Source organism: Taudactylus pleione, unplaced genomic scaffold (assembly GCF_031769625.1).
Source record: "Taudactylus pleione unplaced genomic scaffold, aTauple2 ptg000627l, whole genome shotgun sequence".
NCBI lineage: Eukaryota > Metazoa > Chordata > Amphibia > Anura > Myobatrachidae > Taudactylus > Taudactylus pleione.
The window spans coordinates 7,259,506-7,402,149 of NW_028285029.1; positions in this window are offsets into that span (position 1 = coordinate 7,259,506).

Here is a 142,644-nt window from a genome sequence, read left to right on the forward strand (position 1 = left end):
TAGTAGCACAGTGATTTGTGTTGCTCTCCTATTAGTAGCGCAATGATTTGTGTTGCTCTCCTATTAGTAGTGCAGTGATTTGTGTCGCTCTCCTATTTAGTAGTGCAGTGATTTGTGTTGCTCTCCTATTTTGTAGCGCAGTGATTTGTGTTGCTCTCCTATTAGTAGTGCAGTGATTTGTGTTGCTCTCCTATTTAGTAGTGCAGTGATTTGTGTTGCTCTCCTATTAGTAACGCAGTGATTTGTGTCACTCTCCTATTTGGTAGCGTAGTGATTTGTGTCACTCTCCTCTTAGTAGTGCAGTGATTTCTCTCGCTCCCCTGTTAGTAGTGCAGTGATTTGTATCACTCTCCTATTAGTAGCGCAGTGACTTGTGTCGCTCTCCTATTTGGTAGCACAGTGATTTGTGTTGCTCTCCTACCTAGTAGCACAGTGATTTCTGTCGCTCTCCTTTTAGTATGACAGTGATTTGTCTCCCTCTCCTATTAGTAGAGCAGTGATTTGTCTCGCTCCCCTTTTAGTAGCACAGTGATTTGTGTCGCTCTCCTATTAGTGGCGCAGTGATTTGTGTCACTCTCCTATTAGTAGTGCAGTGATTTGTGTCACTCTCCTATTTGGTAGCACAGTGATTTGTGTCGCGCTCCTATTAGTAGCGCAGTGATTTGTCTCGCTCCCCTATTAGTAGCACAGTGATTTGTGTTGCTCTCCTAATTAGTAGTGCAGTGATTTCTCTCGATCCCCTATTAGTAGCACAGTGATTTGTGTCGGTCTCATATTAGTAGTGCAGTGATTGGTCTCGCTCCACTATTAGTAGCACAGTGATTTGTGTTGCTCTCCTATTTAGTAGCACAGTAATTTGTGTCACTCTCCTATTAGTATTGCAGTGATTTGTGTCACTCTCCTATTAGTAGCGCAGTGATTTGTGTCACTTCCCTATTTGTAGCGCAGTGATTTGTGTTGCTCTCCTATTAGTAGTGCAGTGATTTTTGTCACTGTCCTATTTAGTAGTGCAATGATATGTGTTGCTCTCCTATTAGTAGCTCAGAGATTTGTGTCACTCTCCTATTAGAAGTGCATTATTTTGTGTCACTCTCCTATTTAGTAGCGCAGTGATTTGTGTTGCTCTCCTATTATAAGCGCAGTGACTTGTGTTGCTCTGCTATTCTGTAGCGCAGTGATTTGTGTCCCTCTCCTATTTAGTAGCGCAGTGATTTGAGTCGCTCTCCTATTTGTAGTGCAGTGATTTGTGTCTCTCTCCTATTTAGTAGAGCAGTGTTTTGTGTCGCTCTTCTATTAGTAGCGCAGTGATTTGTATCGCTCTCCTCTTTAGTAGCACAGTGATTTGTGTCACTCCCCTATTTAGTAGTGCAGTGATTTGAGTCGCTCTCCTATTAGTAGCGCAGTGATTTGGGTCTCTTTCCTATTTAGTAGGGCAGTGATTTGTGTCGCTCTCCTATTAGTAGTGCAGTGATTTGTGTTGCTCTACTATTAGTAGTGCAATGATTTGTGTTGCTCTCCTATTAGTAGTGCAGTGATTTGTGTCGCTCTCCTATTTAGTAGCGCAGTGACTTGTGTTGCTCTCCTATTTAGTAGCGCAGTGATTTGTGTTGCTCTCCTATTAGTAGTGCAGTGATTTGTGTCGCTTTCCTATTTAGTAGTACAGTGATTTGTGTTGCTCTCCTATTTAGTAGCAGAGTGATTTGTGTTGCTCTTCTATTAGTAGAGCAATGATTTCTGTTGCTCTCCTATTAGTAGTGCAGTGATTTGTGTCGCTTTCCTATTAGTAGTGCAGTGATTTGTGTCGCTCTCCTATTTAGTAGTGCAGTGATTTTTGTTGATCTCCTATATAGTAGCACAGTGATTTGTGTTGCTCTCCTATTAGTAGTGCAATGATTTGTGTTGCTCTCCTATTAGAAGTGCATTGATTTGTGTCACTCTCCTTTTTAGTAGCACAGTGATTTGTGTTGCTCTCCTAATATAAGCGCAGTAACTTGTGTCACTCTGCTATTCAGGAGCGCAGTGATTTGTGTCACTCTCCTATTTAGTAGCGCAGTGATTTGAGTCGCTCTCCTATTTGTAGTGCAATGATTTGTGTCACTCTCCTATTAGTAGTGCAGTGATTTTTGTCGCTCTCCTATTTAGTAGCGCAGTGATTTTTGTTGATCTCCTATTTAGTAGCACAGTGATTTGCGTTGCTCTCCTATTAGTAGCGCAATGATTTGTGTAGCTCTCCTATTAGTAGTGCAGTGATTTGTGTCGCTCACCTATTTAGTAGCGCAGTGATTTGTGTTGCTCTCCTATCTAGTAGCACAGTGATTTCTGTCACTCTCAAATTAGTAGTGCAGTGATTTGTCACTCTCCTATTTAGTAGTGCAATGATTTGTGTTGCTCTCCTATTAGTAGCTCAGTGATTTGTGTCACTCTCCTATTAGTAGTGCAGTGACTTGTGTCACTCTCCTATTTAGTAGCACAGTGACATGTCTCGCTCTCCTATTAGTAGCACAGTGATTTGTCTCGCTCCTCTATTAGTAGCACAGTGATTTGAGTCGCTCTCCTATTAGTAGCGCAGTGATTTGGGTCTCTTTCCTATTTAGTAGGGCAGTGATTTGTGTCGCTCTCCTATTAGTAGTGCAATGATTTGTGTTGCTCTCCTATTTAGTAGCGCAGTGATTTGTGTCACTCTCCTTTTTAGTAGCACAGTGATTTGTGTTGCTCTCCTATTATAAGCGCAGTAACTTGTGTCACTCTGCTATTCAGGAGCGCAGTGATTTGTGTCACTCTCCTATTTAGTAGCGCAGTGATTTGAGTCGCTCTCCTATTTGTAGTGCAATGATTTGTGTCACTCTCCTATTAGTAGTGCAGTGATTTTTGTCGCTCTCCTATTTAGTAGCGCAGTGATTTTTGTTGATCTCCTATTTAGTAGCACAGTGATTTGCGTTGCTCTCCTATTAGTAGCGCAATGATTTGTGTAGCTCTCCTATTAGTAGTGCAGTGATTTGTGTCGCTCCCCTATTTAGTAGCGCAGTGATTTGTGTTGCTCTCCTATCTAGTAGCACAGTGATTTCTGTCACTCTCAAATTAGTAGTGCAGTGATTTGTCACTCTCCTATTTAGTAGTGCAATGATTTGTGTTGCTCTCCTATTAGTAGCTCAGTGATTTGTGTCACTCTCCTATTAGTAGTGCAGTGACTTGTGTCACTCTCCTATTTAGTAGCACAGTGACATGTCTCGCTCTCCTATTAGTAGCACAGTGATTTGAGTCGCTCTCCTATTAGTAGCGCAGTGATTTGGGTCTCTTTCCTATTTAGTAGGGCAGTGATTTGTGTCGCTCTCCTATTAGTAGTGCAATGATTTGTGTTGCTCTCCTATTTAGTAGCGCAGTGATTTGTGTTGCTCTCCTATTTTGTAGCGCAGTGATTTGTGTTGCTCTCCTATTAGTAGTGCAGTGATTTGTGTCGCTCTCCTATTAGTAGCGCAGTGATTTCTCTCGCTCCCCTGTTAGTAGCACAGAGATTTGTGTTGCTCTCCTATTTAGTAGTGCAGTGATTTGTCTCACTCTCCTATTAGTAGTGCAGTGATTTGTATCACTCTCCTATTAGTAGCGCAGTGACTTGTGTCACTCTCCTATTTGGTAGCACAGTGATTTGTGTCACTCTCCTATTTAGTAGTGCAGTGATTTGAGTCGCTCTCCTATTTGTAGTGCAGTGATTTGTGTCGCCCTCCTATTTAGTAGAGCAGTGTTTTGTGTCGCTCTTCTATTAGTAGCACAGTGATTTGTATCGCTCTCCTCTTTAGTAGCACAGTGATTTGTGTCACTCCCCTATTTAGTAGTGCAGTGATTTGAGTTGCTCTCCTATTAGTAGTGCAGTGATTTGTGTCGCTCTCCTATTTAGTAGTGCAGTGATTTGTGTTGCTCTCCTATTTTGTAGCGCAGTGATTTGTGTTGCTCTCCTATTAGTAGCACAGTGATTTGTGTCGCTCTCCTATTAGTGGCGCAGTGATTTGTGTCACTCTCCTATTAGTAGTGCAGTGATCTGTGTCACTCTCCTATTTGATAGCGCAGTGATTTGTGTCGCGCTCCTATTAAGAGCGCAGTGATTTGTCTCGCTCCCCTATTAGTAGCACAGTGATTTGTGTTGCTCTCCTAATAAGTAGTGCAGTGATTTCTCTCGATCCCCTATTAGTAGCACAGTGATTTGTGTCGGTCTCCTATTAGAAGTGCAGTGATTGGTCTCGCTCCACTATTAGTAGCACAGTGATTTGTGTTGCTCTCCTATTTAGTAGCACAGTAATTTGTGTCACTCTCCTATTAGTATTGCAGTGATTTGTGTCACTCTCCTATTAGTAGCGCAGTGATTTGTGTCACTTCCCTATTTGTAGCGCAGTGATTTGTGTTGCTCTCCTATTAGTAGTGCAGTGATTTTTGTCACTGTCCTATTTAGTAGTGCAATGATATGTGTTGCTCTCCTATTAGTAGCTCAGAGATTTGTGTCACTCTCCTATTAGAAGTGCATTATTTTGTGTCACTCTCCTATTTAGTAGCGCAGTGATTTGTGTTGCTCTCCTATTATAAGCGCAGTGACTTGTGTTGCTCTGCTATTCTGTAGCGCAGTGATTTGTGTCCCTCTCCTATTTAGTAGCGCAGTGATTTGAGTCGCTCTCCTATTTGTAGTGCAGTGATTTGTGTCTCTCTCCTATTTAGTAGAGCAGTGTTTTGTGTCGCTCTTCTATTAGTAGCGCAGTGATTTGTATCGCTCTCCTCTTTAGTAGCACAGTGATTTGTGTCACTCCCCTATTTAGTAGTGCAGTGATTTGAGTTGCTCTCCTATTAGTAGCGCAGTGATTTGGGTCTCTTTCCTATTTAGTAGGGCAGTGATTTGTGTCGCTCTCCTATTAGTAGTGCAGTGATTTGTGTTGCTCTACTATTAGTAGTGCAATGATTTGTGTTGCTCTCCTATTAGTAGTGCAGTGATTTGTGTTGCTCTCCTATTTAGTAGCGCAGTGATTTGTGTTGCTCTCCTATTAGTAGTGCAGTGATTTGTGTCGCTTTCCTATTTAGTAGTACAGTGATTTGTGTTGCTCTCCTATTTAGTAGCACAGTGATTTGTGTTGCTCTTCTATTAGTAGAGCAATGATTTCTGTTGCTCTCCTATTAGTAGTGCAGTGATTTGTGTCGCTTTCCTATTAGTAGTGCAGTGATTTGTGTCGCTCTCCTATTTAGTAGTGCAGTGATTTTTGTTGATCTCCTATATAGTAGCACAGTGATTTGTGTTGCTCTCCTATTAGTAGTGCAATTATTTGTGTTGCTCTCCTATTAGAAGTGCATTGATTTGTGTCACTCTCCTTTTTAGTAGCACAGTGATTTGTGTTGCTCTCCTATTATAAGCGCAGTAACTTGTGTCACTCTGCTATTCAGGAGCGCAGTGATTTGTGTCACTCTCCTATTTAGTAGCGCAGTGATTTGAGTCGCTCTCCTATTTGTAGTGCAATGATTTGTGTCACTCTCCTATTAGTAGTGCAGTGATTTTTGTCGCTCTCCTATTTAGTAGCGCAGTGATTTTTGTTGATCTCTTATTTAGTAGCACAGTGATTTGCGTTGCTCTCCTATTAGTAGCGCAATGATTTGTGTAGCTCTCCTATTAGTAGTGCAGTGATTTGTGTCGCTCCCCTATTTAGTAGCGCAGTGATTTGTGTTGCTCTCCTATCTAGTAGCACAGTGATTTCTGTCACTCTCAAATTAGTAGTGCAGTGATTTGTCACTCTCCTATTTAGTAGTGCAATGATTTGTGTTGCTCTCCTATTAGTAGCTCAGTGATTTGTGTCACTCTCCTATTAGTAGTGCAGTGACTTGTGTCACTCTCCTATTTAGTAGCACAGTGACATGTCTCGCTCTCCTATTAGTAGCACAGTGATTTGTCTCGCTCCTCTATTAGTAGCACAGTGATTTGAGTCGCTCTCCTATTAGTTGCGCAGTGATTTGGGTCTCTTTCCTATTTAGTAGGGCAGTGATTTGTGTCGCTCTCCTATTAGTAGTGCAATGATTTGTGTTGCTCTCCTATTTAGTAGCGCAGTGATTTGTGTCACTCTCCTTTTTAGTAGCACAGTGATTTGTGTTGCTCTCCTATTATAAGCGCAGTAACTTGTGTCACTCTGCTATTCAGGAGCGCAGTGATTTGTGTCACTCTCCTATTTAGTAGCGCAGTGATTTGAGTCGCTCTCCTATTTGTAGTGCAATGATTTGTGTCACTCTCCTATTAGTAGTGCAGTGATTTTTGTCGCTCTCCTATTTAGTAGCGCAGTGATTTTTGTTGATCTCCTATTTAGTAGCACAGTGATTTGCGTTGCTCTCCTATTAGTAGCGCAATGATTTGTGTAGCTCTCCTATTAGTAGTGCAGTGATTTGTGTCGCTCCCCTATTTAGTAGCGCAGTGATTTGTGTTGCTCTCCTATCTAGTAGCACAGTGATTTCTGTCACTCTCAAATTAGTAGTGCAGTGATTTGTCACTCTCCTATTTAGTAGTGCAATGATTTGTGTTGCTCTCCTATTAGTAGCTCAGTGATTTGTGTCACTCTCCTATTAGTAGTGCAGTGACTTGTGTCACTCTCCTATTTAGTAGCACAGTGACATATCTCGCTCTCCTATTAGTAGCACAGTGATTTGAGTCGCTCTCCTATTAGTAGCGCAGTGATTTGGGTCTCTTTCCTATTTAGTAGGGCAGTGATTTGTGTCGCTCTCCTATTAGTAGTGCAATGATTTGTGTTGCTCTCCTATTTAGTAGCGCAGTGATTTGTGTTGCTCTCCTATTTTGTAGCGCAGTGATTTGTGTTGCTCTCCTATTAGTAGTGCAGTGATTTGTGTCGCTCTCCTATTAGTAGCGCAGTGATTTCTCTCGCTCCCCTGTTAGTAGCACAGAGATTTGTGTTGCTCTCCTATTTAGTAGTGCAGTGATTTGTCTCACTCTCCTATTAGTAGTGCAGTGATTTGTATCACTCTCCTATTAGTAGCGCAGTGACTTGTGTCACTCTCCTATTTGGTAGCACAGTGATTTGTGTCACTCTCCTATTTAGTAGTGCAGTGATTTGAGTCGCTCTCCTATTTGTAGTGCAGTGATTTGTGTCGCCCTCCTATTTAGTAGAGCAGTGTTTTGTGTCGCTCTTCTATTAGTAGCACAGTGATTTGTATCGCTCTCCTCTTTAGTAGCACAGTGATTTGTGTCACTCCCCTATTTAGTAGTGCAGTGATTTGAGTCGCTCTCCTATTAGTAGTGCAGTGATTTGTGTCGCTCTCCTATTTAGTAGTGCAGTGATTTGTGTTGCTCTCCTATTTTGTAGCGCAGTGATTTGTGTTGCTCTCCTATTAGTAGTGCAGTGATTTGTGTTGCTCTCCTATTTAGTAGTGCAGTGATTTGTGTTGCACTCCTATTAGTAATGCAGTGATTTGTGTCACTCTCCTATTTGGTATCGTAGTGATTTGTGTCACTCTCCTCTTAGTAGTGCAGTGATTTCTCTCGCTCCCCTGTTAGTAGCACAGAGATTTGTCTCACTCTCCTATTAGTAGTGCAGTGATTTGTGTCACTCTCCTATTAGTAGTGCAGTGACTTGTGTCACTCTCCTATTTAGTAGCACAGTGACATGTCTCGCTCCTCTATTAGTAGCACAGTGATTTGTGTCGCTCTCCTATTAGTATGACAGTGATTTGTCTCCCTCTCCTATTAGTAGAGCAGTGATTTGTCTCGCTCCCCTTTTAGTAGCACAGTGATTTGTGTCACTCTCCTATTAGTAGTGCAGTGATTTGTGTCACTCTCCTATTTGGTAGCGCAGTGATTTGTGTCGCGCTCCTATTAGTATTGCAGTGATTTGTGTCACTCTCCTATTAGTAGCGCAGTGATTTGTGTCACTTCCCTATTTGTAGCGCAGTGATTTCTGTTGCTCTCCTATTAGTAGTGCAGTGATTTTTGTCACTGTCCTATTTAGTAGTGCAATGATATGTGTTGCTCTCCTATTAGTAGCTCAGAGATTTGTGTCACTCTCCTATTAGAAGTGCATTATTTTGTGTCACTCTCATATTTAGTAGCGCAGTGATTTGTGTTGCTCTCCTATTATAAGCGCAGTGACTTGTGTTGCTCTGCTATTCTGTAGCGCAGTGATTTGTGTCCCTCTCCTATTAGTAGAGCAGTGATTTGTCTCGCTCCCCTTTTAGTAGCACAGTGATTTGTGTCGCTCTCCTATTAGTGGCGCAGTGATTTGTGTCACTCTCCTATTAGTAGTGCAGTGATTTGTGTCACTCTCCTATTTGGTAGCGCAGTGATTTGTGTCTCGCTCCTATTAGTAGCGCAGTGATTTGTCTCGCTCCCCTATTAGTAGCACAGTGATTTGTGTTGCTCTCCTAATTAGTAGTGCAGTGATTTCTCTCGATCCCCTATTAGTAGCACAGTGATTTGTGTCGGTCTCCTATTAGTAGTGCAGTGATTGTTCTCGCTCCACTATTAGTAGCACAGTGATTTGTGTTGCTCTCCTATTTAGTAGCACAGTAATTTGTGTCGCTCTTCTATTAGTAGCGCAGTGATTTGTATCGCTCTCCTCTTTAATAGCACAGTGATTTGTGTCACTCCCCTATTTAGTAGTGCAGTGATTTGAGTCGCTCTCCTATTAGTAGCGCAGTGATTTGGGTCTCTTTTCTATTTAGTAGGGCAGTGATTTGTGTCGCTCTCCTATTAGTAGTGCAGTGATTTGTGTTGCTCTACTATTAGTAGTGCAATGATTTGTGTTGCTCTCCTATTAGTAGTGCAGTGATTTGTGTCGCTCTCCTATTTAGTAGCGCAGTGATTTGTGTTGCTCTCCTATTTAGAAGCGCAGTGATTTGTGTTGCTCTCCTATTAGTAGTGCAGTGATTTTTGTCGCTCTCCTATTTAGTAGCGCAGTGATTTTTGTTGATCTCCTATTTAGTAGCACAGTGATTTGTGTTGCTCTCCTATTAGTAGCGCAATGATTTGTGTAGCTCTCCTATTAGTAGTGCAGTGATTTGTGTCGCTCCCCTATTTAGTAGCGCAGTGATTTGTGTTGCTCTCCTATTTTGTAGCACAGTGATTTGTGTTGCTCTCCTATTAGTAGTGCAGTGATTTGTGTTGCTCTCCTATTTTGTAGTGCAGTGATTTGTGTTGCTCTACTATTAGTAGTGCAATGATTTGTGTTGCTCTCCTATTAGTAGTGCAGTGATTTGTGTCGCTCTCCTATTTAGTAGCGCAGTGATTTGTGTTGCTCTCCTATTTAGAAGCGCAGTGATTTGTGTTGCTCTCCTATTAGTAGTGCAGTGATTTTTGTCACTGTCCTATTTAGTAGTGCAATGATATGTGTTGCTCTCCTATTAGTAGCTCAGAGATTTGTGTCACTCTCCTATTAGAAGTGCATTATTTTGTGTCACTCTCCTATTTAGTAGCGCAGTGATTTGTGTTGCTCTCCTATTATAAGCGCAGTGATTTGTGTTGCTCTGCTATTCTGTAGCGCAGTGATTTGTGTCCCTCTCCTATTTAGTAGCGCAGTGATTTGAGTCGCTCTCCTATTTGTAGTGCAGTGATTTGTGTCTCTCTCCTATTTAGTAGAGCAGTGTTTTGTGTCGCTCTTCTATTAGTAGCGCAGTGATTTGTATCGCTCTCCTCTTTAATAGCACAGTGATTTGTGTCACTCCCCTATTTAGTAGTGCAGTGATTTGAGTCGCTCTCCTATTAGTAGCGCAGTGATTTGGGTCTCTTTTCTATTTAGTAGGCAGTGATTTGTGTCGCTCTCCTATTAGTAGTGCAGTGATTTGTGTTGCTCTACTATTAGTAGTGCAATGATTTGTGTTGCTCTCCTATTAGTAGTGCAGTGATTTGTGTCGCTCTCCTATTTAGTAGCGCAGTGATTTGTGTTGCTCTCCTATTTAGAAGCGCAGTGATTTGTGTTGCTCTCCTATTAGTAGTGCAGTGATTTTTGTCGCTCTCCTATTTAGTAGCGCAGTGATTTTTGTTGATCTCCTATTTAGTAGCACAGTGATTTGTGTTGCTCTCCTATTAGTAGCGCAATGATTTGTGTAGCTCTCCTATTAGTAGTGCAGTGATTTGTGTCGCTCCCCTATTTAGTAGCGCAGTGATTTGTGTTGCTCTCCTATTTTGTAGCACAGTGATTTGTGTTGCTCTCCTATTAGTAGTGCAGTGATTTGTGTTGCTCTCCTATTTTGTAGTGCAGTGATTTGTGTTGCTCTCCTATTAGTAAAGCAGTGATTTGTGTCACTCTCCTATTTGGTAGTGTAGTGATTTGTCTCACTCTCCTATTAGTAGTGCAGTGATTTGTATCACTCTCCTATTAGTTGCGCAGTGACTTGTGTCGCTCTACTATTTGGTAGCACAGTGATTTGTGTTGCTCTCCTATCTAGTAGCACAGTGATTTCTGTCGCTCTCATATTAGTAGTGCAGTGATTTGTCACTCTCCTATTTAGTAGTGCAATGATTTGTGTTGCTCTCCTATTAGTTGCTCAGTGATTTGTGTCACTCTCCTATTAGTAGTGCAGTGACTTGTGTCACTCTCCTATTTAGTAGCACAGTGACATGTCTCCCTCTCCTATTAGTAGCACAGTGATTTGTCTCGCTCCTCTATTAGTAGCACAGTGATTTGTGTTGCTCTCCTATTTAGTAGTGCAGTGATTTCTCTCGATCCCCTTTTAGTAGCACAGTGATTTGTGTCGGTCTCCTATTAGTAGTGCGTTGATTTGTCTCGCTCCACTATTAGTAGCACAGTGATTTGTGTTGCTCTCCTATTTAGTAGCACAGTAATTTGTGTCACTCTCCTATTAGTAGTGCAGTGATTTTTGTCACTCTCCTATTAGTAGCGCAGAGATTTGTGTCACTCCCCTATTTGTAACGCAGTGATTTGTGTTGCTCTCCTATTAGTAGTGCAGTGATTTGTGTCACTGTCCTATTTAGTAGTGCAATGATATGTGTTGCTCTTCTATTAGTAGCTCAGCGATTTGTGTCACTCTCCTATTAGAAGTGCATTATTTTGTGTCACTCTCCTATTTAGTAGTGCAGTGATTTGAGTCGCTCTCCTATTAGAAGCGCAGTGATTTGGGTCTCTTTCCTATTTAGTAGGGCAGTTATTTGTGTCGCTCTCCTATTAGTAGTGCAGTGATTTGTGTTGCTCTACTATTAGTAGTGCAATGATTTGTGTTGCTCTCCTATTTGTAGTGCAGTGATTTGTGTCGCTCTCCTATTTAGTAGCGCAGTGATTTGTGTTGCTCTCCTATTTAGTAGCGCAGTGATTTGTGTTGCTCTCCTATTAGTAGTGCAGTGATTTGTGTCGCTTTCCTATTTAGTAGCACAGTGATTTGTGTTGCTCTCCTATTTAGTAGCACAGTGATTTGTGTTGCTCTTCTATTAGTAGAGCAATGATTTCTGTTGCTCTCCTATTAGTAGTGCAGTGATTTGTGTTGCTTTCCTATTAGTAGTGCAGTGATTTGTGTCGCTCTCCTATTTAGTAGCGCAGTGATTTTTGTTGATCTCCTATTAGTAGTGCAATGATTTGTGTTGCTCTCCTATTAGTAGTGCAGTGATTTGTGTTGCTCTCCTATTAGTAACGCAGTGATTTGTGTCACTCTCCAATTTGGTAGCGTAGTGATTTGTGTCGCTCTCCTATAAGTAGCGCAGTGATTTCTCTCGCTCCCCTGTTTGTAGCACAGTGATTTGTGTCGCTCTCCTATTAGTGGCGCAGTGATTTGTGTCACTCTCCTATTAGTAGAGCAGTGATTTGTCTCGCTCCCCTTTTAGTAGCACAGTGATTTGTGTCGCTCTCCTATTAGTGGCGCAGTGATTTGTGTCACTCTCCTATTAGTAGTGCAGTGATTTGTGTCACTCTCCTATTTGGTAGTGCAGTGATTTGTGTCGCTCTCCTAATAGTAGCGCAGTGATTTGTTTTGCTCCCCTATTAGTAGCACAGTGATTTGTGTTGCTCTCCTATTTAGTAGCGCAGTGATTTCTCTCAATCCCCTATTAGTAGCACAGTGATTTATGACGGTCTCCTATTAGTAGTGCAGTGATTTGTCTCGCTCCGCTATTAGTAGCACAGTGATTTGTGTTGCTCTCCTATTTAGTAGCACAGTAATTTGTGTCACTCTCCTATTAGAAGCGCAGTGATTTGTGTCACTCCCCTATTTGTAGCGCATTGATTTGTGTTGCTCTCCTATTAGTAGTGCAGTGATTTGTGTCACTGTCCTATTTAGTAGTGCAATGATATGTGTTGCTCTCCTATTAGTAGCTCAGTGATTTGTGTCACTCTCCTATTAGAAGTGCATTGATTTGTGTCACTCTCCTATTAGTAGCGCAGTGATTTGTGTTGCTCTCCTATTATAAGCGCAGTGACTTGTGTCACTCTGCTATTCAGTAGCGCAGTGATTTGTGTCACTCTCCTATTTGTAGTGCAGTGATTTGTGTCTCTCTCCTATTTAGTAGAGCGGTGTTTTGTGTCGCTCTTCTATTAGTAACGCAGTGATTTGTATTGCTCTCCTCTTTAGTAGCACAGTGATTTGTGTCACTCCCCTATTTAGTAGTGCAGTGATTTGAGTCGCTCTCCTATTAGTAGCGCAGTGCTTTGGGTCTCTTTCCTATTTAGTAGGGCTGTGATTTGTGTCGCTCTCCTATTAGTAGTGCAGTGATTTGTGTTGCTCTACTATTAGTAGTGCTATGATTTGTGTTGCTCTCCTATTAGTAGCGCAGTGATTTCTCTCGCTCCCCTGTTAGTAGCACAGACATTTGTATTGCTCTCCTATTAGTAGTGCAGTGATTTGTGTCGCTCTCCTATTTAGTAGCGCAGTGATTTTTGTTGATCTCCTATTTAGTAGCACAGTGATTTGTGTTGCTCTCCTATTAGTAGTGCAATGATTTGTGTTGCTCTCCTATTTAGTAGCGCAGTGATTTGTGTTGCACTCCTATTTTGTAGCGCAGTGATTTGTGTTGCTCTCCTATTAGTAGTGCAGTGATTTGTGTCGCTCTCCTATTAGTAGCGCAGTGATTTCTCTCGCTCCCCTGTTAGTAGCACAGAGATTTGTGTTGCTCTCCTATTTAGTAGTGCAGTGATTTGTCTCACTCTCCTATTTCTTTTTTCTGTCTTTGTGAATTGTGTGGGCTATAGCCGCACTTGCATCCTCAAAGCTGCAGCGACAAGCGTGCGTCTGTCTGTTAAAGGGTGGTGTAACCCTCAAAGTGCGCTCCACAAACAATAAAAATATTCTTCTTTTTTTTCTCTTTGTGAAATGTTAGTGCTGTAGCCGCACCTGCATCCTTAAAGCAGCAGCGACAAGTGTGCGTCTGTCTGTTAAAGGGTGGTGACACCCACAAAGTGTGCTACACAAACAATAAAAATATTCTTCATTTTTTTTCTGTCTTTGTGAATTGTGTGGGCTGTAGCCGCACTTGCATCCTCAAAGCAGTAGCGACAAGCATGCTTCTGTCTGTTAAAGGGTGGTGACACCCTCAAAGTGTGCTACACAAACAATAAAAATAATCTTCTTTTTTTTTCTGTCTTTGTGAATTGTGTGGGCTGTAGCCGCACTTGCATCCTCAAAGCAGCAGTGACAAGCGTGCGTCTGTCTGTTAAAGGGTGGTGTAACCCTCAAAGTGCTCCAAAACATAAAAAAATATTTTTTTAATGTGTTTGTGACTTGTGTTCGATGTAGCCGCACGTGCATCAACACAGTAGCAGCGCCAAGCGTGCGCCTGTGTCATAAGTCAAGGGCTGGTTTGGACATCTGGTCCAGACTGAAGGACGTGCCAACAATTTCTGACAAGTTTACTGTCACTGCATATGATACTGTCCTCAAAGCAGCAGCAACAAGCGTGCGTCTGTCTGTTAAAGGGTGGTGACACCCTCAAAGTGTGCTACACAAACAATAAAATTATTCTTCTTTTTTTTCTGTCTTTGTGAATTGTGTGGGCTGTAGCCGCACTTGCATCCTCAAAGCAGCAGCGACAAGCGTGCGTCTGTCTGTTAAAGGGTGGTGACACCGTCAAAGTGTTTTCTTCACAAACAATGAAAATATTCTTCTTTTTTTCTGTCTTTGTGAATTGTGTGGGCTATAGCCGAACTTGCATCCTCAAAGCAGCAGCGACAAGCGTGCGTCTGTCTGTTAAAGGGTGGTGTAACCCTCAAAGTGCGCTCCACAAACAATAAAAATATTCTTCTTTTTTTTCTGTCTTTGTGAAATGTTAGGGCTGTAGCCGCACCTGCATCCTTAAAGCAGCAGCGACAAGTGTGCATCTGTCTGTTAAAGGGTGGTGACACCCTCCAAGTTTGCTACACAAACATTAAAAATATTCTTCTTTTTTTTCAGTCTTTGTGAATTGTGTGGGCTGTAGCCGCACTTGCATCCTGAAAGCAGTAGCGACAAGTGTGCATCTGTCTGTTAAATGGTGGTGACACCCTCAAAGTGTGCTACACAAACAATAAAAATATTCTTCTTTTTTTCTGTCTTTGTGAATTGTGAGGGCTGTAGCTGCATTTGCATCCTCAAAGCAGCAGCGACAAGTGTGCATCTGTCTGTTAAAGGGTGGTGACACCCTCAAAGTGTGCTACACAAACAATAAAAATATTCTCCTTCTTTTTTCTGTCTTTGTGAATTGTGTGGGCTATAGCCGCACTTGCATCCTCAAAGCAGCAGCGACAAGCGTGCGTCTGTCTGTTAAAGGGTGGTGTAACCCTCAAAGTGCACTCCACAAACAATAAAAATATTCTTCTTTTTTTTCTGTCTTTGTGAAATGTTAGGGCTGTAGCCGCACCTGCATCCTTAAAGCAGCAGCAAAAAGTGTGCATCTGTCTGTTAAAGGGTGGTGACACCCTCAAAGTGTGCTACACAAACAATAAAAATATTCTTCTTTTTTTTCTGTCTTTGTGAATTGTGTGGGCTGTAGCCGCACTTGCATCCTGAAAGCAGTAGTGACAAGCATGCATCTGTCTGCTAAAGGGTGGTGACACCCTCAAAGTGTGCTTCACAAACAATAAAAATATTCTTCTTTTTTTCTGTCTTTGTGAATTGTGAGGGCTGTAGCCGCACTTGCATCCTCAAAGCAGCAGCGACAAGCGTGCGTCTGTCTGTTAAAGGGTGGTGACACCCTCAAAGTGTGCAACACAAACAATAAAAATATTCTTCTTTTTTTTCTGTCTTTGTGAATTGTATAGGCTGTAGCCGCACTTGCATCCTGAAAGCAGTAGCGACAACCGTGCATCTGTCTGTTAAAGGGTGGTGACACCCTCAAATTGTGCTACACAAACAATAAAAATATTCTTCTTTTTTTCTGTCTTTGTGAATTGTGAGGGCTGTAGCTGCACTTGCATCCTCAAAGCAGCAGCGACAAGTGTGCATCTGTCTGTTAAAGGGTGGTGACACCCTCAAAGTTTGCTACACAAACAATAAAAATATTCTTCTTTTTTTTCAGTCTTTGTGAATTGTGTGGGCTGTAGCCGCACTTGCATCCTGAAAGCAGTAGCGACAAGTGTGCATCTGTCTGTTAAATGGTGGTGACACCCTCAAAGTGTGCTACACAAACAATAAAAATATTCTTCTTTTTTTCTGTCTTTGTGAATTGTGAGGGCTGTAGCTGCATTTGCATCCTCAAAGCAGCAGCGACAAGCGTGCATCTGTCTTTTAAAGGGTGGTGACACCCTCAAAGTGTGCTACACAAACAATAAAAATATTCTCCTTCTTTTTTCTGTCTTTGTGAATTGTGTGGGCTATAGCCGCACTTGCATCCTCAAAGCAGCAGCGACAAGCGTGCATCTGTCTGTTAAAGGGTGGTGTAACCCTCAAAGTGCACTCCACAAACAATAAAAATATTCTTCTTTTTTTTCTGTCTTTGTAAAATGTTAGGGCTGTAGCCGCACCTGCATCCTTAAAGCAGCAGCAAAAAGTGTGCATCTGTCTGTTAAAGGGTGGTGACACCCTCAAAGTGTGCTACACAAACAATAAAAATATTCTTCTTTTTTTTCTGTCTTTGTGAATTGTGTGGGCTGTAGCCGCACTTGCATCCTGAAAGCAGTAGCGACAAGCATGCATCTGTCTGCTAAAGGGTGGTGACACCCTCAAAGTGTGCTTCACAAACAATAAAAATATTCTTCTTTTTTTCTGTCTTTGTGAATTGTGAGGGCTGTAGCTACACTTGCATCCTCAAAGCAGCAGCGACAAGCATGCGTCTGTCTGTTAAACGGTGGTGACACCCTCAAAGTGTGCAACACAAACAATAAAAATATTCTTCTTTTTTTTCTGTCTTTGTGAATTGTATAGGCTGTAGCCGCACTTGCATCCTGAAAGCAGTAGCGACAAGCGTGCATCTGTCTGTTAAAGGGTGGTGACACCCTCAAATTGTGCTACACAAACAATAAAAATATTCTTCTTTTTTTCTGTCTTTGTGAATTGTGAGGGCTGTAGCTGCACTTGCATCCTCAAAGCAGCAGCGACAAGCGTGCGTCTGTCTGTTAAAGGGTGGTGACACCCTCAAAGTGTGCTACACAAACAATAAAAATATTCTTCTTCTTTTTTCTGTCTTTGTGAATTGTGTGGGCTATAGCCGCACTTTCATCCTCAAAGCTGCAGCGACAAGCGTGCATCTGTCTGTTAAAGGGTGGTGTAACCCTCAAAGTGCACTCCACAAACAATAAAAATATTCTTCTTTTTTTTCTCTTTGTGAAATGTTAGGGCTGTAGCCGCACCTGCATCCTTAAAGCAGCAGCGACAAGTGTGCGTCTGTCTGTTAAAGGGTGGTGACACCCTCAAAGTGTGCTACACAAACAATAAAAATATTCTTCTTTTTTTTTCTGTCTTTGTGAATTGTGTGGGCTGTAGCAGCACTTGCATCCTCAAAGCAGTAGCGACAAGCATGCGTCTGTCTGTTAAAGGGTGGTGACACCCTCAAAGTGTGCTACACAAACAATAAAAATAATCTTCTTTTTTTTCTGTCTTTGTGATTTGTGTGGGCTGTAGCCGCACTTGCATCCTCAATGCAGCAGCCACAAGCGTGTGTCTGTCTGTTAAAGGGTGGTGTAACCCTCAAAGTGCTCCAAAACATAAAAAAATATTTTTTTAATGTGTTTGTGACCTGTGTGTGATGTAGCCGCACGTGCATCAACACAGTAGCAGCGCCAACCCTGCGCCTGTGTCATAAGTCAAGGGCTGGTTTGGACATCTGGTCCGGACTGAAGGACGTGCCAACAATTTCTGACAAGTCTACTGTCACTGCATATGATACTGTCCTCCAAGCAGCAGCGACAAGCGTGCGTCTGTCTGTTAAAGGGTGTTGACAACCTCAAAGTGTGCTACACAAACAATAAAAATATTCTTCTTTTTTTTCTGTCTTTGTGAATTGTGTGGGCTGTAGCCGCACTTGCATCCTCAAAGCAGCAGCGACAAGAGTGCATCTGTCTGTTAAAGGGTGGTGACACCCTCAAAGTGTGCTACACAAACAATAAAAATATTCTTTTTTTTTTTCTGTCTTTGTGAATTGTATGGGCTATAGCCGCACTTGCATCCTCAAAGCAGCAGCGACAAGCGTGCGTCTGTCTGTTAAAGGGTGGTGTAACCCTCAAAGTGTACTCCACAAACAATAAAAATATTCTTCTTTTTTTTCTGTGTTTGTGAATTGTGTGTGCTGTAGGTGCACTTGCATCCTCAAAGCAGCAGCGACAGGCGTGCGTCTGTCTGTTAAAGGGTGGTGACACCCTCAAAGTGTGCTACACAAACAATAAAATTATTCTCCTTCTTTTTTCTGTCTTTGTGAATTGTGTGGGCTATAGCCGCACTTGCATCCTTAAAGCAGCAGCGACAAGTGTGCGTCTGTCTGTTAAAGGGTGGTGTAACCCTCAAAGTGCACTCCACAAACAATAAAAATATTCTTCTTTTTTTTCTGTCTTTGTGAAATGTTAGGGCTGTAGCCGCACCTGCATCCTTAAAGCAGCAGCGACAAGTGTGCATCTGTCTGTTAAAGGGTGGTGACACCCTCAAAGTGTGCTACACAAACAATAAAAATATTCTTCTTTTTTTTCTGTCTTTGTGAATTGTGTGGGCTGTAGCCGCACTTGCATCCTGAAAGCAGTAGCGACAAGCATGCATCTGTCTGTTAAAGGGTGGTGACACCCTCAAAGTGTGCTACACAAACAATAAAAATATTCTTCTTTTTTTCTGTCTTTGTGAATTGTGAGGGCTGTAGCTGCACTTGCCTCCTCAAAGCAGCAGCGACAAGCGTGCATCTGTCTGTTAAAGGGTGGTGACACCCTCAAAGTGTGCAACACAAACAATAAAAATATTCTTCTTCTTTTTAACTTTTTGAAATGTTAGGGCTGTAGCCGCACCTGCATCCTTAAAGCATCAGCTACAAGTGTGCGTCTGTCTGTTAAAGGGTGGTGACACCCTCAAAGTGTGCTACACAAACAATAAAAATATTCTTCTTTTTTTTCTGTCTTTGTGAATTGTGTGGGCTGTAGCCACACTTGCATCCTGAAAGCAGTAGCGACAAGCGTGCATCTGTCTGTTAAAGGGTGGTGACACCCTCAAAGTTTGCTACACAAACAATAAAAATATTCTTCTTTTTTTCTGTCTTTGTGAATTGTGAGGGCTGTAGCGGCACTTGCATTCTCAAAGCAGCAGCGACAAGCGTGCATCTGTCTGTTAAAGGGTGGTGACACCCTCAAAGTGTGCAACACAAACAATAAAAATATTTTTCTTTTTTTTCTGTCTTTGTTTATTGTGTAGGCTGTAGCCGCACTTGCATCCTGAAAGCAGTAGCGACAAGCGTGCATCTGTCTGTTAAAGGGTGGTGTAACCCTCAAAGTGCACTCCACAAACAATAAAAATATTCTTCTTTTTTTTCTCTTTGTGAAATGTTAGGGCTGTAGCCGCACCTGCATCCTTAAAGCAGCAGCGACAAGTGTGCGTCTGTCTGTTAAAGGGTGGTGACACCCTCAATGTGTGCTACACAAACAATAAAAATATTCTTCTTTTTTTTTCTGTCTTTGTGAATTGTGTGGGCTGTAGCCGCACTTGCATCCTCAAAGCAGCAGCCACAAGCGTGCGTCTGTCTGTTAAAGGGTGGTGTAACCCTCAAAGTGCTCCAAAACATAAAAAAATATTTTTTTAATGTGTTTGTGACCTGTGTGTGATGTAGCCGCACGTGCATCAACACAGTAGCAGCGCCAAGCCTGTGCCTGTGTCATAAGTCAAGGGCTGGTTTGGACATCTGGTCCGGACTGAAGGACGTGCCAACAATTTCTGACAAGTCTACTGTCACTGCATATGATTCTGTCCTCAAAGCAGCAGCGACAAGCGTGCGTCTGTCTGTTAAAGGGTGGTGACACCCTCAAAGTGTGCTACACAAACAATAAAAATATTCTTCTTTTTTTTCTGTCTTTGTGAATTGTGTGGGCTGTAGCCGCACTTGCATCCTCAAAGCAGCAGCGACAAGCGTGCGTCTGTCTGTTAAAGGGTGGTGACACCCTCAAAGTGTGCTACACAAACAATAAAAATATTCTTCTTTTTTTTCTGTCTTTGTGAATTGTGTGGGCTGTAGCTGCACTTGCATTCTCAAAGCAGCAGCGACAAGCATGCGTCTGTCTGTTAAAGGGTGGTGACACCCTCATAGTGTGCTTCACAAACAATAAAAATATTCTCCTTCTTTTTTCTGTCTTTGTGAATTGTGTGGGCTATAGCCGCACTTGCATCCTCAAAGCAGCAGCGACAAGTGTGCGTCTGTCTGTTAAAGGGTGGTGTAACCCTCAAAGTGCGCTCCACAAACAATAAAAATATTCTTCTTTTTTTTCTGTCTTTGTGAAATGTGTGGGCTGTAGCCGCACCTGCATCCTTAAAGCAGCAGCGACAAGCGTGCGTCTGTCTGTTAAAGGGTGGTGACACCCTCAAAATGTGCTACACAAACAATAAAAGTATTCTTCTTTTTTTTCTGTCTTTGTGAATTGTGTGGGCTGTAGCCGCACTTGCATCCTCAAAGCAGCAGCGACAAGTGTGCGTCTGTCTGTTAAAGGGTGGTGTAACCCTCAAAGTGCTCCAAAACATAAAAAACTATTTTTTTAATGTATTTGTGACTTGTGTGCGATATAGCCGCATGTGCTTCAACACAGTAGCAGTGCCACGCGTGCGCCTGTGTCTTAAGTCAAGGGCTGGTTTGGACATCTGGTCCGGACTGAAGGACGTGCCAACAATTTCTGACAAGTCTACTGTCACTGCATATGATACTGTCCTCAAAGCAGCAGCGACAAGTGTGCGTCTGTCTGTTAAAGGGTGGTGACACCCTCAAAGTGTGCTACACAAACAATAAAAATATTCTTCTTTTTTTTTCTGTCTTTGTGAATTGTGTGGGCTGTAGCCGCACTTGCATCCTCAAAGCAGCAGCAACAAGCATGCATCTGTCTGTTAAAAGGTGGTGTAACCCTCAAAGTGCACTCCACAAACAATAAAAAGATTCTTCTTTTTTTCTGTCTTTGTGAATTGTGAGGGCTGTAGCTGCACTTGCATCCTCAAAGCAGCAACGACAAGCGTGCGTCTGTCTGTTAAAGGGTGGTGACACCCTCAAAGTGTGCTACACAAACAATAAAAATATTCTTCTTTTTTTTCTGTCTTTGTGAATTGTGTGGGCTGTAGCCGCACTTGCATCCTCAAAGCAGCAGCGACAAGCGTGCATCTGTCTGTTAAAGGGTGGTGACACCCTCAAAGTGTGCTACACAAACAATAAAAATATTCTTCTTTTTTTTTCTGTCTTTGTGAATTGTGTGGGCTGTAGCCGCACTTGCATCCTCAAAGCAGCAGCGACAAGCGTGCGTCTGTCTGTTAAAGGGTGGTGACACCGTCAAAGTGTTTTCTTCACAAACAATGAAAATATTCTTCTTTTATTTCTGTCTTTGTGAATTGTGTGTGCTGAAGCTGCACTTGCATCCTCAATGCAGCAGCGACAGGCGTGCGTCTGTCTGTTAAAGGGTGGTGACAGCCTCAAAGTGTGCTACACAAACAATAAAATTATTCTCCTTCTTTTTTCTGTCTTTGTGAATTGTGTGGGCTATAGCCGCACTTGCATCCTCAAAGCAGCAGCGACAAGCGTGCGTCTGTCTGTTAAAGGGTGGTGTAACCCTCAAAGTGCACTCCACAAACAATAAAAATATTCTTCTTTTTTTTCTGTCTTTGTGAAATGATAGGGCTGTAGCCGCACCTGCATCCTTAAAGCAGCAGCGACAAGTGTGCATCTGTCTGTTAAAGGGTGGTGACACCCTCAAAGTGTGCTACACAAACAATAAAAATATTCTTCTTTTTTTTCTGTATTTGTGAATTGTGTGGGCTGTAGCCGCACTTGCATCCTGAAAGCAGTAGCGACAAGCATGCATCTGTCTGTTAAAGGGTGGTGACACCCTCAAAGTGTGCTACACAAACAATAAAAATATTCTTCTTTTTTTCTGTCTTTGTGAATTGTGAGGGCTGTAGCTGCACTTGCATCCTCAAAGCAGCAGTGACAAGCGTGCATCTGTCTGTTAAAGGGTGGTGACACCCTCAAAGTGTGCAACACAAACAATAAAAATATTCTTCTTCTTTTTTCTGTCTTTGTGAATTGTGTGGGCTGTAGCCGCACTTGCATCCTCAAAGCAGTAGCGACAAGCATGCGTCTGTCTGTTAAAGGGTGGTGACACCCTCAAAGTGTGCTACACAAACAATAAAAATAATCTTCTTTTTTTTCTGTCTTTGTGATTTGTGTGGGCTGTAGCCGCACTTGCATCCTCAATGCAGCAGCCACAAGCGTGTGTCTGTCTGTTAAAGGGTGGTGTAACCCTCAAAGTGATCCAAAACATAAAAAAATATTTTTTTAATGTGTTTGTGACCTGTGTGTGATGTAGCCGCACGTGCATCAACACAGTAGCAGCGCCAACCCTGCGCCTGTGTCATAAGTCAAGGGCTGGTTTGGACATCTGGTCCGGACTGAAGGATGTGCCAACAATTTCTGACAAGTCTACTGTCACTGCATATGATACTGTCCTCCAAGCAGCAGCGACAAGCGTGCATCTGTCTGTTAAAGGGTGTTGACAACCTCAAAGTGTGCTACACAAACAATAAAAATATTCTTCTTTTTTTTCTGTCTTTGTGAATTGTGTGGGCTGTAGCCGCACTTGCATCCTCAAAGCAGCAGCGACAAGAGTGCATCTGTCTGTTAAAGGGTGGTGACACCCTCAAAGTGTGCTACACAAACAATAAAAATATTCTTCTTTTTTTTTCTGTCTTTGTGAATTGTGTGGGCTGTAGCCGCACTTGCATCCTCAAAGCAGCAGCGACAAGCGTGCGTCTGTCTGTTAAAGGGTGGTGACACCGTCAAAGTGTTTTCTTCACAAACAATGAAAATATTCTTCTTTTATTTCTGTCTTTGTGAATTGTGTGTGCTGTAGCTGCACTTGCATCCTCAAAGCAGCAGCGACAGGCGTGCGTCTGTCTGTTAAAGTGTGGTGACACCCTCAAAGTGTGCTACACAAACAATAAAATTATTCTCCTTCTTTTTTCTGTCTTTGTGAATTGTGTGGGCTATAGCCGCACTTGCATCCTCAAAGCAGCAGCGACAAGCGTGCGTCTGTCTGTTAAAGGGTGGTGTAACCCTCTAAGTGCACTCCACAAACAATAAAAATATTCTTCTTTTTTTTCTGTCTTTGTGAAATGTTAGGACTGTAGCCGCACCTGCATCCTTAAAGCAGCAGCGACAAGTGTGCATCTGTCTGTTAAAGGGTGGTGACACCCTCAAAGTGTGCTACACAAACAATAAAAATATTCTTCTTTTTTTCTGTCTTTGTGAATTGTGAGGGCTGTAGCTGCACTTGCATCCTCAAAGCAGCAGCGACAAGCGTGCATCTGTCTGTTAAAGGGTGGTGACACCCTCAAAGTGTGCATCACAAACAATAAAAATATTCTTCTTCTTTTTAACTTTTTGAAATGTTAGGGCTGTAGCCGCACCTGCATCCTTAAAGCAGCAGCTACAAGTGTGCGTCTGTCTGTTAAAGGGTGGTGACACCCTCAAAGTGTGCTACACAAACAATAAAAATATTCTTCTTTTTTTTCTGTCTTTGTGAATTGTGTGGGCTGTAGCCACACTTGCATCCTGAAAGCAGTAGCGACAAGCGTGCATCTGTCTGTTAAAGGGTGGTGACACCCTCAAAGTTTGCTACACAAACAATAAAAATATTCTTCTTTTTTTCTGTCTTTGTGAATTGTGAGGGCTGTAGCGGCACTTGCATTCTCAAAGCAGCAGCAACAAGCGTGCATCTGTCTGTTAAAGGGTGGTGACACCCTCAAAGTGTGCAACACAAACAATAAAAATATTTTTCTTTTTTTTCTGTCTTTGTTTATTGTGTAGGCTGTAGATGCACTTGCATCCTGAAAGCAGTAGCTAAAAACGTGCATCTGTCTGTTAAAGGGTGGTGTAACCCTCAAAGTGCACTCCACAAACAATAAAAATATTCTTCTTTTTTTTCTCTTTGTGAAATGTTAGGGCTGTAGCCGCACCTGCATCCTTAAAGCAGCAGCGACAAGTGTGCGTCTGTCTGTTAAAGGGTGGTGACACCCTCAATGTGTGCTACACAAACAATAAAATATTCTTCTTTTTTTTTCTGTCTTTGTGAATTGTGTGGGCTGTAGCCGCACTTGCATCCTCAAAGCAGCAGCCACAAGCGTGCGTCTGTCTGTTAAAGGGTGGTGTAACCCTCAAAGTGCTCCAAAACATAAAAAAATATTTTTTTAATGTGTTTGTGACCTGTGTGTGATGTAGCCGCACGTGCATCAACACAGTAGCAGCGCCAAGCCTGTGCCTGTGTCATAAGTCAAGGGCAGGTTTGGACATCTGGTCCGGACTGAAGGACGTGCCAACAATTTCTGACAAGTCTACTGTCACTGCATATGATTCTGTCCTCAAAGCAGCAGCAACAAGCGTGCGTCTGTCTGTTAAAGGGTGGTGACACCCTCAAAGTGTGCTACACAAACAATAAAAATATTCTTCTTTTTTTTCTGTCTTTGTGAATTGTGTGGGCTGTAGCTGCACTTGCATTCTCAAAGCAGCAGTGACAAGCATGCGTCTGTCTGTTAAAGGGTGGTGACACCCTCATAGTGTGCTTCACAAACAATAAAAATATTCTCCTTCTTTTTTCTGTCTTTGTGAATTGTGAGGGCTGTAGCTGCACTTGCATCCTCAAAGCAGCAGCGACAAGCGTGCATCTGTCTGTTAAAGGGTGGTGACACCCTCAAAGTGTGCAACACAAACAATAAAAATATTCTTCTTCTTTTTTCTGTCTTTGTGAATTGTGTGGGCTGTAGCCGCACTTGCATCCTCAAAGCAGTAGCGACAAGCATGCGTCTGTCTGTTAAAGGGTGGTGACACCCTCAAAGTGTGCTACACAAACAATAAAAATAATCTTCTTTTTTTTCTGTCTTTGTGATTTGTGTGGGCTGTAGCCGCACTTGCATCCTCAATGCAGCAGCCACAAGCGTGTGTCTGTCTGTTAAAGGGTGGTGTAACCCTCAAAGTGATCCAAAACATAAAAAAATATTTTTTTAATGTGTTTGTGACCTGTGTGTGATGTAGCCGCACGTGCATCAACACAGTAGCAGCGCCAACCCTGCGCCTGTGTCATAAGTCAAGGGCTGGTTTGGACATCTGGTCCGGACTGAAGGATGTGCCAACAATTTCTGACAAGTCTACTGTCACTGCATATGATACTGTCCTCCAAGCAGCAGCGACAAGCGTGCGTCTGTCTGTTAAAGGGTGTTGACAACCTCAAAGTGTGCTACACAAACAATAAAAATATTCTTCTTTTTTTTCTGTCTTTGTGAATTGTGTGGGCTGTAGCTGCACTTGCATCCTCAAAGCAGCAGCGACAAGAGTGCATCTGTCTGTTAAAGGGTGGTGACACCCTCAAAGTGTGCTACACAAACAATAAAAATATTCTTCTTTTTTTTTCTGTCTTTGTGAATTGTATGGGCTATAGCCGCACTTGCATCCTCAAAGCAGCAGCGACAAGCGTGCGTCTGTCTGTTAAAGGGTGGTGTAACCCTCAAAGTGTACTCCACAAACAATAAAAATATTCTTCTTTTTTTTCTGTGTTTGTGAATTGTGTGTGCTGTAGGTGCACTTGCATCCTCAAAGCAGCAGCGACAGGCGTGCGTCTGTCTGTTAAAGGGTGGTGACACCCTCAAAGTGTGCTACACAAACAATAAAATTATTCTCCTTCTTTTTTCTGTCTTTGTGAATTGTGTGGGCTATAGCCGCACTTGCATCCTTAAAGCAGCAGCGACAAGTGTGCGTCTGTCTGTTAAAGGGTGGTGTAACCCTCAAAGTGCACTCCACAAACAATAAAAATATTCTTCTTTTTTTTCTGTCTTTGTGAAATGTTAGGGCTGTAGCCGCACCTGCATCCTTAAAGCAGCAGCGACAAGTGTGCATCTGTCTGTTAAAGGGTGGTGACACCCTCAAAGTGTGCTACACAAACAATAAAAATATTCTTCTTTTTTTTCTGTCTTTGTGAATTGTGTGGGCTGTAGCCGCACTTGCATCCTGAAAGCAGTAGCGACAAGCATGCATCTGTCTGTTAAAGGGTGGTGACACCCTCAAAGTGTGCTACACAAACAATAAAAATATTCTTCTTTTTTTCTGTCTTTGTGAATTGTGAGGGCTGTAGCTGCACTTGCCTCCTCAAAGCAGCAGCGACAAGCGTGCATCTGTCTGTTAAAGGGTGGTGACACCCTCAAAGTGTGCAACACAAACAATAAAAATATTCTTCTTCTTTTTAACTTTTTGAAATGTTAGGGCTGTAGCCGCACCTGCATCCTTAAAGCATCAGCTACAAGTGTGCGTCTGTCTGTTAAAGGGTGGTGACACCCTCAAAGTGTGCTACACAAACAATAAAAATATTCTTCTTTTTTTTCTGTCTTTGTGAATTGTGTGGGCTGTAGCCACACTTGCATCCTGAAAGCAGTAGCGACAAGCGTGCATCTGTCTGTTAAAGGGTGGTGACACCCTCAAAGTTTGCTACACAAACAATAAAAATATTCTTCTTTTTTTCTGTCTTTGTGAATTGTGAGGGCTGTAGCGGCACTTGCATTCTCAAAGCAGCAGCGACAAGCGTGCATCTGTCTGTTAAAGGGTGGTGACACCCTCAAAGTGTGCAACACAAACAATAAAAATATTTTTCTTTTTTTTCTGTCTTTGTTTATTGTGTAGGCTGTAGCCGCACTTGCATCCTGAAAGCAGTAGCGACAAGCGTGCATCTGTCTGTTAAAGGGTGGTGTAACCCTCAAAGTGCACTCCACAAACAATAAAAATATTCTTCTTTTTTTTCTCTTTGTGAAATGTTAGGGCTGTAGCCGCACCTGCATCCTTAAAGCAGCAGCGACAAGTGTGCGTCTGTCTGTTAAAGGGTGGTGACACCCTCAATGTGTGCTACACAAACAATAAAAATATTCTTCTTTTTTTTTCTGTCTTTGTGAATTGTGTGGGCTGTAGCCGCACTTGCATCCTCAAAGCAGCAGCCACAAGCGTGCGTCTGTCTGTTAAAGGGTGGTGTAACCCTCAAAGTGCTCCAAAACATAAAAAAATATTTTTTTAATGTGTTTGTGACCTGTGTGTGATGTAGCCGCACGTGCATCAACACAGTAGCAGCGCCAAGCCTGTGCCTGTGTCATAAGTCAAGGGCTGGTTTGGACATCTGGTCCGGACTGAAGGACGTGCCAACAATTTCTGACAAGTCTACTGTCACTGCATATGATTCTGTCCTCAAAGCAGCAGCGACAAGCGTGCGTCTGTCTGTTAAAGGGTGGTGACACCCTCAAAGTGTGCTACACAAACAATAAAAATATTCTTCTTTTTTTTCTGTCTTTGTGAATTGTGTGGGCTGTAGCCGCACTTGCATCCTCAAAGCAGCAGCGACAAGCGTGCGTCTGTCTGTTAAAGGGTGGTGACACCCTCAAAGTGTGCTACACAAACAATAAAAATATTCTTCTTTTTTTTCTGTCTTTGTGAATTGTGTGGGCTGTAGCTGCACTTGCATTCTCAAAGCAGCAGCGACAAGCATGCGTCTGTCTGTTAAAGGGTGGTGACACCCTCATAGTGTGCTTCACAAACAATAAAAATATTCTCCTTCTTTTTTCTGTCTTTGTGAATTGTGTGGGCTATAGCCGCACTTGCATCCTCAAAGCAGCAGCGACAAGTGTGCGTCTGTCTGTTAAAGGGTGGTGTAACCCTCAAAGTGCGCTCCACAAACAATAAAAATATTCTTCTTTTTTTTCTGTCTTTGTGAAATGTGTGGGCTGTAGCCGCACCTGCATCCTTAAAGCAGCAGCGACAAGCGTGCGTCTGTCTGTTAAAGGGTGGTGACACCCTCAAAATGTGCTACACAAACAATAAAAGTATTCTTCTTTTTTTTCTGTCTTTGTGAATTGTGTGGGCTGTAGCCGCACTTGCATCCTCAAAGCAGCAGCGACAAGTGTGCGTCTGTCTGTTAAAGGGTGGTGTAACCCTCAAAGTGCTCCAAAACATAAAAAACTATTTTTTTAATGTATTTGTGACTTGTGTGCGATATAGCCACATGTGCTTCAACACAGTAGCAGTGCCACGCGTGCGCCTGTGTCTTAAGTCAAGGGCTGGTTTGGACATCTGGTCCGGACTGAAGGACGTGCCAACAATTTCTGACAAGTCTACTGTCACTGCATATGATACTGTCCTCAAAGCAGCAGCGACAAGTGTGCGTCTGTCTGTTAAAGGGTGGTGACACCCTCAAAGTGTGCTACACAAACAATAAAAATATTCTTCTTTTTTTTTCTGTCTTTGTGAATTGTGTGGGCTGTAGCCGCACTTGCATCCTCAAAGCAGCAGCAACAAGCATGCATCTGTCTGTTAAAAGGTGGTGTAACCCTCAAAGTGCACTCCACAAACAATAAAAAGATTCTTCTTTTTTTCTGTCTTTGTGAATTGTGAGGGCTGTAGCTGCACTTGCATCCTCAAAGCAGCAACGACAAGCGTGCGTCTGTCTGTTAAAGGGTGGTGACACCCTCAAAGTGTGCTACACAAACAATAAAAATATTCTTCTTTTTTTTCTGTCTTTGTGAATTGTGTGGGCTGTAGCCGCACTTGCATCCTCAAAGCAGCAGCGACAAGCGTGCATCTGTCTGTTAAAGGGTGGTGACACCCTCAAAGTGTGCTACACAAACAATAAAAATATTCTTCTTTTTTTTTCTGTCTTTGTGAATTGTGTGGGCTGTAGCCGCACTTGCATCCTCAAAGCAGCAGCGACAAGCGTGCGTCTGTCTGTTAAAGGGTGGTGACACCGTCAAAGTGTTTTCTTCACAAACAATGAAAATATTCTTCTTTTATTTCTGTCTTTGTGAATTGTGTGTGCTGAAGCTGCACTTGCATCCTCAATGCAGCAGCGACAGGCGTGCGTCTGTCTGTTAAAGGGTGGTGACAGCCTCAAAGTGTGCTACACAAACAATAAAATTATTCTCCTTCTTTTTTCTGTCTTTGTGAATTGTGTGGGCTATAGCCGCACTTGCATCCTCAAAGCAGCAGCGACAAGCGTGCGTCTGTCTGTTAAAGGGTGGTGTAACCCTCAAAGTGCACTCCACAAACAATAAAAATATTCTTCTTTTTTTTCTGTCTTTGTGAAATGATAGGGCTGTAGCCGCACCTGCATCCTTAAAGCAGCAGCGACAAGTGTGCATCTGTCTGTTAAAGGGTGGTGACACCCTCAAAGTGTGCTACACAAACAATAAAAATATTCTTCTTTTTTTTCTGTATTTGTGAATTGTGTGGGCTGTAGCCGCACTTGCATCCTGAAAGCAGTAGCGACAAGCATGCATCTGTCTGTTAAAGGGTGGTGACACCCTCAAAGTGTGCTACACAAACAATAAAAATATTCTTCTTTTTTTCTGTCTTTGTGAATTGTGAGGGCTGTAGCTGCACTTGCATCCTCAAAGCAGCAGTGACAAGCGTGCATCTGTCTGTTAAAGGGTGGTGACACCCTCAAAGTGTGCAACACAAACAATAAAAATATTCTTCTTCTTTTTTCTGTCTTTGTGAATTGTGTGGGCTGTAGCCGCACTTGCATCCTCAAAGCAGTAGCGACAAGCATGCGTCTGTCTGTTAAAGGGTGGTGACACCCTCAAAGTGTGCTACACAAACAATAAAAATAATCTTCTTTTTTTTCTGTCTTTGTGATTTGTGTGGGCTGTAGCCGCACTTGCATCCTCAATGCAGCAGCCACAAGCGTGTGTCTGTCTGTTAAAGGGTGGTGTAACCCTCAAAGTGATCCAAAACATAAAAAAATATTTTTTTAATGTGTTTGTGACCTGTGTGTGATGTAGCCGCACGTGCATCAACACAGTAGCAGCGCCAACCCTGCGCCTGTGTCATAAGTCAAGGGCTGGTTTGGACATCTGGTCCGGACTGAAGGATGTGCCAACAATTTCTGACAAGTCTACTGTCACTGCATATGATACTGTCCTCCAAGCAGCAGCGACAAGCGTGCATCTGTCTGTTAAAGGGTGTTGACAACCTCAAAGTGTGCTACACAAACAATAAAAATATTCTTCTTTTTTTTCTGTCTTTGTGAATTGTGTGGGCTGTAGCCGCACTTGCATCCTCAAAGCAGCAGCGACAAGAGTGCATCTGTCTGTTAAAGGGTGGTGACACCCTCAAAGTGTGCTACACAAACAATAAAAATATTCTTCTTTTTTTTTCTGTCTTTGTGAATTGTGTGGGCTGTAGCCGCACTTGCATCCTCAAAGCAGCAGCGACAAGCGTGCGTCTGTCTGTTAAAGGGTGGTGACACCGTCAAAGTGTTTTCTTCACAAACAATTAAAATATTCTTCTTTTATTTCTGTCTTTGTGAATTGTGTGTGCTGTAGCTGCACTTGCATCCTCAAAGCAGCAGCGACAGGCGTGCGTCTGTCTGTTAAAGTGTGGTGACACCCTCAAAGTGTGCTACACAAACAATAAAATTATTCTCCTTCTTTTTTCTGTCTTTGTGAATTGTGTGGGCTATAGCCGCACTTGCATCCTCAAAGCAGCAGCGACAAGCGTGCGTCTGTCTGTTAAAGGGTGGTGTAACCCTCTAAGTGCACTCCACAAACAATAAAAATATTCTTCTTTTTTTTCTGTCTTTGTGAAATGTTAGGGCTGTAGCCGCACCTGCATCCTTAAAGCAGCAGCGACAAGTGTGCATCTGTCTGTTAAAGGGTGGTGACACCCTCAAAGTGTGCTACACAAACAATAAAAATATTCTTCTTTTTTTCTGTCTTTGTGAATTGTGAGGGCTGTAGCTGCACTTGCATCCTCAAAGCAGCAGCGACAAGCGTGCATCTGTCTGTTAAAGGGTGGTGACACCCTCAAAGTGTGCATCACAAACAATAAAAATATTCTTCTTCTTTTTAACTTTTTGAAATGTTAGGGCTGTAGCCGCACCTGCATCCTTAAAGCAGCAGCTACAAGTGTGCGTCTGTCTGTTAAAGGGTGGTGACACCCTCAAAGTGTGCTACACAAACAATAAAAATATTCTTCTTTTTTTTCTGTCTTTGTGAATTGTGTGGGCTGTAGCCACACTTGCATCCTGAAAGCAGTAGCGACAAGCGTGCATCTGTCTGTTAAAGGGTGGTGACACCCTCAAAGTTTGCTACACAAACAATAAAAATATTCTTCTTTTTTTCTGTCTTTGTGAATTGTGAGGGCTGTAGCGGCACTTGCATTCTCAAAGCAGCAGCGACAAGCGTGCATCTGTCTGTTAAAGGGTGGTGACACCCTCAAAGTGTGCAACACAAACAATAAAAATATTTTTCTTTTTTTTCTGTCTTTGTTTATTGTGTAGGCTGTAGATGCACTTGCATCCTGAAAGCAGTAGCGACAAGCGTGCATCTGTCTGTTAAAGGGTGGTGTAACCCTCAAAGTGCACTCCACAAACAATAAAAATATTCTTCTTTTTTTTCTCTTTGTGAAATGTTAGGGCTGTAGCCGCACCTGCATCCTTAAAGCAGCAGCGACAAGTGTGCGTCTGTCTGTTAAAGGGTGGTGACACCCTCAATGTGTGCTACACAAACAATAAAAATATTCTTCTTTTTTTTTCTGTCTTTGTGAATTGTGTGGGCTGTAGCCGCACTTGCATCCTCAAAGCAGCAGCCACAAGCGTGCGTCTGTCTGTTAAAGGGTGGTGTAACCCTCAAAGTGCTCCAAAACATAAAAAAATATTTTTTTAATGTGTTTGTGACCTGTGTGTGATGTAGCCGCACGTGCATCAACACAGTAGCAGCGCCAAGCCTGTGCCTGTGTCATAAGTCAAGGGCAGGTTTGGACATCTGGTCCGGACTGAAGGACGTGCCAACAATTTCTGACAAGTCTACTGTCACTGCATATGATTCTGTCCTCAAAGCAGCAGCAACAAGCGTGCGTCTGTCTGTTAAAGGGTGGTGACACCCTCAAAGTGTGCTACACAAACAATAAAAATATTCTTCTTTTTTTTTCTGTCTTTGTGAATTGTGTGGGCTGTAGCCGCACTTGCATCCTCAAAGCAGCAGCGACAAGCGTGCGTCTGTCTGTTAAAGGGTGGTGACACCGTCAAAGTGTTTTCTTCACAAACAATTAAAATATTCTTCTTTTATTTCTGTCTTTGTGAATTGTGTGTGCTGTAGCTGCACTTGCATCCTCAAAGCAGCAGCGACAGGCGTGCGTCTGTCTGTTAAAGTGTGGTGACACCCTCAAAGTGTGCTACACAAACAATAAAATTATTCTCCTTCTTTTTTCTGTCTTTGTGAATTGTGTGGGCTATAGCCGCACTTGCATCCTCAAAGCAGCAGCGACAAGCGTGCGTCTGTCTGTTAAAGGGTGGTGTAACCCTCTAAGTGCACTCCACAAACAATAAAAATATTCTTCTTTTTTTTCTGTCTTTGTGAAATGTTAGGGCTGTAGCCGCACCTGCATCCTTAAAGCAGCAGCGACAAGTGTGCATCTGTCTGTTAAAGGGTGGTGACACCCTCAAAGTGTGCTACACAAACAATAAAAATATTCTTCTTTTTTTCTGTCTTTGTGAATTGTGAGGGCTGTAGCTGCACTTGCATCCTCAAAGCAGCAGCGACAAGCGTGCATCTGTCTGTTAAAGGGTGGTGACACCCTCAAAGTGTGCATCACAAACAATAAAAATATTCTTCTTCTTTTTAACTTTTTGAAATGTTAGGGCTGTAGCCGCACCTGCATCCTTAAAGCAGCAGCTACAAGTGTGCGTCTGTCTGTTAAAGGGTGGTGACACCCTCAAAGTGTGCTACACAAACAATAAAAATATTCTTCTTTTTTTTCTGTCTTTGTGAATTGTGTGGGCTGTAGCCACACTTGCATCCTGAAAGCAGTAGCGACAAGCGTGCATCTGTCTGTTAAAGGGTGGTGACACCCTCAAAGTTTGCTACACAAACAATAAAAATATTCTTCTTTTTTTCTGTCTTTGTGAATTGTGAGGGCTGTAGCGGCACTTGCATTCTCAAAGCAGCAGCGACAAGCGTGCATCTGTCTGTTAAAGGGTGGTGACACCCTCAAAGTGTGCAACACAAACAATAAAAATATTTTTCTTTTTTTTCTGTCTTTGTTTATTGTGTAGGCTGTAGATGCACTTGCATCCTGAAAGCAGTAGCGACAAGCGTGCATCTGTCTGTTAAAGGGTGGTGTAACCCTCAAAGTGCACTCCACAAACAATAAAAATATTCTTCTTTTTTTTCTCTTTGTGAAATGTTAGGGCTGTAGCCGCACCTGCATCCTTAAAGCAGCAGCGACAAGTGTGCGTCTGTCTGTTAAAGGGTGGTGACACCCTCAATGTGTGCTACACAAACAATAAAAATATTCTTCTTTTTTTTTCTGTCTTTGTGAATTGTGTGGGCTGTAGCCGCACTTGCATCCTCAAAGCAGCAGCCACAAGCGTGCGTCTGTCTGTTAAAGGGTGGTGTAACCCTCAAAGTGCTCCAAAACATAAAAAAATATTTTTTTAATGTGTTTGTGACCTGTGTGTGATGTAGCCGCACGTGCATCAACACAGTAGCAGCGCCAAGCCTGTGCCTGTGTCATAAGTCAAGGGCAGGTTTGGACATCTGGTCCGGACTGAAGGACGTGCCAACAATTTCTGACAAGTCTACTGTCACTGCATATGATTCTGTCCTCAAAGCAGCAGCAACAAGCGTGCGTCTGTCTGTTAAAGGGTGGTGACACCCTCAAAGTGTGCTACACAAACAATAAAAATATTCTTCTTTTTTTTCTGTCTTTGTGAATTGTGTGGGCTGTAGCTGCACTTGCATTCTCAAAGCAGCAGTGACAAGCATGCGTCTGTCTGTTAAAGGGTGGTGACACCCTCATAGTGTGCTTCACAAACAATAAAAATATTCTCCTTCTTTTTTCTGTCTTTGTGAATTGTGAGGGCTGTAGCTGCACTTGCATCCTCAAAGCAGCAGCGACAAGCGTGCATCTGTCTGTTAAAGGGTGGTGACACCCTCAAAGTGTGCAACACAAACAATAAAAATATTCTTCTTCTTTTTTCTGTCTTTGTGAATTGTGTGGGCTGTAGCCGCACTTGCATCCTCAAAGCAGTAGCGACAAGCATGCGTCTGTCTGTTAAAGGGTGGTGACACCCTCAAAGTGTGCTACACAAACAATAAAAATAATCTTCTTTTTTTTCTGTCTTTGTGATTTGTGTGGGCTGTAGCCGCACTTGCATCCTCAATGCAGCAGCCACAAGCGTGTGTCTGTCTGTTAAAGGGTGGTGTAACCCTCAAAGTGATCCAAAACATAAAAAAATATTTTTTTAATGTGTTTGTGACCTGTGTGTGATGTAGCCGCACGTGCATCAACACAGTAGCAGCGCCAACCCTGCGCTTGTGTCATAAGTCAAGGGCTGGTTTGGACATCTGGTCCGGACTGAAGGATGTGCCAACAATTTCTGACAAGTCTACTGTCACTGCATATGATACTGTCCTCCAAGCAGCAGCGACAAGCGTGCGTCTGTCTGTTAAAGGGTGTTGACAACCTCAAAGTGTGCTACACAAACAATAAAAATATTCTTCTTTTTTTTCTGTCTTTGTGAATTGTGTGGGCTGTAGCCGCACTTGCATCCTCAAAGCAGCAGCGACAAGAGTGCATCTGTCTGTTAAAGGGTGGTGACACCCTCAAAGTGTGCTACACAAACAATAAAAATATTCTTCTTTTTTTTTCTGTCTTTGTGAATTGTGTGGGCTGTAGCCGCACTTGCATCCTCAAAGCAGCAGCGACAAGCGTGCGTCTGTCTGTTAAAGGGTGGTGACACCATCAAAGTGTTTTCTTCACAAACAATGAAAATATTCTTCTTTTATTTCTGTCTTTGTGAATTGTGTGTGCTGTAGCTGCACTTGCATCCTCAAAGCAGCAGCGACAGGCGTGCGTCTGTCTGTTAAAGGGTGGTGACACCCTCAAAGTGTGCTACACAAACAATAAAATTATTCTCCTTCTTTTTTCTGTCTTTGTGAATTGTGTGGGCTATAGCCGCACTTGCATCCTCAAAGCAGCAGCGACAAGCGTGCGTCTGTCTGTTAAAGGGTGGTGTAACCCTCTAAGTGCACTCCACAAACAATAAAAATATTCTTCTTTTTTTTCTGTCTTTGTGAAATGTTAGGGCTGTAGCCGCACCTGCATCCTTAAAGCAGCAGCGACAAGTGTGCATCTGTCTGTTAAAGGGTGGTGACACCCTCAAAGTGTGCTACACAAACAATAAAAATATTCTTCTTTTTTTTCTGTCTTTGTGAATTGTGTGGGCTGTAGCCGCACTTGCATCCTGAAAGCAGTAGCGACAAGCATGCATCTGTCTGTTAAAGGGTGGTGACACCCTCAAAGTGTGCTACACAAACAATAAAAATATTCTTCTTTTTTTCTGTCTTTGTGAATTGTGAGGGCTGTAGCTGCACTTGCATCCTCAAAGCAGCAGCGACAAGCGTGCATCTGTCTGTTAAAGGGTGGTGACACCCTCAAAGTGTGCAACACAAACAATAAAAATATTCTTCTTCTTTTTAACTTTTTGAAATGTTAGGGCTGTAGCCGCACCTGCATCCTTAAAGCAGCAGCTACAAGTGTGCGTCTGTCTGTTAAAGGGTGGTGACACCCTCAAAGTGTGCTACACAAACAATAAAAATATTCATCTTTTTTTTCTGTCTTTGTGAATTGTGTGGGCTGTAGCCGCACTTGCATCCTCAAAGCAGCAGCGACAAGCGTGCGTCTGTCTGTTAAAGGGTGGTGACACCCTCAAAGTGTGCTACACAAACAACAAAAATATTCTTCTTTTTTTCCTGTCTTTGTGAATTGTGTGGGCTGTAGCTGCACTTGCATTCTCAAAGCAGCAGCGACAAGCATGCATCTGTCTGTTAAAGGGTGGTGACACCCTCATAGTGTGCTTCACAAACAATAAAAATATTCTCCTTCTTTTTTCTGTCTTTGTGAATTGTGTGGGCTATAGCCGCACTTGCATCCTCAAAGCAGCAGCGACAAGTGTGCGTCTGTCTGTTAAAGGGTGGTGTAACCCTCAAAGTGCGCTCCACAAACAATAAAAATATTCTTCTTTTTTTTCTGTCTTTGTGAATTGTGTGGGCTGTAGCAGCACTTGCATCCTCAAAGCTGTAGCGACAAGCATGCGTCTATCTGTTAAAGGGTGGTGACACCCTCAAAGTGTGCTACACAAACAATAAAAATAATCTTCTTTTTTTTCTGTCTTTGTGATTTGTGTGGGCTGTAGCCGCACTTGCATCCTCAAAGCAGCAGCCACAAGCGTGCGTCTGTCTGTTAAAGGGTGGTGTAACCCTCAAAGTGCTCCAAAACATAAAAAAATATTTTTTTAATGTGTTTGTGACCTGTGTGTGATGTAGCCGCACGTGCATCAACACAGTAGCAGCGCCAAGCCTGTGCCTGTGTCATAAGTCAAGGGCTGGTTTGGACATCTGGTCCGGACTGAAGGACGTGCCAACAATTTCTGACAAGTCTACTGTCACTGCATATGATACTGTCCTCAAAGCAGCAGCGACAAGCGTGCGTCTGTCTGTTAAAGGGTGGTGACACCCTCAAAGTGTGCTACACAAACAATAAAAATATTCTTCTTTTTTTTTCTGTCTTTGTGAATTGTGTGGGCTGTAGCCGCACTTGCATCCTCAAAGCAGCAGCAACAAGCATGCATCTGTCTGTTAAAAGGTGGTGTAACCCTCAAAGTGCACTCCACAAACAATAAAAATATTCTTCTTTTTTTCTGTCTTTGTGAATTGTGAGGGCTGTAGCTGCACTTGCATCCTCAAAGCAGCAACGACAAGCGTGCGTCTGTCTGTTAAAGGGTGGTGACACCCTCAAAGTGTGCTACACAAACAATAAAAATATTCTTCTTTTTTTTCTGTCTTTGTGAATTGTGTGGGCTGTAGCCGCACTTGCATCCTCAAAGCAGCAGCGACAAGCGTGCATCTGTCTGTTAAAGGGTGGTGACACCCTCAAAGTGTGCTACACAAACAATAAAAATATTCTTCTTTTTTTTTCTGTCTTTGTGAATTGTGTGGGCTGTAGCCACACTTGCATCCTCAAAGCAGCAGCGACAAGCGTGCGTCTGTCTGTTAAAGGGTGGTGACACCGTCAAAGTGTTTTCTTCTCGAACAATGAAAATATTCTTCTTTTATTTCTGTCTTTGTGAATTGTGTGTGCTGAAGCTGCACTTGCATCCTCAAAGCAGCAGCGACAGGTGTGCGTCTGTCTGTTAAAGGGTGGTGACAGCCTCAAAGTGTGCTACACAAACAATAAAATTATTCTCCTTCTTTTTTCTGTCTTTGTGAATTGTGTGGGCTATAGCCGCACTTGCATCCTCAAAGCAGCAGCGACAAGCGTGCGTCTGTCTGTTAAAGGGTGGTGTAACCCTCAAAGTGCACTCCACAAACAATAAAAATATTCTTCTTTTTTTTCTGTCTTTGTGAAATTATAGGGCTGTAGCCGCACCTGCATCCTTAAAGCAGCAGCGACAAGTGTGCATCTGTCTGTTAAAGGGTGGTGACACCCTCAAAGTGTGCTACACAAACAATAAAAATATTCTTCTTTTTTTTTGTATTTGTGAATTGTGTGGGCTGTAGCCGCACTTGCATCCTGAAAGCAGTAGCGACAAGCATGCATCTGTCTGTTAAAGGGTGGTGACACCCTCAAAGTGTGCTACACAAACAATAAAAATATTCTTCTTTTTTTCTGTCTTTGTGAATTGTGAGGGCTGTAGCTGCACTTGCATCCTCAAAGCAGCAGCGACAAGCGTGCATCTGTCTGTTAAAGGGTGGTGACACCCTCAAAGTGTGCAACACAAACAATAAAAATATTCTTCTTCTTTTTTCTGTCTTTGTGAATTGTGTGGGCTGTAGCCGCACTTGCATCCTCAAAGCAGTAGCGACAAGCATGCGTCTGTCTGTTAAAGGGTGGTGACACCCTCAAAGTGTGATACACAAACAATAAAAATAATCTTCTTTTTTTTCTGTCTTTGTGATTTGTGTGGGCTGTAGCCGCACTTGCATCCTCAATGCAGCAGCCACAAGCGTGTGTCTGTCTGTTAAAGGGTGGTGTAACCCTCAAAGTGCTCCAAAACATAAAAAAATATTTTTTTAATGTGTTTGTGACCTGTGTGTGATGTAGCCGCACGTGCATCAACACAGTAGCAGCGCCAACCCTGCGCCTGTGTCATAAGTCAAGGGCTGGTTTGGACATCTGGTCTGGACTGAAGGATGTGCCAACAATTTCTGACAAGTCTACTGTCACTGCATATGATACTGTCCTCCAAGCAGCAGCGACAAGCGTGCGTCTGTCTGTTAAAGGGTGTTGACAACCTCAAAGTGTGCTACACAAACAATAAAAATATTCTTCTTTTTTTTCTGTCTTTGTGAATTGTGTGGGCTGTAGCCGCACTTGCATCCTCAAAGCAGCAGCGACAAGAGTGCATCTGTCTGTTAAAGGGTGGTGACACCCTCAAAGTGTGCTACACAAACAATAAAAATATTCTTCTTTTTTTTTCTGTCTTTGTGAATTGTGTGGGCTGTAGCCGCACTTGCATCCTCAAAGCAGCAGCGACAAGCGTGCGTCTGTCTGTTAAAGGGTGGTGACACCGTCAAAGTGTTTTCTTCACAAACAATGAAAATATTCTTCTTTTATTTCTGTCTTTGTGAATTGTGTATGCTGTAGCTGCACTTGCATCCTCAAAGCAGCAGCGACAGGCGTGCGTCTGTCTGTTAAAGGGTGGTGACACCCTCAAAGTGTGCTACACAAACAATAAAATTATTCTCCTTCTTTTTTCTGTCTTTGTGAATTGTGTGGGCTATAGCCGCACTTGCATCCTCAAAGCAGCAGCGACAAGCGTGCGTCTGTCTGTTAAAGGGTGGTGTAACCCTCTAAGTGCACTCCACAAACAATAAAAATATTCTTCTTTTTTTTCTGTCTTTGTGAAATGTTAGGGCTGTAGCCGCACCTGCATCCTTAAAGCAGCAGCGACAAGTGTGCATCTGTCTGTTAAAGGGTGGTGACACCCTCAAAGTGTGCTACACAAACAATAAAAATATTCTTCTTTTTTTTCTGTCTTTGTGAATTGTGTGGGCTGTAGCCGCACTTGCATCCTGAAAGCAGTAGCGACAAGCATGCATCTGTCTGTTAAAGGGTGGTGACACCCTCAAAGTGTGCTACACAAACAATAAAAATATTCTTCTTTTTTTCTGTCTTTGTGAATTGTGAGGGCTGTAGCTGCACTTGCATCCTCAAAGCAGCAGCGACAAGCGTGCATCTGTCTGTTAAAGGGTGGTGACACCCTCAAAGTGTGCAACACAAACAATAAAAATATTCTTCTTCTTTTTAACTTTTTGAAATGTTAGGGCTGTAGCCGCACCTGCATCCTTAAAGCAGCAGCTACAAGTGTGCGTCTGTCTGTTAAAGGGTGGTGACACCCTCAAAGTGTGCTACACAAACAATAAAAATATTCTTCTTTTTTTTCTGTCTTTGTGAATTGTGTGGGCTGTAGCCACACTTGCATCCTGAAAGCAGTAGCGACAAGCGTGCATCTGTCTGTTAAAGGGTGGTGACACCCTCAAAGTTTGCTACACAAACAATAAAAATATTCTTCTTTTTTTCTGTCCTTGTGAATTGTGAGGGCTGTAGCGGCACTTGCATTCTCAAAGCAGCAGCGACAAGCGTGCATCTGTCTGTTAAAGGGTGGTGACACCCTCAAAGTGTGCAACACAAACAATAAAAATATTTTTCTTTTTTTTCTGTCTTTGTTTATTGTGTAGGCTGTAGCCGCACTTGCATCCTGAAAGCAGTAGCGACAAGCGTGCATCTGTCTGTTAAAGGGTGGTGTAACCCTCAAAGTGCACTCCACAAACAATAAAAATATTCTTCTTTTTTTTCTCTTTGTGAAATGTTAGGGCTGTAGCCGCACCTGCATCCTTAAAGCAGCAGCGACAAGTGTGCGTCTGTCTGTTAAAGGGTGGTGACACCCTCAATGTGTGCTACACAAACAATAAAAATATTCTTTTTTTTTTTTCTGTCTTTGTGAATTGTGTGGGCTGTAGCCGCACTTGCATCCTCAAAGCAGCAGCCACAAGCGTGCGTCTGTCTGTTAAAGGGTGGTGTAACCCTCAAAGTGCTCCAAAACATAAAAAAATATTTTTTTAATGTGTTTGTGACCTGTGTGTGATGTAGTCGCACGTGCATCAACACAGTAGCAGCGCCAAGCCTGTGCCTGTGTCATAAGTCAAGGGCTGGTTTGGACATCTGGTCCGGACTGAAGGACGTGCCAACAATTTCTGACAAGTCTACTGTCACTGCATATGATTCTGTCCTCAAAGCAGCAGCGACAAGCGTGCGTCTGTCTGTTAAAGGGTGGTGACACCCTCAAAGTGTGCTACACAAACAATAAAAATATTCATCTTTTTTTTCTGTCTTTGTGAATTGTGTGGGCTGTAGCCGCACTTGCATCCTCAAAGCAGCAGCGACAAGCGTGCGTCTGTCTGTTAAAGGGTGGTGACACCCTCAAAGTGTGCTACACAAACAATAAAAATATTCTTCTTTTTTTTCTGTCTTTGTGAATTGTGTGGGCTGTAGCTGCACTTGCATTCTCAAAGCAGCAGCGACAAGCATGCGTCTGTCTGTTAAATGGTGGTGACACCCTCATAGTGTGCTTCACAAACAATAAAAATATTCTCCTTCTTTTTTCTGTCTTTGTGAATTGTGTGGGCAATAGCCGCACTTGCATCCTCAAAGCAGCAGCGACAAATGTGCATCTGTCTGTTAAAGGGTGGTGTAACCCTCAAAGTGCGCTCCACAAACAATAAAAATATTCTTCTTTTTTTTCTGTCTTTGTGAAATGTGTGGGCTGTAGCCGCACCTGCATCCTTAAAGCAGCAGCGACAAGCGTGCGTCTGTCTGTTAAAGGGTGGTGACACCCTCAAAGTGTGCTACACAAACAATAAAAGTATTCTTCTTTTTTTCTGTCTTTGTGAATTGTGTGGGCTGTAGCCGCACTTGCATCCTCAAAGCAGCAGCGACAAGTGTGCGTCTGTCTGTTAAAGGGTGGTGTAACCCTCAAAGTGCTCCAAAACATAAAAAACTATTTTTTAAATGTATTTGTGACTTGTGTGCGATGTAGCCGCATGTGCTTCAACACAGTAGCAGTGCCAAGCATGCGCCTGTGTCTTAAGTCAAGGGCTGGTTTGGACATCTGGTCCGGACTGAAGGACGTGCCAACAATTTCTGACAAGTCTACTGTCACTGCATATGATACTGTCCTCAAAGCAGCAGCGACAAGTGTGCGTCTGTCTGTTAAAGGGTGGTGACACCCTCAAAGTGTGCTATACAAACAATAAAAATAATCTTCTTTTTTTTCTGTCTTTGTGAATTGTGTGGGCTGTAGCCGCACTTGCATCCTCAAAGCAGTAGCGACAAGCGTGCATCTGTCTGTTAAAGGGTGGTGACACCCTCAAAGTGCACTGCACAAACAATAAAAATATTCTTCTTTTTTTCTGTCTTTGTGAATTGTGAGGGCTGTAGCTGCACTTGCATCCTCAAAGCAGCAACGACAAGCGTGCGTCTGTCTGTTAAAGGGTGGTGACACCCTCAAAGTGTGCTACACAAACAATAAAAATATTCTTCTTCTTTTTTCTGTCTTTGTGAATTGTGTGGGCTATAGCCGCACTTTCATCCTCAAAGCTGCAGCGACAAGCGTGCATCTGTCTGTTAAATGGTGGTGTAACCCTCAAAGTGCACTCCACAAACAATAAAAATATTCTTCTGTTTTTCTCTTTGTGAAATGTTAGGGCTGTAGCCGCACCTGCATCCTTAAAGCAGCAGTGACAAGTGTGCGTCTGTCTGTTAAAGGGTGGTGACACCCTCAATGTGTGCTACACAAACAATAAAAATATTCTTCTTTTTTTTTCTGTCTTTGTGAATTGTGTGGGCTGTAGCAGCACTTGCATCCTCAAAGCTGTAGCGACAAGCATGCGTCTGTCTGTTAAAGGGTGGTGACACCCTCAAAGTGTGCTACACAAACAATAAAAATAATCTTCTTTTTTTTCTGTCTTTGTGATTTGTGTGGGCTGTAGCCGCACTTGCATCCTCAAAGCAGCAGCCACAAGCGTGCGTCTGTCTGTTAAAGGGTGGTGTAACCCTCAAAGTGCTCCAAAACATAAAAAAATATTTTTTAATGTGTTTGTGACCTGTGTGTGATGTAGCCGCACGTGCATCAACACAGTAGCAGTGCCAAGCCTGTGCCTGTGTCATAAGTCAAGGGCTGGTTTGGACATCTGGTCCGGACTGAAGGACGTGCCAACAATTTCTGACAAGTCTACTGTCACTGCATATGATACTGTCCTCAAAGCAGCAGCGACAAGCGTGCGTCTGTCTGTTAAAGGGTGGTGACACCCTCAAAGTGTGCTACACAAACAATAAAAATATTCTTCTTTTTTTTTCTGTCTTTGTGAATTGTGTGGGCTGTAGCCGCACTTGCATCCTCAAAGCAGCAGCAACAAGCATGCATCTGTCTGTTAAAAGGTGGTGTAACCCTCAAAGTGCACTCCACAAACAATAAAAATATTCTTCTTTTTTTCTGTCTTTGTGAATTGTGAGGGCTGTAGCTGCACTTGCATCCTCAAAGCAGCAATGACAAGCGTGCGTCTGTCTGTTAAAGGGTGGTGACACCCTCAAAGTGTGCTACACAAACAATAAAAATATTCTTCTTTTTTTTCTGTCTTTGTGAATTGTGTGGGCTGTAGCCGCACTTGCATCCTCAAAGCAGCAGCGACAAGCATGCATCTGTCTGTTTAAGGGTGGTGACACCCTCAAAGTGTGCTACACAAACAATAAAAATATTCTTCTTTTTTTTCTGTCTTTGTGAATTGTGTGGGCTGTAGCCGCACTTGCATCCTCAAAGCAGCAGCGACAAGCATGCATCTGTCTGTTAAAGTGTGGTGACACCCTCAAAGTGTGCTACACAAACAATAAAAATATTCTTCTTTTTTTTCTGTCTTTGTGAATTGTGTGGGCTGTAGCCGCACTTGCATCCTCAAAGCAGCAGCGACAAGCATGCGTCTGTCTGTTAAAGGGTGGTGACACCCTCAAAGTGTGCTACACAAACAATAAAAATAATCTTCTTTTTTTTCTGTCTTTGTGATTTGTGTGGGCTGTAGCCGCACTTGCATCCTCAATGCAGCAGCCACAAGCGTGTGTCTGTCTGTTAAAGGGTGGTGTAACCCTCAAAGTGCTCCAAAACATAAAAAAATATTTTTTTAATGTGTTTGTGACCTGTGTGTGATGTAGCCGCACGTGCATCAACACAGTAGCAGCGCCAACCCTGCGCCTGTGTCATAAGTCAAGGGCTGGTTTGGACATCTGGTCTGGACTGAAGGATGTGCCAACAATTTCTGACAAGTCTACTGTCACTGCATATGATACTGTCCTCCAAGCAGCAGCGACAAGCGTGCGTCTGTCTGTTAAAGGGTGTTGACAACCTCAAAGTGTGCTACACAAACAATAAAAATATTCTTCTTTTTTTTCTGTCTTTGTGAATTGTGTGGGCTGTAGCCGCACTTGCATCCTCAAAGCAGCAGCGACAAGAGTGCATCTGTCTGTTAAAGGGTGGTGACACCCTCAAAGTGTGCTACACAAACAATAAAAATATTCTTCTTTTTTTTTCTGTCTTTGTGAATTGTGTGGGCTGTAGCCGCACTTGCATCCTCAAAGCAGCAGCGACAAGCGTGCGTCTGTCTGTTAAAGGGTGGTGACACCGTCAAAGTGTTTTCTTCACAAACAATGAAAATATTCTTCTTTTATTTCTGTCTTTGTGAATTGTGTATGCTGTAGCTGCACTTGCATCCTCAAAGCAGCAGCGACAGGCGTGCGTCTGTCTGTTAAAGGGTGGTGACACCCTCAAAGTGTGCTACACAAACAATAAAATTATTCTCCTTCTTTTTTCTGTCTTTGTGAATTGTGTGGGCTATAGCCGCACTTGCATCCTCAAAGCAGCAGCGACAAGCGTGCGTCTGTCTGTTAAAGGGTGGTGTAACCCTCTAAGTGCACTCCACAAACAATAAAAATATTCTTCTTTTTTTTCTGTCTTTGTGAAATGTTAGGGCTGTAGCCGCACCTGCATCCTTAAAGCAGCAGCGACAAGTGTGCATCTGTCTGTTAAAGGGTGGTGACACCCTCAAAGTGTGCTACACAAACAATAAAAATATTCTTCTTTTTTTCTGTCTTTGTGAATTGTGAGGGCTGTAGCTGCACTTGCATCCTGAAAGCAGTAGCGACAAGCATGCATCTGTCTGTTAAAGGGTGGTGACACCCTCAAAGTGTGCTACACAAACAATAAAAATATTCTTCTTTTTTTCTGTCTTTGTGAATTGTGAGGGCTGTAGCTGCACTTGCATCCTCAAAGCAGCAGCGACAAGCGTGCATCTGTCTGTTAAAGGGTGGTGACACCCTCAAAGTGTGCAACACAAACAATAATAATATTCTTCTTCTTTTTAACTTTTTGAAATGTTAGGGCTGTAGCCGCACCTGCATCCTTAAAGCAGCAGCTACAAGTGTGCGTCTGTCTGTTAAAGGGTGGTGACACCCTCAAAGTGTGCTACACAAACAATAAAAATATTCTTCTTTTTTTTCTGTCTTTGTGAATTGTGTGGGCTGTAGCCACACTTGCATCCTGAAAGCAGTAGCGACAAGCGTGCATCTGTCTTTTAAAGGTTGGTGACACCCTCAAAGTTTGCTACACAAACAATAAAAATATTCTTCTTTTTTTCTGTCCTTGTGAATTGTGAGGGCTGTAGCGGCACTTGCATTCTCAAAGCAGCAGCGACAAGCGTGCATCTGTCTGTTAAAGGGTGGTGACACCCTCAAAGTGTGCAACACAAACAATAAAAATATTTTTCTTTTTTTTCTGTCTTTGTTTATTGTGTAGGCTGTAGCCGCACTTGCATCCTGAAAGCAGTAGCGACAAGCGTGCATCTGTCTGTTAAAGGGTGGTGTAACCCTCAAAGTGCACTCCACAAACAATAAAAATATTCTTCTTTTTTTTCTCTTTGTGAAATGTTAGGGCTGTAGCCGCACCTGCATCCTTAAAGCAGCAGCGACAAGTGTGCGTCTGTCTGTTAAAGGGTGGTGACACCCTCAATGTGTGCTACACAAACAATAAAAATATTCTTTTTTTTTTTTCTGTCTTTGTGAATTGTGTGGGCTGTAGCCGCACTTGCATCCTCAAAGCAGCAGCCACAAGCGTGCGTCTGTCTGTTAAAGGGTGGTGTAACCCTCAAAGTGCTCCAAAACATAAAAAAATATTTTTTTAATGTGTTTGTGACCTGTGTGTGATGTAGTCGCACGTGCATCAACACAGTAGCAGCGCCAAGCCTGTGCCTGTGTCATAAGTCAAGGGCTGGTTTGGACATCTGGTCCGGACTGAAGGACGTGCCAACAATTTCTGACAAGTCTACTGTCACTGCATATGATTCTGTCCTCAAAGCAGCAGTGACAAGCGTGCGTCTGTCTGTTAAAGGGTGGTGACACCCTCAAAGTGTGCTACACAAACAATAAAAATATTCATCTTTTTTTTCTGTCTTTGTGAATTGTGTGGGCTGTAGCCGCACTTGCATCCTCAAAGCAGCAGCGACAAGCGTGCGTCTGTCTGTTAAAGGGTGGTGACACCCTCAAAGTGTGCTACACAAACAATAAAAATATTCTTCTTTTTTTTCTGTCTTTGTGAATTGTGTGGGCTGTAGCTGCACTTGCATTCTCAAAGCAGCAGCGACAAGCATGCGTCTGTCTGTTAAATGGTGGTGACACCCTCATAGTGTGCTTCACAAACAATAAAAATATTCTCCTTCTTTTTTCTGTCTTTGTGAATTGTGTGGGCAATAGCCGCACTTGCATCCTCAAAGCAGCAGCGACAAATGTGCATCTGTCTGTTAAAGGGTGGTGTAACCCTCAAAGTGCGCTCCACAAACAATAAAAATATTCTTCTTTTTTTTCTGTCTTTGTGAAATGTGTGGGCTGTAGCCGCACCTGCATCCTTAAAGCAGCAGCGACAAGCGTGCGTCTGTCTGTTAAAGGGTGGTGACACCCTCAAAATGTGCTACACAAACAATAAAAGTATTCTTCTTTTTTTCTGTCTTTGTGAATTGTGTGGGCTGTAGCCGCACTTGCATCCTCAAAGCAGCAGCGACAAGTGTGCGTCTGTCTGTTAAAGGGTGGTGTAACCCTCAAAGTGCTCCAAAACATAAAAAACTATTTTTTAAATGTATTTGTGACTTGTGTGCGATGTAGCCGCATGTGCTTCAACACAGTAGCAGTGCCAAGCATGCGCCTGTGTCTTAAGTCAAGGGCTGGTTTGGACATCTGGTCCGGACTGAAGGACGTGCCAACAATTTCTGACAAGTCTACTGTCACTGCATATGATACTGTCCTCAAAGCAGCAGCGACAAGTGTGCGTCTGTCTGTTAAAGGGTGGTGACACCCTCAAAGTGTGCTATACAAACAATAAAAATAATCTTCTTTTTTTTCTGTCTTTGTGAATTGTGTGGGCTGTAGCCGCACTTGCATCCTCAAAGCAGTAGCGACAAGCGTGCATCTGTCTGTTAAAGGGTGGTGACACCCTCAAAGTGCACTGCACAAACAATAAAAATATTCTTCTTTTTTTCTGTCTTTGTGAATTGTGAGGGCTGTAGCTGCACTTGCATCCTCAAAGCAGCAACGACAAGCGTGCGTCTGTCTGTTAAAGGGTGGTGACACCCTCAAAGTGTGCTACACAAACAATAAAAATATTCTTCTTCTTTTTTCTGTCTTTGTGAATTGTGTGGGCTATAGCCGCACTTTCATCCTCAAAGCTGCAGCGACAAGCGTGCATCTGTCTGTTAAATGGTGGTGTAACCCTCAAAGTGCACTCCACAAACAATAAAAATATTCTTCTGTTTTTCTCTTTGTGAAATGTTAGGGCTGTAGCCGCACCTGCATCCTTAAAGCAGCAGTGACAAGTGTGCGTCTGTCTGTTAAAGGGTGGTGACACCCTCAATGTGTGCTACACAAACAATAAAAATATTCTTCTTTTTTTTTCTGTCTTTGTGAATTGTGTGGGCTGTAGCAGCACTTGCATCCTCAAAGCTGTAGCGACAAGCATGCGTCTGTCTGTTAAAGGGTGGTGACACCCTCAAAGTGTGCTACACAAACAATAAAAATAATCTTCTTTTTTTTCTGTCTTTGTGATTTGTGTGGGCTGTAGCCGCACTTGCATCCTCAAAGCAGCAGCCACAAGCGTGCGTCTGTCTGTTAAAGGGTGGTGTAACCCTCAAAGTGCTCCAAAACATAAAAAAATATTTTTTAATGTGTTTGTGACCTGTGTGTGATGTAGCCACACGTGCATCAACACAGTAGCAGTGCCAAGCCTGTGCCTGTGTCATAAGTCAAGGGCTGGTTTGGACATCTGGTCCGGACTGAAGGACGTGCCAACAATTTCTGACAAGTCTACTGTCACTGCATATGATACTGTCCTCAAAGCAGCAGCGACAAGCGTGCGTCTGTCTGTTAAAGGGTGGTGACACCCTCAAAGTGTGCTACACAAACAATAAAAATATTCTTCTTTTTTTTTCTGTCTTTGTGAATTGTGTGGGCTGTAGCCGCACTTGCATCCTCAAAGCAGCAGCAACAAGCATGCATCTGTCTGTTAAAAGGTGGTGTAACCCTCAAAGTGCACTCCACAAACAATAAAAATATTCTTCTTTTTTTCTGTCTTTGTGAATTGTGAGGGCTGTAGCTGCACTTGCATCCTCAAAGCAGCAATGACAAGCGTGCGTCTGTCTGTTAAAGGGTGGTGACACCCTCAAAGTGTGCTACACAAACAATAAAAATATTCTTCTTTTTTTTCTGTCTTTGTGAATTGTGTGGGCTGTAGCCGCACTTGCATCCTCAAAGCAGCAGCGACAAGCATGCATCTGTCTGTTAAAGGGTGGTGACACCCTCAAAGTGTGCTACACAAACAATAAAAATATTCTTCTTTTTTTTCTGTCTTTGTGAATTGTGTGGGCTGTAGCCGCACTTGCATCCTCAAAGCAGCAGCGACAAGCGTGCGTCTGTCTGTTAAAGGGTGGTGATACCATCAAAGTGTTTTCTTCACAAACAATGAAAATATTCTTCTTTTATTTCTGTCTTTGTGAATTGTGTGTGCTGAAGCTGCACTTGCATCCTCAAAGCAGCAGCGACAGGCGTGCGTCTGTCTGTTAAAGGGTGGTGACACCCTCAAAGTGTGCTACACAAACAATAAAATTATTCTCCTTCTTTTTTCTGTCTTTGTGAATTGTGTGGGCTATAGCCGCACTTGCATCCTCAAAGCAGCAGCGACAAGCGTGCGTCTGTCTGTTAAAGGGTGGTGTAACCCTCAAAGTGCACTCCACAAACAATAAAAATATTCTTCTTTTTTTTCTGTCTTTGTGAAATGATAGGGCTGTAGCCGCACCTGCATCCTTAAAGCAGCAGCGACAAGTGTGCATCTGTCTGTTAAAGGGTGGTGACACCCTCAAAGTGTGCTACACAAACAATAAAAATATTCTTCTTTTTTTTCTGTATTTGTGAATTGTGTGGGCTGTAGCCACACTTGCATCCTGAAAGCAGTAGCGACAAGCATGCATCTGTCTGTTAAAGGGTGGTGACACCCTCAAAGTGTGCTACACAAACAATAAAAATATTCTTCTTTTTTTCTGTCTTTGTGAATTGTGAGGGCTGTAGCTGCACTTGCATCCTCAAAGCAGCAGCGACAAGCGTGCATCTGTCTGTTAAAGGGTGGTGACACCCTCAAAGTGTGCAACACAAACAATAAAAATATTCTTCTTCTTTTTTCTGTCTTTGTGAAATGTGTGGGCTATAGCCGCACTTGCATCCTCAAAACTGCAGCGACAAGCGTGCATCTGTCTGTTAAAGGGTGGTGTAACCCTCAAAGTGCACTCCACAAACAATAAAAATATTCTTCTTTTTTTTAACTTTGTGAAATGTTAGGGCTGTAGCCGCACCTGCATCCTTAAAGCAGCAGCTACAAGTGTGCGTCTGTCTGTTAAAGGGTGGTGACACCCTCAAAGTGTGCTACACAAACAATAAAAATATTCTTCTTTTTTTCTGTCTTTGTGAATTGTGAGGGCTGTAGCGGCACTTGCATTCTCAAAGCAGCAGCGACAAGCGTGCATCTGTCTGTTAAAGGGTGGTGACACCCTCAAAGTGTGCTACACAAACAATAAAAATATTATTCTTCTTTTTTCTGTCTTTGTGAATTGTGTGGGCTATAGCCACACTTTCATCCTCAAAGCTGCAGCGACAAGCGTGCATCTGTCTGTTAAAGGGTTGTGTAACCCTCAAAGTGCACTCCACAAACAATAAAAATATTCTTCTTTTTTTTCTCTTTGTGAAATGTTAGGGCTGTAGCCGCACCTGCATCCTTAAAGCAGCAGAGACAAGTGTGCGTCTGTCTGTTAAAGGGTGGTGTAACCCTCAAAGTGCTCCAAAACATAAAAAAATATTTTTTTAATGTGTTTGTGACCTGTGTGTGATGTAGCCGCACGTGCATCAACACAGTAGCAGTGCCAAGCCTGTGCCTGTGTCATAAGTCAAGGGCTGGTTTGGACATCTGGTCTGGACTGAAGGACGTGCCAACAATTTCTGACAAGTCTACTGTCACTGCATATGATTCTGTCCTCAAAGCAGCAGCGACAAGCGTGCGTCTGTCTGTTAAAGGCTGGTGACACCCTCAAAGTGTGCTACACAAACAATAAAAATATTCTTCTTTTTTTCTGTCTTTGTGAATTGTGTGGGCTGTAGCCGCACTTGCATCCTCAAAGCAGCAGCGACAAGCGTGCGTATGTCTGTTAAAGGGTGGTGACACCCTCAAAGTGTGCTACACAAACAATAAAAATATTCTTCTTTTTTTTCTGTCTTTGTGAATTGTGTGGGCTGTAGCTGCACTTGCATTCTCAAAGCATCAGCGACAAGCATGCGTCTGTCTGTTAAAGGGTGGTGACACCCTCAAAGTGTGCTTCACAAACAAAAAAAATATTCTCCTTCTTTTTTCTGTCTTTGTGAATTGTGTGGGCTATAGCCGCACTTGCATCCTCAAAGCAGCAGCGACAAGTGTGCGTCTGTCTGTTAAAGGGTGGTGTAACCCTCAAAGTGCGCTCCACAAACAATAAAAATATTCTTGTTTTTTTTCTGTCTTTGTGAAATGTGTGGGCTGTAGCCGCACCTGCATCCTTAAAGCAGCAGCGACAAGCGTGCGTCTGTCTGTTAAAGGGTGGTGACACCCTCAAAATGTGCTACACAAACAATAAAAGTATTCTTCTTTTTTTTCTGTCTTTGTGAATTGTGTGGGCTGTAGCCGCACTTGCATCCTCAAAGCAGCAGCGACAAGTGTGCGTCTGTCTGTTAAAGGGTGGTGTAACCCTCAAAGTGCTCCAAAACATAAAAAACTATTTTTAAATGTATTTGTGACTTGTGTGCGATGTAGCCGCATGTGCTTCAACACAGTAGCAGTGCCAAGCATGCGCCTGTGTCTTAAGTCAAGGGCTGGTTTGGACATCTGGTCCGGACTGAAGGACGTGCCAACAATTTCTGACAAGTCTACTGTCACTGCATATGATACTGTCCTCAAAGCAGCAGCGACAAGTGTGCATCTGTCTGTTAAAGGGTGGTGACACCCTCAAAGTGTGCTATACAAACAATAAAAATAATCTTCTTTTTTTTCTGTCTTTGTGAATTGTGTGGGCTGTAGCCGCACTTGCATCCTCAAAGCAGTAGCGACAAGCGTGCATCTGTCTGTTAAAGGGTGGTGACACCCTCAAAGTGCACTGCACAAACAATAAAAATATTCTTCTTTTTTTCTGTCTTTGTGAATTGTGAGGGCTGTAGCTGCACTTGCATCCTCAAAGCAGCAACGACAAGCGTGCGTATGTCTGTTAAAGGGTGGTGACACCCTCAAAGTGTGCTACACAAACAATAAAAATATTCTTCTTCTTTTTTCTGTCTTTGTGAATTGTGTGGGCTATAGCCGCACTTTCATCCTCAAAGCTGCAGCGACAAGCGTGCATCTGTCTGTTAAAGGGTGGTGTAACCCTCAAAGTGCACTCCACAAACAATAAAAATATTCTTCTTTTTTTCTCTTTGTGAAATGTTAGGGCTGTAGCCGCACCTGCATCCTTAAAGCAGCAGTGACAAGTGTGCGTCTGTCTGTTAAAGGGTGGTGACACCCTCAATGTGTGCTACACAAACAATAAAAATATTCTTCTTTTTTTTTCTGTCTTTGTGAATTGTGTGGGCTGTAGCAGCACTTGCATCCTCAAAGCTGTAGCGACAAGCATGCGTCTGTCTGTTAAAGGGTGGTGACACCCTCAAAGTGTGCTACACAAACAATAAAAATAATCTTTTTTTTCTGTCTTTGTGATTTGTGTGGGCTGTAGCCGCACTTGCATCCTCAAAGCAGCAGCCACAAGCGTGCGTCTGTCTGTTAAAGGGTGGTGTAACCCTCAAAGTGCTCCAAAACATAAAAAAATATTTTTTTAATGTGTTTGTGACCTGTGTGTGATGTAGCCGCACGTGCATCAACACAGTAGCAGTGCCAAGCCTGTGCCTGTGTCATAAGTCAAGGGCTGGTTTGGACATCTGGTCCGGACTGAAGGACGTGCCAACAATTTCTGACAAGTCTACTGTCACTGCATATGATACTGTCCTCAAAGCAGCAGTGACAAGCGTGCGTCTGTCTGTTAAAGGGTGGTGACACCCTCAAAGTGCACTCCACAAACAATAAAAATATTCTTCTTTTTTTTCTCTTTGTGAAATGTTAGGGCTGTAGCCGCACCTGCATCCTTAAAGCAGCAGCGACAAGTGTGCATCTGTCTGTTAAAGGGTGGTGACACCCTCAAAGTGTGCTACACAAACAATAAAAATATTCTTCTTTTTTTTCTGTCTTTGTGAATTGTGTGGGCTGTAGCCACACTTGCATCCTCAAAGCAGCAGCGACAAGCGTGCATCTGTCTGTTAAAGGGTGGTGACACCCTCAAAGTGTGCTACACAAACAATAAAAATATTCTTCTTTTTTTTTCTGTCTATGTGAATTGTGTGGGCTGTAGCCGCACTTGCATCCTCAAAGCAGCAGTGACAAGCGTGCGTCTGTCTGTTAAAGGGTGGTGACACCGTCAAAGTGTTTTCTTCACAAACAATTAAAATATTCTTCTTTTATTTCTGTCTTTGTGAATTGTGTGTGCTGTAGCTGCACTTGCATCCTCAAAGCAGCAGCGACAGGCGTTCGTCTGTCTGTTAAAGGGTGGTGACACCCTCAAAGTGTGCTACACAAACAATAAAAATATTCTCCTTCTTTTTTCTGTCTTTGTGAATTGTGTGGGCTATAGCCACACTTGCATCCTCAAAGCAGCAGCGACAAGCGTGCGTCTGTCTGTTAAAGGGTGGTGTAACCCTCAAAGTGCACTCCACAAACAATAAAAATATTCTTCTTTTTTTTCTGTCTTTGTGAAATGATAGGGCTGTAGCCGCACCTGCATCCTTAAAGCAGCAGCGACAAGTGTGCATCTGTCTGTTAAAGGGTGGTGACACCCTCAAAGTGTGCTACACAAACAATAAAAATATTCTTCTTTTTTTTCTGTATTTGTGAATTGTGTGGGCTGTAGCCGCACTTGCATCCTGAAAGCAGTAGCGACAAGCATGCATCTGTCTGTTAAAGGGTGGTGACACCCTCAAAGTGTGCTACACAAACAATAAAAATATTCTTCTTTTTTTCTGTCTTTGTGCATTGTGAGGGCTGTAGCTGCACTTGCATCCTCAAAGCAGCAATGACAAGAGTCTGTCTGTCTGTTAAATGGTGGTGACACCCTCAAAGTGTGCTACACAAACAATAAAAATATTCTTCTTCTTTTTTCTGTCTTTGTGAATTGTGTGGGCTATAGCCGCACTTTCATCCTCAAAGCTGCAGCGACAAGCGTGCATCTGTCTGTTAAAGGGTGGTGTAACCCTCAAAGTGCACTCCACAAGCAATAAAAATATTCTTCTTTTTTTTCTCTTTGTGAAATGTTAGGGCTGTAGCCGCACCTGCATCCTTAAAGCAGCAGCGACAAGTGTGCGTCTGTCTGTTAAAGGGTGGTGACACCCTCAATGTGTGCTACACAAACAATAAAAATATTCTTCTTCTTTTTTCTGTCTTTGTGAATTGTGTGGGCTATAGCCGCACTTTCATCCTCAAAGCTGCAGCGACAAGCGTGCATCTGTCTGTTAAAGGGTGGTGTAACCCTCAAAGTGCACTCCACAAACAATAAAAATATTCTTCTTTTTTTTCTCTTTGTGAAATGTTAGGGCTGTAGCCGCACCTGCATCCTTAAAGCAGCAGCGACAAGTGTGCATCTGTCTGTTAAAGGGTGGTGACACCCTCAATGTGTGCTACACAAACAATAAAAATATTCTTCTTTTTTTTTCTGTCTTTGTGAATTGTGTGGGCTGTAGCAGCACTTCCATCCTCAAAGCTGTAGCGACAAGCATGCGTCTGTCTGTTAAAGGGTGGTGACACCCTCAAAGTGTGCTACACAAACAATAAAAATAATCTTCTTTTTTTTCTGTCTTTGTGATTTGTGTGGGCTGTAGCCGCACTTGCATCCTCAAAGCAGCAGCCACAAGCGTGCGTCTGTCTGTTAAAGGGTGGTGTAACCCTCAAAGTGCTCCAAAACATAAAAAAATATTTTTTTAATGTGTTTGTGACCTGTGTGTGATGTAGCCGCACGTGCATCAACAAAGTAGCAGCGCCAAGTCTGTGCCTGTGTCATAAGTCAAGGGCTGGTTTGGACATCTGGTCCGGACTGAAGGACATGCCAACAATTTCTGACAAGTCTACTGTCACTGCATATGATACTGTCCTCAAAGCAGCAGCGACGCGTGCGTCTGTCTGTTAAAGGGTGGTGACACCCTCAAAGTGTGCTACACAAACAATAAAAATATTCTTCTTTTTTTTTCTGTCTTTGTGAATTGTGTGGGCTGTAGCCGTACTTGCATCCTCAAAGCAGCAGCAAAAAAGCGTGCATCTGTCTGTTAAAGGGTGGTGTAACCCTCAAAGTGCACTCCACAAACAATAAAAATATTCTTCTTTTTTTTCTCTTTGTGAAATGTTAGGGCTGTAGCCGCACCTGCATCCTTAAAGCAGCAGCGACAAGTGTGCATCTGTCTGTTAAAGGGTGGTGACACCCTCAAAGTGTGCTACACAAACAATAAAAATATTCTACTTTTTTTTCTGTCTTTGTGAATTGTGTGGGCTGTAGCCACACTTGCATCCTCAAAGCAGCAGCGACAAGCGTGCATCTGTCTGTTAAAGGGTGGTGACACCCTCAAAGTGTGCTACACAAACAATAAAAATATTCTTCTTTTTTTTTCTGTCTATGTGAATTGTGTGGGCTGTAGCCGCACTTGCATCCTCAAAGCAGCAGTGACAAGCGTGCGTCTGTCTGTTAAAGGGTGGTGACACCGTCAAAGTGTTTTCTTCACAAACAATTAAAATATTCTTCTTTTATTTCTGTCTTTGTGAATTGTGTGTGCTGTAGCTGCACTTGCATCCTCAAAGCAGCAGCGACAGGCGTGCGTCTGTCTGTTAAAGGGTGGTGACACCCTCAAAGTGTGCTACACAAACAATAAAAATATTCTCCTTCTTTTTTCTGTCTTTGTGAATTGTGTGGGCTATAGCCACACTTGCATCCTCAAAGCAGCAGCGACAAGCGTGCGTCTGTCTGTTAAAGGGTGGTGTAACCCTCAAAGTGCACTCCACAAACAATAAAAATATTCTTCTTTTTTTTCTGTCTTTGTGAAATGATAGGGCTGTAGCCGCACCTGCATCCTTAAAGCAGCAGCGACAAGTGTGCATCTGTCTGTTAAAGGGTGGTGACACCCTCAAAGTGTGCTACACAAACAATAAAAATATTCTTCTTTTTTTTCTGTATTTGTGAATTGTGTGGGCTGTAGCCGCACTTGCATCCTGAAAGCAGTAGCGACAAGCATGCATCTGTCTGTTAAAGGGTGGTGACACCCTCAAAGTGTGCTACACAAACAATAAAAATATTCTTCTTTTTTTCTGTCTTTGTGAATTGTGAGGGCTGTAGCTGCACTTGCATCCTCAAAGCAGCAGCGACAAGCGTGCATCTGTCTGTTAAAGGGTGGTGACACCCTCAAAGTGTGCAACACAAACAATAAAAATATTCTTCTTCTTTTTTCTGTCTTTGTGAAATGTGTGGGCTATAGCCGCACTTGCATCCTCAAAACTGCAGCGACAAGCGTGCATCTGTCTGTTAAAGGGTGGTGTAACCCTCAAAGTGCACTCCACAAACAATAAAAATATTCTTCTTTTTTTTAACTTTGTGAAATGTTAGGGCTGTAGCCGCACCTGCATCCTTAAAGCAGCAGCTACAAGTGTGCGTCTGTCTGTTAAAGGGTGGTGACACCCTCAAAGTGTGCTACACAAACAATAAAAATATTCTTCTTTTTTTCTGTCTTTGTGAATTGTGAGGGCTGTAGCGGCACTTGCATTCTCAAAGCAGCAGCGACAAGCGTGCATCTGTCTGTTAAAGGGTGGTGACACCCTCAAAGTGTGCTACACAAACAATAAAAATATTATTCTTCTTTTTTCTGTCTTTGTGAATTGTGTGGGCTATAGCCACACTTTCATCCTCAAAGCTGCAGCGACAAGCGTGCATCTGTCTGTTAAAGGGTGGTGTAACCCTCAAAGTGCACTCCACAAACAATAAAAATATTCTTCTTTTTTTTTTCTCTTTGTGAAATGTTAGGGCTGTAGCCGCACCTGCATCCTTAAAGCAGCAGAGACAAGTGTGCGTCTGTCTGTTAAAGGGTGGTGTAACCCTCAAAGTGCTCCAAAACATAAAAAAATATTTTTTTAATGTGTTTGTGACCTGTGTGTGATGTAGCCGCACGTGCATCAACACAGTAGCAGTGCCAAGCCTGTGCCTGTGTCATTAGTCAAGGGCTGGTTTGGACATCTGGTCCGGACTGAAGGACGTGCCAACAATTTCTGACAAGTCTACTGTCACTGCATATGATTCTGTCCTCAAAGCAGCAGCGACAAGCGTGCGTCTGTCTGTTAAAGGGTGGTGACACCCTCAAAGTGTGCTACACAAACAATAAAAATAATCTTCTTTTTTTCTGTCTTTGTGAATTGTGTGGGCTGTAGCAGCACTTGCATCCTCAAAGCTGTAGCGACAAGCATGTGTCTGTCTGTTAAAGGGTGGTGACACCCTCAAAGTGTGCTACACAAACAATAAAAATAATCTTCTTTTTTTTCTGTCTTTGTGATTTGTGTGGGCTGTAGCCGCACTTGCATCCTCAAAGCAGCAGCCACAAGCGTGCGTCTGTCTGTTAAAGGGTGGTGTAACCCTCAAAGTGCTCCAAAACATAAAAAAATATTTTTTTAATGTGTTTGTGACTTGTGTGCGATGTAGCCGCACGTGCATCAACACAGTAGCAGTGCCAAGCCTGTGCCTGTGTCTTAAGTCAAGGGCTGGTTTGGACATCTGGTCCGGACTGAAGGACGTGCCAACAATTTCTGACAAGTCTACTGTCACTGCATATGATACTGTCCTCAAAGCAGCAGCGACAAGCGTGCATCTGTCTGTTAAAGGGTGGTGACACCCTCAAAGTGCACTCCACAAACAATAAAAATATATTTCTTCTTTTTTTTCTCTTTGTGAAATGTTAGGGCTGTAGCCGCACCTGCATCCTTAAAGCAGCAGCGACAAGTGTGCATCTGTCTGTTAAAGGGTGGTGACACCCTCAAAGTGTGCTACACAAACAATAAAAATATTCTTCTTTTTTTTCTGTCTTTGTGAATTGTGTGGGCTGTAGCCGCACTTGCATCCTCAAAGCAGCAGTGACAAGCGTGCGTCTGTCTGTTAAAGGGTGGTGACACCGTCAAAGTGTTTTCTTCACAAACAATAAAAATATTCTTCTTTTATTTCTGTCTTTGTGAATTGTGTGTGCTGTAGCTGCACTTGCATCCTCAAAGCAGCAGCGACAGGCGTGCGTCTGTCTGTTAAAGGGTGGTGACACCCTCAAAGTGTGCTACACAAACAATAAAAATATTCTCCTTCTTTTTTCTGTCTTTGTGAATTGTGTGGGCTATAGCCACACTTGCATCCTCAAAGCAGCAGCGACAAGCGTGCGTCTGTCTGTTAAAGGGTGGTGTAACCCTCAAAGTGCACTCCACAAACAATAAAAATATTCTTCTTTTTTTTCTGTCTTTGTGAAATGATAGGGCTGTAGCCGCACCTGCATCCTTAAAGCAGCAGCGACAGGGTGGTGACACCCTCAAAATGTGCTACACAAACAATAAAAGTATTCTTCTTTTTTTTCTGTCTTTGTGAATTGTGTGGGCTGTAGCCGCACTTGCATCCTCAAAGCAGCAGCGACAAGTGTGCGTCTGTCTGTTAAAGGGTGGTGTAACCCTCAAAGTGCTCCAAAACATAAAAAACTATTTTTTAAATGTATTTGTGACTTGTGTGCGATGTAGCCGCATGTGCTTCAACACAGTAGCAGTGCCAAGCATGCGCCTGTGTCTTAAGTCAAGGGCTGGTTTGGACATCTGGTCCGGACTGAAGGACGTGCCAACAATTTCTGACAAGTCTACTGTCACTGCATATGATACTGTCCTCAAAGCAGCAGCGACAAGTGTGCATCTGTCTGTTAAAGGGTGGTGACACCCTCAAAGTGTGCTATACAAACAATAAAAATAATCTTCTTTTTTTTCTGTCTTTGTGAATTGTGTGGGCTGTAGCCGCACTTGCATCCTCAAAGCAGTAGCGACAAGCGTGCATCTGTCTGTTAAAGGGTGGTGACACCCTCAAAGTGCACTGCACAAACAATAAAAATATTCTTCTTTTTTTCTGTCTTTGTGAATTGTGAGGGCTGTAGCTGCACTTGCATCCTCAAAGCAGCAACGACAAGCGTGCGTCTGTCTGTTAAAGGGTGGTGATACCCTCAAAGTGTGCTACACAAACAATAAAAATATTCTTCTTCTTTTTTCTGTCTTTGTGAATTGTGTGGGCTATAGCCGCACTTTCATCCTCAAAGCTGCAGCGACAAGCGTGCATCTGTCTGTTAAAGGGTGGTGTAACCCTCAAAGTGCACTCCACAAACAATAAAAATATTCTTCTTTTTTTCTCTTTGTGAAATGTTAGGGCTGTAGCCACACCTGCATCCTTAAAGCAGCAGTGACAAGTGTGCGTCTGTCTGTTAAAGGGTGGTGACACCCTCAATGTGTGCTACACAAACAATAAAAATATTCTTTTTTTTTTTTCTGTCTTTGTGAATTGTGTGGGCTATAGCCACACTTTCATCCTCAAAGCTGCAGCGACAAGCGTGCATCTGTCTGTTAAAGGGTGGTGTAACCCTCAAAGTGCACTCCACAAGCAATAATAATATTCTTCTTTTTTTTCTCTTTGTGAAATGTTAGGGCTGTAGCCGCACCTGCATCCTTAAAGCAGCAGCGACAAGTGTGCGTCTGTCTGTTAAAGGGTGGTGACACCCTCAATGTGTGCTACACAAACAATAAAAATATTCTTCTTTTTTTTTCTGTCTTTGTGAATTGTGTGGGCTGTAGCAGCACTTCCATCCTCAAAGCTGTAGCGACAAGCATGCGTCTGTCTGTTAAAGGGTGGTGACACCCTCAAAGTGTGCTACACAAACAATAAAAATAATCTTCTTTTTTTTCTGTCTTTGTGATTTGTGTGGGCTGTAGCCGCACTTGCATCCTCAAAGCAGCAGCCACAAGCGTGCGTCTGTCTGTTAAAGGGTGGTGTAACCCTCAAAGTGCTCCAAAACATAAAAAAATATTTTTTTAATGTGTTTGTGACCTGTGTGTGATGTAGCCGCACGTGCATCAACAAAGTAGCAGCGCCAAGTCTGTGCCTGTGTCATAAGTCAAGGGCTGGTTTGGACATCTGGTCCGGACTGAAGGACATGCCAACAATTTCTGACAAGTCTACTGTCACTGCATATGATACTGTCCTCAAAGCAGCAGCGACGCGTGCGTCTGTCTGTTAAAGGGTGGTGACACCCTCAAAGTGTGCTACACAAACAATAAAAATATTCTTCTTTTTTTTTCTGTCTTTGTGAATTGTGTGGGCTGTAGCCGTACTTGCATCCTCAAAGCAGCAGCAACAAGCGTGCATCTGTCTGTTAAACGGTGGTGTAACCCTCAAAGTGCACTCCACAAACAATAAAAATATTCTTCTTTTTTTTCTCTTTGTGAAATGTTAGGGCTGTAGCCGCACCTGCATCCTTAAAGCAGCAGCGACAAGTGTGCATCTGTCTGTTAAAGGGTGGTGACACCCTCAAAGTGTGCTACACAAACAATAAAAATATTCTTCTTTTTTTTCTGTCTTTGTGAATTGTGTGGGCTGTAGCCACACTTGCATCCTCAAAGCAGCAGCGACAAGCGTGCATCTGTCTGTTAAAGGGTGGTGACACCCTCAAAGTGTGCTACACAAACAATAAAAATATTCTACTTTTTTTTTCTGTCTATGTGAATTGTGTGGGCTGTAGCCGCACTTGCATCCTCAAAGCAGCAGTGACAAGCGTGCGTCTGTCTGTTAAAGGGTGGTGACACCGTCAAAGTGTTTTCTTCACAAACAATTAAAATATTCTTCTTTTATTTCTGTCTTTGTGAATTGTGTGTGCTGTAGCTGCACTTGCATCCTCAAAGCAGCAGCGACAGGCGTGCGTCTGTCTGTTAAAGGGTGGTGACACCCTCAAAGTGTGCTACACAAACAATAAAAATATTCTCCTTCTTTTTTCTGTCTTTGTGAATTGTGTGGGCTATAGCCACACTTGCATCCTCAAAGCAGCAGCGACAAGCGTGCGTCTGTCTGTTAAAGGGTGGTGTAACCCTCAAAGTGCGCTCCACAAACAATAAAAATATTCTTCTTTTTTTTCTGTCTTTGTGAAATGTTAAGGCTGTAGCCGCACCTGCATCCTTAAAGCAGCAGCGACAAGTGTGCATCTGTCTGTTAAAGGGTGGTGACACCCTCAAAGTGTGCTACACAAACAATAAAAATATTCTTCTTTTTTTCTGTCTTTGTGAATTGTGAGGGCTGTAGCTGCACTTGCATCCTCAAAGCAGCAGCGACAAGCGTGTGTCTGTCTGTTAAAGGGTGGTGACACCCTCAAAGTGTGCAACACAAACAATAAAAATATTCTTCTTCTTTTTTCTGTCTTTGTGAATTGTGTGGGCTATAGCCGCACTTTCATCCTCAAAGCTGCAGCGACAAGCGTGCATCTGTCTGTTAAAGGGTGGTGTAACCCTCAAAGTGCACTCCACAAACAATAAAAATATTCTTCTTTTTTTTCTCTTTGTGAAATGTTAGGGCTGTAGCCGCACCTGCATCCTTAAAGCAGAAGCTACAAGTGTGCGTCTGTCTGTTAAAGGGTGGTGACACCCTCAAAGTGTGCTACACAAACAATAAAAATATTCTTCTTTTTTTTCTGTCTTTGTGAATTGTGTGGGCTGTAGCCGCACTTGCATCCTGAAAGCAGTAGCGACAAGCGTGCATCTGTCTGTTAAAGGGTGGTGACACCCTCAAAGTTTGCTACACAAACAATAAAAATATTCTTCTTTTTTTTTGTCTTTGTGAATTGTGCGGGCTGTAGCTGCACTTGCATCCTCAAAGCAGCAGAGACAAGCGTGCGTCTGTCTGTTAAAGGGTGGTGACACCCTCAAAGTGTGCTACACAAACAATAAAAATATTCTTCTTCTTTTTTCTGTCTTTGTGAATTGTGTGGGCTATAGCCGCACTTTCATCCTCTAAGCTACAGCGACAAGCGTGCATCTGTCTGTTAAAGGGTGGTGTAACCCTCAAAGTGCACTCCACAAACAATAAAAATAATCTTCTTTTTTTTCTCTTTGTGAAATGTTAGGGCTGTAGCCGCACCTGCATCCTTAAAGCAGCAGCGACAAGTGTGCGTCTGTCTGTTAAAGGGTGGTGACACCCTCAATGTGTGCTACACAAACAATAAAAATATTCTTCTTTTTTTTTCTGTCTTTGTGACTTATGTGGGCTGTAGCAGCACTTGCATCCTCAAAGCTGTAGCGACAAGCATGCGTCTGTCTGTTAAAGGGTGGTTACACCCTCAAAGTGTGCTACACAAACAATAAAAATAATCTTCTTTTTTTTCTGTCTTTGTGATTTGTATGGGCTGTAGCCGCACTTGCATCCTCAAAGCAGCAGCCACAAGCGTGCGTCTGTCTGTTAAAGGGTGGTGTAACCCTCAAAGTGCTCCAAAACATAAAAAAATATTTTTTTAATGTGTTTGTGACCTGTGTGTGATGTAGCCGCACGTGCATCAACACAGTAGCAGCGCCAAGCCTGCGCCTGTGTCATAAGTCAAGGGCTGGTTTGGACATCTGGTCCGGACTGAAGGACGTGCCAACAATTTCTGACAAGTCTACTGTCACTGCATATGATACTGTCCTCAAAGCAGCAGCGACAAGCGTGCGTCTGTCTGTTAAAGGGTGGTGACACCCTCAAAGTGTGCTACACAAACAATAAAAATATTCTTCTTTTTTTTCTGTCTTTGTGAATTGTGTGGGCTGTAGCCGCACTTGCATTCTCAAAGCAGCAGCGACAAGCGTGCATCTGTCTGTTAAAGGGTGGTGACACCCTCAAAGTGTGCTACACAAACAATAAAAATATTCTTCTTTTTTTTTCTGTCTTTGTGAATTGTGTGGGCTATAGCCGCACTTTCATCCTCAAAGCTGCAGCGACAAGCATGCATCTGTCTGTTAAAGGGTGGTGTAACCCTCAAAGTGCACTCCACAAACAATAAAAATATTCTTCTTTTTTTTCTCTTTGTGAAATGTTAGGGATGTAGCCGCACCTGCATCCTTAAAGCAGCAGCTACAAGTGTGCGTCTGTCTGTTAAAGGGTGGTGACACCCTCAAAGTTTGCTACACAAACAATAAAAATATTCTTCTTTTTTTTTGTCTTTGTGAATTGTGAGGGCTGTAGCTGCACTTGCATCCTCAAAGCAGCAGCGACAAGCGTGTGTCTGTCTGTTAAAGGGTGGTGACACCCTCAAAGTGTGCTACACAAACAATAAAAATATTCTTCTTTTTTCTGTCTTTGTGAATTGTGTGGGCTATAGCCGCACTTTCATCCTCTAAGCTGCAGCGACAAGCGTGCATCTGTCTGTTAAAGGGTGGTGTAACCCTCAAAGTGCACTCCACAAACAATAAAAATAATCTTCTTTTTTTTCTCTTTGTGAAATGTTAGGGCTGTAGCCGCACCTGCATCCTTAAAGCAGCAGCGACAAGTGTGCGTCTGTCTGTTAAAGGGTGGTGACACCCTCAATGTGTGCTACACAAACAATAAAAATATTCTTCTTTTTTTTTCTGTCTTTCTGACTTATGTGGGCTGTAGCAGCACTTGCATCCTCAAAGCTGTAGCGACAAGCATGCGTCTGTCTGTTAAAGGGTGGTTACACCCTCAAAGTGTGCTACACAAACAATAAAAATAATCTTCTTTTTATTCTGTCTTTGTGATTTGTGTGGGCTGTAGCCGCACTTGCATCCTCAAAGCAGCAGCCACAAGCGTGCGTCTGTCTGTTAAAGGGTGGTGTAACCCTCAAAGTGCTCCAAAACATAAAAAAATATTTTTTTAATGTGTTTGTGACCTGTGTGTGATGTAGCCGCACGTGCATCAACACAGTAGCAGCGCCAAGCCTGCGCCTGTGTCATAAGTCAAGGGCTGGTTTGGACATCTGGTCCGGACTGAAGGACGTGCCAACAATTTCTGAAAAGTCTACTGTCACTGCATATGATACTGTCCTCAAAGCAGCAGCGACAAGCGTGCGTCTGTCTGTTAAAGGGTGGTGACACCCTCAAAGTGTGCTACACAAACAATAAAAATATTCTTCTTTTTTTTCTGTCTTTGTGAATTGTGTGGGCTGTAGCCGCACTTGCATTCTCAAAGCAGCAGCGACAAGCGTGCATCTGTCTGTTAAAGGGTGGTGACACCCTCAAAGTGTGCTACACAAACAATAAAAATATTCTTCTTTTTTTTTCTGTCTTTGTGAATTGTGTGGGCTATAGCAGCACTTTCATCCTCAAAGCTGCAGCGACAAGCATGCATCTGTCTGTTAAAGGGTGGTGTAACCCTCAAAGTGCACTCCACAAACAATAAAAATATTCTTCTTTTTTTTCTCTTTGTGAAATGTTAGGGCTGTAGCCGCACCTGCATCCTTAAAGCAGCAGCTACAAGTGTGCGTCTGTCTGTTAAAGGGTGGTGACACCCTCAAAGTGTGCTACACAAACAATAAAAATATTCTTCTTTTTTTTCTGTCTTTGTGAATTGTGTGGGCTGTAGCCGCACTTGCATCCTGACAGCAGTAGCGACAAGCGTGCATCTGTCTGTTAAAGGGTGGTGACACCCTCAAAGTGTGCTACACAAACAATAAAAATATTCTTCTTCTTTTTTCTGTCTTTGTGAATTGTGTGGGCTATAGCAGCACTTTCATCCTCAAAGCTGCAGCGACAAGCATGCATCTGTCTGTTAAAGGGTGGTGTAACCCTCAAAGTGCACTCCACAAACAATAAAAATATTCTTCTTTTTTTTCTCTTTGTGAAATGTTAGGGCTGTAGCCGCACCTGCATCCTTAAAGCAGCAGCGACAAGTGTGCGTCTGTCTGTTAAAGGGTGGTGACACCCTCAATGTGTGCTACACAAACAATAAAAATATTCTTCTTTTTTTTTCTGTCTTTGTGAATTGTGTTGGCTGTTGCAACACTTGCATCCTCAAAGCTGTAGCGACAAGCATGCGTCTGTCTGTTAAAGGGTGGTGACACCCTCAAAGTGTGCTACACAAACAATAAAAATAATCTTCTTTTTTTTCTGTCTTTGTGATTTGTGTGGGCTGTAGCCGCACTTGCATCCTCAAAGCAGCAGCCACAAGCGTGCGTCTGTCTGTTAAAGGGTGGTGTAACCCTCAAAGTGCTCCAAAACATAAAAAAATATTTTTTTAATGTGTTTGTGACCTGTGTGTGATGTAGCCACACGTGCATCAACACAGTAGCAGCGCCAAGCCTGCGCCTGTGTCATAAGTCAAGGGCTGGTTTGGACATCTGGTCCGGACTGAAGGACGTGCCAGCAATTTCTGACAAGTCTACTGTCACTGCATATGATACTGTCCTCAAAGCAGCAGCGACAATCATGCGTCTGTCTGTTAAAGGGTGGTGACACCCTCAAAGTGTGCTACACAAACAATAAAAATATTCCTCTTTTTTTTCTGTCTTTGTGAATTGTGTGGGCTGTAGCCGCACTTGCATTCTCAAAGCAGCAGCGACAAGCGTGCATCTGTCTGTTAAAGGGTGGTGACACCCTCAAAGTGTGCTACACAAACAATAAAAATATTCTTCTTTTTTTTCTGTCTTTGTGAATTGTGTGGGCTGTAGCTGCACTTGCATTCTCAAAGCAGCAGCGACAAGCGTGCATCTGTCTGTTAAAGGGTGGTGACACCCTCAAAGTGTGCTTCACAAACAATAAAAATATTCTCCTTCTTTTTTCTGTCTTTGTGAATTGTGTGGGCTATAGCCGCACTTGCATCCTCAAATCAGCAGCGACAAGTGTGCGTCTGTCTGTTAGAGGGTGGTGTAACCCTCAAAGTGCGCTCCACAAACAATAAAAATATTCTTCTTTTTTTTCTGTCTTTGTGAAATGTGTGGGCTGTTGCCGCACCTGCATCCTTAAAGCAGCAGCGACAAGCATGCGTCTGTCTGTTAAAGGGTGGTGACACCCTCAAAATGTGCTACACAAACAATAAAAGTATTCTTCTTTTTTTTCTGTCTTTGTGAATTGTGTGGGCTGTAGCCGCACTTGCATCCTCAAAGCAGCTGCGACAAGTGTGCGTCTGTCTGTTAAAGGGTGGTGTAACCCTCAAAGTGCTCCAAAACATAAAAAACTATTTTTTAAATGTGTTTGTGACTTGTGTGCGATGTAGCCCCACGTGCATCAACACAGTAGCAGCGCCAAGCGTGCGCCTGTGTCTTAAGTCAAGGGCTGGTTTGGACATCTGGTCCGGACTGAAGGACGTGCCAACAATTTCTGACAAGTCTTCTGTCACTGCATATGATACTGTCCTCAAAGCAGCAGCGACAAGTGTGCGTTTGTCTGTTAAAGGGTGGTGACACCCTAAAAGTGTGCTACACAAACAATAAAAATATTCTTCTTTTTTTTTCTGTCTTTGTGAATTGTGTGGGCTGTAGCCGCACTTGCATCCTCAAAGCAGCAGCGACAAGCATGCGTCTGTCTGTTAAAGGGTGGTGACACCCTCAAAGTGTGCTACACAAACAATAAAAATATTCTTCTTTTTTTTCTGTCTTTGTGAATTGTGTGGGCTGTAGCCGCACTTGCATCCTGAAAGCAGTAGCGACAAGCGTGCATCTGTCTGTTATAGGGTGGTGACACCCTCAAAGTGTGCTACACAAACAATAAAAATATTCTTCTTTTTTTCTGTCTTTGTGATTTGTGTGGACTGTAGCCGCACTTGCATCCTCAAAGCAGCAGCCACAAGCGTGCGTCTGTCTGTTAAAGGGTGGTGTAACCCTCAAAGTGCTCCAAAACATAAAAAAATATTATTTTAATGTGTTTGTGACCTGTGTGTGATGTAGCCGCACATGCATCAACACAGTAGCAGCGCCAACCCTGCGCCTGTGTCATAAGTCAAGGGCTGGTTTGGACATCTGGTCCGGACTGATGGACGTGCCAACAATTTCTGACAAGTCTACTGTCACTGCATATGATACTGTCCTCCAAGCAGCAGCGACAAGCGTGCGTCTGTCTGTTAAAGGGTGGTGACACCCTCAAAGTGTGCTACACAAACAATAAAAATATTCTTCTTTTTTTTGTCTTTGTGAATTGTGAGGGCTGTAGCTGCACTTGCATCCTCAAAGCAGCAGCGACAAGCGTGCGTCTGTCTGTTAAAGGGTGGTGACACCCTCAAAGTGTGCTACACAAACAATAAAAATATTCTTCTTCTTTTTTCTGTCTTTGTGAATTGTGTGGGCTATAGCCGCACTTTCATCCTCTAAGCTGCAGCGACAAGCGTGCATCTGTCTGTTAAAGGGTGGTGTAACCCTCAAAGTGCACTCCACAAACAATAAAAATATTCTTCTTTTTTTTCTCTTTGTGAAATGTTAGGGCTGTAGCCGCACCTGCATCCTTAAAGCAGCAGCGACAAGTGTGCGTCTGTCTGTTAAAGGGTGGTGACACCCTCAATGTGTGCTACACAAACAATAAAAATATTCTTCTTTTTTTTTCTGTCTTTGTGACTTGTGTGGGCTGTAGCAGCACTTCCATCCTCAAAGCTGTAGCGACAAGCATGCGTCTGTCTGTTAAAGGGTGGTGACACCCTCAAAGTGTGCTACACAAACAATAAAAATATTCTTCTTTTTTTTCTGTCTTTGTGAATTGTGTGGGCTGTAGCTGCACTTGCATTCTCAAAGCAGCAGCGACAAGCATGCGTCTGTCTGTTAAAGGGTGGTGACACCCTCAAAGTGTGCTTCACAAACAAAAAAAATATTCTCCTTCTTTTTTCTGTCTTTGTGAATTGTGTGGGCTATAGCCGCACTTGCATCCTCAAAGCAGCAGCGACAAGTGTGCGTCTGTCTGTTAAAGGGTGGTGTAACCCTCAAAGTGCGCTCCACAAACAATAAAAATATTCTTGTTTTTTTTCTGTCTTTGTGAAATGTGTGGGCTGTAGCCGCACCTGCATCCTTAAAGCAGCAGCGACAAGCGTGCGTCTGTCTTTTAAAGGGTGGTGACACCCTCAAAATGTGCTACACAAACAATAAAAGTATTCTTCTTTTTTTTCTGTCTTTGTGAATTGTGTGGGCTGTAGCCGCACTTGCATCCTCAAAGCAGCAGCGACAAGTGTGCGTCTGTCTGTTAAAGGGTGGTGTAACCCTCAAAGTGCTCCAAAACATAAAAAACTATTTTTTTAATGTGTTTGTGACTTGTGTGCGATGTAGCCGCATGTGCTTCAACACAGCAGCAGTGCCAAGCGTGCGCCTGTGTCTTAAGTCAAGGGTTGGTTTGGACATCTGGTCCGGACTGAAGGACGTGCCAACAATTTCTGACAAGTCTACTGTCACTGCATATGATACTGTCCTCAAAGCAGCAGCGACAAGTGTGTGTCTGTCTGTTAAAGGGTGGTGACACCCTCAAAGTGTGCTACACAAACAATAAAAATAATCTTCTTTTTTTTTCTGTCTTTGTGAATTGTGTGGGCTGTAGCCGCACTTGCATCCTCAAAGCAGTAGCGACAAGCGTGCATCTGTCTGTTAAAGGGTGGTGACACCCTCAAAGTGCACTCCACAAACAATAAAAATATTCTTCTTTTTTTCTGTCTTTGTGAATTGTGAGGGCTGTAGCTGCACTTGCATCCTCAAAGCAGCAACGACAAGCATGCGTCTGTCTGTTAAATGGTGGTGACACCCTCAAAGTGTGCTACACAAACAATTAAAATATTCTTCTTCTTTTTTCTGTCTTTGTGAATTGTGTGGGCTATAGCCGCACTTTCATCCTCAAAGCTGCAGCGACAAGCGTGCATCTGTCTGTTAAAGGGTGGTGTAACCCTCAAAGTGCACTCCACAAACAATAAAAATATTCTTCTTTTTTTTCTCTTTGTGAAATGTTAGGGCTGTAGCCGCACCTGCATCCTTAAAGCAGCAGCGACAAGTGTGCGTCTGTCTGTTAAAGGGTGGTGACACCCTCAATGTGTGCTACACAAACAATAAAAATATTCTTCTTCTTTTTTCTGTCTTTGTGAATTGTGTGGGCTATAGCCGCACTTTCATCCTCAAAGCTGCAGCGACAAGCGTGCATCTGTCTGTTAAAGGGTGGTGTAACCCTCAAAGTGCACTCCACAAACAATAAAAATATTCTTCTTTTTTTTCTCTTTGTGAAATGTTAGGGCTGTAGCCGCACCTGCATCCTTAAAGCAGCAGCGACAAGTGTGCGTCTGTCTGTTAAAGGGTGGTGACACCCTCAATGTGTGCTACACAAACAATAAAAATAATCTTCTTTTTTTTCTGTCTTTGTGATTTGTGTGGGCTGTAGCCGCACTTGCATCCTCAAAGCAGCAGCCACAAGCGTGCGTCTGTCTGTTAAAGGGTGGTGTAACCCTCAAAGTGCTCCAAAACATAAAAAAATATTTTTTTAATGTGTTTGTGACCTGTGTGTGATGTAGCCGCACGTGCATCAACAAAGTAGCAGCGCCAAGTCTGTGCCTGTGTCATAAGTCAAGGGCTGGTTTGGACATCTGGTCCGGACTGAAGGACATGCCAACAATTTCTGACAAGTCTACTGTCACTGCATATGATACTGTCCTCAAAGCAGCAGCGACGCGTGCATCTGTCTGTTAAAGGGTGGTGACACCCTCAAAGTGTGCTACACAAACAATAAAAATATTCTTCTTTTTTTTTCTGTCTTTGTGAATTGTGTGGGCTGTAGCCGTACTTGCATCCTCAAAGCAGCAGCAACAAGCGTGCATCTGTCTGTTAAAGGGTGGTGTAACCCTCAAAGTGCACTCCACAAACAATAAAAATATTCTTCTTTTTTTTCTCTTTGTGAAATGTTAGGGCTGTAGCCGCACCTGCATCCTTAAAGCAGCAGCGACAAGCGTGCATCTGTCTGTTAAAGGGTGGTGACACCCTCAAAGTGTGCTACACAAACAATAAAAATATTCTTCTTTTTTTTTCTGTCTATGTGAATTGTGTGGGCTGTAGCCGCACTTGCATCCTCAAAGCAGCATTGACAAGCGTGCGTCTGTCTGTTAAAGGGTGGTGACACCGTCAAAGTGTTTTCTTCACAAACAATTAAAATATTCTTCTTTTATTTCTGTCTTTGTGAATTGTGTGTGCTGTAGCTGCACTTGCATCCTCAAAGCAGCAGCGACAGGCGTGCGTCTGTCTGTTAAAGGGTGGTGACACCCTCAAAGTGTGCTACACAAACAATAAAAATATTCTCCTTCTTTTTTCTGTCTTTGTGAATTGTGTGGGCTATAGCCGCACTTGCATCCTCAAAGCAGCAGCGACAAGCGTGCGTCTGTCTGTTAAAGGGTGGTGTAACCCTCAAAGTGCGCTCCACAAACAATAAAAATATTCTTCTTTTTTTTCTGTCTTTGTGAAATGTTAGGGCTGTACCCGCACCTGCATCCTTAAAGCAGCAGCGACAAGTGTGCATCTGTCTGTTAAAGGGTGGTGACACCCTCAAAGTGTGCTACACAAACAATAAAAATATTCTTCTTTTTTTCTGTCTTTGTGAATTGTGAGGGCTGTAGCTGCACTTGCATCCTCAAAGCAGCAGCGACAAGCGTGTGTCTGTCTGTTAAAGGGTGGTGACACCCTCAAAGTGTGCAACACAAACAATAAAAATATTCTTCTTCTTTTTTCTGTCTTTGTGAATTGTGTGGGCTATAGCCGCACTTTCATCCTCAAAGCTGCAGCGACAAGCGTGCATCTGTCTGTTAAAGGGTGGTGTAACCCTCAAAGTGCACTCCACAAACAATAAAAATATTCTTCTTTTTTTTCTCTTTGTGAAATGTTAGGGCTGTAGCCGCACCTGCATCCTTAAAGCAGCAGCTACAAGTGTGCGTCTGTCTGTTAAAGGGTGGTGACACCCTCAAAGTGTGCTACACAAACAATAAAAATATTCTTCTTTTTTTTCTGTCTTTGTGAATTGTGTGGGCTGTAGCCGCACTTGCATCCTGAAAGCAGTAGCGACAAGCGTGCATCTGTCTGTTAAAGGGTGGTGACACCCTCAAAGTTTGCTACACAAACAATAAAAATATTCTTCTTTTTTTTTGTCTTTGTGAATTGTGCGGGCTGTAGCTGCACTTGCATCCTCAAAGCAGCAGCGACAAGCGTGCGTCTGTCTGTTAAAGGGTGGTGACACCCTCAAAGTGTGCTACACAAACAATAAAAATATTCTTCTTCTTTTTTCTGTCTTTGTGAATTGTGTGGGCTATAGCCGCACTTTCATCCTCTAAGCTACAGCGACAAGCGTGCATCTGTCTGTTAAAGGGTGGTGTAACCCTCAAAGTGCACTCCACAAACAATAAAAATAATCTTCTTTTTTTTCTCTTTGTGAAATGTTAGGGCTGTAGCCGCACCTGCATCCTTAAAGCAGCAGCGACAAGTGTGCGTCTGTCTGTTAAAGGGTGGTGACACCCTCAATGTGTGCTACACAAACAATAAAAATATTCTTCTTTTTTTTTCTGTCTTTGTGACTTATGTGGGCTGTAGCAGCACTTGCATCCTCAAAGCTGTAGCGACAAGCATGCGTCTGTCTGTTAAAGGGTGGTTACACCCTCAAAGTGTGCTACACAAACAATAAAAATAATCTTCTTTTTTTTCTGTCTCTGTGATTTGTATGGGCTGTAGCCGCACTTGCATCCTCAAAGCAGCAGCCGCAAGCGTGCGTCTGTCTGTTAAAGGGTGGTGTAACCCTCAAAGTGCTCCAAAACATAAAAAAATATTTTTTTAATGTGTTTGTGACCTGTGTGTGATGTAGCCGCACGTGCATCAACACAGTAGCAGCGCCAAGCCTGCGCCTGTGTCATAAGTCAAGGGCTGGTTTGGACATCTGGTCCGGACTGAAGGACGTGCCAACAATTTCTGACAAGTCTACTGTCACTGCATATGATACTGTCCTCAAAGCAGCAGCGACAAGCGTGCGTCTGTCTGTTAAAGGGTGGTGACACCCTCAAAGTGTGCTACACAAACAATAAAAATATTCTTCTTTTTTTTCTGTCTTTGTGAATTGTGTGGGCTGTAGCCGCACTTGCATTCTCAAAGCAGCAGCGACAAGCGTGCATCTGTCTGTTAAAGGGTGGTGACACCCTCAAAGTGTGCTACACAAACAATAAAAATATTCTTCTTTTTTTTTCTGTCTTTGTGAATTGTGTGGGCTATAGCCGCACTTTCATCCTCAAAGCTGCAGTGACAAGCATGCATCTGTCTGTTAAAGGGTGGTGTAACCCTCAAAGTGCACTCCACAAACAATAAAAATATTCTTTTTTTTTTTCTCTTTGTGAAATGTTAGGGATGTAGCCGCACCTGCATCCTAAAAGCAGCAGCTACAAGTGTGCGTCTGTCTGTTAAAGGGTGGTGACACCCTCAAAGTTTGCTACACAAACAATAAAAATATTCTTCTTTTTTTTTGTCTTTGTGAATTGTGAGGGCTGTAGCTGCACTTGCATCCTCAAAGCAGCAGCGACAAGCATGTGTCTGTCTGTTAAAGGGTGGTGACACCCTCAAAGTGTGCTACACAAACAATAAAAATATTCTTCTTTTTTCTGTCTTTGTGAATTGTGTGGGCTATAGCCGCACTTTCATCCTCTAAGCTGCAGCGACAAGCGTGCATCTGTCTGTTAAAGGGTGGTGTAACCCTCAAAGTGCACTCCACAAACAATAAAAATAATCTTCTTTTTTTTCTCTTTGTGAAATGTTAGGGCTGTAGCCGCACCTGCATCCTTAAAGCAGCAGCGACAAGTGTGCGTCTGTCTGTTAAAGGGTGGTGACACCCTCAATGTGTGCTACACAAACAATAAAAATATTCTTCTTTTTTTTTCTGTCTTTGTGACTTATGTGGGCTGTAGCAGCACTTGCATCCTCAAAGCTGTAGCGACAAGCATGCGTCTGTCTGTTAAAGGGTGGTTACACCCTCAAAGTGTGCTACACAAACAATAAAAATAATCTTCTTTTTATTCTGTCTTTGTGATTTGTGTGGGCTGTAGCCGCACTTGCATCCTCAAAGCAGCAGCCTCAAGCGTGCGTCTGTCTGTTAAAGGGTGGTGTAACCCTCAAAGTGCTCCAAAACATAAAAAAATATTTTTTTAATGTGTTTGTGACCTGTGTGTGATGTAGCCGCATGTGCATCAACACAGTAGCAGCGCCAAGCCTGCGCCTGTGTCATAAGTCAAGGGCTGGTTTGGACATCTGGTCCGGACTGAAGGACGTGCCAACAATTTCTGAAAAGTCTACTGTCACTGCATATGCTACTGTCCTCAAAGCAGCAGCGACAAGCGTGCGTCTGTCTGTTAAAGGGTGGTGACACCCTCAAAGTGTGCTACACAAACAATAAAAATATTCTTCTTTTTTTTCTGTCTTTGTGAATTGTGTGGGCTGTAGCCGCACTTGCATTCTCAAAGCAGCAGCGACAAGCGTGCATCTGTCTGTTAAAGGGTGGTGACACCCTCAAAGTGTGCTACACAAACAATAAAAATATTCTTCTTTTTTTTTCTGTCTTTGTGAATTGTGTGGGCTATAGCAGCACTTTCATCCTCAAAGCTGCAGCGACAAGCATGCATCTGTCTGTTAAAGGGTGGTGTAACCCTCAAAGTGCACTCCACAAACAATAAAAATATTCTTCTTTTTTTTCTCTTTGTGAAATGTTAGGGCTGTAGCCGCACCTGCATCCTTAAAGCAGCAGCTACAAGTGTGCGTCTGTCTGTTAAAGGGTGGTGACACCCTCAAAGTGTGCTACACAAACAATAAAAATATTCTTCTTTTTTTTCTGTCTTTGTGAATTGTGTGGGCTGTAGCCGCACTTGCATCCTGAAAGCAGTAGCGACAAGCGTGCATCTGTCTGTTAAAGGGTGGTGACACCCTCAAAGTTCGCTACACAAACAATAAAAATATTCTTCTTTTTTTTTGTCTTTGTGAATTGTGAGGGCTGTAGCTGCACTTGCATCCTCAAAGCAGCAGCGACAAGCGTGCGTCTGTCTGTTAAAGGGTGGTGACACCCTCAAAGTGTGCTACACAAACAATAAAAATATTCTTCTTCTTTTTTCTGTCTTTGTGAATTGTGTGGGCTATAGCCGCACTTTCATCCTCAAAGCTGCAGCGACAAGCGTGCATCTGTCTGTTAAAGGGTGGTGTAACCCTCAAAGTGCACTCCACAAACAATAAAAATATTCTTCTTTTTTTTCTCTTTGTGAAATGTTAGGGCTGTAGCCGCACCTGCATCCTTAAAGCAGCAGCGACAAGTGTGCATCTGTCTGTTAAAGGGTGGTGACACCCTCAATGTGTGCTACACAAACAATAAAAATATTCTTCTTTTTTTTTCTGTCTTTGTGAATTGTGTTGGCTGTTGCAGCACTTGCATCCTCAAAGCTGTAGCGACAAGCATGCGTCTGTCTGTTAAAGGGTGGTGACACCCTCAAAGTGTGCTACACAAACAATAAAAATAATCTTCTTTTTTTTCTGTCTTTGTGATTTGTGTGGGCTGTAGCCGCACTTGCATCCTCAAAGCAGCAGCCACAAGCGTGCGTCTGTCTGTTAAAGGGTGGTGTAACCCTCAAAGTGCTCCAAAACATAAAAAAATATTTTTTTAATGTGTTTGTGACCTGTGTGTGATGTAGCCGCACGTGCATCAACACAGTAGCAGCGCCAAGCCTGCGCCTGTGTCATAAGTCAAGGGCTGGTTTGGACATCTGGTCCGGACTGAAGGACGTGCCAGCAATTTCTGACAAGTCTACTGTCACTGCATATGATACTGTCCTCAAAGCAGCAGCGACAAGCATGTGTCTGTCTGTTAAAGGGTGGTGACACCCTCAAAGTGTGCTACACAAACAATAAAAATATTCCTCTTTTTTTTCTGTCTTTGTGAATTGTGTGGGCTGTAGCCGCACTTGCATTCTCAAAGCAGCAGCGACAAGCGTGCATCTGTCTGTTAAAGGGTGGTGACACCCTCAAAGTGTGCTACACAAACAATAAAAATATTCTTCTTTTTTTTCTGTCTTTGTGAATTGTGTGGGCTGTAGCTGCACTTGCATTCTCAAAGCAGCAGCGACAAGCGTGCATCTGTCTGTTAAAGGGTGGTTACACCCTCAAAGTGTGCTTCACAAACAATAAAAATATTCTCCTTCTTTTTTCTGTCTTTGTGAATTGTGTGGGCTATAGCCGCACTTGCATCCTCAAATCAGCAGCGACAAGTGTGCGTCTGTCTGTTAGAGGGTGGTGTAACCCTCAAAGTGCGCTCCACAAACAATAAAAATATTCTTCTTTTTTTTCTGTCTTTGTGAAATGTGTGGGCTGTTGCCGCACCTGCATCCTTAAAGCAGCAGCGACAAGCGTGCGTCTGTCTGTTAAAGGGTGGTGACACCCTCAAAATGTGCTACACAAACAATAAAAGTATTCTTCTTTTTTTTCTGTCTTTGTGAATTGTGTGGGCTGTAGCCGCACTTGCATCCTCAAAGCAGCTGCGACAAGTGTGCGTCTGTCTGTTAAAGGGTGGTGTAACCCTCAAAGTGCTCCAAAACATAAAAAACTATTTTTTAAATGTGTTTGTGACTTGTGTGCGATGTAGCCCCACGTGCATCAACACAGTAGCAGTGCCAAGCGTGCGCCTGTGTCTTAAGTCAAGGGCTGGTTTGGACATCTGGTCCGGACTGAAGGACGTGCCAACAATTTCTGACAAGTCTTCTGTCACTGCATATGATACTGTCCTCAAAGCAGCAGCGACAAGTGTGCGTTTGTCTGTTAAAGGGTGGTGACACCCTAAAAGTGTGCTACACAAACAATAAAAATATTCTTCTTTTTTTTTTCTGTCTTTGTGAATTGTGTGGGCTGTAGCCGCACTTGCATCCTCAAAGCAGCAGCGACAAGCATGCGTCTGTCTGTTAAAGGGTGGTGACACCCTCAAAGTGTGCTACACAAACAATAAAAATATTCTTCTTTTTTTTCTGTCTTTGTGAATTGTGTGGGCTGTAGCCGCACTTGCATCCTGAAAGCAGTAGCGACAAGCGTGCATCTGTCTGTTATAGGGTGGTGACACCCTCAAAGTGTGCTACACAAACAATAAAAATATTCTTCTTTTTTTCTGTCTTTGTGATTTGTGTGGACTGTAGCCGCACTTGCATCCTCAAAGCAGCAGCCACAAGCGTGCGTCTGTCTGTTAAAGGGTGGTGTAACCCTCAAAGTGCTCCAAAACATAAAAAAATATTATTTTAATGTGTTTGTGACCTGTGTGTGATGTAGCCGCACATGCATCAACACAGTAGCAGCGCCAACCCTGCGCCTGTGTCATAAGTCAAGGGCTGGTTTGGACATCTGGTCCGGACTGATGGACGTGCCAACAATTTCTGACAAGTCTACTGTCACTGCATATGATACTGTCCTCCAAGCAGCAGCGACAAGCGTGCGTCTGTCTGTTAAAAAGTGGTGACACCCTCAAAGTGTGCTACACAAACAATAAAAATATTCTTCTTTTTTTTGTCTTTGTGAATTGTGAGGGCTGTAGCTGCACTTGCATCCTCAAAGCAGCAGCGACAAGCGTGCGTCTGTCTGTTAAAGGGTGGTGACACCCTCAAAGTGTGCTACACAAACAATAAAAATATTCTTCTTCTTTTTTCTGTCTTTGTGAATTGTGTGGGCTATAGCCGCACTTTCATCCTCTAAGCTGCAGCGACAAGCGTGCATCTGTCTGTTAAAGGGTGGTGTAACCCTCAAAGTGCACTCCACAAACAATAAAAATATTCTTCTTTTTTTTCTCTTTGTGAAATGTTAGGGCTGTAGCCGCACCTGCATCCTTAAAGCAGCAGCGACAAGTGTGCGTCTGTCTGTTAAAGGGTGGTGACACCCTCAATGTGTGCTACACAAACAATAAAAATATTCTTCTTTTTTTCTGTCTTTGTGACTTGTGTGGGCTGTAGCAGCACTTCCATCCTCAAAGCTGTAGCGACAAGCATGCGTCTGTCTGTTAAAGGGTGGTGACACCCTCAAAGTGTGCTACACAAACAATAAAAATAATCTTCTTTTTTTTCTGTCTTTGTGATTTGTGTGGGCTGTAGCCGCACTTGCATCCTCAAAGCAGCAGCCACAAGCGTGCGTCTGTCTGTTAAAGGGTGGTGTAACCCTCAAAGTGCTCCAAAACATAAAAAAATTTTTTTTTAATGTGTTTGTGACCTGTGTGTGATGTAGCCGCATGTGCATCAACACAGTAGCAGCGCCAAGCCTGCGCCTGTGTCATAAGTCAAGGGCTGGTTTGGACATCTGGTCCGGACTGAAGGACGTGCCAACAATTTCTGACAAGTCTACTGTCACTGCATATGATACTGTCCTCAAAGCAGCAGCGACAAGCGTGTGTCTGTCTGTTAAAGGGTGGTGACACCCTCAAAGTGTGCTACACAAACAATAAAAATATTTTTCTTTTTTTTTCTGTCTTTGTGAATTGTGTGGGCTATAGCCGCACTTTCATCCTCAAAGCTGCAGCGACATGCGTGCATCTGTCTGTTAAAGGGTGGTGTAACCCTCAAAGTGCACTCCACAAACAATAAAAATATTCTTCTTTTTTTTCTCTTTGTGAAATGTTAGGGCTGTAGCCGCACCTGCATCCTTAAAGCAGCAGCGACAAGTGTGCGTCTGTCTGTTAAAGGGTGGTGACACCCTCAATGTGTGCTACACAAACAATAAAAATATTCTTCTTCTTTTTTCTGTCTTTGTGAATTGTGTGGGCTGTTGCAGCACTTGCATCTTCAAAGCTGTAGCGACAAGCATGCGTCTGTCTGTTAAAGGGTGGTGACACCCTCAAAGTGTGCTACACAAACAATAAAAATAATCTTCTTTTTTTTCTGTCTTTGTGATTTGTGTGGGCTGTAGCCGCACTTGCATCCTCAAAGCAGCAGCCACAAGCGTGCGTCTGTCTGTTAAAGGGTGGTGTAACCCTCAAAGTGCTCCAAAACATAAAAAAATATTTTTTTAATGTGTTTGTGACCTGTGTGTGATGTAGCCGCACGTGCATCAACACAGTAGCAGCGCCAAGCCTGCGCCTGTGTCATAAGTCAAGGGCTGGTTTGGACATCTGGTCCGGACTGAAGGACGTGCCAGCAATTTCTGTCAAGTCTACTGTCACTGCATATGATACTGTCCTCAAAGCAGCAGCGACAAGCATGCGTCTGTCTGTTAAAGGGTGGTGACACCCTCAAAGTGTGCTACACAAACAATAAAAATATTCTTCTTTTTTTTCTGTCTTTGTGAATTGTGTGGGCTGTAGCCGCACTTGCATTCTCAAAGCAGCAGCGACAAGCGTGCATCTGTCTGTTAAAGGGTGGTGACACCCTCAAAGTGTGCTACACAAACAATAAAAATATTCTTCTTTTTTTTCTGTCTTTGTGAATTGTGTGGGCTGTAGCTGCACTTGCATTCTCAAAGCAGCAGCGACAAGCGTGCGTCTGTCTGTTAAAGGGTGGTGACACCCTCAAAGTGTGCTTCACAAACAATAAAAATATTCTCCTTCTTTTTTCTGTCTTTGTGAATTGTGTGGGCTATAGCCGCACTTGCATCCTCAAATCAGCAGCGACAAGTGTGCGTCTGTCTGTTAGAGGGTGGTGTAACCCTCAAAGTGCGCTCCACAAACAATAAAAATATTCTTCTTTTTTTCTGTCTTTGTGAATTGTGTGGGCTGTAGCCGCACTTGCATCCTCAAAGCAGCTGCGACAAGTGTGCGTCTGTCTGTTAAAGGGTGGTGACACCCTCAAAGTGCTCCAAAACATAAAAAACTATTTTTTAAATGTGTTTGTGACTTGTGTGCGATGTAGCCGCACGTGCATCAACACAGTAGCAGTGCCAAGCGTGCTCCTGTTTCTTAAGTCAAGGGCTGGTTTGGACATCTGGTCCGGACTGAAGGACGTGCCAACAATTTCTGACAAGTCTTCTGTCACTGCATATGATACTGTCCTCAAAGCAGCAGCGACAAGTGTGCGTTTGTCTGTTAAAGGGTGGTGACACCCTCAAAGTGTGCTACACAAACAATAAAAATATTCTTCTTTTTTTTTCTGTCTTTGTGAATTGTGTGGGCTGTAGCCGCACTTGCATCCTCAAAGCAGCAGCGACAAGCGTGTGTCTGTCTGTTAAAGGGTGGTGACACCCTCAAAGTGTGCTACACAAACAATAAAAATATTCTTCTTTTTTTTCTGTCTTTGTGAATTGTGAGGGCTGTAGCTGCACTTGCATCCTCAAAGCAGCAGCAACAAGCGTGCGTCTGTCTGTTAAAGGGTGGTGTAACCCTCAAAGTGCGCTCCACAAACAATAAAAATATTCTTCTTTTTTTTCTGTCTTTGTGAAATGTTAGGGCTGTAGCTGCACCTGCATCCTTAAAGCAGCAGCGACAAGTGTGCATCTTTCTGTTAAAGGGTGGTGACACCCTCAAAGTGTGCTACACAAACAATAAAAATATTCTTCTTTTTTTTCTGTCTTTGTGAATTGTGTGGGCTGTAGCCGCACTTGCATCCAGAAAGCAGTAGCGACAAGCGTGCATCTGTCTGTTAAAGGGTGGTGACACCCTCAAAATGTGCTACACAATCAATAAAAATATTCTTTTTTTTTTCTGTCTTTGTGAATTGTGAGGGCTGTAGCTGCACTTGCATCCTCAAAGCAGCAGCGACAAGCGTGCGTCTGTCTGTTAAAGGGTGGTGACACCATCAAAGTGTGCAACACAAACAATAAAAATATTCTTCTTCTTTTTTCTGTCCTTCTGAATTGTGTGGGCTATAGCCGCACTTTCATCCTCAAAGCTGCAGCGACAAGCGTGCATCTGTCTGTTAAAGGGTGGTGTAACCCTCAAAGTGCACTCCACAAACAATAAAAATATTCTTCTTTTTTTTCTCTTTGTGAAATGTTAGGGCTGTAGCCGCACCTGCATCCTTAAAGCAGCAGCTAAAAGTGTGCATCTGTCTGTTAAAGGGTGGTGACACCCTCAAAGTGTGCTACACAAACAATAAAAATATTCTTCTTTTTTTTCTGTCTTTGTGAATTGTGTGGGCTGTAGCCGCACTTGCATCCTGAAAGCAGTAGCGACAAGCGTGCATCTGTCTGTTAATGGGTGGTGACACCCTCAAAGTGTGCTACACAAACAATAAAAATATTCTTCTTTTTTTCTGTCTTTGTGAATTGTGAGGGCTGTAGCTGCACTTGCATCCTCAAAGCAGCAGCGACAAGCGTGCATCTGTCTGTTAAAGGGTGGTGACACCCTCAAAGTGTGCTACACAAACAATAAAATTATTCTTCTTCTTTTTTCTGTCTTTGTGAATTGTGTGGGCTATAGCCGCACTTTCATCCTCAAAGCTGCAGCGACAAGCATGCATCTGTCTGTTAAAGGGTGGTGTAACCCTCAAAGTGCACTCCACAAACAATAAAAATATTCTTCTTTTTTTTCTCTTTGTGAAATGTTAGGGCTGTAGCCGCACCTGCATCCTTAAAGCAGCAGTGACAAGTGTGCGTCTGTCTGTTAAAGGGTGATGTAACCCTCAAAGTGCTCCAAAACATAAAAAAATATTATTTTAATGTGTTTGTGACCTGTGTGTGATATAGCCGCACGTGCATCAACACAGTAGCAGCGCCAAGCCTGCGCTTGTGTCATAAGTCAAGGGCTGGTTTGGACATCTGGTCTGGACTGAAGGACGTGCCAACAATTTCTGACAAGTCTACTGTCACTGCATATGATACTGTCCTCAAAGCAGCAGCGACAAGCGTGCATCTGTCTGTTAAAGGGTGGTGACACCCTCAAAGTGTGCTACACAAACAATAAAAATATTCTTCTTTTTTTTCTGTCTATGTGAATTGTGTGGGCTGTAGCCGCACTTGCATCCTCAATGCAGCAGCGACAAGCGTGCGTCTGTCTGTTAAAGGGTGGTGACACCCTCAAAGTGTGCTACACAAACAATAAAAATATTATTCTTCTTTTTTCTGTCTTTGTGAATTGTGTGGGCTATAGCCACACTTTCATCCTCAAAGCTGCAGCGACAAGCGTGCGTCTGTCTGTTAAAGGGTGGTGTAACCCTCAAAGTGCGCTCCACAAACAATAAAAATATTCTTTTTTTTTTCTGTCTTTGTGAAATGTTAGGGCTGTAGCCACACCAGCATCCTTAATGCAGCAGCGACAAGTGTGCATCTGTCTGTTAAAGGGTGGTGACACCCTCAAAGTGTGCTACACAAACAATAAAAATATTCTTCTTTTTTTTCTGTCTTTGTGAATTGTGTGTGCTGTAGCCGCACTTGCATCCTGAAAGCAGTAGCGACAAGCGTGCATCTGTCTGTTAAAGGGTGGTGACACCCTCAAAGTGTGCTACACAAACAATAAAAATATTCTTCTTTTTTTTTCTGTCTTTGTGAATTGTGTGGGCTGTAGCTGCACTTGCAACCTCAAAGCAGCAGCGACAAGCATGCGTCTGTCTATTAAAGGGTGGTGATACCGTCAAAGTGTTTTCTTCACAAACAATGAAAATATTCTTCTTTTATTTCTGTCTTTGTGAATTGTGTGTGCTGTAGCTGCACTTGCATCCTCAAAGCAGCAGCGACAGGCGTGCGTCTGTCTGTTAAAGGGTGGTGACACCCTCAAAGTGTGCTACACAAACAATAAAAATATTCTCCTTCTTTTTTCTGTCTTTGTGAATTGTGTGGGCTATAGCTGCACCTGCATCCTTAAAGCAGCAGCGACAAGTGTGCATCTGTCTGTTAAAGGGTGGTGACACCCTCAAAGTTTGCTACACAAACAATAAAAATATTCTTCTTTTTTTCTGTCTTTGTGAATTGTGAGGGCTGTAGCTGCACTTGAATCCTCAAAGCAGCAGCGACAAGCGTGCGTCTGTCTGTTAAAGGGTGGTGACACCCTCAAAGTGTGCTACACAAACAATAAAAATATTCTTCTTTTTTTTCTGTCTTTGTGAATTGTGTGTGCTGCAGCCGCACTTGCATCCTGAAAGCAGTAGCGACAAGCGTGCATATGTCTGTTAAAGGGTGGTGACACCCTCAAAGTGTGCTACACAAACAATAAAAATATTCTTCTTTTTTTTCTGTCTTTGTGAATTGTGTGGGCTGTAGCCGCACTTGCATCCTCAAAGCAGCAGCAACAAGCGTGCGTCTGTCTGTTAAAGGGTGGTGACACCCTCAAAGTGTGCTACACAAACAATAAAAATATTCTTCTTTTTTTTTCTGTCTTTGTGAATTGTGTGTGCTGTAGCTGCACTTGCATCCTCAAAGCAGCAGCGACAGGCATGCGTCTGTCTGTTAAAGGGTGGTGACACCCTCAAAGTGTGCTACACAAACAATAAAATTAGTCTTCTTTTTTTTCTGTCTTTGTGAAATGTTAGGGCTGTAGCTGCACTTGCATCCTTAAAGCAGCAGCGACAAGTGTGCATCTGTCTGTTAAAGGGTGGTGTAACCAACAAAGTGCGCTCCACAAACAATAAAATTAATCTTCTTTTTTTTCTGTCTTTGTGAAATGTTAGGGCTGTAGCCGCACCAGCATCCTTAAAGCAGCAGCGACAAGTGTGCATCTGTCTGTTAAAGGGTGGTGACACCCTCAAAGTGTGCTACACAAACAATAAAATATTCTTCTTTTTTTTCTGTCTTTGTGAATTGTGTGGGCTGTAGCCGCACTTGCATCCTGAAAGCAGTAGCGACAAGCGTGCATCTGTCTGTTAAAGGGTGGTGACACCCTCAAAGTGTGCTACACAAACAATAAAAATATTCTTCTTTTTTTTCTGTCTTTGTGAATTGTGTGGGCTGTAGCCACACTTGCATCCTCAAATCAGCAGCGACAAGCGTGCGTCTGTTTGTTAAAGGGTGGTGACACCGTCAAAGTGTTTTCTTCACAAACAATGAAAATATTCTTCTTTTTTTTCTATCTTTGTGAATTGTGTGTGCTGTAGCTGCACTTGCATCCTCAAAGCAGCAGCGACAGGCGTGCGTCTGTCTGTTAAAGGGTGGTGACACCCTCAAAGTGTGCTACACAAACAATAAAAATATTCTCCTTCATTTTTCAGTCTTTGTGAATTGTGTGGGCTATAGCCGCACTTGCATCCTCAATGCAGCAGCGACAAGCGTGCGTCTGTCTTTTAAAGGGTGGTGTAACCCTCAAAGTGCGCTCCACAAACAATAAAAATATTCTTCTTTTTTTTCTGTCTTTGTGAAATGTTAGGGCAGTAGCTGCACCTGCATCCTTAAAGCAGCAGCGACAAGTGTGCATCTGTCTGTTAAAGGGTGGTGACACCCTCAAAGTTTGCTACACAAACAATAAAAATATTCTTCTTTTTTTCTGTCTTTGTGAATTGTGAGGGCTGTAGCTGCACTTGAATCCTCAAAGCAGCAGCGACAAGCGTGCGTCTGTCTGTTAAAGGGTGGTGACACCCTCAAAGTGTGCTACACAAACAATAAAAATATTCTTCTTCTTTTTTCTGTCTTTGTGAATTGTGTGGGCTATAGCCGCACTTTCATCCTCAAAGCTGCAGCGACAAGCGTGCATCTGTCTGTTAAAGGGTGGTGTAACCCTCAAAGTGCACTCCACAAACAATAAAAATATTCTTCTTATTTTTCTCTTTGTGAAATGTTAGGGCTGTAGCCGCAACTGCATCCTTAAAGCAGTAGTGACAAGTGTGCATCTGTCTGTTAAAGGGTGGTGACACCCTCAATGTGTGCTACACAAACAATAAAAATATTCTTCTTTTTTTTTCTGACTTTGTGAATTGTGTGGGCTGTAGCAGCACTTGCATCCTCAAAGCTGTAGCGACAAGCATGCATCTGTCTGTTAAAGGGTGGTGACACCCTCAAAGTGTGCTACACAAACAATAAAAATATTCTTCTTCTTTTTTCTGTCTTTGTGAATTGTGTGGGCTATAGCCGCACTTTCATCCACTAAGCTGCAGCGACAAGCGTGCATCTGTCTGTTAAAGGGTGGTGTAACCCTCAAAGTGCACTCCACAAACAATAAAAATATTCTTCTTTTTTTTCTCTTTGTGAAATGTTAGGGCTGTAGCCGCACCTGCATCCTTAAAGCAGCAGCGACAAGTGTGCGTCTGTCTGTTAAAGGGTGGTGACACCCTCAATGTGTGCTACACAAACAATAAAAATAATCTTCTTTTTTTTCTGTCTTTGTGATTTGTGTGGGCTGTAGCCGCACTTGCATCCTCAAAGCAGCAGCCACAAGCGTGCGTCTGTCTGTTAAAGGGTGGTGTAACCCTCAAAGTGCTCCAAAACATAAAAAAATATTTTTTTAATGTGTTTGTGACCTGTGTGTGATGTAGCCGCACGTGCATCAACACAGTAGCAGCGCCAAGCCTGCGCCTGTGTCATAAGTCAAGGGCTGGTTTGGACATCTGGTCCGGACTGAAGGACGTGCCAGCAATTTCTGACAAGTCTACTGTCACTGCATATGATACTGTCCTCAAAGCAGCAGCGACAAGCATGCGTCTGTCTGTTAAAGGGTGGTGACACCCTCAAAGTGTGCTACACAAACAATAAAAATATTCTCCTTCATTTTTCAGTCTTTGTGAATTGTGTGGGCTATAGCCGCACTTGCATCCTCAATGCAGCAGCGACAAGCGTGCGTCTGTCTTTTAAAGGGTGGTGTAACCCTCAAAGTGCGCTCCACAAACAATAAAAATATTCTTCTTTTTTTTCTGTCTTTGTGAAATGTTAGGGCAGTAGCTGCACCTGCATCCTTAAAGCAGCAGCGACAAGTGTGCATCTGTCTGTTAAAGGGTGGTGACACCCTCAAAGTTTGCTACACAAACAATAAAAATATTCTTCTTTTTTTCTGTCTTTGTGAATTGTGAGGGCTGTAGCTGCACTTGAATCCTCAAAGCAGCAGCGACAAGCGTGCGTCTGTCTGTTAAAGGGTGGTGACACCCTCAAAGTGTGCTACACAAACAATAAAAATATTCTTCTTCTTTTTTCTGTCTTTGTGAATTGTGTGGGCTATAGCCGCACTTTCATCCTCAAAGCTGCAGCGACAAGCGTGCATCTGTCTGTTAAAGGGTGGTGTAACCCTCAAAGTGCACTCCACAAACAATAAAAATATTCTTCTTATTTTTCTCTTTGTGAAATGTTAGGGCTGTAGCCGCAACTGCATCCTTAAAGCAGTAGTGACAAGTGTGCATCTGTCTGTTAAAGGGTGGTGACACCCTCAATGTGTGCTACACAAACAATAAAAATATTCTTCTTTTTTTTTCTGACTTTGTGAATTGTGTGGGCTGTAGCAGCACTTGCATCCTCAAAGCTGTAGCGACAAGCATGCATCTGTCTGTTAAAGGGTGGTGACACCCTCAAAGTGTGCTACACAAACAATAAAAATATTCTTCTTCTTTTTTCTGTCTTTGTGAATTGTGTGGGCTATAGCCGCACTTTCATCCACTAAGCTGCAGCGACAAGCGTGCATCTGTCTGTTAAAGGGTGGTGTAACCCTCAAAGTGCACTCCACAAACAATAAAAATATTCTTCTTTTTTTTCTCTTTGTGAAATGTTAGGGCTGTAGCCGCACCTGCATCCTTAAAGCAGCAGCGACAAGTGTGCGTCTGTCTGTTAAAGGGTGGTGACACCCTCAATGTGTGCTACACAAACAATAAAAATAATCTTCTTTTTTTTCTGTCTTTGTGATTTGTGTGGGCTGTAGCCGCACTTGCATCCTCAAAGCAGCAGCCACAAGCGTGCGTCTGTCTGTTAAAGGGTGGTGTAACCCTCAAAGTGCTCCAAAACATAAAAAAATATTTTTTTAATGTGTTTGTGACCTGTGTGTGATGTAGCCGCACGTGCATCAACACAGTAGCAGCGCCAAGCCTGCGCCTGTGTCATAAGTCAAGGGCTGGTTTGGACATCTGGTCCGGACTGAAGGACGTGCCAGCAATTTCTGACAAGTCTACTGTCACTGCATATGATACTGTCCTCAAAGCAGCAGCGACAAGCATGCGTCTGTCTGTTAAAGGGTGGTGACACCCTCAAAGTGTGCTACACAAACAATAAAAATATTCTTCTTTTTTTTCTGTCTTTGTGAATTGTGTGGGCTGTAGCCGCACTTGCATTCTCAAAGCAGCAGCAACAAGCGTGCGTCTGTCTGTTAAAGGGTGGTGACACCCTCAAAGTGTGCTACACAAACAATAAAAATATTCTTCTTTTTTTTCTGTCTTTGTGAATTGTGTGGGCTATAGCTGCACTTGCATTCTCAAAGCAGCAGCGACAAGCGTGCGTCTGTCTGTTAAAGGGTGGTGACACCCTCAAAGTGTGCTTCACAAACAATAAAAATATTCTCCTTCTTTTTTCTGTCTTTGTGAATTGTGTGGGCTATAGCCGCACTTGCATCCTCAAATCAGCAGCGACAAGTGTGCGTCTGTCTGTAAAAGGGTGGTGTAACCGTCAAAGTGCGCTCCACAAACAATAAAAATATTCTTCTTTTTTTTCTGTCTTTGTGAAATGTGTGGGCTGTTGCCGCACCTGCATCCTTAAAGCAGCTGCAACAAGCGTACGTCTGTCTGTTAAAGGGTGGTGACACCCTCAAAGTGTGCTTCACAAACAATAAAAATATTCTCCTTCTTTTTTCTGTCTTTGTGAATTGTGTGGGCTATAGCCGCATTTTCATCCTCAAAGCTGCAGCGACAAGCATGCATCTGTCTGTTAAAGGGTGGTGTAACCCTCAAAGTGCACTCCACAAACAATAAAAATATTCTTCTTATTTTTCTCTTTGTGAAATGTTAGGGCTGTAGCCGCACCTGCATCCTTAAAGCAGCAGTGACAAGTGTGCGTCTGTCTGTTAAAGGGTGGTGTAACCCTCAAAGTGCTCCAAAACATAAAAAAATATTATTTTAATGTGTTTGTGACCTGTGTGTGATGTAGCCGCACGTGCATCAACACAGTAGCAGCGCCAAGCCTGCGCTTGTGTCATAAGTCAAGGGCTGGTTTGGACATCTGGTCCGGACTGAAGGACGTGCCAACAATTTCTGACAAGTCTACTGTCACTGCATATGATACTGTCCTCAAAGCAGCAGCGACAAGCGTGCATCTGTCTGTTAAAGGGTGGTGACACCCTCAAAGTGTGCTACACAAACAATAAAAATATTCTTCTTTTTTTTCTGTCTTTGTGAATTGTGTGGGCTGTAGCCACACTTGCATCCTCAAAGCAGCAGCGACAAGCGTGTGTCTGTCTGTTAAAGGGTGGTGACACCCTCAAAGTGTGCTACACAAACAATAAAAATATTCTCCTTCTTTTTTCTGTCTTTGTGAATTGTGTGGGCTGTAGCTGCACTTGCATCCTCAAAGCAGCAGCGACAAGCATGCGTCTGTCTATTAAACGGTGGTGATACCTTCAAAGTGTTTTCTTCACAAACAATGAAAATATTCTTCTTTTATTTCTGTCTTTGTGAATTGTGTGTGCTGTAGCTGCACTTGCATCCTCAAAGCAGCAGCGACAGGCGTGCGTCTGTCTGTTAAAGGGTGCTGACACCCTCAAAGTGTGCTACACAAACAATAAAAATATTCTCCTTTTTTTTCTGTCTTTGTGAATTGTGTGGGCTATAGCCGCACTTGCATCCTCAAAGCAGCAGCGACAAGCGTGCATCTGTCTGTTAAAGGGTGGTGTAACCCTCAAAGTGAGCTCCACAAACAATAAAATTAATCTTCTTTTTTTTCTGTCTTTGTGAATTGTGTGGGCTATAGCCGCACTTTCATCCACTAAGCTGCAGCGACAAGCGTGCATCTGTCTGTTAAAGGGTGGTGTAACCCTCAAAGTGCACTCCACAAACAATAAAAATATTCTTCTTTTTTTTCTCTTTGTGAAATGTTAGGGCTGTAGCCGCACCTGCATCCTTAAAGCAGCAGCGACAAGTGTGCGTCTGTCTGTTAAAGGGTGGTGACACCCTCAAAGTGTGCTACACAAACAATAAAAATAATCTTCTTTTTTTTCTGTCTTTGTGATTTGTGTGGGCTGTAGCCGCACTTGCATCCTCAAAGCAGCAGCCACAAGCGTGCGTCTGTCTGTTAAAGGGTGGTGTAACCCTCAAAGTGCTCCAAAACATAAAAAAATATTTTTTTAATGTGTTTGTGACCTGTGTGTGATGTAGCCGCACGTGCATCAACACAGTAGCAGCGCCAAGCCTGCGCCTGTGTCATAAGTCAAGGGCTGGTTTGGACATCTGGTCCGGACTGAAGGACGTGCCAGCAATTTCTGACAAGTCTACTGTCACTGCATATGATACTGTCCTCAAAGCAGCAGCGACAAGCATGCGTCTGTCTGTTAAAGGGTGGTGACACCCTCAAAGTGTGCTACACAAACAATAAAAATATTCTTCTTTTTTTTCTGTCTTTGTGAATTGTGTGGGCTGTAGCCGCACTTGCATTCTCAAAGCAGCAGCAACAAGCGTGCGTCTGTCTGTTAAAGGGTGGTGACACCCTCAAAGTGTGCTACACAAACATTAAAAATATTCTTCTTTTTTTTCTGTCTTTGTGAATTGTGTGGGCTATAGCCGCACTTGCATCCTCAAATCAGCAGCGACAAGTGTGCGTCTGTCTGTAAAAGGGTGGTGTAACCCTCAAAGTGCGCTCCACAAACAATAAAAATATTCTTCTTTTTTTTCTGTCTTTGTGAAATGTGTGGGCTGTTGCCGCACCTGCATCCTTAAAGCAGCAGCGACAAGCATGCGTCTGTCTGTTAAAGGGTGGTGACACCATCAAAGTGTGCAACACAAACAATAAAAATATTCTTCTTCTTTTTTCTGTCCTTCTGAATTGTGTGGGCTATAGCCGCACTTTCATCCTCAAAGCTGCAGCGACAAGCGTGCATCTGTCTGTTAAAGGGTGGTGTAACCCTCAAAGTGCACTCCACAAACAATAAAAATATTCTTCTTTTTTTTCTCTTTGTGAAATGTTAGGGCTGTAGCCGCACCTGCATCCTTAAAGCAGCAGCTACAAGTGTGCATCTGTCTGTTAAAGGGTGGTGACACCCTCAAAGTGTGCTACACAAACAATAAAAATATTCTTCTTTTTTTTCTGTCTTTGTGAATTGTGTGGGCTGTAGCCGCACTTGCATCCTGAAAGCAGTAGCGACAAGCGTGCATCTGTCTGTTAATGGGTGGTGACACCCTCAAAGTGTGCTACACAAACAATAAAAATATTCTTCTTTTTTTCTGTCTTTGTGAATTGTGAGGGCTGTAGCTGCACTTGCATCCTCAAAGCAGCAGCGACAAGCGTGCATCTGTCTGTTAAAGGGTGGTGACACCCTCAAAGTGTGCTACACAAACAATAAAAATATTCTTCTTCTTTTTTCTGTCTTTGTGAATTGTGTGGGCTATAGCCGCACTTTCATCCTCAAAGCTGCAGCGACAAGCATGCATCTGTCTGTTGAAGGGTGGTGTAACCCTCAAAGTGCACTCCACAAACAATAAAAATATTCTTCTTTTTTTTCTCTTTGTGAAATGTTAGGGCTGTAGCCGCACCTGCATCCTTAAAGCAGCAGTGACAAGTGTGCGTCTGTCTGTTAAAGGGTGGTGTAACCCTCAAAGTGCTCCAAAACATAAAAAAATATTATTTTAATGTGTTTGTGACCTGTGTGTGATGTAGCCGCACGTGCATCAACACAGTAGCAGCGCCAAGCCTGCGCTTGTGTCATAAGTCAAGGGCTGGTTTGGACATCTGGTCCGGACTGAAGGACGTGCCAACAATTTCTGACAAGTCTACTGTCACTGCATATGATACTGTCCTCAAAGCAGCAGCGACAAGCGTGCATCTGTCTGTTAAAGGGTGGTGACACCCTCAAAGTGTGCTACACAAACAATAAAAATATTCTTCTTTTTTTTCTGTCTTTGTGAATTGTGTGGGCTGTAGCCGCACTTGCATCCTCAAAGCAGCAGCGACAAGCATGCGTCTGTCTGTTAAAGGGTGGTGACACCCTCAAAGTGTGCTACACAAACAATAAAAATATTCTCCTTTTTTTTTCTGTCTTTGTGAATTGTGTGGGCTATAGCCGCACTTGCATCCTCAAAGCAGCAGCGACAAGCGTGCGTCTGTCTGTTAAAGGGTGGTGTAACCCTCAAAGTGCGCTCCACAAACAATAAAAATATTCTTCTTTTTTTTCTGTCTTTGTGAAATGTTAGGGCTGTAGCCGCACCAGCATCCTTAAAGCAGCAGCGACAAGTGTGCATCTGTCTGTTAAAGGGTGGTGACACCCTCAAAGTGTGCTACACAAACAATAAAAATATTCTTCTTTTTTTTCTGTCTTTGTGAATTGTGTGTGCTGTAGCCGCACTTGCATCCTGAAAGCAGTAGCTACAAGCGTGCATCTGTCTGTTAAAGGGTGGTGACACCCTCAAAGTGTGCTACACAAACAATAAAAATATTCTTCTTTTTTTCTGTCTTTGTGAATTGTGAGGGCTGTAGCTGCACTTGAATCCTCAAAGCAGCAGCGACAAGCGTTCGTCTGTCTGTTAAAGGGTGGTGACACCCTCAAAGTGTGCTACACAAACAATAAAAATATTCTTCTTCTTTTTTCTGTCTTTGTGAATTGTGTGGGCTATAGCCGCACTTTCATCCTCAAAGCTGCAGCGACAAGCGTGCATCTGTCTGTTAAAGGGTGGTGTAACCCTCAAAGTGCACTCCACAAACAATAAAAATATTCTTCTTTTTTTTCTCTTTGTGAAATGTTAGGGCTGTAGCCGCAACTGCATCCTTAAAGCAGCAGTGACAAGTGTGCATCTGTCTGTTAAAGGGTGGTGACACCCTCAATGTGTGCTACACAAACAATAAAATATTCTTCTTTTTTTTTCTGACTTTGTGAATTGTGTGGGCTGTAGCAGCACTTGCATCCTCAAAGCTGTAGCGACAAGCATGCATCTGTCTGTTAAAGGGTGGTGACACCCTCAAAGTGTGCTACACAAACAATAAAAATATTCTTCTTCTTTTTTCTGTCTTTGTGAATTGTGTGGGCTATAGCCGCACTTTCATCCACTAAGCTGCAGCGACAAGCGTGCATCTGTCTGTTAAAGGGTGGTGTAACCCTCAAAGTGCACTCCACAAACAATAAAAATATTCTTCTTTTTTTTCTCTTTGTGAAATGTTAGGGCTGTAGCCGCACCTGCATCCTTAAAGCAGCAGCTACAAGTGTGCATCTGTCTGTTAAAGGGTGGTGACACCCTCAAAGTGTGCTACACAAACAATAAAAATATTCTTCTTTTTTTCTGTCTTTGTGAATTGTGAGGGCTGTAGCTGCACTTGCATCCTCAAAGCAGCAGCGACAAGCGTGCATCTGTCTGTTAAAGGGTGGTGACACCCTCAAAGTGTGCTACACAAACAATAAAAATATTCTTCTTCTTTTTTCTGTCTTTGTGAATTGTGTGGGCTATAGCCGCACTTTCATCCTCAAAGCTGCAGCGACAAGCATGCATCTGTCTGTTGAAGGGTGGTGTAACCCTCAAAGTGCACTCCACAAACAATAAAAATATTCTTCTTTTTTTTCTCTTTGTGAAATGTTAGGGCTGTAGCCGCACCTGCATCCTTAAAGCAGCAGTGACAAGTGTGCGTCTGTCTGTTAAAGGGTGGTGTAACCCTCAAAGTGCTCCAAAACATAAAAAAATATTATTTTAATGTGTTTGTGACCTGTGTGTGATGTAGCCGCACGTGCATCAACACAGTAGCAGCGCCAAGCCTGCGCTTGTGTCATAAGTCAAGGGCTGGTTTGGACATCTGGTCCGGACTGAAGGACGTGCCAACAATTTCTGACAAGTCTACTGTCACTGCATATGATACTGTCCTCAAAGCAGCAGCGACAAGCGTGCATCTGTCTGTTAAAGGGTGGTGACACCCTCAAAGTGTGCTACACAAACAATAAAAATATTCTTCTTTTTTTTCTGTCTTTGTGAATTGTGTGGGCTGTAGCCGCACTTGCATCCTCAAAGCAGCAGCGACAAGCATGCGTCTGTCTGTTAAAGGGTGGTGACACCCTCAAAGTGTGCTACACAAACAATAAAAATATTCTCCTTTTTTTTTCTGTCTTTGTGAATTGTGTGGGCTATAGCCGCACTTGCATCCTCAAAGCAGCAGCGACAAGCGTGCGTCTGTCTGTTAAAGGGTGGTGTAACCCTCAAAGTGCGCTCCACAAACAATAAAAATATTCTTCTTTTTTTTCTGTCTTTGTGAAATGTTAGGGCTGTAGCCGCACCAGCATCCTTAAAGCAGCAGCGACAAGTGTGCATCTGTCTGTTAAAGGGTGGTGACACCCTCAAAGTGTGCTACACAAACAATAAAAATATTCTTCTTTTTTTCTGTCTTTGTGAATTGTGTGTGCTGTAGCCGCACTTGCATCCTGAAAGCAGTAGCTACAAGCGTGCATCTGTCTGTTAAAGGGTGGTGACACCCTCAAAGTGTGCTACACAAACAATAAAAATATTCTTCTTTTTTTCTGTCTTTGTGAATTGTGAGGGCTGTAGCTGCACTTGAATCCTCAAAGCAGCAGCGACAAGCGTTCGTCTGTCTGTTAAAGGGTGGTGACACCCTCAAAGTGTGCTACACAAACAATAAAAATATTCTTCTTATTTTTTCTGTCTTTGTGAATTGTGTGGGCTATAGCCGCACTTTCATCCTCAAAGCTGCAGCGACAAGCGTGCATCTGTCTGTTAAAGGGTGGTGTAACCCTCAAAGTGCACTCCACAAACAATAAAAATATTCTTCTTTTTTTTCTCTTTGTGAAATGTTAGGGCTGTAGCCGCAACTGCATCCTTAAAGCAGCAGTGACAAGTGTGCATCTGTCTGTTAAAGGGTGGTGACACCCTCAATGTGTGCTACACAAACAATAAAAATATTCTTCTTTTTTTTTCTGACTTTGTGAATTGTGTGGGCTGTAGCAGCACTTGCATCCTCAAAGCTGTAGCGACAAGCATGCATCTGTCTGTTAAAGGGTGGTGACACCCTCAAAGTGTGCTACACAAACAATAAAAATATTCTTCTTCTTTTTTCTGTCTTTGTGAATTGTGTGGGCTATAGCCGCACTTTCATCCACTAAGCTGCAGCGACAAGCGTGCATCTGTCTGTTAAAGGGTGGTGTAACCCTCAAAGTGCACTCCACAAACAATAAAAATATTCTTCTTTTTTTTCTCTTTGTGAAATGTTAGGGCTGTAGCCGCACCTGCATCCTTAAAGCAGCAGCGACAAGTGTGCGTCTGTCTGTTAAAGGGTGGTGACACCCTCAATGTGTGCTACACAAACAATAAAAATAATCTTCTTTTTTTTCTGTCTTTGTGATTTGTGTGGGCTGTAGCCGCACTTGCATCCTCAAAGCAGCAGCCACAAGCGTGCGTCTGTCTGTTAAAGGGTGGTGTAACCCTCAAAGTGCTCCAAAACATAAAAAAATATTTTTTAATGTGTTTGTGACCTGTGTGTGATGTAGCCGCACGTGTATCAACACAGTAGCAGCGCCAAGCCTGCGCCTGTGTCATAAGTCAAGGGCTGGTTTGGACATCTGGTCCGGACTGAAGGACGTGCCAGCAATTTCTGACAAGTCTACTGTCACTGCATATGATACTGTCCTCAAAGCAGCAGCGACAAGCATGCGTCTGTCTGTTAAAGGGTGGTGACACCCTCAAAGTGTGCTACACAAACAATAAAAATATTCTTCTTTTTTTTCTGTCTTTGTGAATTGTGTGGGCTGTAGCCGCACTTGCATTCTCAAAGCAGCAGCAACAAGCGTGCGTCTGTCTGTTAAAGGGTGGTGACACCCTCAAAGTGTGCTACACAAACAATAAAAATATTCTTCTTTTTTTTCTGTCTTTGTGAATTGTGTGGGCTATAGCCGCACTTGCATCCTCAAATCAGCAGCGACAAGTGTGCGTCTGTCTGTAAAAGGGTGGTGTAACCCTCAAAGTGCGCTCCACAAACAATAAAAATATTCTTCTTTTTTTTCTGTCTTTGTGAAATGTGTGGGCTGTTGCCGCACCTGCATCCTTAAAGCAGCAGCGACAAGCATGCGTCTGTCTGTTAAAGGGTGGTGACACCATCAAATTGTGCAACACAAACAATAAAAATATTCTTCTTCTTTTTTCTGTCCTTCTGAATTGTGTGGGCTATAGCCGCACTTTCATCCTCAAAGCTGCAGCGCCAAGCGTGCATCTGTCTGTTAAAGGGTGGTGTAACCCTCAAAGTGCACTCCACAAACAATAAAAATATTCTTCTTTTTTTTCTCTTTGTGAAATGTTAGGGCTGTAGCCGCACCTGCATCCTTAAAGCAGCAGCTACAAGTGTGCATCTGTCTGTTAAAGGGTGGTGACACCCTCAAAGTGTGCTACACAAACAATAAAAATATTCTTCTTTTTTTTCTGTCTTTGTGAATTGTGTGGGCTGTAGCCACACTTGCATCCTGAAAGCAGTAGCGACAAGCGTGCATCTGTCTGTTAATGGGTGGTGACACCCTCAAAGTGTGCTACACAAACAATAAAAATATTCTTCTTTTTTTCTGTCTTTGTGAATTGTGAGGGCTGTAGCTGCACTTGCATCCTCAAAGCAGCAGCGACAAGCGTGCATCTGTCTGTTAAAGGGTGGTGACACCCTCAAAGTGTGCTACACAAACAATAAAAATATTCTTCTTCTTTTTTCTGTCTTTGTGAATTGTGTGGGCTATAGCCGCACTTTCATCCTCAAAGCTGCAGCGACAAGCATGCATCTGTCTGTTGAAGGGTGGTGTAACCCTCAAAGTGCACTCCACAAACAATAAAAATATTCTTCTTTTTTTTCTCTTTGTGAAATGTTAGGGCTGTAGCCGCACCTGCATCCTTAAAGCAGCAGTGACAAGTGTGCGTCTGTCTGTTAAAGGGTGGTGTAACCCTCAAAGTGCTCCAAAACATAAAAAAATATTATTTTAATGTGTTTGTGACCTGTGTGTGATGTAGCCGCACGTGCATCAACACAGTAGCAGCGCCAAGCCTGCGCTTGTGTCATAAGTCAAGGGCTGGTTTGGACATCTGGTCCGGACTGAAGGACGTGCCAACAATTTCTGACAAGTCTACTGTCACTGCATATGATACTGTCCTCAAAGCAGCAGCGACAAGCGTGCATCTGTCTGTTAAAGGGTGGTGACACCCTCAAAGTGTGCTACACAAACAATAAAAATATTCTTCTTTTTTTTCTGTCTTTGTGAATTGTGTGGGCTGTAGCCGCACTTGCATCCTCAAAGCAGCAGCGACAAGCATGCGTCTGTCTGTTAAAGGGTGGTGACACCCTCAAAGTGTGCTACACAAACAATAAAAATATTCTCCTTTTTTTTCTGTCTTTGTGAATTGTGTGGGCTATAGCCGCACTTGCATCCTCAAAGCAGCAGCGACAAGCATGCGTCTGTCTGTTAAAGGGTGGTGTAACCCTCAAAGTGCGCTCCACAAACAATAAAAATATTCTTCTTTTTTTTCTGTCTTTGTGAAATGTTAGGGCTGTAGCCGCACCTGCATCCTTAAAGCAGCAGCGACAAGTGTGCGTCTGTCTGTTAAAGGGTGGTGACACCCTCAATGTGTGCAACACAAACAATAAAAATAATCTTCTTTTTTTTCTGTCTTTGTGATTTGTGTGGGCTGTAGCCGCACTTGCATCCTCAAAGCAGCAGCCACAAGCGTGCGTCTGTCTGTTAAAGGGTGGTGTAACCCTCAAAGTGCTCCAAAACATAAAAAAATATTTTTTTAATGTGTTTGTGACCTGTGTGTGATGTAGCCGCACGTGTATCAACACAGTAGCAGCGCCAAGCCTGCGCCTGTGTCATAAGTCAAGGGCTGGTTTGGACATCTGGTCCGGACTGAAGGACGTGCCAGCAATTTCTGACAAGTCTACTGTCACTGCATATGATACTGTCCTCAAAGCAGCAGCGACAAGCATGCATCTGTCTGTTAAAGGGTGGTGACACCCTCAAAGTGTGCTACACAAACAATAAAAATATTCTTCTTTTTTTTCTGTCTTTGTGAATTGTGTGGGCTGTAGCCGCACTTGCATTCTCAAAGCAGCAGCAACAAGCGTGCGTCTGTCTGTTAAAGGGTGGTGACACCCTCAAAGTGTGCTACACAAACAATAAAAATATTCTTCTTTTTTTTCTGTCTTTGTGAATTGTGTGGGCTATAGCCGCACTTGCATCCTCAAATCAGCAGCGACAAGTGTGCGTCTGTCTGTAAAAGGGTGGTGTAACCCTCAAAGTGCGCTCCACAAACAATAAAAATATTCTTCTTTTTTTTCTGTCTTTGTGAAATGTGTGGGCTGTTGCCGCACCTGCATCCTTAAAGCAGCAGCGACAAGCATGCGTCTGTCTGTTAAAGGGTGGTGACACCATCAAAGTGTGCAACACAAACAATAAAAATATTCTTCTTCTTTTTTCTGTCCTTCTGAATTGTGTGGGCTATAGCCGCACTTTCATCCTCAAAGCAGCAGCGACAAGCGTGCATCTGTCTGTTAAAGGGTGGTGTAACCCTCAAAGTGCACTCCACAAACAATAAAAATATTCTTCTTTTTTTTCTCTTTGTGAAATGTTAGGGCTGTAGCCGCACCTGCATCCTTAAAGCAGCAGCTACAAGTGTGCATCTGTCTGGTAAAGGGTGGTGACACCCTCAAAGTGTGCTACACAAACAATAAATATATTCTTCTTTTTTTTCTGTCTTTGTGAATTGTGTGGGCTGTAGCCGCACTTGCATCCTGAAAGCAGTAGCGACAAGCGTGCATCTGTCTGTTAATGGGTGGTGACACCCTCAAAGTGTGCTACACAAACAATAAAAATATTCTTCTTTTTTTCTGTCTTTGTGAATTGTGAGGGCTGTAGCTGCACTTGCATCCTCAAAGCAGCAGCGACAAGCGTGCATCTGTCTGTTAAAGGGTGGTGACACCCTCAAAGTGTGCTACACAAACAATAAAAATATTCTTCTTCTTTTTTCTGTCTTTGTGAATTGTGTGGGCTATAGCCGCACTTTCATCCTCAAAGCTGCAGCGACAAGCATGCATCTGTCTGTTGAAGGGTGCTGTAACCCTCAAAGTGCACTCCACAAACAATAAAAATATTCTTCTTTTTTTTCTCTTTGTGAAATGTTAGGGCTGTAGCCGCACCTGCATCCTTAAAGCAGCAGTGACAAGTGTGCGTCTGTCTGTTAAAGGGTGGTGTAACCCTCAAAGTGCTCCAAAACATAAAAAAATATTATTTTAATGTGTTTGTGACCTGTGTGTGATGTAGCCGCACGTGCATCAACACAGTAGCAGCGCCAAGCCTGCGCTTGTGTCATAAGTCAAGGGCTGGTTTGGACATCTGGTCCGGACTGAAGGACGTGCCAACAATTTCTGACAAGTCTACTGTCACTGCATATGATACTGTCCTCAAAGCAGCAGCGACAAGCGTGCATCTGTCTGTTAAAGGGTGGTGACACCCTCAAAGTGTGCTACACAAACAATAAAAATATTCTTCTTTTTTTTCTGTCTTTGTGAATTGTGTGGGCTGTAGCCGCACTTGCATCCTCAAAGCAGCAGCGACAAGCATGCGTCTGTCTGTTAAAGGGTGGTGACACCCTCAAAGTGTGCTACACAAACAATAAAAATATTCTCCTTTTTTTTTCTGTCTTTGTGAATTGTGTGGGCTATAGCCGCACTTGCATCCTCAAAGCAGCAGCGACAAGCGTGCATCTGTCTGTTAAAGGGTGGTGTAACCCTCAAAGTGCGCTCCACAAACAATAAAAATATTCTTCTTTTTTTTCTGTCTTTGTGAAATGTTAGGGCTGTAGCCGCACCAGCATCCTTAAAGCAGCAGCGACAAGTGTGCATCTGTCTGTTAAAGGGTGGTGACACCCTCAAAGTGTGCTACACAAACAATAAAAATATTCTTCTTTTTTTCTGTCTTTGTGAATTGTGTGTGCTGTAGCCGCACTTGCATCCTGAAAGCAGTAGCTACAAGCGTGCATCTGTCTGTTAAAGGGTGGTAACACCCTCAAAGTGTGCTACACAAACAATAAAAATATTCTTCTTTTTTTTCTGTCTTTGTGAATTGTGTGGGCTGTAGCCGCACTTGCATCCTCAAAGCAGCAGCGACAAGCGTGCGTCTGTCTGTTAAAGGGTGGTGACACCCTCAAAGTGTGCTACACAAACAATAAAAATATTCTTCTTTTTTTTTCTGTCTTTGTGAATTGTGTGGGCTGTAGCTGCACTTGCATCCTCAAAGCAGCAGCGACAAGCATGCGTCTGTCTATTAAAGGGTGGTGATACCTTCAAAGTGTTTTCTTCACAAACAATGAAAATATTCTTCTTTTATTTCTGTCTTTGTGAATTGTGTGTGCTGTAGCTGCACTTGCATCCTCAAAGCAGCAGCGACAGGCGTGCGTCTGTCTGTTAAAGGGTGGTGACACCCTCAAAGTGTGCTACACAAACAATAAAAATATTCTCCTTCTTTTTTCTGTCTTTGTGAATTGTGTGGGCTATTGCCGCACTTGCATCCTCAAAGCAGCAGCGACAAGCGTGCGTATGTCTGTTAAAGGGTGCTGTAACCCACAAAGTGCGCTCCACAAACAATAAAATTAATCTTCTTTTTTTTCTGTCTTTGTGAAATGTTAGGGCTGTAGCCGCACCAGCATCCTTAAAGCAGCAGCGACAAGTGTGCATCTGTCTGTTAAAGGGTGGTGACACCCTCAAAGTGTGCTACACAAACAATAAAAATATTCTTCTTTTTTTCTGTCTTTGTGAATTGTGTGGGCTGTAGCCGCACTTGCATCCTGAAAGCAGTAGCGACAAGCGTGCATCTGTCTGTTAAAGGGTGGTGACACCCTCAAAGTGTGCTACACAATCAATAAAAATATTCTTCTTTTTTTTCTGTCTTTGTGAATTGTGTGGGCTGTAGCCGCACTTGCATCCTCAAATCAGCAGCGACAAGCGTGCGTCTGTCTGTTAAAGGGTGGTGACACCGTCAAAGTGTTTTCTTCACAAACAATGATAATATTCTTCTTTTTTTTCTATCTTTGTGAATTGTGTGTGCTGTAGCTGCACTTGCATCCTCAAAGCAGCAGCGACAGGCGTGCGTCTGTCTGTTAAAGGGTGGTGACACCCTCAAAGTGTGCTACACAAACAATAAAAATATTCTCCTTCTTTTTTCTGTCTTTGTGAATTGTGTGGGCTATAGCCGCACTTGCATCCTCAATGCAGCAGCGACAAGCGTGCGTCTGTCTTTTAAAGGGTGGTGTAACCCTCAAAGTGCGCTCCACAAACAATAAAAATATTCTTCTTTTTTTTCTGTCTTTGTGAAATGTTAGGGCTGTAGCTGCACCTGCATCCTTAAAGCAGCAGCGACAAGTGTGCATCTGTCTGTTAAAGGGTGGTGACACCCTCAAAGTTTGCTACACAAACAATAAAAATATTCTTCTTTTTTTCTGTCTTTGTGAATTGTGAGGGCTGTAGCTGCACTTGAATCCTCAAAGCAGCAGCGACAAGCGTGCGTCTGTCTGTTAAAGGGTGGTGACACCCTCAAAGTGTGCTACACAAACAATAAAAATATTCTTCTTTTTTTTCTGTCTTTGTGAATTGTGTGTGCTGTAGCCGCACTTGCATCCTGAAAGCAGTAGCGACAAGCGTGCATATGTCTGTTAAAGGGTGGTGACACCCTCAAAGTGTGCTACACAAACAATAAAAATATTCTTCATTTTTTTTCTGTCTTTGTGAATTGTGTGGGCTGTAGCTGCACTTGAATCCTCAAAGCAGCAGCGACAAGCATGCGTCTGTCTATTAAAGGGTGGTGATACCGTCAAAGTGTTTTCTTCACAAACAATGAAAATATTCTTCTTTTATTTCTGTCTTTGTGAATTGTGTGTGCTGTAGCTGCACTTGCATCCTCAAAGCAGCAGCGACAGGCATGCGTCTGTCTGTTAAAGGGTGGTGACACCCTCAAAGTGTGCTACACAAACAATAAAAATATTCTCCTTCTTTTTTCTGTCTTTGTGAATTGTGTGGGCTATAGCCGCACTTGCATCCTCAAAGCAGCAGCGACAAGCGTGCGTCTGTCTGTTAAAGGGTGGTGTAACCCACAAAGTGCGCTCCACAAACAATAAAATTAATCTTCTTTTTTTTCTGTCTTTGTGAAATGTTAGGGCTGTAGCCGCACCAGCATCCTTAAAGCAGCAGCGACAAGTGTGCATCTGTCTGTTAAAGGGTGGTGACACCCTCAAAGTGTGCTACACAAACAATAAAATATTCTTCTTTTTTTTCTGTCTTTGTGAATTGTGTGGGCTGTAGCCGCACTTGCATCCTGAAAGCAGTAGCGACAAGCGTGCATCTGTCTGTTAAAGGGTGGTGACACCCTCAAAGTGTGCTACACAAACAATAAAAATATTCTTCTTTTTTTTCTGTCTTTGTGAATTGTGTGGGCTGTAGCCGCACTTGCATCCTCAAATCAGCAGCGACAAGCGTGTGTCTGTCTGTTAAACGGTGGTGATACCGTCAAAGTGTTTTCTTCACAAACAATGAAAATATTCTTCTTTTTTTTCTATCTTTGTGAATTGTGTGTGCTGTAGCTGCACTTGCATCCTCAAAGCAGCAGCGACAGGCGTGCGTCTGTCTGTTAAAGGGTGGTGACACCCTCAAAGTGTGCTACACAAACAATAAAAATATTCTCCTTCTTTTTTCAGTCTTTGTGAATTGTGTGGGCTATAGCCGCACTTGCATCCTCAATGCAGCAGCGACAAGCGTGCGTCTGTCTTTTAAAGGGTGGTGTAACCCTCAAAGTGCGCTCCACAAACAATAAAAATATTCTTCTTTTTTTTCTGTCTTTGTGAAATGTTAGGGCTGTAGCTGCACCTGCATCCTTAAAGCAGCAGCGACAAGTGTGCATCTGTCTGTTAAAGGGTGGTGACACCCTCAAAGTTTGCTACACAAACAATAAAAATATTCTTCTTTTTTTTCTGTCTTTGTGAATTGTGTGGGCTGTAGCCGCACTTGCATCCTCAAAGCAGCAGCGACAAGCGTGCGTCTGTCTGTTAAAGGGTGGTGACACCCTCAAAGTGTGCTACACAAACAATAAAAATATTCTTCTTTTTTTTTCTGTCTTTGTGAATTGTGTGGGCTGTAGCTGCACTTGCATCCTCAAAGCAGCAGCGACAAGCATGCGTCTGTCTATTAAAGGGTGGTGATACCTTCAAAGTGTTTTCTTCACAAACAATGAAAATATTCTTCTTTTATTTCTGTCTTTGTGAATTGTGTGTGCTGTAGCTGCACTTGCATCCTCAAAGCAGCAGCGACAGGCGTGCGTCTGTCTGTTAAAGGGTGGTGACACCCTCAAAGTGTGCTACACAAACAATAAAAATATTCTCCTTCTTTTTTCTGTCTTTGTGAATTGTGTGGGCTATTGCCGCACTTGCATCCTCAAAGCAGCAGCGACAAGCGTGCGTATGTCTGTTAAAGGGTGCTGTAACCCACAAAGTGCGCTCCACAAACAATAAAATTAATCTTCTTTTTTTTCTGTCTTTGTGAAATGTTAGGGCTGTAGCCGCACCAGCATCCTTAAAGCAGCAGCGACAAGTGTGCATCTGTCTGTTAAAGGGTGGTGACACCCTCAAAGTGTGCTACACAAACAATAAAAATATTCTTCTTTTTTTCTGTCTTTGTGAATTGTGTGGGCTGTAGCCGCACTTGCATCCTGAAAGCAGTAGCGACAAGCGTGCATCTGTCTGTTAAAGGGTGGTGACACCCTCAAAGTGTGCTACACAAACAATAAAAATATTCTCCTTCTTTTTTCTGTCTTTGTGAATTGTGTGGGCTATAGCCGCACTTGCATCCTCAAAGCAGCAGCGACAAGCGTGCGTCTGTCTGTTAAAGGGTGGTGTAACCCACAAAGTGCGCTCCACAAACAATAAAATTAATCTTCTTTTTTTTCTGTCTTTGTGAAATGTTAGGGCTGTAGCCGCACCAGCATCCTTAAAGCAGCAGCGACAAGTGTGCATCTGTCTGTTAAAGGGTGGTGACACCCTCAAAGTGTGCTACACAAACAATAAAATATTCTTCTTTTTTTTCTGTCTTTGTGAATTGTGTGGGCTGTAGCCGCACTTGCATCCTGAAAGCAGTAGCGACAAGCGTGCATCTGTCTGTTAAAGGGTGGTGACACCCTCAAAGTGTGCTACACAAACAATAAAAATATTCTTCTTTTTTTTCTGTCTTTGTGAATTGTGTGGGCTGTAGCCGCACTTGCATCCTCAAATCAGCAGCGACAAGCGTGTGTCTGTCTGTTAAACGGTGGTGATACCGTCAAAGTGTTTTCTTCACAAACAATGAAAATATTCTTCTTTTTTTTCTATCTTTGTGAATTGTGTGTGCTGTAGCTGCACTTGCATCCTCAAAGCAGCAGCGACAGGCGTGCGTCTGTCTGTTAAAGGGTGGTGACACCCTCAAAGTGTGCTACACAAACAATAAAAATATTCTCCTTCTTTTTTCAGTCTTTGTGAATTGTGTGGGCTATAGCCGCACTTGCATCCTCAATGCAGCAGCGACAAGCGTGCGTCTGTCTTTTAAAGGGTGGTGTAACCCTCAAAGTGCGCTCCACAAACAATAAAAATATTCTTCTTTTTTTTCTGTCTTTGTGAAATGTTAGGGCTGTAGCTGCACCTGCATCCTTAAAGCAGCAGCGACAAGTGTGCATCTGTCTGTTAAAGGGTGGTGACACCCTCAAAGTTTGCTACACAAACAATAAAAATATTCTTCTTTTTTTCTGTCTTTGTGAATTGTGAGGGCTGTAGCTGCACTTGAATCCTCAAAGCAGCAGCGACAAGCGTGCGTCTGTCTGTTAAAGGGTGGTGACACCCTCAAAGTGTGCTACACAAACAATAAAAATATTCTTCTTTTTTTTCTGTCTTTGTGAATTGTGTGTGCTGTAGCCGCACTTGCATCCTGAAAGCAGTAGCGACAAGCATGCATATGTCTGTTAAAGGGTGGTGACACTCTCAAAGTGTGCTACACAAACAATAAAAATATTCTTCTTTTTTTTCTGTCTTTGTGAATTGTGTGGGCTATAGCCGCACTTGCATCCTCAAAGCAGCAGCGACAAGCGTGCGTCTGTCTGTTAAAGGGTGGTGTAACCCTCAAAGTGCGCTCCACAAACAATAAAAATATTCTTCTTTTTTTCTGTCTTTGTGAAATGTTAGGGCTGTAGCCGCACCAGCATCCTTAAAGCAGCAGCGACAAGTGTGCATCTGTCTGTTAAAGGGTGGTGACACCCTCAAAGTGTGCTACACAAACAATAAAAATATTCTTCTTTTTTTTCTGTCTTTGTGAATTGTGTGTGCTGTAGCCGCACTTGCATCCTGAAAGCAGTAGCTACAAGCGTGCATCTGTCTGTTAAAGGGTGGTGACACCCTCAAAGTGTGCTACACAAACAATAAAAATATTCTTCTTTTTTTTCTGTCTTTGTGAATTGTGTGGGCTGTAGCCGCACTTGCATCCTCAAAGCAGCAGCGACAAGCGTGCGTCTGTCTGTTAAAGGGTGGTGACACCCTCAAAGTGTGCTACACAAACAATAAAAATATTCTTCTTTTTTTTTCTGTCTTTGTGAATTGTGTGGGCTGTAGTTGCACTTGCATCCTCAAAGCAGCAGCGACAAGCATGCGTCTGTCTATTAAAGGGTGGTGATACCTTCAAAGTGTTTTCTTCACAAACAATGAAAATATTCTTCTTTTATTTCTGTCTTTGTGAATTGTGTGTGCTGTAGCTGCACTTGCATCCTCAAAGCAGCAGCGACAGGCGTGCGTCTGTCTGTTAAAGGGTGGTGACACCCTCAAAGTGTGCTACACAAACAATAAAAATATTCTCCTTCTTTTTTCTGTCTTTGTGAATTGTGTGGGCTATAGCCGCACTTGCATCCTCAAAGCAGCAGCGACAAGCGTGCGTCTGTCTGTTAAAGGGTGGTGTAACCCACAAAGTGCGCTCCACAAACAATAAAATTAATCTTCTTTTTTTTCTGTCTTTGTGAAATGTTAGGGCTGTAGCCGCACCAGCATCCTTAAAGCAGCAGCGACAAGTGTGCATCTGTCTGTTAAAGGGTGGTGACACCCTCAAAGTGTGCTACACAAACAATAAAAATATTCTTCTTTTTTTCTGTCTTTGTGAATTGTGTGGGCTGTAGCCGCACTTGCATCCTGAAAGCAGTAGCAACAAGCGTGCATCTGTCTGTTAAAGGGTGGTGACACCCTCAAAGTGTGCTACACAATCAATAAAAATATTCTTCTTTTTTTTCTGTCTTTGTGAATTGTGTGGGCTGTAGCCGCACTTGCATCCTCAAATCAGCAGCGACAAGCGTGCGTCTGTCTGTTAAAGGGTGGTGATACCGTCAAAGTGTTTTCTTCACAAACAATGAAAATATTCTTCTTTTATTTCTGTCTTTGTGAATTGTGTGTGCTGTAGCTGCACTTGCATCCTCAAAGCAGCAGCGACAGGCATGCGTCTGTCTGTTAAAGGGTGGTGACACCCTCAAAGTGTGCTACACAAACAATAAAAATATTCTCCTTCTTTTTTCTGTCTTTGTGAATTGTGTGGGCTATAGCCGCACTTGCATCCTCAAAGCAGCAGCGACAAGCGTGCGTCTGTCTGTTAAAGGGTGGTGTAACCCACAAAGTGCGCTCCACAAACAATAAAATTAATCTTCTTTTTTTTCTGTCTTTGTGAAATGTTAGGGCTGTAGCCGCACCAGCATCCTTAAAGCAGCAGCGACAAGTGTGCATCTGTCTGTTAAAGGGTGGTGACACCCTCAAAGTGTGCTACACAAACAATAAAATATTCTTCTTTTTTTTCTGTCTTTGTGAATTGTGTGGGCTGTAGCCGCACTTGCATCCTGAAAGCAGTAGCGACAAGCGTGCATCTGTCTGTTAAAGGGTGGTGACACCCTCAAAGTGTGCTACACAAACAATAAAAATATTCTTCTTTTTTTTCTGTCTTTGTGAATTGTGTGGGCTGTAGCCGCACTTGCATCCTCAAATCAGCAGCGACAAGCGTGCGTCTGTCTGTTAAACGGTGGTGACACCGTCAAGTGTTTTCTTCACAAACAATGAAAATATTCTTCTTTTTTTTCTATCTTTGTGAATTGTGTGTGCTGTAGCTGCACTTGCATCCTCAAAGCAGCAGCGACAGGCGTGCGTCTGTCTGTTAAAGGGTGGTGACACCCTCAAAGTGTGCTACACAAACAATAAAAATATTCTCCTTCTTTTTTCAGTCTTTGTGAATTGTGTGGGCTATAGCCGCACTTGCATCCTCAATGCAGCAGCGACAAGCGTGCGTCTGTCTTTTAAAGGGTGGTGTAACCCTCAAAGTGCGCTCCACAAACAATAAAAATATTCTTCTTTTTTTTCTGTCTTTGTGAAATGTTAGGGCTGTAGCTGCACCTGCATCCTTAAAGCAGCAGCGACAAGTGTGCATCTGTCTGTTAAAGGGTGGTGACACCCTCAAAGTTTGCTACACAAACAATAAAAATATTCTTCTTTTTTTCTGTCTTTGTGAATTGTGAGGGCTGTAGCTGCACTTGAATCCTCAAAGCAGCAGCGACAAGCGTGCGTCTGTCTGTTAAAGGTTGGTGACACCCTCAAAGTGTGCTACACAAACAATAAAAATATTCTTCTTTTTTTTCTGTCTTTGTGAATTGTGTGGGCTGTAGCCGCACTTGCATCCTCAAATCAGCAGCGACAAGCATGCGTCTGTCTGTTAAAGGGTGGTGATACCGTCAAAGTGTTTTCTTCACAAACAATGAAAATATTCTTCTTTTATTTCTGTCTTTGTGAATTGTGTGTGCTGTAGCTGCACTTGCATCCTCAAAGCAGCAGCGACAGGCATGCGTCTGTCTGTTAAAGGGTGGTGACACCCTCAAAGTGTGCTACACAAACAATAAAAATATTCTCCTTCTTTTTTCTGTCTTTGTGAATTGTGTGGGCTATAGCCGCACTTGCATCCTCAAAGCAGCAGCGACAAGCGTGCGTCTGTCTGTTAAAGGGTGGTGTAACCCACAAAGTGCGCTCCACAAACAATAAAATTAATCTTCTTTTTTTTCTGTCTTTGTGAAATGTTAGGGCTGTAGCCGCACCAGCATCCTTAAAGCAGCAGCGACAAGTGTGCATCTGTCTGTTAAAGGGTGGTGACACCCTCAAAGTGTGCTACACAAACAATAAAATATTCTTCTTTTTTTTCTGTCTTTGTGAATTGTGTGGGCTGTAGCCGCACTTGCATCCTGAAAGCAGTAGCGACAAGCGTGCATCTGTCTGTTAAAGGGTGGTGACACCCTCAAAGTGTGCTACACAAACAATAAAAATATTCTTCTTTTTTTTCTGTCTTTGTGAATTGTGTGGGCTGTAGCCGCACTTGCATCCTCAAATCAGCAGCGACAAGCGTGCGTCTGTCTGTTAAACGGTGGTGACACCGTCAAGTGTTTTCTTCACAAACAATGAAAATATTCTTCTTTTTTTTCTATCTTTGTGAATTGTGTGTGCTGTAGCTGCACTTGCATCCTCAAAGCAGCAGCGACAGGCGTGCGTCTGTCTGTTAAAGGGTGGTGACACCCTCAAAGTGTGCTACACAAACAATAAAAATATTCTCCTTCTTTTTTCAGTCTTTGTGAATTGTGTGGGCTATAGCCGCACTTGCATCCTCAATGCAGCAGCGACAAGCGTGCGTCTGTCTTTTAAAGGGTGGTGTAACCCTCAAAGTGCGCTCCACAAACAATAAAAATATTCTTCTTTTTTTTCTGTCTTTGTGAAATGTTAGGGCTGTAGCTGCACCTGCATCCTTAAAGCAGCAGCGACAAGTGTGCATCTGTCTGTTAAAGGGTGGTGACACCCTCAAAGTTTGCTACACAAACAATAAAAATATTCTTCTTTTTTTCTGTCTTTGTGAATTGTGAGGGCTGTAGCTGCACTTGAATCCTCAAAGCAGCAGCGACAAGCGTGCGTCTGTCTGTTAAAGGTTGGTGACACCCTCAAAGTGTGCTACACAAACAATAAAAATATTCTTCTTTTTTTTCTGTCTTTGTGAATTGTGTGTGCTGTAGCCGCACTTGCATCCTGAAAGCAGTAGCGACAAGCGTGCATATGTCTGTTAAAGGGTGGTGACACCCTCAAAGTGTGCTACACAAACAATAAAAATATTCTTCTTTTTTTTCTGTCTTTGTGAATTGTGTGGGCTATAGCCGCACTTGCATCCTCAAAGCAGCAGCGACAAGTGTGCGTCTGTCTGTTAAAGGGTGGTGTAACCCTCAAAGTGCGCTCCACAAACAATAAAAATATTCTTCTTTTTTTTCTGTCTTTGTGAAATGTTAGGGCTGTAGCCGCACCAGCATCCTTAAAGCAGCAGCGACAAGTGTGCATCTGTCTGTTAAAGGGTGGTGACACCCTCAAAGTGTGCTACACAAACAATAAAAATATTCTTCTTTTTTTTCTGTCTTTGTGAATTGTGTGTGCTGTAGCCGCACTTGCATCCTGAAAGCAGTAGCTACAAGCGTGCATCTGTCTGTTAAAGGGTGGTGACACCCTCAAAGTGTGCTACACAAACAATAAAAATATTCTTCTTTTTTTTCTGTCTTTGTGAATTGTGTGGGCTGTAGCCGCACTTGCATCCTCAAAGCAGCAGCGACAAGCGTGCGTCTGTCTGTTAAAGGGTGGTGACACCCTCAAAGTGTGCTACACAAACAATAAAAATATTCTTCTTTTTTTTTCTGTCTTTGTGAATTGTGTGGGCTGTAGCTGCACTTGCATCCTCAAAGCAACAGCGACAAGCATGCGTCTGTCTATTAAAGGGTGGTGATACCTTCAAAGTGTTTTCTTCACAAACAATGAAAATATTCTTCTTTTATTTCTGTCTTTGTGAATTGTGTGTGCTGTAGCTGCACTTGCATCCTCAAAGCAGCAGCGACAGGCGTGCGTCTGTCTGTTAAAGGGTGGTGACACCCTCAAAGTGTGCTACACAAACAATAAAAATATTCTCCTTCTTTTTTCTGTCTTTGTGAATTGTGTGGGCTATAGCCGCACTTGCATCCTCAAAGCAGCAGCGACAAGCGTGCGTCTGTCTGTTAAAGGGTGGTGTAACCCACAAAGTGCGGTCCACAAACAATAAAATTAATCTTCTTTTTTTTCTGTCTTTGTGAAATGTTAGGGCTGTAGCCGCACCAGCATCCTTAAAGCAGCAGCGACAAGTGTGCATCTGTCTGTTAAAGGGTGGTGACACCCTCAAAGTGTGCTACACAAACAATAAAAATATTCTTCTTTTTTTCTGTCTTTGTGAATTGTGTGGGCTGTAGCCGCACTTGCATCCTGAAAGCAGTAGCGACAAGCGTGCATCTGTCTGTTAAAGGGTGGTGACACCCTCAAAGTGTGCTACACAATCAATAAAAATATTCTTCTTTTTTTTCTGTCTTTGTGAATTGTGTGGGCTGTAGCCGCACTTGCATCCTCAAATCAGCAGCGACAAGCGTGCGTCTGTCTGTTAAAGGGTGGTGACACCGTCAAAGTGTTTTCTTCACAAACAATGAAAATATTCTTCTTTTTTTTCTATCTTTGTGAATTGTGTGTGCTGTAGCTGCACTTGCATCCTCAAAGCAGCAGCGACAGGCGTGCGTCTGTCTGTTAAAGGGTGGTGACACCCTCAAAGTGTGCTACACAAACAATAAAAATATTCTCCTTCTTTTTTCTGTCTTTGTGAATTGTGTGGGCTATAGCCGCACTTGCATCCTCAATGCAGCAGCGACAAGCGTGCGTCTGTCTTTTAAAGGGTGGTGTAACCCTCAAAGTGCGCTCCACAAACAATAAAAATATTCTTCTTTTTTTTCTGTCTTTGTGAAATGTTAGGGCTGTAGCTGCACCTGCATCCTTAAAGCAGCAGCGACAAGTGTGCATCTGTCTGTTAAAGGGTGGTGACACCCTCAAAGTTTGCTACACAAACAATAAAAATATTCTTCTTTTTTTCTGTCTTTGTGAATTGTGAGGGCTGTAGCTGCACTTGAATCCTCAAAGCAGCAGCGACAAGCGTGCGTCTATCTGTTAAAGGGTGGTGACACCCTCAAAGTGTGCTACACAAACAATAAAAATATTCTTCTTTTTTTTCTGTCTTTGTGAATTGTGTGTGCTGTAGCCGCACTTGCATCCTGAAAGCAGTAGCGACAAGCGTGCATATGTCTGTTAAAGGGTGGTGACACCCTCAAAGTGTGCTACACAAACAATAAAAATATTCTTCTTTTTTTTTCTGTCTTTGTGAATTGTGTGGGCTGTAGCTGCACTTGCATCCTCAAAGCAGCAGCGACAAGCATGCGTCTGTCTATTAAAGGGTGGTGATACCGTCAAAGTGTTTTCTTCACAAACAATGAAAATATTCTTCTTTTATTTCTGTCTTTGTGAATTGTGTGTGCTGTAGCTGCACTTGCATCCTCAAAGCAGCAGCGACAGGCATGCGTCTGTCTGTTAAAGGGTGGTGACACCCTCAAAGTGTGCTACACAAACAATAAAAATATTCTCCTTCTTTTTTCTGTCTTTGTGAATTGTGTGGGCTATAGCCGCACTTGCATCCTCAAAGCAGCAGCGACAAGCGTGCGTCTGTCTGTTAAAGGGTGGTGTAACCCACAAAGTGCGCTCCACAAACAATAAAATTAATCTTCTTTTTTTTCTGTCTTTGTGAAATGTTAGGGCTGTAGCCGCACCAGCATCCTTAAAGCAGCAGCGACAAGTGTGCATCTGTCTGTTAAAGGGTGGTGACACCCTCAAAGTGTGCTACACAAACAATAAAATATTCTTCTTTTTTTTCTGTCTTTGTGAATTGTGTGGGCTGTAGCCGCACTTGCATCCTGAAAGCAGTAGCGACAAGCGTGCATCTGTCTGTTAAAGGGTGGTGACACCCTCAAAGTGTGCTACACAAACAATAAAAATATTCTTCTTTTTTTTCTGTCCGTGTGAATTGTGTGGGCTGTAGCCGCACTTGCATCCTCAAATCAGCAGCGACAAGCGTGCGTCTGTCTGTTAAAGGGTGGTGACACCGTCAAAGTGTTTTCTTCACAAACAATGAAAATATTCTTCTTTTTTTTCTATCTTTGTGAATTGTGTGTGCTGTAGCTGCACTTGCATCCTCAAAGCAGCAGCGACAGGCGTGCGTCTGTCTGTTAAAGGGTGGTGTAACCCTCAAAGTGCGCTCCACAAACAATAAAAATATTCTTCTTTTTTTTCTATTTGTGAAATGTTAGGGCTGTAGCCGCACCTGCATCCTTAAAGCAGCAGCGACAAGTGTGCGTCTGTCTGTTAAAGGGTGGTGTAACCCTCAAAGTGCTCCAAAACATAAAAAAATATTTTTTGAATGTGTTTGTGACCTGTGTGTGATGTAGCCACACGTGCATCAACACAGTAGCAGCGCCAAGCCTGCGCTTGTGTCATAAGTCAAGGGCTGGTTTGGACATCTGGTCCGGACTGAAGGACGTGCCAACAATTTCTGACAAGTCTACTGTCACTGCATATGATACTGTCCTCAAAGCAGCAGCGACAAGCGTGCGTCTGTCTGTTAAAGGGTGGTGACACCCTCAAAGTGTGCTACACAAACAATAAAAATATTCTTCTTTTTTTTCTGTCTTTGTGAATTGTGTGGGCTGTAGCCGCACTTGCATCCTCAAAGCAGCAGCGACAAGCGTGCGTCTGTCTGTTAAAGGGTGGTGACACCCTCAAAGTGTGCTACACAAACAATAAAAATATTCTCCTTCTTTTTTCAGTCTTTGTGAATTGTGTGGGCTATAGCCGCACTTGCATCCTCAATGCAGCAGCGACAAGCATGCGTCTGTCTTTTAAAGGGTGGTGTAACCCTCAAAGTGCGCTCCACAAACAATAAAAATATTCTTCTTTTTTTTCTGTCTTTGTGAAATGTTAGGGCTGTAGCTGCACCTGCATCCTTAAAGCAGCAGCGACAAGTGTGCATCTGTCTGTTAAAGGGTGGTGACACCCTCAAAGTTTGCTACACAAACAATAAAAATATTCTTCTTTTTTTCTGTCTTTGTGAATTGTGAGGGCTGTAGCTGCACTTGAATCCTCAAAGCAGCAGCGACAAGCGTGCGTCTGTCTGTTAAAGGGTGGTGACACCCTCAAAGTGTGCTACACAAACAATAAAAATATTCTTCTTTTTTTTCTGTCTTTGTGAATTGTGTGTGCTGTAGCCGCACTTGCATCCTGAAAGCAGTAGCGACAAGCGTGCATATGTCTGTTAAAGGGTGGTGACACTCTCAAAGTGTGCTACACAAACAATAAAATATTCTTCTTTTTTTTCTGTCTTTGTGAATTGTGTGGGCTATAGCCGCACTTGCATCCTCAAAGCAGCAGCGACAAGCGTGCGTCTGTCTGTTAAAGGGTGGTGTAACCCTCAAAGTGCGCTCCACAAACAATAAAAATATTCTTCTTTTTTTTCTGTCTTTGTGAAATGTTAGGGCTGTAGCCGCACCAGCATCCTTAAAGCAGCAGCGACAAGTGTGCATCTGTCTGTTAAAGGGTGGTGACACCCTCAAAGTGTGCTACACAAACAATAAAAATATTCTTCTTTTTTTTCTGTCTTTGTGAATTGTGTGTGCTGTAGCCGCACTTGCATCCTGAAAGCAGTAGCTACAAGCGTGCATCTGTCTGTTAAAGGGTGGTGACACCCTCAAAGTGTGCTACACAAACAATAAAAATATTCTTCTTTTTTTTCTGTCTTTGTGAATTGTGTGGGCTGTAGCCGCACTTGCATCCTCAAAGCAGCAGCGACAAGCGTGCGTCTGTCTGTTAAAGGGTGGTGACACCCTCAAAGTGTGCTACACAAACAATAAAAATATTCTTCTTTTTTTTTCTGTCTTTGTGAATTGTGTGGGCTGTAGTTGCACTTGCATCCTCAAAGCAGCAGCGACAAGCATGCGTCTGTCTATTAAAGGGTGGTGATACCTTCAAAGTGTTTTCTTCACAAACAATGAAAATATTCTTCTTTTATTTCTGTCTTTGTGAATTGTGTGTGCTGTAGCTGCACTTGCATCCTCAAAGCAGCAGCAACAGGCGTGCGTCTGTCTGTTAAAGGGTGGTGACACCCTCAAAGTGTGCTACACAAACAATAAAAATATTCTCCTTCTTTTTTCTGTCTTTGTGAATTGTGTGGGCTATAGCCGCACTTGCATCCTCAAAGCAGCAGCGACAAGCGTGCGTCTGTCTGTTAAAGGGTGGTGTAACCCACAAAGTGCGCTCCACAAACAATAAAATTAATCTTCTTTTTTTTCTGTCTTTGTGAAATGTTAGGGCTGTAGCCACACCAGCATCCTTAAAGCAGCAGCGACAAGTGTGCATCTGTCTGTTAAAGGGTGGTGACACCCTCAAAGTGTGCTACACAAACAATAAAAATATTCTTCTTTTTTTCTGTCTTTGTGAATTGTGTGGGCTGTAGCCGCACTTGCATCCTGAAAGCAGTAGCAACAAGCGTGCATCTGTCTGTTAAAGGGTGGTGACACCCTCAAAGTGTGCTACACAATCAATAAAAATATTCTTCTTTTTTTTCTGTCTTTGTGAATTGTGTGGGCTGTAGCCGCACTTGCATCCTCAAATCAGCAGCGACAAGCGTGCGTCTGTCTGTTAAAGGGTGGTGATACCGTCAAAGTGTTTTCTTCACAAACAATGAAAATATTCTTCTTTTATTTCTGTCTTTGTGAATTGTGTGTGCTGTAGCTGCACTTGCATCCTCAAAGCAGCAGCGACAGGCATGCGTCTGTCTGTTAAAGGGTGGTGACACCCTCAAAGTGTGCTACACAAACAATAAAAATATTCTCCTTCTTTTTTCTGTCTTTGTGAATTGTGTGGGCTATAGCCGCACTTGCATCCTCAAAGCAGCAGCGACAAGCGTGCGTCTGTCTGTTAAAGGGTGGTGTAACCCACAAAGTGCGCTCCACAAACAATAAAATTAATCTTCTTTTTTTTCTGTCTTTGTGAAATGTTAGGGCTGTAGCCGCACCAGCATCCTTAAAGCAGCAGCGACAAGTGTGCATCTGTCTGTTAAAGGGTGGTGACACCCTCAAAGTGTGCTACACAAACAATAAAATATTCTTCTTTTTTTTCTGTCTTTGTGAATTGTGTGGGCTGTAGCCGCACTTGCATCCTGAAAGCAGTAGCGACAAGCGTGCATCTGTCTGTTAAAGGGTGGTGACACCCTCAAAGTGTGCTACACAAACAATAAAAATATTCTTCTTTTTTTTCTGTCTTTGTGAATTGTGTGGGCTGTAGCCGCACTTGCATCCTCAAATCAGCAGCGACAAGCGTGCGTCTGTCTGTTAAATGGTGGTGACACCGTCAAAGTGTTTTCTTCACAAACAATGAAAATATTCTTCTTTTTTTTCTATCTTTGTGAATTGTGTGTGCTGTAGCTGCACTTGCATCCTCAAAGCAGCAGCGACAGGCGTGCGTCTGTCTGTTAAAGGGTGGTGACACCCTCAAAGTGTGCTACACAAACAATAAAAATATTCTCCTTCTTTTTTCAGTCTTTGTGAATTGTGTGGGCTATAGCCGCACTTGCATCCTCAATGCAGCAGCGACAAGCGTGCGTCTGTCTTTTAAAGGGTGGTGTAACCCTCAAAGTGCGCTCCACAAACAATAAAAATATTCTTCTTTTTTTTCTGTCTTTGTGAAATGTTAGGGCTGTAGCTGCACCTGCATCCTTAAAGCAGCAGCGACAAGTGTGCATCTGTCTGTTAAAGGGTGGTGACACCCTCAAAGTTTGCTACACAAACAATAAAAATATTCTTCTTTTTTTCTGTCTTTGTGAATTGTGAGTGCTGTAGCTGCACTTGAATCCTCAAAGCAGCAGCGACAAGCGTGCGTCTGTCTGTTAAAGGTTGGTGACACCCTCAAAGTGTGCTACACAAACAATAAAAATATTCTTCTTTTTTTTCTGTCTTTGTGAATTGTGTGTGCTGTAGCCGCACTTGCATCCTGAAAGCAGTAGCGACAAGCGTGCATATGTCTGTTAAAGGGTGGTGACACCCTCAAAGTGTGCTACACAAACAATAAAAATATTCTTCTTTTTTTTCTGTCTTTGTGAATTGTGTGGGCTATAGCCGCACTTGCATCCTCAAAGCAGCAGCGACAAGCGTGCGTCTGTCTGTTAAAGGGTGGTGTAACCCTCAAAGTGCGCTCCACAAACAATAAAAATATTCTTCTTTTTTTTCTGTCTTTGTGAAATGTTAGGGCTGTAGCCGCACCAGCATCCTTAAAGCAGCAGCGACAAGTGTGCATCTGTCTGTTAAAGGGTGGTGACACCCTCAAAGTGTGCTACACAAACAATAAAAATATTCTTCTTTTTTTTCTGTCTTTGTGAATTGTGTGTGCTGTAGCCGCACTTGCATCCTGAAAGCAGTAGCTACAAGCGTGCATCTGTCTGTTAAAGGGTGGTGACACCCTCAAAGTGTGCTACACAAACAATAAAAATATTCTTCTTTTTTTTCTGTCTTTGTGAATTGTGTGGGCTGTAGCCGCACTTGCATCCTCAAAGCAGCAGCGACAAGCGTGCGTCTGTCTGTTAAAGGGTGGTGACACCCTCAAAGTGTGCTACACAAACAATAAAAATATTCTTCTTTTTTTTTCTGTCTTTGTGAATTGTGTGGGCTGTAGCTGCACTTGCATCCTCAAAGCAACAGCGACAAGCATGCGTCTGTCTATTAAAGGGTGGTGATACCTTCAAAGTGTTTTCTTCACAAACAATGAAAATATTCTTCTTTTATTTCTGTCTTTGTGAATTGTGTGTGCTGTAGCTGCACTTGCATCCTCAAAGCAGCAGCGACAGGCGTGCGTCTGTCTGTTAAAGGGTGGTGACACCCTCAAAGTGTGCTACACAAACAATAAAAATATTCTCCTTCTTTTTTCTGTCTTTGTGAATTGTGTGGGCTATAGCCGCACTTGCATCCTCAAAGCAGCAGCGACAAGCGTGCGTCTGTCTGTTAAAGGGTGGTGTAACCCACAAAGTGCGCTCCACAAACAATAAAATTAATCTTCTTTTTTTTCTGTCTTTGTGAAATGTTAGGGCTGTAGCCGCACCAGCATCCTTAAAGCAGCAGCGACAAGTGTGCATCTGTCTGTTAAAGGGTGGTGACACCCTCAAAGTGTGCTACACAAACAATAAAAATATTCTTCTTTTTTTCTGTCTTTGTGAATTGTGTGGGCTGTAGCCGCACTTGCATCCTGAAAGCAGCAGCGACAAGCGTGCATCTGTCTGTTAAAGGGTGGTGACACCCTCAAAGTGTGCTACACAATCAATAAAAATATTCTTCTTTTTTTTCTGTCTTTGTGAATTGTGTGGGCTGTAGCCGCACTTGCATCCTCAAATCAGCAGCGACAAGCGTGCGTCTGTCTGTTAAAGGGTGGTGACACCGTCAAAGTGTTTTCTTCACAAACAATGAAAATATTCTTCTTTTTTACCTATCTTTGTGAATTGTGTGTGCTGTAGCTGCACTTGCATCCTCAAAGCAGCAGCGACAGGCGTGCGTCTGTCTGTTAAAGGGTGGTGACACCCTCAAAGTGTGCTACACAAACAATAAAAATATTCTCCTTCTTTTTTCTGTCTTTGTGAATTGTGTGGGCTATAGCCGCACTTGCATCCTCAATGCAGCAGCGACAAGCGTGCGTCTGTCTTTTAAAGGGTGGTGTAACCCTCAAAGTGCGCTCCACAAACAATAAAAATATTCTTCTTTTTTTTCTGTCTTTGTGAAATGTTAGGGCTGTAGCTGCACCTGCATCCTTAAAGCAGCAGCGACAAGTGTGCATCTGTCTGTTAAAGGGTGGTGACACCCTCAAAGTTTGCTACACAAACAATAAAAATATTCTTCTTTTTTTCTGTCTTTGTGAATTGTGAGGGCTGTAGCTGCACTTGAATCCTCAAAGCAGCAGCGACAAGCGTGCGTCTGTCTGTTAAAGGGTGGTGACACCCTCAAAGTGTGCTACACAAACAATAAAAATATTCTTCTTTTTTTTCTGTCTTTGTGAATTGTGTGTGCTGTAGCCGCACTTGCATCCTGAAAGCAGTAGCGACAAGCGTGCATATGTCTGTTAAAGGGTGGTGACACCCTCAAAGTGTGCTACACAAACAATAAAAATATTCTTCTTTTTTTTTCTGTCTTTGTGAATTGTGTGGGCTGTAGCTGCACTTGCATCCTCAAAGCAGCAGCGACAAGCATGCGTCTGTCTATTAAAGGGTGGTGATACCGTCAAAGTGTTTTCTTCACAAACAATGAAAATATTCTTCTTTTATTTCTGTCTTTGTGAATTGTGTGTGCTGTAGCTGCACTTGCATCCTCAAAGCAGCAGCGACAGGCATGCGTCTGTCTGTTAAAGGGTGGTGACACCCTCAAAGTGTGCTACACAAACAATAAAAATATTCTCCTTCTTTTTTCTGTCTTTGTGAATTGTGTGGGCTATAGCCGCACTTGCATCCTCAAAGCAGCAGCGACAAGCGTGCGTCTGTCTGTTAAAGGGTGGTGTAACCCACAAAGTGCGCTCCACAAACAATAAAATTAATCTTCTTTTTTTTCTGTCTTTGTGAAATGTTAGGGCTGTAGCCGCACCAGCATCCTTAAAGCAGCAGCGACAAGTGTGCATCTGTCTGTTAAAGGGTGGTGACACCCTCAAAGTGTGCTACACAAACAATAAAATATTCTTCTTTTTTTTCTGTCTTTGTGAATTGTGTGGGCTGTAGCCGCACTTGCATCCTGAAAGCAGTAGCGACAAGCGTGCATCTGTCTGTTAAAGGGTGGTGACACCCTCAAAGTGTGCTACACAAACAATAAAAATATTCTTCTTTTTTTTCTGTCTTTGTGAATTGTGTGGGCTGTAGCCGCACTTGCATCCTCAAATCAGCAGCGACAAGCGTGCGTCTGTCTGTTAAAGGGTGGTGACACCGTCAAAGTGTTTTCTTCACAAACAATGAAAATATTCTTCTTTTTTTTCTATCTTTGTGAATTGTGTGTGCTGTAGCTGCACTTGCATCCTCAAAGCAGCAGCAACAGGCGTGCGTCTGTCTGTTAAAGGGTGGTGTAACCCTCAAAGTGCGCTCCACAAACAATAAAAATATTCTTCTTTTTTTTCTATTTGTGAAATGTTAGGGCTGTAGCCGCACCTGCATCCTTAAAGCAGCAGCGACAAGTGTGCGTCTGTCTGTTAAAGGGTGGTGTAACCCTCAAAGTGCTCCAAAACATAAAAAAATATTTTTTGAATGTGTTTGTGACCTGTGTGTGATGTAGCCGCACGTGCATCAACACAGTAGCAGCGCCAAGCCTGCGCTTGTGTCATAAGTCAAGGGCTGGTTTGGACATCTGGTCCGGACTGAAGGACGTGCCAACAATTTCTGACAAGTCTACTGTCACTGCATATGATACTGTCCTCAAAGCAGCAGCGACAAGCGTGCGTCTGTCTGTTAAAGGGTGGTGACACCCTCAAAGTGTGCTACACAAACAATAAAAATATTCTTCTTTTTTTTCTGTCTTTGTGAATTGTGTGGGCTGTAGCCGCACTTGCATCCTCAAAGCAGCAGCGACAAGCGTGCGTCTGTCTGTTAAAGGGTGGTGACACCCTCAAAGTGTGCTACACAAACAATAAAAATATTCTCCTTCTTTTTTCAGTCTTTGTGAATTGTGTGGGCTATAGCCGCACTTGCATCCTCAATGCAGCAGCGACAAGCGTGCGTCTGTCTTTTAAAGGGTGGTGTAACCCTCAAAGTGCGCTCCACAAACAATAAAAATATTCTTCTTTTTTTTCTGTCTTTGTGAAATGTTAGGGCTGTAGCTGCACCTGCATCCTTAAAGCAGCAGCGACAAGTGTGCATCTGTCTGTTAAAGGGTGGTGACACCCTCAAAGTTTGCTACACAAACAATAAAAATATTCTTCTTTTTTTCTGTCTTTGTGAATTGTGAGGGCTGTAGCTGCACTTGAATCCTCAAAGCAGCAGCGACAAGCGTGCGTCTGTCTGTTAAAGGGTGGTGACACCCTCAAAGTGTGCTACACAAACAATAAAAATATTCTTCTTTTTTTTCTGTCTTTGTGAATTGTGTGTGCTGTAGCCGCACTTGCATCCTGAAAGCAGTAGCGACAAGCGTGCATATGTCTGATAAAGGGTGGTGACACCCTCAAAGTGTGCTACACAAACAATAAAAATATTCTTCTTTTTTTTCTGTCTTTGTGAATTGTGTGGGCTGTAGCCGCACTTGCATCCTCAAAGCAGCAGCGACAAGCATGAGTCTGTCTATTAAAGGGTGGTGATACCGTCAAAGTGTTTTCTTCACAAACAATGAAAATATTCTTCTTTTATTTCTGTCTTTGTGAATTGTGTGTGCTGTAGCTGCACTTGCATCCTCAAAGCAGCAGCGACAGGCATGCGTCTGTCTGTTAAAGGGTGGTGACACCCTCAAAGTGTGCTACACAAACAATAAAAATATTCTCCTTCTTTTTTCTGTCTTTGTGAATTGTGTGGGCTATAGCCGCACTTGCATCCTCAAAGCAGCAGCGACAAGCGTGCGTCTGTCTGTTAAAGGGTGGTGTAACCCCCAAAGTGCGCTCCACAAACAATTAAATTAATCTTCTTTTTTTTCTGTCTTTGTGAAATGTTAGGGCTGTAGCCGCACCAGCATCCTTAAAGCAGCAGCGACAAGTGTGCATCTGTCTGTTAAAGGGTGGTGACACCCTCAAAGTGTGCTACACAAACAATAAAATATTCTTCTTTTTTTTCTGTCTTTGTGAATTGTGTGGGCTGTAGCCGCACTTGCATCCTGAAAGCAGTAGCGACAAGCGTGCATCTGTCTGTTAAAGGGTGGTGACACCCTCAAAGTGTGCTACACAAACAATAAAAATATTCTTCTTTTTTTTCTGTCTTTGTGAATTGTGTGGGCTGTAGCCGCACTTGCATCCTCAAATCAGCAGCGACAAGCGTGCGTCTGTCTGTTAAAGGGTGGTGACACCGTCAAAGTGTTTTCTTCACCAACAATGAAAATATTCTTCTTTTTTTTCTATCTTTGTGAATTGTGTGTGCTGTAGCTGCACTTGCATCCTCAAAGCAGCAGCGACAAGCGTGCGTCTGTCTGTTAAAGGGTGGTGACACCCTCAAAGTGTGCTACACAAACAATAAAAATATTCTCCTTCTTTTTTCAGTCTTTGTGAATTGTGTGGGCTATAGCCGCACTTGCATCCTCAATGCAGCAGCGACAAGCGTGCGTCTGTCTTTTAAAGGGTGGTGTAACCCTCAAAGTGCGCTCCACAAACAATAAAAATATTCTTCTTTTTTTTCTGTCTTTGTGAAATGTTAGGGCAGTAGCTGCACCTGCATCCTTAAAGCAGCAGCGACAAGTGTGCATCTGTCTGTTAAAGGGTGGTGACACCCTCAAAGTTTGCTACACAAACAATAAAAATATTCTTCTTTTTTTCTGTCTTTGTGAATTGTGAGGGCTGTAGCTGCACTTGAATCCTCAAAGCAGCAGCGACAAGCGTGCGTCTGTCTGTTAAAGGGTGGTGACACCCTCAAAGTGTGCTACACAAACAATAAAAATATTCTTCTTCTTTTTTCTGTCTTTGTGAATTGTGTGGGCTATAGCCGCACTTTCATCCTCAAAGCTGCAGCGACAAGCGTGCATCTGTCTGTTAAAGGGTGGTGTAACCCTCAAAGTGCACTCCACAAACAATAAAAATATTCTTCTGTTTTTTCTCTTTGTGAAATGTTAGGGCTGTAGCTGCAACTGCATCCTTAAAGCAGCAGCGACAAGTGTGCGTCTGTCTGTTAAAGGGTGGTGACACCCTCAATGTGTGCTACACAAACAATAAAAATATTCTTCTTTTTTTTTCTCTCTTTGTGAATTGTGTGGGCTGTAGCAGCACTTGCATCCTCAAAGCTGTAGCGACAAGCATGCATCTGTCTGTTAAAGGGTGGTGACACCCTCAAAGTGTGCTACACAAACAATAAAAATATTCTTCTTCTTTTTTCTGTCTTTGTGAATTGTGTGGGCTATAGCCGCACTTTCATCCACTAAGCTGCAGCGACAAGCGTGCATCTGTCTGTTAAAGGGTGGTGTAACCCTCAAAGTGCACTCCACAAACAATAAAAATATTCTTCTTTTTTTTCTCTTTGTGAAATGTTAGGGCTGTAGCCGCACCTGCATCCTTAAAGCAGCAGCGACAAGTGTGCGTCTGTCTGTTAAAGGATGGTGACACCCTCAATGTGTGCTACACAAACAATAAAAATAATCTTTTTTTTTTTTTTTTGTCTTTGTGATTTGTGTGGGCTGTAGCCGCACTTGCATCCTCAAAGCAGCAGCCACAAGCTTGCGTCTGTCTGTTAAAGGGTGGTGTAACCCTCAAAGTGCTCCAAAACATAAAAAAATATTTTTTTAATGTGTTTGTGACCTGTGTGTGATGTAGCCGCACGTGCATCAACACAGTAGCAGTGCCAAGCCTGCGCCTGTGTCATAAGTCAAGGGCTGGTTTGGACATCTGGTCCGGACTGAAGGACGTGCCAGCAATTTCTGACAAGTCTACTGTCACTGCATATGATACTGTCCTCAAAGCAGCAGCGACAAGCATGCGTCTGTCTGTTAAAGGGTGGTGACACCCTCAAAGTGTGCTACACAAACAATAAAAATATTCTTCTTTTTTTTCTGTCTTTGTGAATTGTGTGGGCTGTAGCCGCACTTGCATTCTCAAAGCAGCAGCGACAAGCGTGCATCTGTCTGTTAAAGGGTGGTGACGCCCTCAAAGTGTGCTACACAAACAATAAAAATATTCTTCTTTTTTTTCTGTCTTTGTGAATTGTGTGGGCTGTAGCTGCACTTGCATTATCAAAGCAGCAGCGACAAGCGTGCGTCTGTCTGTTAAAGGGTGGTGACACCCTCAAAGTGTGCTTCACAAACAATAAAAATATTCTCCTTCTTTTTTCTGTCTTTGTGAATTGTGTGGGCTATAGCCGCACTTGCATCCTCAAATCAGCAGCGACAAGTGTGCGTCTGTCTGTAAAAGGGTGGTGTAACCCTCAAAGTGCGCTCCACAAACAATAAAAATATTCTTCTTTTTTTTCTGTCTTTGTGAAATGTGTGGGCTGTTGCCGCACCTGCATCCTTAAAGCAGCAGCGACAAGCGTGCGTCTGTCTGTTAAAGGGTGGTGACACCATCAAAGTGTGCTACACAAACAATAAAAGTATTCTTTTTTTTTTTCTGTCTTTGTGAATTGTGTGGGCTGTAGCCGCACTTGCATCCTCAAAGCAGCTGCGACAAGTGTGCGTCTGTCTGTTAAAGGGTGGTGTAACCCTCAAAGTGCTCCAAAACATAAAAAACTATTTTTTAAATGTGTTTGTGACTTGTGTGCGATGTAGCCGCACGTGCATCAACACAGTAGCAGTGCCAAGCGTGCGCCTGTGTCTTAAGTCAAGGGCTGGTTTGGACATCTGGTCCGGACTGAAGGACGTGCCAACAATTTCTGACAAGTCTACTGTCACTGCATATGATACTGTCCTCAAAGCAGCAGCGACAAGTGTGCGTTTGTCTGTTAAAGGGTCGTGACACCCTCAAAGTGTGCTACACAAATAATAAAAATAATCTTCTTTTTTTTCTGTCTTTGTGAATTGTGTGGGCTGTAGCCGCACTTGCATCCTCAAAGCAGCAGAGACAAGCGTGCGTCTGTCTGTTAAAGGGTGGTGTAACCCTCAAAGTGCTCCAAAACATAAAAAAATATTTATTTAATGTGTTTGTGACTTGTGTGCGATGTAGCCGCACGTGCATCAACACAGTAGCAGCTCCAAGTGTGCGCTGTGTCATAAGTCAAGGGCTGGTTTGGACATCTGGTCCGGACTGAAGGATGTGCCAACAATTTCTGACAAGTGTACTGTCACTGCATATGATACTGTCCTCAAAGCAGCAGCGACAAGCGATGGTCTGTCTGTTAATTGGTGGTGACACCCTCAAAGTGTGCTACACAAACAATAAAAATATTCTTCTTTTTTTTTCTGTCTTTGTGAATTGTGTGGGCTGTAGCCGCACTTGCATCCTAAAAGCAGCAGCGACAAGCGTGCGTCTGTCTGTTAAAGGCTGGTGACACCCTCAAAGTGTGCTACACAAACAATAAAAATATTCTTCTTTTTTTCTGTCTTTGTGAATTGTGAGGGCTGTAGCTGCACTTGCATCTTCAAAGCAGCAGCAACAGGCGTGCGTCTGTCTGTTAAAGGGTGGTGTAACCCTCAAAGTGCGCTCCACAAACAATAAAAATATTCTTCTTTTTTTTCTGTCTTTGTGAAATGTTAGGGTTGTAGCCGCACCTGCATCCTTAAAGCAGCAGCGACAAGTGTGCATCTTTCTGTTAAAGGGTGGTGACACCCTCAAAGTGTGCTACACAAACAGTAAAAATATTCTTCTTTTTTTTCTGTCTTTGTGAATTGTGTGGGCTGTAGCCGCACTTGCATCCAGAAAGCAGTAGCGACAAGCGTGCATCTATATGTTAAAGGGTGGTGACTCCCTCAAAGTGTGCTACACAATCAATAAAAATATTCTTCTTTTTTTCTGTCTTTGTGAATTGTGAGGGCTGTAGCTGCACTTGCATCCTCAAAGCAACAGCGACAAGCGTGTGTCTGTCTGTTAAGGGTGGTGACACCATCAAAGTGTGCAACACAAACAATAAAAATATTCTTCTTCTTTTTTCTGTCCTTCTGAATTGTGTGGGCTATAGCCGCACTTTCATCCTCAAAGCTGCAGCGACAAGCATGCATCTGTCTGTTAAAGGGTGGTGTAACCCTCAAAGTGCACTCCACAAACAATAAAAATATTCTTCTTTTTTTTCTCTTTGTGAAACGTTAGGGCTGTAGCCGCACCTGCATCCTGAAAGCAGCAGCTACAAGTGTGCATCTGTCTGTTAAAGGGTGGTGACACCCTCAAAGTGTGCTACACAAACAATAAAAAAATTCTTCTTTTTTTTCTGTCTTTGTGAATTGTGTGGGCTGTAGCCGCACTTGCATCCTGAAAGCAGTAGCGACAAGCGTGCATCTGTCTGTTAAAGGGTGGTGACACCCTCAAAGTGTGCTACACAAACAATAAAAATATTCTTCTTTTTTTCTGTCTTTGTGAATTGTGAGGGCTGTAGCTGCACTTGCATCCTCAAAGCAGCAGCGACAAGCGTGCATATGTCTGTTAAAGGGTGGTGACACCCTCAAAGTGTGCTACACAAACAATAAAAATCTTCTTCTTCTTTTTTCTGTCTTTGTGAATTGTGTGGGCTATAGCCGCACTTTCATCCTCAAAGCTGCAGCGACAAGCATGCATCTGTCTGTTAAAGGGTGGTGTAACCCTCAAAGTGCACTCCACAAACAATAAAAATATTCTTCTTTTTTTTCTCTTTGTGAAATGTTAGGGCTGTAGCCGCACCTGCATCCTTAAAGCAGCAGTGACAAGTGTGCGTCTGTCTGTTAAAGGGTGGTGTAACCCTCAAAGTGCTCCAAAACATAAAAAAAATTTTTTTTAATGTGTTTGTGACCTGTGTGTGATGTAGCCGCACGTGCATCAACACAGTAGCAGCGCCAAGCCTGCGCTTGTGTCATAAGTCAAGGGCTGGTTTGGACATCTGGTCCGGACTGAAGGACGTGCCAACAATTTCTGACAAGTCTACTGTCACTGCATATGATACTGTCCTCAAAGCAGCAGCGACAAGCGTGCGTCTGTCTGTTAAAGGGTGGTGACACCCTCAAAGTGTGCTACACAAACAATAAAAATATTCTTCTTTTTTTTCTGTCTTTGTGAATTGTGTGGGCTGTAGCCGCACTTGCATCCTCAAATCAGCAGCGACAAGCGTGCGTCTGTCTGTTAGAGGGTGGTGACACCCTCAAAGTGTGCTACACAAACAATAAAAATATTCTTCTTTTTTTTTCTGTCTTTGTGAATTGTGTGGGCTGTAGCTGCACTTGCATCCTCAAAGCAGCAGCGACAAGCGTGCGTCTGTCTGTTAAAGGGTGGTGATACCGTCAAAGTGTTTTCTTCAAAAACAATGAAAATATTCTTCTTTTATTTCTGTCTTTGTGAATTGTGTGTGCTGTAGCTGCACTTGCATCCTCAAAGCAGCAGTGACAGGCGTGCGTCTGTCTGTTAAAGGGTGGTGACACCCTCAATGTGTGCTACACAAACAATAAAAATATTCTCCTTCTTTTTTCTGTCTTTGAGAATTGTGTGGGCTATAGCCGCACTTGCATCCTCAAAGCAGCAGCGACAAGCGTGCATCTGTCTGTTAAAGGGTGGTGACACCCTCAAAGTGTGCTACACAAACAATAAAAATATTCTTCTTTTTTTTCTGTCTTTGTGAATTGTGAGGGCAGTAGCTGCACTTGCATCCTCAAAGCAGCAGCGGCAAGCATGTGTCTGTCTTTTAAAGGGTGGTGACACCCTCAAAGTGTGCTACACAAACAATAAAAATATTCTTCTTTTTTTTCTGTCTTTGTGAATTGTGTGGGCTATAGCCGCACTTGCATCCTCAAAGCTGCAGCAACAAGCGTACATCTGTCTGTTAAAGGGTGGTGTAACCCTCAAAGTGCACTCCACAAACAATAAAAATATTCTTATTTTTTTTCTTTTTGTGAAATGTTAGGGCTGTAGCCGCACCTGCATCCTTAAAGCAGCAGCGACAAGTGTGCGTCTGTCTGTTAAAGGGTGGTGACAACCTCAAAGTGTGCTACACAAACAATAAAAATAATCTTCTTTTTTTTCTGTCTTTGTGATTTGTGTGGGCTGTAGCCGCACTTGCATCCTCAAAGCAGCAGCCACAAGCGTGCGTCTGTCTGTTAAAGGGTGGTGTAACCCTCAAAGTGCTCCAAAACATAAAAATTTTTTTTTTTAATGTGTTTGTGACCTGTGTGTGATGTAGCCGCACGTGCAACAACACAGTAGCAGCGCCAAGCCTGCGCCTGTGTCATAAGTCAAGGGCTGGTTTGGACATCTGGTCCGGACTGAAGGACGTGCCAGCAATTTCTGACAAGTCTACTGTCACTGCATATGATACTGTCCTCAAAGCAGCAGCGACAAGCATGCGTCTGTCTGTTAAAGGGTGGTGACACCCTCAAAGTGTGCTACACAAACAATAAAAATATTCTTCTTTTTTTTCTGTCTTTGTGAATTGTGTGGGCTGTAGCCGCACTTGCATTCTCAAAGCAGCAGCGACAAGCGTGTGTCTGTCTGTTAAAGGGTGGTGACACCCTCAAAGTGTGCTACACAAACAATAAAAATATTCTTCTTTTTTTTCTGTCTTTGTGAATTGTGTGGGCTGTAGCTGCACTTGCATTCTCAAAGCAGCAGCGACAAGCGTGCGTCTGTCTGTTAAAGGGTGGTGACACCCTCAAAGTGTGCTTCACAAACAATAAAAATATTCTCCTTCTTTTTTCTGTCTTTGTGAATTGTGTGGGCTATAGCCGCACTTGCATCCTCAAATCAGCAGCGACAAGTGTGCGTCTGTCTGTTAAAGGGTGGTGACACCATCAAAATGTGCTACACAAACAATAAAAGAATTCTTCTTTTTTTTCTGTCTTTGTGAATTGTGTGGGCTGTAGCCGCACTTGCATCCTCAAAGCAGCTGCGACAAGTGTGCGTCTGTCTGTTAAAGGGTGGTGTAACCCTCAATGTGCTCCAAAACATAAAAAACTATTTTTTAAATGTGTTTGTGACTTGTGTGCAATGTAGCCGCACGTGCATCAACACAGTAGCAGTGCCAAGTGTGCGCCTGTGTCTTAAGTCAAGGGCTGGTTTGGACATCTGGTCCGGACTGAAGGACGTGCCAACAATTTCTGACAAGTCTACTGTCACTGCATATGATACTGTCCTCAAAGCAGCAGCGACAAGTGTGTGTTTGTCTGTTAAAGGGTGGTGACACCCTCAAAGTGTGCTACACAAACAATAAAAATAATCTTCTCTTTTTTTCTGTCTTTGTGAATTGTGTGGGCTGTAGCCGCACTTGCATCCTCAAAGCAGCAGCGACAAGTGTGCGTCTGTCTGTTAAAGGGTGGTGTAACCCTCAAAGTGCTCCAAAACATAAATAAATATTTTTTTAATGTGTTTGTGACTTGTGTGCGATGTAGCCGCACGTGCATCAACACAGTAGCAGCTCCAAGCGTGCGCCTGTGTCATAAGTCAAGGGCTGGTTTGGACATCTGGTCCGGACTGAAGGATGTGCCAACAATTTCTGACAAGTCTACTGTCACTGCATATGATACTGTCCTCAAAGCAGTAGCGACAAGCGTAGGTCTGTCTGTTAAAGGGTGGTGACACCCTCAAAGTGTGCTACACAAACAATAAAAATATTCTTCTTTTCTTTTCTGTCTTTGTGAATTGTGTGGGCTGTAGCCGCACTTGCATCCTCAAAGCAGCAGCGACAAGCGTGCGTCTGTCTGTTAAAGGGTGGTGACACCCTCAAAGTGTGCTACACAAACAATAAAAATATTCTTCTTTTTTTTCTGTCTTTGTGAATTGTGTGGGCTGTAGCCGCACTTGCATCCTGAAAGCAGTAGCGACAAGCGTGAATCTGTCTGTTATAGGGTGGTGACACCCTCAAAGTGTGCTACACAAACAATAAAAATATTCTTCTTTTTTTCTGTCTTTGTGAATTGTGAGGGCTGTAGCTGCACTTGCATCCTCAAAGCAGCAGCAACAAGCGTGCATCTGTCTGTTAAAGGGTGGTGTAACCCTCAAAGTGCGCTCCACAAACAATAAAAATATTCTTCTTTTTTTTCTGTCTTTGTGAAATGTTAGGGCTGTAGCCGCACCTGCATCCTTAAAGCAGCAGCGACAAGTGTGCATCTTTCTGTTAAAGGGTGGTGACACCCTCACAGTGTGCTACACAAACAATAAAAATATTCTTCTTTTTTTTCTGTCTTTGTGAATTGTGTGGGCTGTAGCTGCACTTGCATCCAGAAAGCAGTAGCGACAAGCGTGCAATTGTCTGTTAAAGGGTGGTGACACCCTCAAAGTGTGCTACACAATCAATAAAAATATTCTTCTTTTTTTCTGTCTTTGTGAATTGTGAGGGCTGTAGCTGCACTTGCATCCTCAAAGCAGCAGTGACAAGCGTGTGTCTGTCTGTTAAAGGGTGGTGACACCCTCAAAGTGTGCTACACAAACAATAAAAATATTCTTCTTCTTTTTTCTGTCTTTGTGAATTGTGTGGGCTATAGCCGCACTTTCATCCTCAAAGCTGCAGCGACAAGCATGCATCTGTCTGTTAAAGGGTGGTGTAACCCTCAAAGTGCACTCCACAAACAATAAAAATATTCTTCTTTTTTTTCTCTTTGTGAAATGTTAGGGCTGTAGCCGCACCTGCATCCTTAAAGCAGCAGTGACAAGTGTGCGTCTGTCTGTTAAAGGGTGGTGTAACCCTCAAAGTGCTCCAAAACATAAAAAAATATTTTTTTAATGTGTTTGTGACCTGTGTGTGATGTAGCCGCACGTGCATCAACACAGTAGCAGCGCCAAGCCTGCGCTTGTGTCATAAGTCAAGGGCTGGTTTGGACATCTGGTCCGGACTGAAGGACGTGCCAACAATTTCTGACAAGTCTACTGTCACTGCATATGATACTGTCCTCAAAGCAGCAGCGACAACCGTGCGTCTGTCTGTTAAAGGGTGGTGACACCCTCAAAGTGTGCTACACAAACAATAAAAATATTATTCTTTTTCTTCTGTCTTTGTGAATTGTGTGGGCTGTAGCCACACTTGCATCCTCAAAGCAGCAGCGACAAGCGTGCGTCTGTCTGTTAAAGGGTGGTGACACCCTCAAAGTGTGCTACACAAACAATGAAAATATTCTTCTTTTTTTTTCTTTCTTTGTGAATTGTGTGGGCTGTAGCCGCACTTGCATCCTCAAAGCAGCAGCGACAAGCGTGCGTCTGTCTGTTAAAGGGTGGTGATACCGTCAAAGTGTTTTCTTCACAAACAATGAAAATATTCTTCTTTTATTTCTGTCTTTGTGAATTGTGTGTGCTGTAGCTGCACTTGCATCCTCAAAGCAGCAGCGACAGGCGTGTGTCTGTCTGTTAAAGGGTGGTGACACCCTCAAAGTGTGCTACACAAACAATGAAAATTTTCTCCTTCTTTTTTCTGTCTTTGTGAATTGTGTGGGCTATAGCCGCACTTGCATCCTCAAAGCAGCAGCGACAAGCGTGCGTCTGTCTGTTAAAGGGTGGTGTAACCCTCAAAGTGCGCTCCACAAACAATAAAAATATTCTTCTTTTTTTTCTGTCTTTGTGTTATGTTAGGGCTGTAGCCGCACCAGCATCCTTAAAGCAGCAGCGACAAGTGTGCATCTGTCTGTTAAAGGGTGGTGACACCCTCAAAGTGTGCTACACAAACAATAAAAATATTCTTCTTTTTTTTCTGTCTTTGTGAATTTTGTGTGCTGTAGCCGCACTTGCATCCTGAAAGCAGTAGTGACAAGCGTGCATCTGTCTGTTAAAGGGTGGTGACACCCTCAAAGTGTGCTACACAAACAATAAAAATATTCTTCTTTTTTTTCTGTCTTTGTGAATTGTGTGGGCTGTAGCCGCACTTGCATTCTCAAAGCAGCAGCGACAAGCGTACGTCTGTCTGTTAAAGGGTGGTGACACCCTCAAAGTGTGCTACACAAACAATAAAAATATTCTTCTTTTTTTTTCTGTCTTTGTGAATTGTGTGGGCTGTAGCTGCACTTGCATCCTCAAAGCAGCAGCGACAAGCGTGCATCTGTCTGTTAAAGGGTGGTGACACCGTAAAAGTGTTTTCTTCACAAACAATGAAAATATTCTTCTTTTTTTTCTATCTTTGTGAATTGTGTGTGCTGTAGCTGCACTTGCATCCTCAAAGCAGCAGCGACAGGCGTGCGTCTGTCTGTTAAAGGGTGGTGACACCCTCAAAGTGTGCTACACAAACAATAAAAATATTCTCCTTCTTTTTTCTGTCTTTGTGAATTGTGTGGGCTATAGCCGCACTTGCATCCTCAAAGCAGTAGCGACAAGCGTGCGTCTGTCTTTTAAAGGGTGATGTAACCCTCAAAGTGCGCTCCACAAACAATAAAAATATTCTTCTTTTTTTTCTGTCTTTGTGATATGTTAGGGCTGTAGCTGCACCTGCATCCTTAAAGCAGCAGCGACAAGTGTGCATCTGTCTGTTAAAGGGTGGTGACACCCTCAAAGTTTGCTACACAAACAATAAAAATATTCTTCTTTTTTTTCTGTCTTTGTGAATTGTGTGGGCTGTAGCCGCACTTGCATCCTCAAAGCAGCAGCGACAAGCGTACGTCTGTCTGTTAAAGGTTGGTGACACCCTCAAAGTGTGCTACACAAACAATAAAAATATTCTTCTTTTTTTTCTGTCTTTGTGAATTGTGTGGGCTGTAGCTGCACTTGCATCCTCAAAGCAGCAGCGACAAGCATGCGTCTGTATATTAAAGGGTGGTGATACCGTCAAAGTGTTTTCTTCACAAACAATGAAAATATTCTTCTTTTATTTCTGTCTTTGTGAATTGTGTGTGCTGTAGCTGCACTTGCATCCTCAAAGCAGCAGCGACAGGCGTGCGTCTGTCTGTTAAAGGGTGGTGACACCCTCAAAGTGTGCTACACAAACAATAAAAATATTCTCCTTCTTTTTTCTGTCTTTGTGAATTGTGTGGGCTATAGCCGCACTTGCATCCTCAAAGCAGCAGTGACAAGCGTGCGTCTGTCTGTTAAAGGGTGGTGTAACCCACAAAGTGCGCTCCACAAACAATAAAATTAATCTTCTTTTTTTTCTGTCTTTGTGAAATGTTAGGGCTGTAGCCGCACCAGCATCCTTAAAGCAGCAGCGACAAGTGTGCATCTGTCTGTTAAAGGGTGGTGACACCCTCAAAGTGTGCTACACAAACAATAAAAATATTCTTCTTTTTTTTCTGTCTTTGTGAATTGTGTGGGCTGTAGCCGCACTTGCATCCTGAAAGCAGTAGCAACAAGCGTGCATCTGTCTGTTAAAGGGTGGTGACACCCTCAAAGTGTGCTACACAAACAATAAAAATATTCTTCTTTTTTTTCTGTCTTTGTGAATTGTGTGGGCTGTAGCCGCACTTGCATCCTCAAAGCAGCAGCGACAAGTGTGCGTCTGTCTGTTAAAGGGTGGTGACACCGTCAAAGTGTTTTCTTCACAAACAATGAAAATATTCTTCTTTTTTTTCTATCTTTGTGAATTGTGTGTGCTGTAGCTGCACTTGCATCCTCAAAGCAGCAACGACAAGCATGCGTCTGTCTGTTAAAGGGTGGTGACACCCTCAAAGTGTGCTACACAAACAATAAAAATAATCTTCTTTTTTTTCTGTCATTGTGATTTGTGTGGGCTGTAGTCGCACCTGCATCCTCAAAGCAGCAGCCACAAGCGTGCGTCTGTCTGTTAAAGGGTGGTGACACCCTCAAAGTGTGCTTCACAAACAATAAAAATATTCTCCTTCTTTTTTCTGTCTTTGTGAATTGTGTGGGCTATAGCCGCACTTGCATCCTCAAAGCAGCAGCGACAAGTGTGCGTCTGTCTGTTAAAGGGTGGTGTAACCCTCAAAGTACGCTCCACAAACAATAAAAATATTCTTCTTTTTTTTCTGTCTTTGTGAAATGTGTGGGCTGTAGCTGCACTTGCATCCTCAAAGCAGCAGCGACAAGCGTGCGTCTGTCTGTTAAAGGGTGGTGACACCCTCAAAGTGTGCTACATAAACAATAAAAATAATCTTCTTTTTTTTCTGTCATTGTGATTTGTGTGGGCTGTAGCCGCACTTGCATCCTCAAAGCAGTAGCCACAAGCGTGCGTCTGTCTGTTAAAGGGTGGTGTAACCCTCAAAGTGCTCCAAAACATAAAAAAATAATTTTTTAATGTGTTTGTGACCTGTGTGTGATGTAGCCGCACGTGCATCAACACAGTAGCAGCGCCAAGCCTGCGCCTGTGTCATAAGTCAAGGGCTGGTTTGGACATCTTGTCCGGACTGAAGGACGTGCCAACAATTTCTGACAAGTCTACTGTCACTGCATATGATACTGTCCTCAAAGCAGCAGCGACAAGCGTGCGTCTGTCTGTTAAAGGGTGGTGACACCCTCAAAGTGTGCTACACAAACAATAAAAATATTCTTCTTTTTTTTCTGTCTTTGTGAATTGTGTGGGCTGTAGCCGCACTTGCATCCTCAAAGCAGCAGCGACAAGCGTACGTCTGTCTGTTAAAGGGTGGTGACACCCTCAAAGTGTGCTACACAAACAATAAAAATATTCTTCTTTTTTTTTCTGTCTTTGTGAATTGTGTGGGCTGTAGCAACACTTGCATCCTCAAAGCAGCAGCGACAAGCGTGCGTCTGTCTGTTAAAGGGTGTTGACACCCTCAAAGTGTGCTACACAAACAATAAAAATATTCTTCTTTTTTTTCTGTCTTTGTGAATTGTGTGGGCTGTAGCTGCACTTGCATCCTCAAAGAAGCAGCGACAAGCATGCGTCTGTCTGTTAAAGGGTGGTGACACCCTCAAAGTGTGCTTCACAAACAATAAAATTATTCTCCTTCTTTTTTCTGTCTTTGTGAATTGTGTGGGCTATAGCCGCACTTGCATCCTCAAAGCAGCAGCGACAAGTGTGCGTCTGTCTGTTAAAGGGTGGTGTAACCCTCAAAGTGCGCTCCACAAACAATAAAAATATTCTCCTTCTTTTTTCTGTCTTTGTGAATTGTGTGGGCTGTAGCCGCACTTGCATCCTCAAAGCAGCAGCGACAAGCGTGCGTCTGTCTGTTAAAGGGTGGTGTAACCCTCAAAGTGCTCCAAAACATAAAAAAATATTTTTTTAATGTGTTTGTGACTTGTGTGCGATGTAGCCGCACGTGCATCAACACAGTAGCAGCTCCAAGCATGCGCCTGTGTCATAAGTCAAGGGCTGGTTTGGACATCTGGTCCAGACTGAAGGATGTGCCAACAATTTCTGACAAGTCCACTGTCACTGCATATGATACTGTCCTCAAAGCAGCAGCGACAAGCGTAGGTCTGTCTGTTAAAGGGTGGTGACACCCTCAAAGTGTGCTACACAAACAATAAAAATATTCTTCTTTTTTTTTCTGTCTTTGTGAATTGTGTGGGCTGTAGCCGCACTTGCATCCTCAAAGCAGCAGCGACAAGCGTGCGTCTGTCTGTTAAAGGGTGGTGACACCCTCAAAGTGTGCTACACAAACAATAAAAATATTCTTCTTTTTTTTCTGTCTTTGTGAATTGTGTGGGCTGTAGCCGCACTTGCATCCTGAAAGCAGTAGCGACAAGCGTGCATCTGTCTGTTATAGGGTGGTGACACCCTCAAAGTGTGCTACACAAACTAAAAAAATATTCTTCTTTTTTTCTGTCTTTGTGAATTGTGTGGGCTATAGCCGCACTTTCATCCTCAAAGCTGCAGCGACAAGCGTGCATCTGTCTGTTAAAGGGTGGTGTAACCCTCAAAGTACACTCCACAAACAATAAAAATATTCTTCTTTTTTTTCTCTTTGTGAAATGTTAGGGCTGTAGCCGCACCTGCATCCTTAAAGCAGCAGCTACAAGTGTGCATCTGTCTGTTAAAGGGTGGTGACACCCTCAAAGTGTGCTACACAAACAATAAAAATATTCTTCTTTTTTTTCTGTCTTTGTGAATTATGTGGGCTGTAGCCGCACTTGCATCCTGAAAGCAGTAGCGACAAGCGTGCATCTCTCTGTTAAAGGGTGGTGACACCCTCAAAGTGTGCTACACAAACAATAAAAATATTCTTCTTTTTTTTCTGTCTTTCTGAATTGTGAGGGCTGTAGCTGCACTTGCATCCTCAAAGCAGCAGCGAAAAGCGTGCGTATGTCTGTTAAAGGGTGGTGACACCCTCAAAGTGTGCTACACAAACAATAAAAATATTCTTCTTCTTTTTTCTGTCTTTGTGAATTGTGTGGGCTATAGCCGCACTTTCATCCTCAAAGCTGCAGCGACAAGCGTGCATCTGTCTGTTAAAGTGTGGTGTAACCCTCAAAGTGCACTCCACAAACAATAAAAATATTCTTCTTTTTTTTCTCTTTGTGAAATGTTAGGACTGTAGCCGCACCTGCATCCTTAAAGCAGCAGCGACAAGTGTGCGTCTGTCTGTTAAAGGGTGGTGTAACCCTCAAAGTGCTCCAAAACATAAAAAAATATTTTTTAATGTGTTTGTGACCTGTGTGTGATGTAGCCGCACGTGCATCAACACAGTAGCAGCGCCAAGCCTGCGCTTGTGTCATAAGTCAAGGGCTGGTTTGGACATCTGGTCCGGACTGAAGGACGTGCCAACAATTTCTGACAAGTCTACTGTCACTGCATATGATACTGTCCTCAAAGCAGCAGCGACAAGCGTGCGTCTGTCTGTTAAAGGGTGGTGACACCCTCAAAGTGTGCTACACAAACAATAAAAATATTCTCCTTCTTTTTTCTGTATTTGTGAATTGTGTGGGCTATAGCCGCACTTGCATCCTCAAAGCAGCAGCGACAAGCGTGCGTCTGTCTGTTAAAGGGTGGTGTAACCCACAAAGTGCGCTCAACAAACAATAAAATTAATCTTCTTTTTTTTCAGTCTTTGTGAAATGTTAGGGCTGTAGCCGCACCAGCATCCTTAAAGCAGCAGCGACAATTGTGCATCTGTCTGTTAAAGGGTGGTGACACCCTCAAAGTGTGCTACACAAACAATAAAAATATTCTTCTTTTTTTTCTGTCTTTGTGATTTGTGTGGGCTGTAGCCGCACTTGCATCCTGAAAGCAGTAGCGACAAGCGTGCATCTGTCTGTTAAAGGGTGGTGACACCCTCAAAGTGTGCTACACAAACAATACAAATATTCTTCTTTTTTTTCTGTCTTTGTGAATTGTGTGGGCTGTAGCCGCACTTGCATCCTCAAAGCAGCAGCGACAAGCGTGCGTCTGTCTGTTAAAGGGTGGTGACACCGTCAAAGTGTTTTCTTCACAAACAATGAAAATATTCTTCTTTTTTTCTGTCTTTGTGAATTGTGTGTGCTGTAGCTGCACTTGCATCCTCAAAGCAGCAGCGACAGGCGTGCGTCTGTCTGTTAAAGGGTGGTGACACCCTCAAAGTGTGCTACACAAACAATAAAAATATTCTCCTTCTTTTTTCTGTCTTTGTGAATTGTGTGGGCTACAGCCGCACTTGCATCCTCAAAGCAGCAGCGACAAGCGTGCGTCTGTCTGTTAAAGGGTGGTGTAACCCACAAAGTGCGCTCAACAAACAATAAAATTAATCTTCTTTTTTTTCTGTCTTTGTGAAATGTTAGGGCTGTAGCCGCACCAGCATCCTTAAAGCAGCAGCGACAATTGTGCATCTGTCTGTTAAAGGGTGGTGACACCCTCAAAGTGTGCTACACAAACAATAAAAATATTCTTCTTTTTTTTCTGTCTTTGTGAATTATTTGGGCTGTAGCCGCACTTGCATCCTGAAAGCAGTAGCGACAAGCGTGCATCTCTCTGTTAAAGGGTGGTGACACCCTCAAAGTGTGCTACACAAACAATAAAAATATTCTTCTTTTTTTTCTGTCTTTGTGAATTGTGAGGGCTGTAGCTGCACTTGCATCCTCAAATCAGCAGCGAAAAGCGTGCGTATGTCTGTTAAAGGGTGGTGACACCCTCAAAGTGTGCTACACAAACGATAAAAATATTCTTCTTCTTTTTTCTGTCTTTGTGAATTGTGTGGGCTATAGCCGCACTTTCATCCTCAAAGCTGCAGCGACAAGCGTGCATCTGTCTGTTAAAGTGTGGTGTAACCCTCAAAGTGCACTCCACAAACAATAAAAATATTCTTCTTTTTTTTCTCTTTGTGAAATGTTAGGACTGTAGCCGCACCTGCATCCTTAAAGCAGCAGCGACAAGTGTGCGTCTGTCTGTTAAAGGGTGGTATAACCCTCAAAGTGCTCCAAAACATAAAAAAATATTTTTTAATGTGTTTGTGACCTGTGTGTGATGTAGCCGCACGTGCATCAACACAGTAGCAGCGCCAAGCCTGCGCTTGTGTCATAAGTCAAGGGCTGGTTTGGACATCTGGTCCGGACTGAAGGACGTGCCAACAATTTCTGACAAGTCTACTGTCACTGCATATGATACTGTCCTCAAAGCAGCAGCGACAAGCGTGCGTCTGTCTGTTAAAGGGTGGTGACACCCTCAAAGTGTGCTACACAAACAATAAAAATATTCTCCTTCTTTTTTCTGTATTTGTGAATTGTGTGGGCTATAGCCGCACTTGCATCCTCAAAGCAGCAGCGACAAGCGTGCGTCTGTCTGTTAAAGGGTGGTGTAACCCACAAAGTGCGCTCAACAAACAATAAAATTAATCTTCTTTTTTTTCAGTCTTTGTGAAATGTTAGGGCTGTAGCCGCACCAGCATCCTTAAAGCAGCAGCGACAATTGTGCATCTGTCTGTTAAAGGGTGGTGACACCCTCAAAGTGTGCTACACAAACAATAAAAATATTCTTCTTTTTTTTCTGTCTTTGTGATTTGTGTGGGCTGTAGCCGCACTTGCATCCTGAAAGCAGTAGCGACAAGCGTGCATCTGTCTGTTAAAGGGTGGTGACACCCTCAAAGTGTGCTACACAAACAATACAAATATTCTTCTTTTTTTCCGTCTTTGTGAATTGTGTGGGCTGTAGCCGCACTTGCATCCTCAAAGCAGCAGCGACAAGCGTGCGTCTGTCTGTTAAAGGGTGGTGACACCGTCAAAGTGTTTTCTTCACAAACAATGAAAATATTCTTCTTTTTTTCTGTCTTTGTGAATTGTGTGTGCTGTAGCTGCACTTGCATCCTTAAAGCAGCAGCGACAGGCGTGCGTCTGTCTGTTAAAGGGTGGTGACACCCTCAAAGTGTGGTACACAAACAATAAAAATATTCTCCTTCTTTTTTCTGTCTTTGTGAATTGTGTGGGCTACAGCCGCACTTGCATCCTCAAAGCAGCAGCGACAAGCGTGCGTCTGTCTGTTAAAGGGTGGTGTAACCCACAAAGTGCGCTCAACAAACAATAAAATTAATCTTCTTTTTTTTCTGTCTTTGTGAAATGTTAGGGCTGTAGCCGCACCAGCATCCTTAAAGCAGCAGCGACAATTGTGCATCTGTCTGTTAAAGGGTGGTGACACCCTCAAAGTGTGCTACACAAACAATAAAAATATTCTTCTTTTTTTTCTGTCTTTGTGAATTGTGTGGGCTGTAGCCGCACTTGCATCCTGAAAGCAGTAGCGACAAGTGTGCATCTGTCTGTTAAAGGGTGGTGACACCCTCAAAGTGTGCTACACAAACAACAAAAATATTCTTCTTTTTTTTCTGTCTTTGTGAATTGTGTGGGCTGTAGCCGCACTTGCATCCTCAAAGCAGCAGCGACAAGCGTGCGTCTGTCTGTTAAAGGGTGGTGACACCGTCAAAGTGTTTTCTTCACAAACAATGAAAATATTCTTCTTTTTTTTCTGTCTTTGTGAATTGTGTGTGCTGTAGCTGCACTTGCATTCTCAAAGCAGCAGCGACAGGCGTGCGTCTGTCTGTTAAAGGGTGGTGTAACCCTCAAAGTGCGCTCCACAAACAATAAAAATATTCTTCTTTTTTTTCTGTCTTTGAGAAATGTTAGGGCTGTAGCCGCACCTGCATCCTTAAAGCAGCAGCGACAAGTGTGCATCTTTCTGTTAAAGGGTGGTGACACCCTCAAAGTGTGCTATACAAACAATAAAAATATTCTTCTTCTTTTTTCTGTCTTTGTGAATTGTGTGGGCTGTAGCCGCACTTTCATCCTCAAAGCTGCAGCGACAAGCGTGCATCTGTCTGTTAAAGGGTGGTGTAACCCTCAAAGTGCACTCCACAAACAATAAAAATATTCTTCTTTTTTTTCTCTTTGTGAAATGTTAGGGCTGTAGCTGCACCTGCATCCTTAAAGCAGCAGCTACAAGTGTGCATCTGTCTGTTAAAGGGTGGTGACACCCTCAAAGTGTGCTACACAAACAATAAAAATATTCTTCTTTTTTTCTGTCTTTGTGAATTGTGAGGGCTGTAGCTGCACTTGCATCCTCAAAGCAGCAGCGAAAAGCGTGCGTCTGTCTGTTAAAGGGTGGTGACACCCTCAAAGTGTGCTTCACAAACAATAAAAATATTCTCCTTCTTTTTTCTGTCTTTGTGAAATGTGTGGGCTGTAGCCGCACCTGCATCCTTAAAGCAGCAGCGACAAGGGTGCGTCTGTCTGTTAAAGGGTGGTGACACCCTCAAAATGTGCTACACAAACAATAAAAGTATTCTTCTTTTTTTTCTGTCTTTGTGAATTGTGTGGGCTGTAGCCGCACTTGCATCCTCAAAGCAGCTGCGACAAGTGTGCGTCTGTCAGTTAAAGGGTGGTGTAACCCTCAAAGTGCTCCAAATCATAAAAAACTATTTTTTTAATGTGTTTGTGACTTGTGTGCGATGTAGCCGCACGTGCATCAACACAGTAGCAGTGCCAAGCGTGCGCCTGTGTCTTAAGTCAAGGGCTGGTTTGGACATCTAGTCCGGACTGAAGGACGTGCCAACAATTTCTGACAAGTCTACTGTCACTGCATATGATACTGTCCTCAAAGCAGCAGCGACAAGTGTGCGTCTGTCTGTTAAAGGGTGGTGACACCCTCAAAGTGTGCTACACAAACAATAAAAATATTCTTCTTTTTTTTCTGTCTTTGTGAATTGTGTGGGCTGTAGCCGCACTTGCATCCTGAAAGCAGTAGCGACAAGTGTGCATCTGTCTGTTAAAGGGTGGTGACACCCTCAAAGTGTGCTACACAAACAACAAAAATATTCTTCTTTTTTTTCTGTCTTTGTGAATTGTGTGGGCTGTAGCCGCACTTGCATCCTCAAAGCAGCAGCGACAAGCGTGCGTCTGTCTGTTAAAGGGTGTTGACACCGTCAAAGTGTTTTCTTCACAAACAATGAAAATATTCTTCTTTTTTTTCTGTCTTTGTGAATTGTGTGTGCTGTAGCTGCACTTGCATCCTCAAAGCAGCAGCGACAGGCGTGCGTCTGTCTGTTAAAGGGTGGTGTAACCCTCAAAGTGCGCTCCACAAACAATAAAAATATTCTTCTTTTTTTTCTGTCTTTGAGAAATGTTAGGGCTGTAGCCGCACCTGCATCCTTAAAGCAGCAGCGACAAGTGTGCATCTTTCTGTTAAAGGGTGGTGACACCCTCAAAGTGTGCTACACAAACAATAAAAATATTCTTCTTCTTTTTTCTGTCTTTGTGAATTGTGTGGGCTATAGCCACACTTTCATCCTCAAAGCTGAAGCGACAAGCGTGCATCTATCTGTTAAAGGGTGGTGTAACCCTCAAAGTGCACTCCACAAACAATAAAAATATTCTTCTTTTTTTTCTCTTTGTGAAATGTTAGGGCTGTAGCTGCACCTGCATCCTTAAAGCAGCAGCTACAAGCGTGCGTCTGTCTGTTAAAGGGTGGTGACACCCTCAAAGTGTGCTTCACAAACAATAAAAATATTCTCCTTCTTTTTTCTGTCTTTGTGAATTGTGTGGGCTATAGCCGCACTTGCATCCTCAAAGCAGCAGCGACAAGTGTGCGTCTGTCTGTTAAAGGGTGGTGTAACCCTCAAAGTGCGCTCCACAAACAATAAAAATATTCTTCTTTTTTTTCTGTCTTTGTGAAATGTGTCTGCTGTAGCCGCACCTGCATCCTTAAAGCAGCAGCGACAAGGGTGCGTCTGTCTGTTAAAGGGTGGTGACACCCTCAAAATGTGCTACACAAACAATAAAAGTATTCTTCTTTTTTTTCTGTCTTTGTGAATTGTGTGGGCTGTAGCCGCACTTGCATCCTCAAAGCAGCTGCGACAAGTGTGCGTCTGTCAGTTAAAGGGTGGTGTAACCCTCAAAGTGCTCCAAATCATAAAAAACTATTTTTTTAATGTGTTTGTGACTTGTGTGCGATGTAGCCGCACGTGCATCAACACAGTAGCAGTGCCAAGCGTGCGCCTGTGTCTTAAGTCAAGGGCTGGTTTGGACATCTGGTCCGGACTGAAGGACGTGCCAACAATTTCTGACAATTCTACTGTCACTGCATATGATACTGTCCTCAAAGCAGCAGCGACAAGTGTGCGTCTGTCTGTTAAAGGGTGGTGACACCCTCAAAGTGTGCTACACAAACAATAAAAATAATCTTCTTTTTTTTTCTGTCTTTGTGAATTGTGTGGGCTGTAGCCGCACTTGCATCCTCAAAGCTGCAGCGACAAGCGTGCGTCTGTCTGTTAAAGGGTGGTGTAACCCTCAAAGTGCTCCAAAACATAAAAAATATTTTTTTAATGTGTTTGTGACTTGTGTGCGATGTAGCCGCACGTGCATCAACACAGTAGCAGCTCCAAGCATGCGCCTGTGTCATAAGTCAAGGGCTGGTTTGGACATCTGGTCCGGACTGAAGGATGTGCCAACAATTTCTGACAAGTCTACTGTCACTGCATATGATACTGTCCTCAAAGCAGCAGCGACAAGCGTAGGTCTGTCTGTTAAAGGGTGGTGACACCCTCAAAGTGTGCTACACAAACAATAAAAATATTCTTCTTTTTTTTTCTGTCTTTGTGAATTGTGTGGGCTGTAGCCGCACTTGCATCCTCAAAGCAGCAGCGACAAGCGTGCGTCTGTCTGTTAAAGGGTGGTGACACCCTCAAAGTGTGCTACACAAACAATAAAAATATTCTTCTTTTTTTTCTGTCTTTGTGAATTGTGTGGGCTGTAGCCGCACTTGCATCCTGAAAGCAGTAGCGACAAGCGTGCATCTGTCTGTTATATGGTGGTGACACCCTCAAAGTGTGCTACACAAACAATAAAAATATTCTTCTTTTTTTCTGTCTTTGTGAATTGTGAGGGCTGTAGCTGCACTTGCATCCTCAAAGCAGCAGCGACAAGCGTGCGTCTGTCTGGTAAAGGGTGGTGTAACCCTCAAAGTACACTCCACAAACAATAAAAATATTCTTCTTTTTTTTGTCTTTGTGAAATGTTAGGGCTGTAGCCGCACCTGCATCCTTAAAGCAGCAGCTACAAGTGTGCATCTGTCTGTTAAAGGGTGGTGACACCCTCAAAGTGTGCTACACAAACAATAAAAATATTCTTCTTTTTTTTCTGTCTTTGTGAATTATGTGGGCTGTAGCCGCACTTGCATCCTGAAAGCAGTAGCGACAAGCGTGCATCTGTCTGTTAAAGGGTGGTGACACCCTCAAAGTGTGCTACACAAACAATAAAAATATTCTTCTTTTTTTCTGTCTTTGTGAATTGTGGGGGCTGTAGCTGCACTTGCATCCTCAAAGCAGCAGCGAAAAGCGTGCGTCTGTCTGTTAAAGGGTGGTGACACCCTCAAAGTGTGCTACACTAACGATAAAAATATTCTTCTTCTTTTTTCTGTCTTTGTGAATTGTGTGGGCTATAGCCGCACTTTCATCCTCAAAGCTGCAGCGACAAGCGTGCATCTGTCTGTTAAAGTGTGGTGTAACCCTCAGTGCACTCCACAAACAATAAAAATATTCTTCTTTTTTTTCTCTTTGTGAAATGTTAGGACTGTAGCCGCACCTGCATCCTTAAAGCAGCAGCGACAAGTGTGCGTCTGTCTGTTAAAGGGTGGTGTAACCCTCAAAGTGCTCCAAAACATAAAAAAATATTTTTTTAATGTGTTTGTGACCTGTGTGTGATGTAGCCGCACGTGCAGCAACACAGTAGCAGCGCCAAGCCTGCGCTTGTGTCATAAGTCAATGGCTGGTTTGGACATCTGGTCCGGACTGAAGGACGTGCCAACAATTTCTGACAAGTCTACTGTCACTGCATATGATACTGTCCTCAAAGCAGCAGCGACAAGCGTGCGTCTGTCTGTTAAAGGGTGGTGACACCCTCAAAGTGTGCTACACAAACAATAAAAATATTCTTCTTTTTTTTCTGTCTTTGTGAATTGTGTGGGCTGTAGCCGCACTTGCATCCTCAAAGCAGGAGCGACAAGCGTGCGTCTGTCTGTTAAAGGGTGGTGACACCCTCAAAGTGTGCTACACAAACAATAAAAATATTCTTTTTTTTTCTGTCTTTGTGAATTGTGTGGGCTGTAGCTGCACTTGCATCCTCAAAGCAGCAGCGACAAGCGTGCGTCTGTCTATTAAAGGGTGGTGATACCGTCAAAGTGTTTTCTTCACAAACAATGAAAATATTCTTCTTTTATTTCTGTCTTTGTGAATTGTGTGTGCTGTAGCTGCACTTGCATCCTCAAAGCAGCAGCGACAGGCATGCGTCTGTCTGTTAAAGGGTGGTGACACCCTCAAAGTGTGCTACACAAACAATAAAAATATTCTCCTTCTTTTTTCTGTCTTTGTGAATTGTGTGGGCTATAGCCGCACTTGCATCCTCAAAGCAGCAGCGACAAGCGTGCGTCTGTCTGTTAAAGGGTGGTGTAACCCACAAAGTGCGCTCAACAAACAATAAAATTAATCTTCTTTTTTTTCTGTCTTTGTGAAATGTTAGGGCTGTAGCCGCACCAACATCCTTAAAGCAGCAGCGACAATTGTGCATCTGTCTGTTAAAGGGTGGTGACACCCTCAAAGTGTGCTACACAAACAATAAAAATATTCTTCTTTTTTTTCTGTCTTTGTGAATTGTGTGGGCTGTAGCCGCACTTGCATCCTGAAAGCAGTAGCGACAAGCGTGCATCTGTCTGTTAAAGGGTGGTGACACCCTCAAAGTGTGCTACACAAACAATAAAAATATTCTTCATTTTTTTCTGTCTTTGTGAATTGTGTGTGCTGTATCTGCACTTGCATCCTCAAAGCAGCAGCGACAAGCGTGCGTCTGTCTGTTAAAGGGTGGTGACACCGTCAAAGTGTTTTCTTCACAAACAATGAAAATATTCTTCTTTTTTTTCTGTCTTTGTGAATAGTGTGTGCTGTAGCTGCACTTGCATCCTCAAAGCAGCAGCGACAGGCGTGCGTCTGTCTGTTAAAGGGTGGTGACACCCTCAAAGTGTGCTACACAAACAATAAAAATATTCTCCTTCTTTTTTCTGTCTTTGTGAATTGTGTGGGCTATAGCCGCACTTGCATCCTTAAAGCAGCAGCGACAAGTGTGCATCTGTCTGTTAAAGGGTGGTGTAACCCTCAAAGTGCACTCCACAAACAATAAAAATATTCTTCTTTTTTTTCTCTTTGTGAAATGTTAGGGCTGTAGCCGCACCTGCATCCTTAAAGCAGCAGCGAAAAGTGTGCGTCTGTCTGTTAAAGGGTGGTGACACCCTCAATGTGTGCTACACAAACAATAAAAATATTCTTCTTTTTTTTTCTGTCTTTGTGAATTGTGTGGGCTGTAGCAGCACTTGCATCCTCAAAGCTGTAGCGACAAGCATGCATCTGTCTGTTAAAAGGGTGGTGACACCCTCAAAGTGTGCTACACAAACAATAAAAATATTCTTCTTTTTTTCTGTCTTTGTGAATTGTGAGGGCTGTAGCTGCACTTGCATCCTCAAAGCAGCAGCGACAAGCGTGCGTCTGTCTGTTAAAGGGTGGTGACACCCTCAAAGTATGCTACACAAACAATAAAAATATTCTTCTTCTTTTTTCTGTCTTTGTGAATTGTGTGGGCTGTAGCAGCACTTGCATCCTCAAAGCTGTAGCGACAAGCATGCATCTGTCTGTTAAAGGGTGGTGACACCCTCAAAGTGTGCTACACAAACAATAAAAATAATCTTATTTTTTTTCTGTCATTGTGATTTGAGTGGGCTGTAGCCGCACTTGCATCCTCAAAGCAGCAGCCACAAGCGTGCGTCTGTCTGTTAAAGGGTGGTGTAACCCTCAAAGTGCTCCAAAACATAAAAAAATATTTTTTTAATGTGTTTGTGACCTGTGTGTGATGTAGCCGCACGTGCATCAACACAGTAGCAGCGCCAAGCAAGCGCCTGTGTCATAAGTCAAGGGCTGGTTTGGACATCTGGTCCGGACTGAAAGACGTGCCAACAATTTCTGACAAGTCTACTGTCACTGCATATGATACTGTCCTCAAAGCAGCAGCGACAAGCGTGCGTCTGTCTGTTAAAGGGTGGTGACACCCTCAAAGTGTGCTACACAAACAATAAAAATATTCTTCTTTTTTTTCTGTCCTTGTGAATTGTGTGGGCTGTAGCCGCACTTGCATCCTCAAAGCAGCAGCGACAAGCGTGCGTCTGTCTGTTAAAGGGTGGTGACACCCTCAAAGTGTGCTACACAAACAATAAAAATATTCTTATTTTTTTCTTTCATTGTGAATTGTGTGGGCTATAGCCGCACTTTCATCCTCAAAGCTGCAGCGACAAGCATGCATCTGTCTGTTAAAGGGTGGTGTAACCCTCAAAGTGCACTCCACAAACAATAAAAATATTCTTCTTTTTTTTCTATTTGTGAAATGTTAGGGCTGTAGCCGCACCTGCATCCTTAAAGCAGCAGCGACAAGTGTGCGTCTGTCTGTTAAAGGGTGGTGTAACCCTCAAAGTGCTCCAAAACATAAAAAAATATTTTTTTAATGTGTTTGTGACCTGTGTGTGATGTAGCCGCACATGCATCAACACAGTAGCAGCGCCAAGCCTGCGCTTGTGTCATAAGTCAAGGGCTGGTTTGGACATCTGGTCCGGACTGAAGGACGTGCCAACAATTTCTGACAAGTCTACTGTCACTGCATATGATACTGTCCTCAAAGCAGCAGCGACAAGCGTGCGTCTGTCTGTTAAAGGGTGGTGACACCCTCAAAGTGTGCTACACAAACAATAAAAATATTCTTCTTTTTTTTTCTGTCTTTGTGAATTGTGTGGGCTATAGCCGCACTTGCATCCTCAAAGCTGCAGCGACAAGCGTGCGTCTGTCTGTTAAAGGGTGGTGTAACCCTCAAAGTGCGCTCCACAAACAATAAAAATATTCTTCTTTTTTTTCTGTCTTTGTGAAATGTTAGGACTGTAGCCGCACCAGCATCCCAAATGCAGCAGCGACAAGTGTGCATCTGTCTGTTAAAGGGTGGTGACACCCTCAAAGTGTGCTACACAAACAATAAAAATATTCTTCTTTTTTTTCTGTCTTTGTGAATTGTGTGGGCTGTAGCCGCACTTGCATTCTCAAAGCAGCAGCGACAAGCGTGTGTCTGTCTGTTAAAGGGTGGTGACACCCTCAAAGTGTGCTACACAAACAATAAAAATATTCTTCTTTTTTTTTCTGTCTTTGTGAATTGTGTGGGCTGTAGCTGCACTTGCATCCTCAAAGCAGCAGCGACAAGCGTGCGTCTGTCTGTTAA